The sequence below is a fragment of the Gossypium hirsutum genome, chromosome A11 (assembly GCF_007990345.1).
Source record: "Gossypium hirsutum isolate 1008001.06 chromosome A11, Gossypium_hirsutum_v2.1, whole genome shotgun sequence".
NCBI classification, from domain to species: Eukaryota; Viridiplantae; Streptophyta; class Magnoliopsida; order Malvales; family Malvaceae; genus Gossypium; species Gossypium hirsutum.
Window position 1 is genome coordinate 107065227 of NC_053434.1, and position 144179 is coordinate 107209405.

Consider the following 144179-nt stretch of genomic DNA (forward strand, 5'->3'; position numbering starts at 1 on the left):
AAATTGAATAAAGGATGAAAGTTAAATTATAGATTAAAAGAAAATGAAGAGGACCAAAATGGCAATTATGCCAGTTTTCCTAAGTGCGGCGGCATAAACATAAAAATCTGAGATTTTTATGTGTTAAAATATATATTAAATTATTATTATTAAAAGTAAAGTAAATAAAAAGGAAATAAAGGAAAGAAACAAAAGAATAAAAAGAAGGAAGGAAACAGAATAGCAGGAAACGAAACAGAGAAGAAACAGGGGAGAAAGAAAGAAAGAAAAGAAAAAGGGAAAATAAGGTTTTAAAGGTTCCAAGTTAATTTGGTAAGTCAATTTAGCCCATTTTCTTATGATTTTTGAGTTTTTTTGGAATCCTAGAGATAAATAGTACTTGTTTTAAGTAGAAATTTTGAAAGTCATTAGATTTCTAAGTTTGGTTCATGTTGAATAAAATGATGGAATTGGGAGTTTATTTGATAGAAATTTTGATTGGAATTGAATAAAGGATTGAATCGTAAACTAAGCTATAAGTTTTGAGTTTTAGGGATTAAATGGAAATAAATTCGAAATTATGAAAATATGCTGGAAATTTAATAGTTAAGTATGAGTTTGGACAAAATTTGAATAGAAATAAAGTATGAATTAAGATAGAAAAGTAAGAGAATTTAGTTAGTATTAAATTGAAATTAAAGTAAATCAACATTTTGCACTAAAACTGTTTTAGACAGCAGCAGTAGTCTAACTTTGAAAAATCATAAAAAAATTATAGAAATCGAATTAGAAGATGAATAAAATATGAAATTAAAGCTTATTGAGTCTAGTTTCTTATAGAAGAAATGATATAAGCAATTGAATTGTAAATTATGAGATATAATGAATTTTGTGAGACAAGGTCAGAATGAATTCGGGTTCCCCTATTCTGACTTTGGAAAATCACCAAAAATTTAAGAAAAATAATTAGAGGCTTAAAGTTATATGTTTAGAATCTGTAATTAGTCTATTTTCAGGAGAAATCAACGGGAATATTATCTGAGTTCTGTACTGTGAGATAATTAATTTTTAGTGAAGAATGGACGAAACTGTCAGACAGCAGAATAGGGGTGAATTTAAAGAATAAACTGTACTTAATGGCTAAACCAAAAATTCTGAAAATTTTATTGTAAGAAGATTTGTGAGTCTAGTTTCGGGAAAAATTAGCGGATCTTAATTTAGAATTCTGTAACTCAAGATATGAATTAGTAATGTATTAATGATTATGAATTGTATTAATTTCGTAGTCAATGTGGTACCAGAAATCTCGGCTAAGAAAGGACAAGACAAAGTCAACGAGAGTTAGCTCGAAAATTACGGTTTGTATTTCTATAATCCGAACTTAGTTATTATTTGTTATATTTATATACATATGGCAATTGTTAGTGTTAGAATTATGATGTTTTACAGTTGGAATGGGTTGATTTTGGTATGCGATGAATTTATTAAATTTATATTGATTGAAATTATTTTGATTGAATTTATATTGATTGAATTATATAATATATATGATTTATGTAGAAATTTGAATATTGAATGAATATTTTATTGAAAAAAATATATTGATTGGAAATATGAGGAAATTGATATGAATATATGAGATTGTGATATTTGAATATTTGATATTGAAAAGTGAATTGAATTGTATTGAATTATGAATTAATGTGAATAATTGAAATATATTGTTGAATTGAATGAAATTGTATGAATTGTGAAAATGAGTGAATATATGTGATTATCAGAATGGTATATTGATGAAAGAATTATTAAATTGAGAAAGTGAATGAAATACCCTATTAACTAGTCGGGCTGAGTCGGATATAATTGGCATGCCATAGGATCTGGAAGTGTACGGGATTTGCCGGCTTTATCGATCAGGCACTTTATGTGTCGTATTTCAGGCACCTCGTGTGTCGTATTAGGCACCTCGTGTGTCGTTTTAGGCACTTTATGTGTCGTATATTGATCAGGTACTATGTACCGTTTTAGGCACAATGTGCCATACTAGTGTGTTTGGGTTGGAATCCGTGTATCCGTCAAAGTCTGGGTTTGTTAATAGGGGTAAATAAGTGAAAGATAAATCGAATAAATTTGATTGATCAAGCTATTGAAATGAAACGAGAAATTGAATTGAGAATTGAAAATTTAGATATGAAATTGAAAATATGAACCAAAGGTTCATGAAATGATTGGAGTTCGAATTGATGATATATGATGCCACTTGATGAATTGAAATGTGAGTTGAGATATATGAATCGTATGTATATACTGAAAGCTATCAGGGATAGTAAGTTGATACGATATAAATGAAATTGACTGTTATTGAAATGAATTAAAATGGAATTTGATTGATAAGTATATAGTTGAATATAGTTTAATGATATTGAATTGTGAGTAAATTAAGGAAAGCTATACCGAATAGTAAGTGAAAGAACGGAGTAAATAGTAATGGATTTATTTAAGAATTGAACAATTATGTTATTGTGTTTATTATATGAACTGTATAAAATTTATATGGTAAGTAGTTGAAATTTATCTATGAATAAATAATTGAATAATTGTAATTATTATTATGATTTTAAGTATTTGTTATATTATTAATTGTTCGGATTATAGAAATACCACTGAGTATACCATACTCAGCGTACGGTTTGTTTCCGTGCACAGGTTAAGTAAAGATAGTACGTTGAATCAGCATCCCAAGACGATCCCGAATTCATTAAGGTAAAGTATGTTGAGTATTGATAATGGCATGTACCCAGGATGTTTAATGAGAGTCATTTAGGTTGTAAAAGTATTGATGAAATGAGTAAATTGTGGTTGGCAATGGTATGTAGTATGAATTTTGAAATTTACTAAAAATTCGTAGTGATTCTAAATTAGTCTCGAATTGAATTTACTGTTCATATTGGACCGCGAGGGCCCATTAAAGGGACGACATCTTAAAACTAGGATGTGTGTGAATATTTATTTTAATTAATGACCGAAATTGGACTGTATTGACTGGTAATGTCTCGTAACCCTGTTCCGGTGACGACATAGGGTTAGGGGACGTTACAAGACTGGAATGTTGATGATGATTGTGGAAGGACACAGGAACGGAATCCTGGTAAATCTAAGAGAAGATCGAAGTTTTCAAACAAAAGTAAAACTTGAAACTTATGTAAGAAAAAGAGATACATTAAATCTAAATGTTTTAAGCTGCAAAATAAGATCAAAAGGAAGGCTACGAATTAAAAGAGTAAACAACCAGAAAAATCTGGTGAAGCTAATGTTGTAGAAGACTACAAAGATTATGAACTTTTAACCACTTTTGTCAACAATTCTAAAGTAAGCGAGGAATGGATCATTGATTCAGGTTGCACCTTTCACATAAGTCCCAGTCGGGATTGGTTTACAACTTACAAAACAGTGTCTGAAGGTGTTTTTTTTATGAAAATTAATGCTTCGTGTAAAATCACAGGTGTTGGAATGATTAAAGATAAGATGTTTGACGGAGTTGTCAAAACACTTAGTGACGTACAACATGTTTCAGAATTGAAGAGAAATTTGATTTCGTTGAGTACTTTTGATTCAAAAGGGTACAAGTACACAACTGAAAGTGGGGTTTTGAATATTTCCAAAGAATCCCTCTTTGTGATGAAAGTGCAGAGAAAGACTACCAAGTTATATGTTTTTCAAGGTTTTACGGTTACTGGTAATGCAGATGTAGCTTCCTCTTTCTTGTCAGATGATGATATTACTAGACTTTAGCATATGCACCAAGGGAATATGAGTGAGAATAGAATGACATAATTGAGCAAAAGAGGACTTCTTGATGGGCAAAGAATTTGCAAACTAAAGTTCTGTAAGCACTGCGTTTTGGGAAGAAAAAGAGAGTTCGATTCAATAGAGGAATCCATAACACGAAGGGAACATTGGAGTATATTTATTCTAATCTGTAGGGACCATCTAGAGTGCCTTCGAGAGGTGGAGATAATTATATGCTAACACTTATTAATGATTTTTCTAGAAAAGTTAGGGCATTTTTCCTGAAGCAGAAAAGTGATGTGTTTTTCATATTTTCGTATTGGAAAACTATGATTGAAAAATAGACGAGAAAACAAATAAAACATCTCTGCACAAACAATGGCTTAGAGTTCTATTCTGATGAGTTTTGTTGACTGTGCAAGTCAGAAAAGATCGTGAGACACTTGGCAGTTCGTCATACTCCACAACAAAACGGTATTGTAGAACGAATGAATGGAAAAACCATGAAGAAGGTTTGATGTATGTTGTCGAATGCCAACTTACCAAATTCGTTTTGGGCCGAAGCTGCCTCTACTGCATGTTTTTTATCAACTGATCTCCATCTGTTGCCATTGAGAAAAAGACTCCACAAGATGTATGGTCTGGTAACCCTATTGACTATTCTGATTTAAAGATCTTTGAGTGTTCTACGTATGATTATGTTGATAATGGAAAATTGGAATCGAGATCCATTAAATGTGTTTTCCTTGGTTATAAAGCTGGTGTAAATAGGTATAAGTTATGGTGTCTTGAAAATAGAAAAGTTGTGAGTAGTAGAGATGTTATTTTTTTATGAAATTACTATGCTACCTAACTTATCTCTTAAAGACTCTTCTAATAAAGAACAAAAAAAGTAGGTGGAGCATTAGATTAATCCAGAATCCACAACAGAATTGACTACTCAAGCCTGTACAGAAATTCAGAATAAAGTTACTTCTTCACCACAATACTTTATTGCCAAAAACAGAACTAGAAGAGAGATTAAACCTCCAAAGAGGAATGTCGAGGCTGATCTAGTTATTTATACTTTAAATGTGGCTAAAGATATAGATGCAAACCAAGAGCCATCTACTTATTCTGAGGCGATTAGCTGTGAAGACTCAGAAAAGTGGATCTTTATTATGCAAGAAGAGATGGAATCACTCCACAAAAAGAAAACATGGGATCTTGTGAAACTTCCTAAAGGCAAAAAGGTTGTTCGTAGTAAATGGGTGTTTAAAAGGAAAGAAGGGACTCTCAGAGTTAAAGAACCCAGATATAAAGTAATGTTTGTTTCAAAATGTTACAGTCAAATTCTAGGTGTGGACTTCACAAATGTGTTCTCCCCAGTTGTGAAGCATAGTTCAATTCAAGCTTTGCTTGGTATTGTAGCCATGCATGATTTGGACCTTGAGCAGTTAGATATAAAAACTACATTTCTGGACGGAGAACTTGAGAATAATATTTACATGCAACAACCAGAGGGTTTTACAGTCTCAAGAAAAAAGGACTATGTTTGCTTGTTGAAAAAGTCCTTTTACGGTTTGAAACAATCACCAAGACAGTGGTACAAAAGGTTTAATTCCTTTATGACTTCTCATGATTTCAAAATAAGTAACTTTGATAATTGTGTTTACTTTAAGAAAAATAGTAATGGTTCTTTTATATATCTACTCTTTTATGTTGATAACATATTGATAGCAACGAAAGATAAATGAGAGATAAGAAAGGTCAAAACCCAACTTAGTGAAGAATTTGAGATGAAAGATTTGAGACCAACAAAAGAAAATACTTGGTATGAAGATTTTCAGAGATAAAAAAACAAGTAAATTGTACCTAAGTCAGAAGGGGTATATTGAGAAAGTTTCTTTGCAGGTCCAATATGTAAAATGCTAAGCCTGTTAGTACTTCTTTAGCAGCTTATTTCAAACTTTCATCAGCTTTGTGTCTACAATCAAATGATGAGATTGAGTACATGTCATATGTTCATATTCTAGTGCAATAAGATCTCTCATGTATGCTATAGTTTGTTCACATCCAGATTTATCATATGCAGTCAGTGTAATTAGCAGATACATGACGAATCCCAGTAAAGAATATGGGAAAGTAGTTCAGTGGATTTTAAGATACTTACGAGGTACTAATGATGTTTGCTTACAGTTTTGAAGAACTAGAGATGGAGTCATTGGGTATGTTGATGCTGATTTTGCTAGATACTTTGACAAAAGAAGATTTCTCATAGGTTATGTCTTTACAATTGAAGGTTGTGCAATCAGTTGGAAAGCCACTTTGCAAACTACAGACGTTTTTTCTACCACTGAAGCTGAGTACATTGCAATTACTGAGGCTTGTAAAGAAGCCATTTGGTTGAAGGGATTCTTTAGTGAACTCAATAAAGACCTTCAAATCAGTACAGTATTTTGTGACAGTCAAAGTATCATGTTTCTTACAAAAGATCAAATGTTTCATGAAAAAATAAAGCACATTGATGTTCGGTATCGTTTTGTTTGTGATATTATTGCTTGTGGTGATATTGTTGTGAGCAAAATTAGTACTCATGAAAATCCTACAGATATGATGACTAAGTCACTTCCCATAACCAAGTTTGTGCATTGCTTAGACTTGGTTGGTGTTCATTGTTGAAGTTAAACCCTTAAGGGATTTTATGGAAGAGGTGGAGAGCTTGTTCATTGAGTGTTCATGATGATGAAGAATTTGTGTCAAGATGGATATTGTTAGAGATGTGACCCAAATTCGTGATAAAATAAAATACAAGTAGTAAAATACAAGTGCGCAAAAGAAGTTCGAATAGAAGTATACTTCCTCTGTTTAATGTTTATTTGAATAAGATGTTTTAACCTTACTGCATTACTTCTATTTTATTTTGATTAGAATATGGTTTTACACACCTATAAATAGACAAAGCCTACTCATTTTATAACCATTCGAATTCAACATAGTGAATTATCTTCTCCTCTGCCCATGATTTTTTTCCAAAAAGGTTCTCACGTAAAAATCTGTTTGTTCTTTACTTTTCTCTCTTTTCTTTGCGATACATTATCATTATCGATGTTCTATTTTTCACATAAATAAATAGCTAATAGAATCAACTTACCAATCTAACCACTACAATCAACCATTGTCAAATAGGGCTTAGTTCAATCCATCAATTCTAACTATTATGGCTAAAAGTAATATATATTCTTTACAAATAATAAAATACGAAGCATATTTGAATGAAAATTACAAATATTAACAATTATGAACACTTTTCGAACTATTTGTGCTCATTTTAGTACCAATATGCCATTAAGTTTGGAGCATTTATATTTATTCGAATTATTTGTCTGTTAAAAAAATAAAAATAAATAAATAAACTACACTGCACATTATTTAATTATGTTTAAATTTTATGTCACCCAACTAATTAGATTTATTTTTGTTAGTTTCCATTAAAAGGTGAGGTAACAGTTAAAAATCTGTTATAATAGTAAATTTGACCCTTACTCTTTATATATTGTCAATTTAGTTAGAAGAGTTAACCCTCAACGTTACAGATTATCTCAATTTAATACTAATTCTAAAAATTCAAATATATATAAATACGTGAATATTTTTAAAGATATAATAAATTTAAAAAGTATATATTTTAAAGATATTTATGTATTTTTATTTTTTAAAATTAGGATCAAATTGAGATAACATTTAAGGTTAAGGGTTATTTTTTTAAAAAATGATTAAAATGATACAATATGAAAAAGATGATGGTTAAATTTATTGTTATACAATTTGTGAACTGCACCTTCCTGTCAAACACTTAATGACACTTGTGGATAAAAGAATAAACCCAATTAATTAAATGTTAAATATATATATTTTTAAAAATTTTATTATAGGTTTTGATCATATCTTTTTTTACACAATTTTTAGAATTATTTATAGACCCACCCCAACCCATAAATAGGAGGATAATGCACTTTAATACACTCGAACTCATGTCCTCCTTCATTGATAACAATGTTCATACCAATCAAATTAAGACTCAATCGACAAAAAAAATTAATATAAATGAGCAAAAGAAAAAAACGTATTTCAAAGAGGAGGCATTCCTTATCACTTTTAGAGGGAATGAAACCAATATCTATTTATGAGTACTTAAATTCTTCTATGCTATTTGTTTATATATATACACTCTATTTAAGCTATTGAATGTTTAAATTATTGATTAGGTTGGTATTATGAATTAATTCGATATCGATTCAATTGAGAGATGATTAAAAAAATTATTTTTTACAAAGAAATAAATGTAAGGATTAATATATATATATTGCCCTTTGAATTTGGCTACTTGTATCTAATTGGTAGTTAAAAAGAAAAAATTGTACCTAACTAGCACTTAAATTTCAATTCTGTCACATTTTGGTACCTCAGCAATAACACCGTTAAAATATGTTGATGTGGCATTAACAATCAATAGCACAATGACACGTGACATCCTCACATTCTGACATGTAGCAAAAAAACATATAAGAATTTAAAATATATAAAAATTAAAAGCAATTATATTTTCACATAGAGAATTAACTTGGACACCTAGTTGTCCAAATACATTTGAATCAAGGCAACTAGTTGTCTCGTTCATTACAAACATGTTTTTAGTATTTATATATATATATATTTAGTTTCATAAAATATTATATTATTATATTATTATTATAAAATTAAAAAAATATAAAATATTATATTTATAAAATATATTATTTCACATTAGATTTTGTAAAACATATATAATATATTTGTCCAAATATATAAACGGAAAATATTTAGTATACCACTAGTGGAGTTTTTAAACTCCACAAACAAGGTCAGGAGATTGATAAATGTCTTATAGGGGTATACAGTGGTGAATCCAGAGGGTTGGTAGGGGACCCGACCTCCCTAAAATGGAAAATTTCTATTCAGGCCTCTTAAAATTTTAAATTTGTAATGGCAAAATTGCACTTTGGCACCCCAAAATGATAAAAATTTTGATTTAATCATTTAAAAATTATAAAGATATAGGCTATTAAAATGATACAATTTTATTTTTACAATCGTAAAAATATAAAATTTAATTTCGGCCCCTCTCAAAAATTTTCTAGCTTCATCCTTAGGGGCATAGTAAAATATATAAAATCTAAATATATGTAAAATGTATAAAACATCGTATTTTATAAAATATCAAATTTTATGCATTTTTTTTTGCAAACAATGTATTTTTATTTTAATAATAATATAAAAATATGATAATTTATGATAAATAAAAATATATAAAATTACTAAAAATACATATTTAGAATGAATATAGACAAATTGTTGTCGAAGTTTAAATGGATTTGGACAATCAATTGTTTATGTTCATTCTAATATCCAATATCATTTCTAATATTTTTATAAATTTATAACTTTTAAATTTCAAAATAATTTTTTATAAAAAATAATAAAAATATGTCTATAATAAACTTGAATAATCATTTATCTAGGTTTATTTCTTACGTGTAAAAAAATATAATTTGGTTATAAAATTGATAAATTGTTTTATTTATTTAAAATTTATCATGTATCAAAATATAATATTATTGCATGACTCCATGTTATTCACCTTTAGAGCGACCATCAATGAATTGGGAACCAAACTCTTGTATAATGCTCCAAAACCCTTATAACGAATTGTTTTCATGAATGCAGCAACCAAATTGGCAAGGTGACTTATCGATCTGCAAATATGGCTAACAATAAGTGATAACAAGAGAAAACTCTGACCGTAAAGGCAAAACAGAGTTGATCCAACTTAACTCAAATTAATTAAGGTCCTAAATATAAACTTATTAGATTTCCTGCCACAAGAAACTAGTTTATTATAAAAATATAACATAATATATCTGATTAAAGATAGAGTTGTTGATTAAGTCTTAGTTCGATTGGCATGAACATTATTACCAATGCTGGAAGTTGTGAATTCGAGTGCGTTAAAGCACATTATCCTTCTATTTATGAATTGGAGAGGGGCTATGGGTAGTTCTAAACATTGTGTAAAAAAAATAGATATGATTAGAACTTGTAATGAGATTATTTTAAAAAATAGAAGGATAATAGACAAGAACATTCTTCCTTCTTCCTCCTCTCCAAACCACCCCTGCTTCTATGCTATTGTATGCTCATCTTGTTGTATGCCCCTCAATCGTTGATCTTGTAACAGCCCACTTTTGATAAAATCAGAACAATGGTTTCGGGATCACAGATCGGAGTACCGGAAAGAAAAAATTATTTTAATACTATTTTATGATCTAAAGTATGATAATAATATTGTGTGAAAATTTTGTAAAGAAATTTTATCGATTACATGTTTAATTTGATAAAGGACCAAAATGCATTAAATGCAAAAGTTGGATTCTAGTAGCTAGAAGGATCAAATAGCTATGGAATTCAAAAATTGAGGTCCTTATATGGTAATTAGACCATTAAAGAAAAGTTAGTGGATATTTTTGATGATTCATCCATGGAAAAATTAAAAAATGGCTAATGACTAAATTGGAAAGTGATAAAATTAAAAGATGATAAATAATTAAATAGAAATAAATATCATTTCATATCATCTTCTTCCCCAAATATTCCCTAGAAACCCTAGGAAAGAGAAAGCTAGTTTTCTTGGCCAAATTAGGTAAGTATTCAAGCCCCGTCTTTAGTAATTTTTATATTTTTGAAACCGGGATAGTTTAATCTATATATTTGGGGGCTAAATTTGAAAAGTTATCAAAGTATAAAAGTTACGTCATGGATGAAAATGCTGAAAATTTGAAATTTGTGGTAGAAATTGAAAAGTTGTTGATAGATAAACAACTTGTACAAAGTGAATTTTGATGAAAACATGATTTAGGGACTAAATTGTAAAGTTGTGAAAATTGAAGAAAAATTCTGAATTATATGGAATACATGTGCTGTAAATTTATATTGAAATTTTGGTTAGGCTTGGAATAAGGAATAAATTGCATGAATTTCATTTTCTGAGCCTATGTACGAAATCGTCATTCATTAAAAGTTTAAGGGCAAAATGGTAACTTTACCTAAAATATGAAATGGACTGAATTGAGTTTTAAATTGTATTAAATTGATGTTAAATTTACTCGTATAGATCCAAATAGACCAAATTCAGAGCTAGAACGAGGAAAATAGGAAAATGTCAGATTATTAGATTTTACGTACACGAACATTTTGTCGAGGTAAGTTTGTGTAACTAAATTGTGTATATTTATATGCTTTAATTAAATATTATGTATGTAAATTATATAAATATCATATATATATGACATTGAAAACATATCCGACAAAGCCTGATAAATGATAAATGATAATGCCCGATAAATGATAAATGATAAAAATGTTACTTTTATGCTTGAAATGAATGTGGAATGTGTTTATTTGAATTATATGAGTGCTATATATGTATGAAATAATCACATACTTGATAATGCCAAAAAAAATGTTAAATCCCGTTTGAATATTGGAATTTGATGGATAAATGTGATTTCCCTTATTAAATGAGGTCCTGCATTTGTTGCTGACGGGATTTAGCTCAGACGAGTAATCCTATTAACCTCATTACAGAAAGGATTTAGCCTAGACGGGTAATCCTGATATAAGCTCTCTCGAGCATATGTTATAGATTGGATTTAGCTCAGACGGGTAATCCAGATTAAGTTCTTTAGAGCATATGTTACAAAAAGGATTTAGCCAGGACTGGTAATCCTGATTAAGTTCTTATGAGCATATGTTGGAGACAGGATTTAGCCTGGACTGGTAATCCTGTTATATGATATGTGGCTCAATAGTGTGCTTTCTGATTAAGTGCCCTAATAGGTACTCATGAATATGAATTGGCGGTTATTGAATTGTACACTTTAAGTGTACTATGTGAATATCCATCGGAATTTCAATAATTCAAAGGATAAAATACTTGACATGATATGAGAAGATATAAATAGGAAATGAATTATTACACGTATCTGCCTGGAATACATGAAAATGATGATACATGATATATGGAAATATAAGATGATGATATTTGCACATGGAATTTATTTGATGAATATGTTTATCCTTGATTATAGATTTGTACACCTTGAGTGTACTACTACTCGTGTGACATTGATATTTCGAGTAATATGAGTAAAGTTCTGACATGAAATAATCTGAACTCGAGATAAATTATTATGAAAATATATTTGTAATATAACGATATGATTTATACATGTTTTATGAATATGTGATATGGAAAGTATATATATCTGGAAATCTGATTGTTGCTGAGCTCATATATGTTTCTTGATGTTATTATAGAATATATTACTAACAAGGGCAATGAGAATATGTGTAGGGCTTGAGATCAAATTGATTGAATGTACCTTACATTTTTATCTTGAAATAGAATAAATGGTAAGTTAAGTACTATGTTATACGAACTTGCTAAGCATTATATGCTTACTTAGTTTTATTTTCCTGTTTTATAGTAAATTGGAAGCTTGTTGGATTGGAAGCTTGGCGGAGATCACTCACACTATCCATCAATTCATTTTGGTATATATGGTAAGTCAATTATGGTTATAATGGCATGTATAGGTTAAATTGGCCATATTGGCATGTAAATGATTATTGTAGTCTAGCTATTGGAAGGGCTAGTGATGATTATGTTTTGGTATATGCATATATTAAGATTACTTTATAATGATATCATAAGTATTTATTATTGATTGGTTGAGAAAGGTTAAACAAGTATGCTTATAAAAGATAAGATTAAAAGCATGAATGCATGTAATAATATATCATGTTAGATGAATAGAATTAACTTGGTTATGATGGTTGAATTGGTTGGTATATGAATGAAAGTTTTGATGTAAGTCATTGGCAAAGTTTGTGTAAGAAATAAAGCTAGAAAATGGTTTTATTTTATCCACACAAGTAGACACACGGGCATGTGTCTTGACAATGTGTGACACACGGCCTGGCACATAGGCGTCTGGTTTGGCCGTGTGTCCCCTGCATCTTAAATTTGAGAAATAGAATGCTCAGAATTGTGCACAACGGTAGAGACACGGGCATATGTCTCAACCGTGTGAAACCTGCACCTAATTTGTTGAAATTTAATTAACCACACAACCTAGCACACGGGTATGTGGCTGGCTGTGCTGCACAAATTAGAGAGCTACCCAGTTTCGAACACGGCTTGCAGCATGGGCATGTCCTAGGGTCACACGGGCGTGTCCTTTAGACCACACGGGCGTGTGAGCCATGCATCTTGGGAAATTTTTGAAATTTCACGAAATTTTCTTGGAGGTCTTGATTAAGTCCCTACTCGAATCTAATACTCATATTGAGCCTCAAGGGTCCATGTAAGGGGCATTATAAAGAATCTCGAAAAATGAATAGTAACTGATATGAATTATCTGTAAATGTTCTAAAAACTTTAGTAATGCTCTGTAATCCTGTTCCGGCGATGGATACGGGTTAGGGGTGTTACACTAGAAGTCAAAGGCTAGAAGTCTTTCAACTTCTAAGCATAAGTTCGACTCAATTAATTCCCTGCATAGTTCAAGATAGACCTGTGACAGGTTTTGGTAAAGATGGCGTTGTGGAATGACGAGTCAATGTAGAGATTTGTTGAGTATGCCACGTATTTCAGTCAAATTTGAGAGATAATCTCGTAGTTAAACTCTGTTTATTTGTTTCAATCGAACTCTGATTAAACTAGATTAATTTATTATTAATTCACCTATAAATTTAGCCTATAAATAAGCTCTTTTACAACATTAGAAAATACACACCTATTAAAATATTAGAACTCATAACAAATTTGGAGAATTTTATATTTACGTTTGGATGATTCTTTGTTTTCGAATTTTGGGGTTTAGTTTTTATGTCTTTTCTGTGGTTTTTTATCATCTTTGGAGGAATTTTTTATGTTAAATTTATATGTTCAATTTATCAATTTTTTTAACTATTTTTACTTATTTATTACTTAATTAGTACATCCTCAACACTTACCTACTAGAAATACATAAAAAAAATTTAGAAAAAGGATGTTCTTTCATTTATTTTTTAAAGTAAGGAATGAATCCATGATGTGATGGGATATAAAGAGGCTGAGTTGTTTGGCAAAATTCACATTCCTCTTTTTTGTCGCTTACTATGTTAAACGAAGTTGCAATTAAAATTTAATAGTTGAGTAGAGTGAAACACGAATATTTTTTTTATGGAGGATATCTACGACAAAGAAAGCCAGAATCTGAAAAAGGAAAACCTATAATGATGCATTAATGCATCCTTTGTTAAAATATCTGATCTGTATATAAAATTAATTCTACCCAATTGTTGTGTAGAAAATTTTGTCAAAATATTTGTCTCTTGACGTTTAGTTGAAACTCTGAACATTGTTGAGGAACTCTTTCTTCTTAACCTTTGGGTGCATAAATGTTGCTTACGGATACTGTTTTGTGAAGGTGACAATGAAAGACTTCTCGATCCTATGGTTGCTTTGTTGCTGGCAGAAGGTCTCCTCCTCCACTATCTTTTTTTTTTTACATAAGTTTCCTCCTCCACTAGGCTTTGTGAGCTAGCCTCTTATATATACACACACACAAAGATATAGAAGCATGATTTTGACTTGGTGAATTTGGTGGCTTGAGCTTGAATACGTGGCTATTTCCCAAACTAATAAAATTGTGACGATTGCTAGGTTTTGCATTTTGGGTCAAGCATACAACTATTAACAGTTTCTGCATGCAATCATATTTTGATTATATATATACAAAATGTAGAAAAGGAAACTATAGGATAAGCATATGGTAGCAGTGGGTAAATGAAGAGATGGTGTAGTGGCCAGAAGCGGTGAGCAAAGGAAAAGGAAAAAAGAATGGTGGAAAGGGTGGTGTGGAGGGGAAGAAGATGATGACCAGTAGTGAGTCAAAAAATTTGGAATGCCACATCAGACTCCGTTAGTGGTAGTTTAATATCCTCTGGAAATTACTCACTAACATTTGCAAGTTTTGCTGTCTTTATCGACATTTTATATCATTTTAATCATATCAATTGCGCAGTTAAAGTTCAAAGGAGCAACTGTTGTGATGTGCTACTACTAAATAATACAATATTATAGTATTTAAGCACCTCATATTTTGCCGCATTGCCACCAATTGACATCTACTCTATCAAGTCATACGCATGTTTCACCCAGGCTATAGATTTATTATTCTTCATGCAAGCTTGTGCCCCTTCTATGTGTTCCATCTGCGGCTCAAGTCCTACTCTTAGGATCATCTTCTTTGATCTGATATCTGATGGAGGAGTGGTGGTTTTGCACTGCTTAATCAAGGTAATGAATCTGATTCTGCTGCTCTACGGATTAAAACCTGTCTTTTGGCTAGATTTTGATAAAAATATGGGTGCATTATCCTCGGTATCTTGCCCATATATAAAAATTGAACCTCGACCAGATCTGCAGATTAAGGGTCAACATAGCACATTATGTTATTGATCGATTAACTGGCAAGGAGGTAGGCAGGGTTCTCCCTCCAGCGTTGATGCTGAAAAGCTGCTATATCATGCAATAGATATACTCCACTGCTGAAAAGCTAGTGAAAATTGAGCAAACTAGCCGAGCTGCTAGTGATGTTGTTCTCTATACATAGGATGGTGAAGCGGGTGGTAAGCTTGATAAATAAGGAGCATGAGGAGTAGGAAGTATCAAGTGTCTGTGCTTATGACTCATCAATTTTTTAAACTTGGTATAAACATAAGGCTCTATCGTGTAGATATCAAATAACCAGTTTTGTTCTTCACTTTCACCTTTACTTTGATTTCTGGGATTTCATTCATTATCTACTGGTTTTCATGAGTTTGGCCTATTCTATATTATCTTGTATTTTTATCAGACAATTGAACGGCAGCACTTGACCACATAATTTTCTTAAATTACTTGATTTACCAAACTCTCATGTTAAAGCACCCATAGGAGATAAAGGTGCTTTTTAGGCTGCTCAGAAGTTATCTCAACTAATGAGGTCATTCAGAATTGAGGCACTAATGTTCAATAGTTTAAAATGTGTATATATATATATATATTAGGCTTAATGTACACTTTGGTGCCTAATTTAATGTACACTTGTTAAGGACTGAAGTGAACCAAAAATAACTTTAAGAACCAAAGTAAGAAAAAGGATATATTTGGAGAACTAAAGTGTAGATTAAACCTGAATTTATTAAAAAGCTACCATCCTTTTGAACCTTTAGCACTACACTTAGTTGCTAAGTGCTTTATATCAGACGTATACAATGCATTCCTATTGGATACTAACACAAAATCTATAAGTAGAAGAAACAAAACCCAAAATCATCATTATTGGAAAACAATAATTGAATTAGACCATATTTAGAAATAACAAAAATAAAAATGCTAAACTTATTTCTTACTTTGATGGCCTGCAATTGCAATCAAATATATATGTTTTGTTGTTGCATCTTTAGTGGGAAAAGATGTGTAGAACAAAACCAACAATAACAAACATAACCAACTTGTTATTGACTTAATCACATAGTCACAGGTGGCATAAAAGCCAAATAAGTATTATTAGTTGACGGGTTAACTTTAATGACTTAATCATAACTCTTCTTTTTTATATAATGTTTAAAATTATACATAATCTCTTTCCAACCATTAAATAAGAGGATAATGCGCTTCAATGCACTCGAATCGATGTCCTCTTACTTAGGCAACAATGTTGATGTCGATCAAATTAAGACTCAATCGACACTCTAATTAATTTTTAATTTGAATATTGTTTTGATTTTTTAAAATATATATTGAATTATTTATATTTTATCTAATTATATATAATTTTTTAAATTTTATTTTGAATATTTAGATTTTTTTAATTTATACATATCTTTAACATTTTATTTTTAAAAAAAATTATATAATTAATATATTATAAAAATAAATTTTCATAAATATATATATTTGAATTTTTGTATTCTTTTCTTTTCTTTTTTTGAAATTATTTGATGTAAATAAATACATGACAATGCTTATGTGATTTTTGTGTCATATGGCAATAGAGGCAAAGCTAAAAAAAAAAAAATTAAGTAGGTCGAAATTGAATTATAATTTTTTATAAGGTTAAAATGTAAATTTATCTTGTTTTAACTTATGATTCATTATTTTAAGGGGCTAAATAGAAATATTTTTATTTTGGGAGGTCAATGTGTAATTTTTTCATACATTAATTTCTAATTTTATTATTTATAAAGGGACTAAAAGACAAATTTTTTTTTATTCAAGAGCAAAGGCCCTTACTTGCCCCCTCTAAATTCGCCTTTTCTGGCAAAATTTAGTTAGTTGAAATTTTTTTAACAGATGTAACTTTGGCGTGATTTGGATAATAGATATATAGTTTAAGTATCACTTTTGACCAATAAAATTTAGGTGCCAAGATAAAAAAACGAGAATAAATTAAGTACTAATTTTTCATTTCAACTTTTTTTTATTTTATATTAAGAACAGTAAATGAATGGTTAGTAGAATAAAGAGGTCTTGAAAATTAGATGTAATAAATGAAGTAATCAAAACTCGAAAACCTTTTCGGAATATACATTCATAAAAATTTTGTTTTAAATTTGGTATGCAAAAAAAGGAGAAATTCTTAGGTAGGCTCTTCCTACCACGTTAATCATGGTCGCATTTAATAACCATAATAAAAAAAAGGTCATGTGGAATATTTTACAATGTCAATATTAAATTAAACTAGGATGGATGTAGTAATAAAGTTCTACTTAATAATTTTTCCAAAAAATGTTGATGTAGGACACAACAATAAATAAACTCAAATTAATTTCAAAAAAAAAAGAAAGTTGATTTTACTTTTTGCACAAGAAAACAACTTAAGAAACAACCAAAATCTCTTTCATTAATTTTTATATAAATTGTTCAATTGATTTGACAAGACATTAAAAATAAGAATATACTAATCAAAACATCCCAAAATAATTTAAATTTTATTCTTTTTCAATTTCAACCTCAATGCTACTCATTTCCTTAAACAAGAATTATAGTGAAAATTTATTTGTTTGATTTATACCTTCAAGTTTAAAAAATATTAGTATGAATTCCGAGTTGTAATATATATATTGGTCCAGTGTTTGTTTTTTTAGGCCATGTTGTACCAAAAACAATTTTATTATATTCTTTTTAATTTTAATTAAACTCCCTTAAAATTACAAAAAAAAATTAAAATTTTAATTAGACCCTAATTATTTTTTTAAAAAAATTCATTACATTCTTAAAATTTTTGAAAATTTTACTAAACCCCAATAATTATTCACTGGATGCGCCACTGAATGCAACAAAAAAATGTGAAACAAAAACGAAACATTAGTGAAAACAAAAAATGATTGTTCAGAAAAAACAAGTGTCAACATAAAAATATAAAAGAGAAAGAAAAAAAGAAAACTAGACTATTGCAAGAGTTGTATTCAAAATTAGTAGTAATTTATATACAATATTTAATAAATTAATATAATTTGAAACTTTTATAATTCAATATATCTAATACCCCATATTTGACTTGTATTTTATGATCAAATCTGAAAAAGTTATATTGACTCGTTTGGAAAATTAATTTAAAATCTAACTTAAAATCTTAATTTGGCTAATCTTATACGAGTTATATCGACGTTATGACCAAACGTTAATTTTCCCCTAACAACATATTAAACAATTAAACTAAACACCAGAAATCACTTATAAAGATCACCCCTACGCATATATAAGAATTACTAATTGAATATCACCACAACAACCACCGAAACAAAAAATCATTCACCTACCCAACACACAAAAAAAAATGAACAATGGAAACACCACTATTTCCTATACTTATCCAAATTAGATTCTTTTCTTCAAAGTTTAAAACAAAAATAAACTCTACTTTGCACACGCAATACTTAACCACTATAATAAATTAATTTATTTAACAAAGTTCTTACAACCTTAATTCAAAAACAGAACACGACCACCCTCAATTTCACTAACCCAATTTTTTTTAATCTAATTTTTGAGATGTAACAATTTATATATATGTACTATTCTCTAAAATAATTTAAAAAATAAAATAAACTAATGTTATTAAAATATTAATTATATAATAAAAAAAACCAATGCATTGCACGGTTATAAAAAAGAAGTATTATTAATAAAGGATAGTCATGAATTTTATACCTTTATTTTACAAAGTTGGAAAAGTTAGTGTCATTACTTTTAATTTTTTTATAATTTAATCTTCGTAAATTTACAATAAAAAAAAGTTAGTAAACACATGAATTTGAACAGTTACTTTTTATTAATTTATTGCATATAATTTCTTGAAATATTTCTTTTTCCTAACTTTTTGCATATAAATTGTTGAATTATCAATTTTTATGTCAATAATTTAACAACTAAATTTAATAGTGTTATCTAATTAGACTAACCTTTTAGTTTTTGTAAAGTATGAGGACTAAATTTTAAAAATTAGTGTATATGAACTAGTTTCTCAATTTTCATAAAAGAAAAGGATGAAATTTATAATTGAACCTATTTATAAATACAAATTATTTTATATGAAAATTTTAGGGCAAACCACCTCGTTAATCACTCTAAAATTTGGTCATTCCTATTTTGGTCATATCTAATTCTTTTTGTTAATTTGATCCCCGTCGTTAAAGAAATTGATCAAACTAGTCACTCAACTGTTAAATCCATCTCTTCCACCATTAAATCGATTTTTTTTTATTTTTTTCCCTTTTTTTCTATCTCCTCTCTTCTCATTTTCTTTATATTCTTTGTAAAGACCCTATAGTGAGGGGTGTCAGAAAGTGTATTTTCGGGACTCCGTTATTGTAAATCGGACTCATAAATATTTTTAATAAATATTTACAAAGTTAGTTGTGTAGTTAATTAGATTTTGATTAAGTGAATTTTGTGAAATTAAAAATTATTAAATATAATGACTAAATCGAGTGTAATGCCCCAAATTTTTGGGCCTAGAAGTCCTGAGTTTTGAGTGTAGGGATAGTGGGAAGGTTGCACACATAAGTTAAGTTGTGCAGTTTAGTTGAAGAATGGGCCTATTGGTCTAGTGGTTGTGAGTGTGTTGGTTTGTCTCAAGGTTTTGAGTTCGAGTCCTTGTGTGGGCGTTTTAGAAAACATTTTAGTTATTTTTTATTTCAGTTAAAATAATTATTTTATTTATTTGTCTTTAGTGTTATTATTAATTATTTTTATTTTTATTTGCTTCTACTTGTCATGTTATTTTTTGTTCTGTTTCTTCTTGGTTTTTGTTCTGGTGTTCTTCATTTTGCTTTTCGGAACCAGAGGTGTTGTGGGGTCAAAGGACCTTGATCTTCTGCTCTTCTGTCGTCTTCTTCGTCATCGAAACAGGTGTGGGATTCGAGCTTTGACTACTTTTCTATTCATTTTTAAATAATTATTTTGGCTTTTCTTGGCTTCATGTTAAGTTGTTGATTTGGAGTTGTTAGTTGATGGAAGTGGTTAGAAATCAACACTTTCTGATGTATTGTTGATAGGGAAAGGATTAGGGATGGTTCCGGTGGCTTAGATGGTAGTTTCGAGCTATTTTAGGGGTGGTTTCGTGACCTCACGGCCGTGTGGATTTGGGAAGTTAAGGTTTCGACTAATTTTGGTGCCACACGGCCATGTGGTTGATTTGGGAAAATTTGTCAAAAATCACACGGCCGTGCCCCTTGGGCACATGGGTGTGTGGGTTTAGGAATTAGAGATTTAGAGTTTTGGGGTCACATGGCCTGGCTACACGGCCGTGTGACTGATTTGAAGAACAAGGGTTCCACACGGGCGTGTGTTTTGAAACACACGGCTGTGTTTGGTGGCCACACGGGTGTGTGAGACCCTCACACGACCGTATCTACTCCACACTTAAATTTAGTGATATTGGACAGTGTCTTACACGGCCTGATCACACGGCCGTGCCTCAGCACCACACGAGCGTGTGCCTCTGTCACACAGCTGTGTACTACCCTTCACACGGGCGTATGGATCCCCGCACGGCCTGTCTTGCTCCACACGGCCAGGGTACATGGGCGTGTGGCCCTACCTCTTCAAGATTTGAATTTAGTCAATTTAAGTGTAATCATGACCTCTGTATGATTCAACCCTTGGCTAAGCTTTAGTAAGGGTAACTGTGACTCTGATTTGGCTTCGGTTTATATGTGTTATTTGCGAATGAATATGTGACTTGGTTGATATTGAATTCGAGCTATGAGTGTGCACATGTCTGATTCTGTACTGTCTGACTGAATGTGAATGGCTGTTTCTGATTGAATGTCTAGAACTGGTTTTCTGAGTTGATGCATCCGCATATATATATCTGCATACATTCATTTGCAAACAAAGCTTTTGGGTGGGATGTTGAAGAGAAGGGAGATCTACGATTTGGCAGTTTATCTGCATTCTGAAAGCCCTTAATAATACCCAGAGGGTCATGGGCGGTCCCAATACCCAAAGGGTCGTGGACATTACTGATAACCGTATAGCGGATTACTGCCTTGCACTGTACCGCATGTACGTTAGCTACGCTACGTACCATTATCTGATCTGGCAGTTATACTACACGTTTGTACCATAATTCATCGCATTGCATAGTACAGCTTATACGCTAGCCTTGCTGTGTAGCATATCTGTTCTAGCAGTTATACTGCATGTTTGTATCGTGGTCTTCCGCATGGCACCGTACAGCTTACTGATAGCCCTAATACCTAGAGGGTGGTGGGCGATCCCAATTCCCTGAGGGTCGACGACAATATTGATGATCACCGTTGCTGGGCAACCCAGGATGACGTTCTAAGGAGTATAAGGTTGGATGGGCTTTTCGAGGTCCTACTCAGAGTTCAGGGATGAGTGGGTTGATTAAATCCCCACAGGATGTGTCGGGATGGACGGAGATGGTGTGTTGGTTAGATGGGTGGGTTATTTTATAATTCATTTGCACTCATATGCGTCTGTGTGACTCTGTGACTACAATATCTATTTGACTGTCTAACTGAATTATTTGACTCTCTGATTGACTGAGAAGTCTGATTGTACTATTTGACTGAAAGGCACTCATGTCTAAAGAAACCTTGTGTGATGGGCTAAGGCCTACCGATTCTGATTCTGGAAAAAGGGCTTAGGTCAGCTTGTGTCTTCTGAGAATTTCTGATATTGTGTCTAATAGAGCCATATGACTATAAAGTTACATATGGTCTGTTTTGTTAACGTCGCTCTGTAAGTATGTTCTGCTGTTGAACTATTTTCAAGTTTACTTTATCTATTTCTGTTTCGGTAGCTAGTTAATTTGATCTCACACTAAGCTCGTATGGCTTACCCCCTCTTTTGTTTCTCCTTTCAAGTATATTTCGGGATTTTGGATGATGGACTCGGTATGCAAAGGACTCGAACAGTTTTGAGGCTAATAAGTTATTAGTTTGTGGTTTCAAACTTTTATTGGTTATTCAGTTTTGAATATAAGGTTTTTAACACTGTGGTATAATTTTGTTTTACCGTTTAATCATTTTATTATTCTAATTTTTTTAATACTCGATATTAATTATTTTAGAAATCAAATTAAGAATGACTAGTTTTGTAAGATTTTCTCACGATTACCTCAGTGGTCAATGTAGCATTCCGAATTCGGTCTAGACTTCTAGGCTGGGTTTGGGTTGTTACATCGCGTATAAGGTAGAAATTGAATTATGATTTAAAAATAATTAAAAGGACTAAAAAAGCAATTACACCTTTGTTTCTTTAAGTGGACGTCATTAATGATGATTGTATATATTCATATGTTAACTTATTATTATATATATTATGTGGTTTTAATTAAATGAAATAAAATTTATATGTATAAGTTATAAAATAATAACAATATTTATAATAATAGAATAGGTAAGTGGAAGCATGCAAATTAATAGAAAAAAAAAGAATAAAGAAAAATAAAGAAAGGAAGGAAGGAGAATACATTTCCACAAAGGGTTCAAAACTTTTCAAGTCTAACTGGGTAGTTAATTTAGTTCATTTTCTTGTAATTTTTATATTTTTAGAATACCGGCATTAAGTACTACCCGACCAATGTTGAAATTTTTGCATTGATTAAGATTTTAAACATTTTTAATGTTGAATAGTTTTAGTATTAGGGATTAAATTAATGGATTTTTAAGCTAGAAATGGAAAACGATTAAATTGTGGAACAAATTGTAAATTTTTAGTAATAGGGACTAAATTGTGAAAATTTTGAAATTTAGGGGTTTAATTAAAAATAGGAAACTAAATTTAGCTTAAAGTGAAATTAATATAAAAATATAGGATTAGATCTGAAGAATAAAAATTAGTCTCGATTTAGGGACTAAATTGGAATTTAAGTAAATATTGAGTAAAAATTAAAATATTCAATGTAAAATTGAATTTTGTTGCATTGATATATTTTAATTGTTTTAATTTCGTAGCTAACATCATACCAGAATCCTCAACTAAAAAAGGGGAAGGATAAAATCGACGTCGAATAGCTCGGAATCCACGGTTTGTATTTCTATAATCCGAACCTAGTTGTCATTCGATGTATTTGATTTAATGCATATGGTAAGTGTTTGAGGTGAGTATTTGGGCAATTTGATAGTGAATTGAAATTATAGTTGATTGAAATAGATTGAATTGGTATATACATTATGATTGTATTGATTATTTGAATTGAAATGAATATACGTATAAATGTGATAATGTGCAAATATGAGAATTGGATATTAGTTGTATTTGAAACGTGAAATGAAACCCTATTAATTGTATTGAGCTGAGTTAGATATAGATGGCATGCTATAAGATAGGAAGAGTTCAGGGATTTTTTCGACTTCGAGACGATTAGACACTGGGTGTCAATTTGCTTCGGTTTAACCTATGAGACACTGGGCGTCAATTTATATAGTGCTGGGCGTAGTTATTACTTCAAATTTATCCGATGAGGCATTGGATGCCAAACTGGTGTATTGGTTGGATTCATGTATTCATCCAAGTTCGAGTCGTTTTAATAGGGGTAAATAAATAACCAAGTTCTATATTTAATATTGAAATGACATGGTACGTGAAATGGAAATGAGATAATAGATTGAAAAATGAAATGTGAAATATGTTGAGAATAAAAGAAATATATGAGTTATGTACTCATGAATTGAATGTGAATGAGTTGTGCCATTGTATAAATATAATGTTGATTGATATATGGAAAGCTATTTATATAGCAAGTGATGGGAATTAAGATAATTGTTTGAGCCAAATCAAGTATGAAATCATGTGAAAAATTGAATAATAGAATGATGCATTAATATGTATGAAATTGAAATGAAGATATCTTGTAATACTATGCTTAGTTAATAATGTGATTGAAAATTCAATTTGAGCATTCATGTATTATTATGTTTTTAAATGTTCGGATTATAGAAATATCACTAAGTTTTACTCAGCGTACGGTTTTGTCTTTCATGCGTAAGTTAGGTACTTCTCTTTTGATCACTGACTCAACATTCAACAACGTTCCCGATCTCAAATGTGGTGATGTTTACCTTTTGTGATGGCATGTACCTAGGATGTCTTAATTGATAGTTATTTTGTGAATGATTTGTAAATGGAGTTTGTAATGACCCAAAATTCACGTGCATCAGAAAAGTACATTAACGGGCCTCTGTCTTAGTAAATCGAGTTCGAAATAATTACTAGAAATATTTATGAGTTTAGCGATGTGTTTAATTAGGTTTAAATTAGGTGAATTTAGCTTAATTTAGAGTAATTAGTAAAAATGACTAAATTGAATAAGGAGTAAAAGCTTAATTATAAATTAGTAGGAAATAATAAGGACCAAATAGGGAATTAAGCCTATTTGGGAAGATGAGGCGGCAAAAGGAGTAAAAATCTAAAAATCTAAGATTTTTACTTGGTTATATAGTATAATTTTGACAAGTGGATGGTAAAAAAATAAATAAATAAATAAATAAATTATTATTATATATTATTAGTAATTAAAGTGAATTAAAGAAACAGAGTAAAGAAAAGAAACAAAAAGAATAGAGAAAAGAGAACAGAAAGCATTCAAGCAGGGGAAGGAAAGAAGAAAATAAAAGAGAGAAAAGGGGAAATAGGGTTTTTGAAGCTTGGAGTTTAATTGGTAAGTTCAATCATGTCATTTTCTCTTAATTTTGATGTTCTAAAAGTATTAAAACAAGGTTTTGATAGAATTAAGTTAGTAGTTTAGAAGTTTTTAAGTTTTTAAATAAAGTTCATGATGAACAAAATGATGAAATAGGGGTTTAATTGAATGAAATTAAGTTAGAATAGAGATTGAAATGTAAAGTAAACTATAAGCTATGTGTTTTAGGAACTAAATTGAGAAAAATTCGAAATTAAGAAAATATGTTGAAATTTTAATAGCTAAAATTGAGTTTAAATGAAATTTGAATAGAAATAAAGTGTGAATTGGTGTTGTAAATTTGGTTATTAACATTTTTCACAAAACAATTTTGGGCAGTGGTAGTGTTCTGATTTTGAAAATTCACAAAAAAATTAATAAATCGAACTGGATAATGAAAAAAAATATGAAATTAAATCTTATTGAGTCTAGTTTCTTATAGAAGAAACGGTGTAAGCAACGGAATTATAGATCATGAGATATTATAAGTTTGGTGAGACAAGATCAGAATGAATTCGGGTTCCCCTGTTCTAACTTTGAAAAATTATTAAAAATTGTACAAAAATAATTATGGGTTGTAATTTATATGTTTAAAATCCTTATTGAATCTATTTTCAATATAATTAAACGGGAACATCGTTCAAATCTTGTACAAGGAGATAATTAATTTTTAGTGAAGAATGGTCGGAACTGTTTGACAGCAGAATAGGGGCAACTTTAAAGAATAAACTGTAATTATTGGCTAAACCAAAAATTCTAAAAATTTTATGGTAAGAAGATATGTGAGTCTAGTTTCAGGGAAAATTAGTGGATCTTAATTTGGAGTTTCCTAGCTCAATATATAAATGATTTAGTAACAATGACTCAAGTAGACAGCTTTGAATGAACATATAAGTAAATAGTGGAATTATATGTATAAAAATGGTTAAATTTGCATGTTTAGGCTCATGGATTAAATTGAATTGTGTTATATTGATGATTATAAATTATTATTATTTTCGTAGTTAACAAAGAACCCAAGACATCAGCGCACAAAGGAAAGGAGAAAGCTATCGAGGATTAAAACGAGAAATTTACGGTTTGTATTACTATAATTCAAATTACTTTTTATTAAATGTTTTATATCAATTCTATATTTAATAAGTGAGTTATAAGGTAAGTATTGATATTTGAGTTGAATGAGAATTGAATTGAATGGTGAATGTGTATGTATAATTGAATTGTAAATTGATTTGAATGTGAAAATTTTAATTGAAAATTAATCTTGGAATGGAAATGAAAGTGAATTGAGAATTGAAATACCCTATTAACTAGTCGGGCTAAGTCGGATATAATTGGCATGCCATAGGATCTGGAAGTGTACGGGATTTGCCGGCTTTATCGATCAGGCACTTTATGTGTCGTATTTCAGGCACCTCGTGTGTCATATCAGGCACCTCGTGTGTCGTTTTAGGCACTTTATGTGTCGTATACTGATCAGGTACTGTGTACCGTTTTAGGCACAATGTGCCGTACTGGTGTGTTGGGTTGGAATTCGTGTATCCGTCAAAGTCCGGATTTGTTAATAGGGTGAACATCTAAAATGAGAAATTTAAAATAAATTGATTGATTATATTATTGAAATATTGAAAGAAACGAAAAAGTTGAATAATGGATTGAAATTGAGATTGAAAATGAAAGGCATGAACTTAATGTTCATGTAGTGATTGAAATTGTCACATGTAATATGTGATGGAAATTGAAGAATAGTTAAAAATTGTATCGTTATTATTAATTAATGAAAGTTTAAGAATGAATTGATATTTGTGAAATTAGATAGTTACATGTTTGGTAATTATTACTATTATAATTTGAATTATGGTAATACCACTGAGTATGGAATACTCAGCGTGCGGTTGTTTCCGTGCGCAGGTTAATAGGAGTCTAGTACCCTGGTCCAGCATCTGAACGATCCCGACTCCAACAAATTTTGGGTGACGTTTTCTTTCTTAATTGAAAGTGGCATGTACTAGGTGTTGTATAAGTTATATAGATATACTTGTAATGTTGGTTATAAGAATGGTATACCACATTTTGTTATTCGTTTGATAAAATGGTAAATATTATATTATATAATTTGGTATTAAGTTGGAATGAAAAATGAATGAAGTTATTAGTTAATTTGGATTAATATTATGAATGTTTAGTTATTAAATGACTATGTTAATGAATTGGTTATGATTTAGATATATTTAGGTTTAAATTGTTTTTTATTATGCCATTGGTTTTGGATTAGTTTGGTTTTTGGTTTGAATTTGAAGGGGGTTTTATGTAAAAATTAAGAAGAAATGCTGTCGAATTTTTTGTAAAAATAAAAAAAATAAAAAATCTCTGAATACTCGAACAAGTCCCGTTCCATTCCACTTTAATACTTATGTTGGGCTTCGAAAGTCCATTATAGGGACACAATTCTTCAATTATACTATGAATGTTATAATAATTGTAAAATATCCATAAGTTGTCTGATATATCCGGTAATGCCTCGTAGCCCTGTTCCGGCGACGGTTTGGGGTTAGGGGGTGTTACAGAGTTATAAGTGTAATATTGGTTTGAGTATATAATTATATATTTGTGTTTGAAGCCATAAATTGGCATGTTATTTTGGAACCATTGCTTGTGATGTGTATGTGAAATTAAGCTTGATATTTAGGTAGTTATAAGTTAGGTTAATTTGAAAGAATTGGTATACTTAAAATATTGATTTGAATGATGCATTGATGATATGTTTTGATGATATAAATGTGGTACCAATGAGGGTACATTGGTTACGCACTTAGGATGATTGTTTTGGTGTGTTCTGAGTATGTTTGATAGTGTTTTGAATAGGTTAAACGAATGGTTTTTGAGTTGCTTAGTGCCTAATTAAGTAGGAAATGGTAAACTTGAGTTTTAATGTACTTTTAGGTGTACATAGCTTAGTCACACAGGCGTGTGACCCAAGTTAGAGAGTTACACAGCCTGGCCACACAGGTGTGTGACCCCTGCAGTTGAAATTTTTCTAAATTTTTCCTAAATTTTTCAAATGTTTTTGATTTAGTCGTTTCTAAAGTGATTCTAAGGCCTCGAAAGCTTGAATAAGGGACATTATACATGTTTAATGATAAATTATATTATGATTATTGAAATATTTTGAAATGAATGATTTATATTACATTTATTTGGTAATGCTCCGAAACCTTATTCTTGTGACAGATACGGGTTAAGAGTGTTACATTTAGTGGTATTAGAGCTTACATGTTTAGCCGATTCTCGAACTAAATCGAGCTCCAAATTGAGTCTAAATGTAAATGCCATAATTGAGTCGGGATTTGGATACTGATATATTTGTTTTGTTTTATAGTTGAAAATGTCAAATGACTATAATAATGATGTTGATCAAGAGATGTATACTGGAAATTATGTCTCTAATGAATTAGATAGAATCGAATCAATAACACCGAGTGTTAACCCAGTTAGTGCTCAACAACCTAACATTCAGCGATGTAATATTGAGGGAGGAGGTGACTCACATTTACTTCGAGCTATCGCTGAGGCATCTGCATCTTCTGTTCTTTGAGCTTCGATAAAATAAGTTACGTAGATACGGTGCGACCGAATTCTTAGGGTTGAAAGGAGTTGATCCTTTCGCAGCTGAAGTTTGGATTGAATCCACTAAACACGTTTTGCAACAACTTGAATGCAACTCGCGTGAAAGTATAATTTATGTTATTTTTCTACTGCAAGTAGAAGCATATACATAGTGGCAATCAGTGACACATCATGTATCTTCAGATTAGGCTAATTGGGAATTCTTTATAAAGGAATTTCAAAAGAAATATATTGGTGAACTATATATTGATGATAGAAGACAAGAGTTTTTATGCTGACACAAGGTGGAATGGCTGTGGTTGATTATGAGCGAGAATTTACACGACTTAGTAGGTATACCGTTAAATTTGTGTCGACTGAAATTGAAAGTTGCAAGTAATTTTTGTGTGGTTTACATGATGAGCTTCGGGTACAATTCGTATCGCATAGAATTACTGAGATTGCTAATTTAGTTGATCGGGCAAGAATAGTATAACAAGCTTTGAGTTTTGATAAAAAGACTGAGGCTACTCGTACTGTTGGAAAACATCCTAGAGCTGCTAGTTCAAATCCACAACCAAAGTAATCAAAAAAATTTCGTGGTAATTGAAAGTTGACTTTTAAGCTAGATAGAGCTGATAGAAATCATGATCGACAACTGACTGTATCCACTGGTAGTGTACGAGGTCCATCTAGGTATATTGATATTCTGAATTGTGAGCACTACGGGAAAAAGCATCGTGGTGAATGCTAGAAGTTAATTCGAGGTTGTTTTCACTATGGATCCACGGAGCATTTTGCTAGAGAGTGTCTGAAGAATAAGAATGCTATCCTTGTTACTTCTTAGAGGCCTGTGCCTGTACCTAGAGGTCGCAGGTTGAGTCAAGGTGGTTTATTTTTAAGAGGTGGTACTAGAAAGGGAAATGATGCTGTTGCTTATCAGTCGGAGGCCAAAGTACTAGCCCGAGCTTATGTTGTACGGACACGTGAGGATGGTGATGCTAATGACGTTGTGACAGATGTATTTTTATTACATTCAGAACCTGTTTATGCTTTGATAGATTCGGGATCTTCGCATTCGTATGTTAATACTGAATTAGTTAGATCAAGGAGTTTAAAATCTAAGACATCTAGAGTATCAATAGTGGTGTCTAGCCCATTGGGACAATCTGTGTTAGTGGATTAGGTGTGTAGGAGATGTCCGTTACTGATATAGAATATAACCTTCTCTGTCGATTTGTTGATAATGTTGTTTGGCGATTTTGGGCATCGATTGGCTTCTGGAGCACGGAGATATTCTAGATTGCCGTAAAAAGGACTGTGACATAATTAAAGTGAATGGTGTTCGAACGAGTGGTTCAACTCGTATCATTTCAGTAATTCGAGTTGATCAACTTCTCAATTAAGGCTGTGAAGTTTTTCTAGCCTATGTTATCAATTCAAATTCTGGTGATAGTCAGCGTAGTAAAATTTGAACTATTAGTGAATTCCCTGATATGTTTCCTGAAGAATTACTAGGATTACCACCAGATCGGGAAATTGAGTTCACAATTGAAGTATTTCCTAGTACGACTTCGGTGTCAATGTCTCCTTATCGTATGACACCCATGGAATTGAAAAAATTAAAAGCACAATTGCAAGATTTGCTGGATTGCGACTTTATACGACCTAGTATATCGCCTTGGGGAGCTCCAATACTCTTCGTCAAAAAGAAAGATGGCTCGATGCGGCTTTGTATTGATTGTCGGCAATTGAATAAGTTGACGATTAAGAATCGATACCTTCTACCTTATATTGATGGCTTATTCGATCAACTAAAAGGAGTTTATGTCTTTTCAAAGATCGATTTGAGATCGGGTTACTATAAGTTAAAAGTGAAAAATAGTGATGTACTGAAGACAGTATTCCGTACGCGTTATGGCCATTATGAATTCTTAGTGATGCCTTTTGGGTTGATGAATGCTCTGGCGGCATTCATGGATCTCATGAATCGTATTTTCCAACGTATTTGGATCAATTTGTGGTAGTTTTTATTGACGACATTTTGATCTATTCGAAATTTGAATCCAAGCACGAACAACATCTCAGAACTATTTTGCAAGTGTTACGAGAGAAATGGTTATATGGAAAGCTCAGGAAATGGGAATTTTGGTTATCTAAAGTAGTGTTTTTGGGAAATATTATCTCAGTAGATGGGATCAGAGTTGATTAGAAAAAGATCGAGGTAATTCTTCAGTGGAAAGCACCGAGAAATGTATCAGAGGTTCGTAGTTTTCTTAGATTAGTTGGTTATTACCGAAGATTTGTAAATGGATTTTCGAAGATAACTTTGCCGATGACAAAGCTGCTACATAAGAATATTCAATTCATCTGGGATGATCAGTGTCAAGAAATTTTTAAGAAATTGAAGCAGATGTTGACTGAAGTGCCAGTTTTGACTTTACCAGAATCGGGAAAGGATTTTGTGATTTATAGTGATGCTTCTTTGAGCAATCTCAGTTGTGTTTTGATGCAAGATAGGAAAGTGATCGTTTATGCATCTAGTCAGCTAAAAACGCATGAACGCAATTATCCGACATGCGATTTAGAGCTAGCTGCTATGGTTTTTGCTCTAAAAATTTGGAGACACAAATTGTACGATGAAAAGTGTCACATTTATATTGATCATAAGAGGTTCAAATACCTCATATCTCAAAAGGAGTTGAATTTGAGACAACATCGTTGGGTCGAGCTTCTGAAGGATTTTGATTACGTTATTGATTACCACCCTAGTAAAGCTAACATTGTAGCTGATGCGTTGAGTAGGAAGACAGCGATTGAGTTACAAGCAATGTTATATATTTTAATTAAATGAAATAAAATTTATATGTATAAGTTATAAAATATAACAATAGTTATAATAATAGAATAGGTAAGTGGAAGCAAGTAAATTAATAGAAAAAAAAAAGAAAGAAAGAAAGGAAGGAGAACACACGGCCACAAAGGGTTCAAAACTTTTCAAGTTCAACTGGTTAGTAAATTTAGTTCCTTTTCTTATAATTTTTAAATTTTGGAATATAGGTGTTAAGTACTACCTGACCAATGTTGAAATTTTAGCATTGATTAAGATTTTAAATGTTTTTAATGTTGAATAGTTTAGTATTAGGGATTAAATTGATGGATTTTTAAGCTAAATATGGAAAAGGATTAAATTGTAAAATAAATTATAAAATTAGGGGTTTAATTGAAAATAGAGAACTAAATTTAGCTTAAAGTGAAATTAGTATAAAAATATAGTATTAAATGTGAAGAATAAAAATTAGTCTTGGTTTAGGGACTAAATTGAAATTTAAGAAAATATTGAGTAAAAATTGAAATATTCAATGTGAAATTGAATTGTGTTGTATTGATTTATTTTAATTGTTTTAACTCCGTAGCTAACGTCGTACTTGAATCGTCGACTAAAAAGGGGAAAGATAAAATCGACGTCGAATAGCTCGAAATCCACGGTTTGTATTTTTATAATCCGAACATAGTTGTTAATTGTTGTATTTGATTTAATGTATATGGTAAGTGGTTGAGGTGTGTATTTGTGCATTTTGATAGTGAATTGAAATTATAGTTGATTGAAATGGATTGAATTGGTATATACATTATGAATGTATTGACTATTTGAATTGAAATGAATATATGTGTACATGTAATAATGTGCAAATATGAGAATTAGATATTGGTTGTATTTGAAAGGTGAAATGAAACCCTATTAACTGTATTGGGCTGAATCGGATATAAATGGCATGCTAAAGGATAAGAAGAGTTCAGAGATTTCTTCGACTTCAAGTCAATGAGACACCGGGTGTCAATTTATATAGCGTTGGACGTAGTTATTACTTCGGATTTATCCGATGAGGCACTGGGTGCCAAACTGGTGTGTTGGTTGGATCTGTGTATCCGTTTAAGTCTGAGTCATGTTAATAGGGGTAAATAAATAATAAAGTTATATATTTGATATTGAAATGGCATGGTATGTAAAATGGAAATGAGATAATTGATTGAAAAATGAAATGTGAAATATGTTGTGAGAAAAATAAATATATGAGTTATGTACTCATTAATTGAATGTGGAATGAGTTGTGCCATTGTATAAAAGCAATGTTGATTGATATATGGAAAGCTATTTATATAGCAAGTGATGGGAATTGAAATAATTATTTTAGCCAAATCAAGTATGAAATCGTGTGAAAAATTGAATACAATATGGAATGATGCATTAATATGTATGAAATTTGAAATGATGATATCTTGTTATACTATGCTTAGTTAATAATGTGATTGAAAATTCAAATTGAGCATTTATGTATTATTAGGTCTTTAAATCTTCGAATTATAGAAATATCACTGAGTTTTACTCAGCGTAAGGTTTTGTCTTTCGTGTGCAGTTTAGGTACTTCTCTTTTGATCGCTGACTCAATATCCAACAACGATCCCGATCTTAAAAGTGATGATGTTTACCTTTTTTGATGGCATGTACCTAGGATGTCTTAATTGATAGTTATTTTGTGAATGGTTTGTAAATGGAGTTATAAGTGTAATATTGGTTTGAGTATATAATTATATATTTGTGTTTGAAGCCATAAATTGGCATGTTATTTTGGAACCATTGCTTGTGATGTGTATGTGAAATTAAGCTTAATATTTAGGTAGTTATAAGTTAGGTTAATTTGAAAGAATTGGTATACTTAAAATATTGATTTGAGTGATGCATTGATGATATGTTTTGATGATATAAATGTGGTACCAATAAAGGTACATTGGTTAGGCACCTAGGATAACTGTTTTGGCGTGTTTTGAGTATGTTTGATAGTGTTTTGAATAGGTTAAACGAATGGTTTTTGAGTTGCTTAGTGCCTAAGTAAGTAAGAAGTTGTCAACTTGAGTTTTAAGGTACTTTTAGGTGCATACAGCCTGGCCACACGGGTATGAGTCACACGCGGGCAACACACATAGGCATGTGTCACATACAGGCAACACACATGGGCGTGTGACCTAAGTCAGAGAGTTACACAGTCTGGCCACATAAGTATGAGCCACACGCAGGCAACACACATGGGCATGTGTCACACACGGGCAACACACATGAGCGTGTGACCCAAGTCAGAGAGTTATAAGCTTGGCTACACGGGCATATGTCTTGGTCATGTGAGGCACTGGCCAGGCCACACAGGTGTATGACTCCTGTAGTTGAAATTTTTCTAACTTTTTCCTAAATTTTTCAAATGTTTCTGATTTAGTCATTTCTAAAGTGATTTTAAGGCCTCAAAGGCTTGAATAAAGGACGTTATGCATGTTTAATGATGGATTATATTATTATTATTAAAATGTTTTGAAATGAATGATTTATATTACGTTTATTTAGTAATGCTGTGAAACCCTATTTTAATGACAGATACAGGTTAGGAGTGTTACATTCACCTTTTCAACCTAAAAACACTAGTTGTCACTTCCTTCAAGTTGTCGTCGTTGCTTTTGTTGAACCGTTGCCAACATGCTTAAAAGTAAAAAGACATCTCAAAATTATAACATATCGATAGCGGATTAGGAGATCAAAGCATAGAAATTCTAAAGCTTTGGGAGTGACCTTATGATTTTTAAGGATTTTTAGAAATCTAATCCTATAAATTTGAAGAGGAGATTTTGGGTTTCACTTTGGTGGTTTTGGATTAATATTCTGACGCCGAAGACGACGTCAAACAACCATAATAACAATGATGAGTTTGTAACGAGAAACTCTCCTCGTCCAGAAAGGAATAGGTATCAAATGACCTAAAATGTACCAAAACAGAGTCTACGTTGAGACGAGAAACTCTCATTGTCGCAATGTCGACTAACAATTTGTGACATCCTGACGTCGAGTGGCTAGAAGTCGTGATGTGACAAACTATTTGGTGACGTCACAACGTTAGTCTTGAATTTTCAAAACTTTACAATTTGATCCTAATTCAAGCTCGGGTCAACAAAAGAGTTTCTGTAAGCTCGATCAATGCTTGAATTTAGTTGCGAATCATATTATGAATGTTTTTAAGTCATAAATATTTGCTTAATTGACATATTCACTATATTTTGACGGAAGTTGCTCTGGCAACGGATGTGGCTTCCCATAACTTGGACCCGATGATCGGTCAAGCAAGGGGTGTTACAGTGACCTTACAATTTTTAAGGATTTTTAGAAATCTAATCCTATAAATTTGAAGAGAAGGTTTTGGGTTTTACTTTGGTGGTTTTGATTGATAGTCTGACGTCGGAAAAGACATCAAACAACCACAATAACGACAATGAGAAGAAGTGGTCATGGGTAAGAAGAAGAAAGGAGAAGGAAAATAAGAAAAATAGGTAGAAAGAAGAAGCATCTAATGGCATCATTCATTGATAGGAGAATGTTCACAAATGGTGGTTTGACAGAGAAAGCAGAAGCATCTTTAAGGGGGCAAAGATGATGGTTTTTGGGTTAGAAAGAAAAAGGTGAAAAAAAAGAAAAAAAATTAAAGAAAAAGAGAGAGTATTCCTTTAAATTTAATGATGGAGTGATCGATTTGGTCAATTAATTTAACAGTAGTAATCAAATTAACAATTTCTTTTGGTGATTAAAATAGGAACAATGTAATTTTAGAGAGACTAACAACATAATTTACCCAAAATTTTAAAAAATACAAATAATATTTTGCATAAACAAATCAAATTAGAATATAAAAAAATTACTCTAAAATTAAATTAAATAGAAACAATTATACAATGAAATCTTTAAAAACAATTATATAATGAAATCTTCACTTTGTTATTCAAAGGGATAAATCTTAAAACTATACATGAACCTTAGTCTAATATGTAATTCTATACATGTACTTTGATTTTGTGCAATTTTATACATGAAAATTTGATTTGATCCAATTCTCATAAAATTATTAATAAAATTATTGATATAAAATCATTTTATGTTTATATATTATATAAATGTATAACTATATTGATCTAATATAAAAATAAATGATATATTTATTTCTTTAAATGTGTATGATTGAATCAAAATTAAAATTTCATATGTACATTTAAATCACAATAAAAATTATATAATTACATTAAATTAAAATTAATATATCAAATTACACATTAAATCAAAATTTGTATATAATGTTAGAATTTTTCCCTTATTCAAATCATCAAATCTAACAGAAATCAAATATATAATTTCTAAAAGCATTAATAAAGTAAAGCACTTTTTCTTCCCCTTGAAACAAATTTATGAGAAAATGGATTTGGGAAGTCATGTCATGTCATGTCATTTCCTATATATTATTTTTTAAAATGTCCTAACTCATTGTGTATTGGAAGTCCACTTGATTTGTTTTCTTTACCAATCATACATTCTTTTCATAATCTAAAATATCCATAACCCAAATGAGTTCAACAAACCTAATTATAGTGGACTTGAGTATTAGAGTTCACTATGCCTATCCCTTCCCCCCTCTTCTCCCTTTTTCCTCTCAAAATAAAACCAAAACCAATGTTTTTTACACTGAATACTATTTTTTTTATTAATTAACTCAAATTAAATAAATTATTAAAACTTAAAAAATAAAATTCAATTAATTTTTAATCCGATTCAATGGTTCATAACAATTTAAAATCAATCAACCTTTTATTTATTATTAAATTAATATTCAATCAGTTTTTGATCTAATTAGTTTGACATCAATATAGTTTACACTTGAACTTTTTTACTTCATTGTTTATATTAAGTATCACCAAATATTTATACCCAACTAAATTCTTTTGTACTACTATTCTATATATATATATAAAGAAAAGGGTCATTAGATTTGTCCCCTTTTAGAAGATAATATAAAATTATAAAAATAAAGCTTCTTTTGCCACTTTCTCTCCAATCCCTCATTCATTCAGAAAAGAAAAAGGACTGAACTTTATTTTTTCAAGACTAAACCTTTACTTTTTAAAATCAATGAACTTATAACCTTATCCTTGTAAATAATGTTAGCAATACATTTTCATTTTATTTTGTTTCTGAAAACCACACTTCCAACAAAAGTTTATATATTATCCTAAACATACTTCATTCAAACAAATCATCAGAAAAGCCCAGTATAATTAAAATTTTAAATAATTGATTCTAATCAATTAAATTGAATATTGATAATAAATATTTAATAGGTTTAATCTCATTTAAATTAAGCTTAAAAACAAATCTTTATTTTTAATTCCATTGGGTTGAATTTAATTTAATTGGTGAGCAAAACCCATATATATATGTAAAAGGTCAAGTTGCACTAAAACTTTCTTCAAATACATCATGGACAAACCTATCCATCCATTTTCCATGGTCCCACTTCCCATTATCCAAGGAAAAAAAAAAGGAAAAAGAAAGAAAGAAAGCGAGTTCCTACCACCATTATTTTTTGGTCATCCTCCACTTACATATTAGAAAGATGAAGACACATCAATGGACCTTTGGAATTTGTTTTCCCTTGACTTACACCATGCCTATGGGGTACACATCAAAATAACTTTCCATGGTTTTTTTTTTCTTACTGGAAAAGACAAGGATGGAAAGGTTGCACTGACTTGATTGAAGTTGCTGGTCGGAGTTAGAGTTTGGATCGAAGCACTAAAAAGCCATTGCGAGTGAGCTAGGAGTGAGTTCTTGGCGGGTCATAATGTTGTTTTTTATCTTTACGAAGGAGTGTTTGATTCGGGTTTGACAATTGTTGGTGCATCAGGTTGATGTGCAGGGAAGATCGCAGATGCCAGTGATATCGGCACAATGCAAAGTGCCTTGGACTGAAGAAACTGCATGGCAGCTCCGATGTCTTCTTCCATCAGCTTAGCGACTTGCTGTTCAGTGCCATCGTTTGACCATTTCTCCCAAGCAGGCTGGGTTCCACCTCCTGCACCATCACCCTATTCATAGAAAAAAAAAAGAAAAAAAAAAGAGGGTAAAATCATGGAAAATAAAACTTAGAAGCCACGGCAGGTCTGAAAACGACAGTCAACTACTTGATCCAATAAATAGATTCGTAGAAAACGACCTGTCAAAGTGTAAGATAATGTACATTCATTAAGGCCGAAGCGATAAGGGATTAAGGCACCAACAAAAGAGATGCCTTAACACACAAGTTATTACATCTTCCTTAAGTACTTTTCATGCTTACTTGATAGTTTAGTACTTGAGGCGGAAAAATTCACTGACTTAAGAATTATGCTTATTCCGTATTACCTCAACGGATAGTAGGGGTACATCAGCAACAAGCTGAGCCACCGCACCTGCTGCACCGAGTCTGCTCATGCTCAGAACCTGTTTGAATATTCATCAAACTCGATGACATCGATACCATAAATTTGATGTTGAAAAAAAGGAAATAAACAGTAAGGCAGTTCACATTCTTCAACTATTCAAAGTAACAATAATGCAGTTCACATTCTTTACTATTCGAATAATAACTTATTTGTGGCCTTGACAGACAAGAGTCAATTTAGTCTAACATTGTAGCAGAAAGTAATGGCTTAAGGTCTTCATAGATGTCTAGGATTCAGCATACGGGTCCTACAAATTATCAAACAATTAATCAAAGTAGTTGAGGAACTTTTCGGTAGTGATGATGAGGTGTTTTCGTCTCGACTTCCTTTTACTTTTTGGGGCTTAAAAAAATGCGAATGCAAAAGCCACAATGACGATTTTGATGTTCTAAAAGCAACCTTAGAAGATATTTGAAACTTAAATACCTTTAATGAAATGATTCCTTTCTAAGCATAAAGACAAAAAATAAAATAAAATGAATCTTAGTTGATAGGGAGATTTTAGAAGTTAACACCTTAACTTGAAGTCTAAGAAACTTCACATAATCCACAATTTCATCAAGCATAGCGGCCCTATCCGTCTGCAAAATATTTAGTAATGCATCAGCAAGTAGGTCTGTTTCACTTTTCATATACCACGCAGAAGAACTGAATGGAGGAACCTTATTGCAGCTAGGAACCAACTCTTGCAAAGCCTTCATTCTTTCAGCTATTCTTTCTCTACGCAACTGCATTCACCAGAAAAACCATGGAGGTACGGGGAAAGGGGCAAAAGACTAGAAGATAAGGACTAAATAAACAAAACGGGAAGATTACCAGAATCTCTTTTTTTGTCCAAGTTCATTACTAAGAGGAAGAGGAACTATAAGTAGCAGCTCATAAAAGAACTTTTGTTATATCATTCCAGATTCTGAAATTAGAAATTGAGTTTACCCGCTCAGCAATACTGTGGGGATCCGTTGCCTGTCCTCGCCTAGCCCGTACCCTTGGACGGACGGCAGGTGGGTGCGGTGCCGCAGCAACTGGACCTGATGTTGGCTGGCTGTGAAATGGCTGCACCAGCATGTCACAGATTATGCAATCAAAATTTTCTCATTCATCGGAATCGCAGCATGCATAACATATAAATCTTGATAAATAGATTAGTGAACTCAATCAATTTTCACAAAGGTCTCACTTTCTTATTTCATTAAACCCAACAAGTCCAAGACAAGTCTACAACCATCGGAAACACAAGATTCCGGTAATCATAAACACAAAGAGCACATACGAACTAATAGTTCTCAATATCAGAAACATGACATGGAAAATCGATGCCTGATTAAATTACTACCATACACTTTGGGTTAAATTTTCAACATCAAGCTTTCTAAAGCTGAAAAAGAGCCGAAATAAGGCAAACCAAATCGAGGGTACTTTCTATATTTTCTCATAAACTTAGTGAAATGAAATAAATAAAAAAAATTCTAACAAGTACTTGCATGAGTTGGTAATGCCACACTAAAATAATCACAACATTCTCTTAAAAATTTCTCAAGCCAACGATAAACCCTTCACTTATGAAATTAACAAAATAAGAATTAATTTTGTTCCCCAAACTCATGCAAAAAATCTGGAAATTGAAAATAACACGGATATTTAAAAAAATGGCTTTAAAAAACTGAAAACCCCAAGCTAACTTTTGAAGCGTTTGCTACACACGCGCTAGCTAGTCACGTGGGAAATCTATCTCCGACAAAGATCATCACTGCATTGTTGAAAAAGACCACTCGAGTCTCTCTCACTTTTCACCTTTGTAAATTGTATAGGATGAGATGATGATATAATAGCAGAGTTCTCCACACGTGCACAAAACATTGTATCCGTGTCAGTAATTGCTTCCCTTTCACCCACGCTCTCCATTAAAGAGCGTGAAAGGCACGAATAATAAAAGGGAAATAATAATTAAACCCCTAGGTTTTCTCCAAATATCAAATATACCCCTGATTTTAATCATGATGAACCGTACAAAAAGGGCAAATTTTACAGTACAACCTTAAAAGAAAGAACAAAAAGGTAGTTCAATTCCAAATTTTAAATTTCTTTTGGTATATACTAAACATAAAAAAATATATGTTTTATGATAAGTTAATACATTATTTATAACAATATTATATCAGACATCATAATTGATAATTTTACTGATATTTTACCCATGAAAAAGTAGTCCAAATTAAGTTTCAAATGCTATAGGAAATAGGCTCCTTATAGGGCATCTTTATTAAGCACAAAGTCCAAAAAACTTTAGGGGAAAAATGAAAATATAAAGGGTATATCTGTCCCAAAAAAAGTTTTACCTGGTGGAGTTGCGGTGGAGGCTGAGGTGGCGGTGAAGCACGGATTTGCTGAGTTTGCATTTGTCCAAAAGGTGGAAACAAGCTTACCATATGCATAGAATCTCTCTCCTGCCACAAAGCAAAGTTACAAAAGAAAACACACACGCACATTATGACTGAATTACCCTTCTAATTTCTTGATGTTCATATATAAAGCATATAAATATAGAACATTAGAAAAAAAAATCGCTTTATTTTTCAAAGGAGGAACATCAAGTCCAAGTTAGGAGGAATTAGCAGTAGGAAAAGCCGACTTTAAGAAGGAAAAATTAGGTACAAAAGCGAAAATATTTTTCAGCATGAATTATGAAAAAGTAGTTAAAAAATAAGAAACCCTTGGAAATAATGCTTCTATTCCTAATATCCTACCATTGATAAATCTTCAAAAGAAATAATTGGTTCTACCATATGATTTCATGTCATTTTACCGTCAAAGAGAAACTTGTATCAACTCTTAAGTGCAAAGGGTATAAAAATTGTATAATAGCCCATATTTTAAAGAAAAGGGAAAGAGAAAGAAGACAAGTAAAAAGATAGGTTTAATAGATGGAAAGTGAGATTGATTGAATTTTCATACACTGATTCCAGAAACAGCAGAAGCAGCTGAACAAGAAGCATTGTTGTTGTTGTTGTCAACTACAACTCCATCTTCATGTCTTAAGAATCCATGTTCCAAATTCAACCCTAAAGGCATCATGCCTATTCCTCTAAACCCACCACCACTATCGCCACCACTGGCGCCAGTTGCACCACCACTTGAACCTAATTGCAACCCCATAGGCAAGGTGGCACCACCACCTCCGCCACCACCATAGCCTGGTGGTACTGCCAGGATCTGTTCAAAGAAATCATCACCTAACCCAGCTTCCTGTTGTTGATTACCTGCCATATTTAAAAACGCAAACACGCAAAGCAACTTCTTCTTCCCGGCCCTCTCTATTACTTGTATGTGTATGTGTGTAAAATAAGACTTTTTGTCTTTAGGTTTCACTATATATATAAAAGACGTGTTTCTCAATGTTTTAGACAGTGGGAAGAGATTTTAAAAACAGGGTTCTTTCTCTTTTCTTCTATTTTTGGAGTTTGATTATATTTTTTCTTGGTGGTGGGTTTTATAGAAAGTTAAGAGGGGGTTTAACGGGGTAACCAAGAAAAGGTGGAAGGGGTGTTGGTGAAGTGGGTGGCAGATCCGGAACCCGATAATCCGGAAAGGAAATTGTGGATTCCAAGAAGAATTTTCAAGGTATGGCCTTTTCACTTGGTGTTGGTTTGGTGTTTTTTTTTTTTTTGGTTTAAATGGATTGGAAACTGTGAGAGAGAGAGAGAGAGAGAGAGAGAGAAGGGTTTGAGTTTGAGAAGAGAAGGGAAGATGAACTGAAGAAAGTGTTTGATAGTGTGGGTTTGGGTTTTGAGTCTCCAACTTTGTGTTTAGTGAATATGGTAGAGGAGCTTTGGTTTGTGTTCTGAGGTATGGTTTTAAAGGAAAAATAATAATACCAAAGAAAAAGAGTTGGCTTTTAGGCAAAACTCGAATAGAAGAGAGTGGGAAAAGAAAAAGTAATCAAATGGAGTAATGATTGTGGTTTGATGAACTCCATTTTGTGTTGTATTATATATTAAATTTTTAATTCAGTTTGGAAATTAATAAAATTATGTTATTTTTATAAATTTAAAAAAATTTATATTTTTAATAAAACAATACTTGAATAAAATTTAAATTTAAAATATTAAATATTTAAACTTTTAACTTAATCACTTCAATTAACACTTTACTTGCTTTTAACATAAAACTTTTTATAAATAAATTTTTCAGGTGAACCACTAATTTACGGTACATACAATCCATGGGTTCTTTTTATTTATTTAAATATATAATGCAAGTTTTGTTTAATATATAAATCATAATCTTATTTTTTATAATTAAGATTTTTTTAAAATGAACTAAATATGATTTATTACTTTTTAATAAAAATAATTTATATATGTAATATTATATGTTACAATTATTTTTAAATGATTGTTGAAGAAAATAACAATAATTTTGTTTTTTTGGCCTCTTAAAAAGGACTATTGCTTGTATTTTCTTTGATTCATGAATAATTATTCCATATATAATGTTGAAATCAAAATAAATATGAAACCATGCTCAAGATGAGGTTTGCAAGCTTAATTCTATTCACTAAAAATAAAAATATATATGATTATGTAAAATTTAAAAAAATGAGTGCTTTCTTATAAAAATAACTATAAACAAAAATTAAATAAAAAAGAAAGAAATAAAATGCAATAAAAAAAACTCTAACATAATTAAGGTCTTGCTTGATAAAAGGTTAAAAATATTAGTAAAATAAAAATTAATATTTGCAACAACTTAATGTTTTTTTAAACATTTTTTATGACCCACAATAAAATTCAATTATTATTTTATTTTATTTTATTATTTAATAACTTAAATTCAACATTTAATTTTTTAATGCTTATTTTTTTATTTTATCAAACATAACCTGAATAATTACAACTAACAAATGAGGAAATATATATATATAAAACACTCCATGCGCAATCATTTATATAACACAACATATTTTATTTATATGCTTACCAATACTAATGAAAAATTCGTTAAAGAATAATATAAATGATTGCAAATTATTTTATTAAAAATTAAATATCAATTCAAAAATTTTAAAAAAAAATGAAACACATGCATAAATAATAGATGTGTTTTATAGAATTCATGCTATTTCTAAATAAATAAAAAATACATGATATACTAATGAGAACAATTAAGAATATTAATTAATATATATTTTTTATATAATTGTCCTATCCGATCCTTAAATAGGAGGATAAATTTCTTCTTGCATTGACAATAATATAGATATCATTGAGCTAAAATTTAATCCGAAAAAATATTAATTAATCTCTTGAATTATTTTAAATAATTGAAATTTAAATGTCAATTCAAATTTGAATTCAAATTCAAAGATAATTATCAATTGTTTTCTTTTGGCAAAAACACATTTTGAGTCTCTCTCAATTCAATGTTGAGCAAATCAATTCCTCTTTAAAAAATCGAAATCCTAGTTAATATTGAGTATGCCTCATATTTCAGTCAAATTTGAGAGATAATTTTTCAGTTAAACTTTGTTTATTTGTTTCAGTCAAATTCTAATTAGTTTAGATTATTTTATTATTATTTGACCTACAAATTTAGCTTATAAATAAGTTCTTTTACAACCTTATAAAATACACTCATTAAAGATTAAAACTCATAACACTTTTGGAGAATTTTATATTTACGTTTTGAGGGTTCGTTCTTTTCGAGTTTCAAGGATTAGTTTTGATCTCCATCTTTTTTACTCTTCGTTCTTTTGCCATTATAGTATAATTATCTTTGCCCGTGGTATTTTATCCACATTGGAAGGGTTTTTCCATGTTAAATTTGTGTGCTCAATTTCTCAATTTCTTTGATTTTTTTTGCTTGTTTGTTGCTTAATCAGTTTGATCCCCAACAAGTTGTATCAGAGTTAGTTTGATTTTCACAGATTAGCCCGTTCAGAGATGGTAGCAATAAGGTTCGACATTGAGAAGTTCGATGGTGTCATAAATTTCAATTTGTGGCAAGTTCGGATGATGGCAATTCTAATTCAGACCAGCTTGAAAAAGGTCATTACCAGAAAAAAGCCTGAGAATCTAGATCAGACAGAATGGAAAGAGGTTGATGAAAAGGCCTTGTCTACAATCTAGTTGTGCCTTGCGAATGGGGTATTGCAGGAGGTATTGATGGAGAAATCCTCATCTGCCTTGTGGAAAATGTTAGAAACTCTTTATGTGACTAAGTCTCTGACTAACCATTTAGAGTTGAAACAATGTTTATTTACATTTTGCATGAACGAATGTGAGCTTCTTAGAGATCACATTAGTCAATTTTTTACTCTTTTGAACAATTTAAAGAATGTTGAGGTTATGGTTGATGATGAAGATCAGGTTATGCTATTATTGTGCTCTTTACACTATTCATACAAGTCTTTCAGGGAGACCTTGATTTATGACAGAGACAAACTCTCATTCGAGGATGTGAAGGGTTATTTGTTGAGTAAAGATAAACTCGACAATGAGTTTGGTTTGGATATCAAGGCAAATAGGCAAGCTTCCATTTCGGTAACATCAAAGAAGCGAGACAAAAAGTGTCGTTATTGTAAGAAGTTAGGTCACATCAAAGCAAATTGTTATAAACTACAAAATAAAAGTGTTGGTGAAAGCAACGAGGAAAATGTAGCTAGTGCTATTGGTCGATGAAAGTAGTGATGATTTCTTGTTAGTGTCAACGAGCGAAAGCTCTGAACTTACGTCCGAGTGGGTCCTAGATTTTAGATGCTCTTTCCACATGTGTCCCAATAGAGAATATTTTTCCACATACAGTTCGGTTAAAGGTGGAGTTGTAAGCATGGAAAACGATTCATCAAGTAAGGTAATCGGTATTGGTACTATTAAAATTAGGATGCACGATAGGACAATTAGGGCACTTTTAGATGTCAGGTATATACTTGATTTACGAAAAAATCTCATCTCTTTAAGTATTTTAGACTCAAAAGGTTGCAGGATCAGCATCGAGTTTAGCGATGTTAAAGTGTCTCGTGGGGCTCTCATTTTGTTAAAAGATAAAATGATCGACATTCTTTATATTCTGGAAGGTTCTAGAGTTACTGGTGAAAACGGATGTCTCTCGTCTGTTACGGAGTTGAAGTCAACTCGATCGGAGAAAGAACAACTTGGTCATATGAGGGAAAAAGGTATGACCGTTTCGTTGAAGAGAGGTTCTCTTTTGGATGTAGGTTTTGAAAAGTTAGGGTACTGTGTTCACGAAAATCAGACCCGAGTTAGTTTTGATTTGGCAGTGCACAAGTCGAAGGCTAGAAGTCTCTCAACTTCTAAGCATAGATTCGACTCAATTAATTCCCTGCACAGTTCAAGATAGGTCCGTGGCGGGTTTTGGCAAAGATGACGTGGTGGAAATACGAGTTAAGGTGAAGATTTGTTGAGTATGCCTCATATTTCGGTCAAGTTTGGGAGATAATCTCCTAGTTAGACTCTCTTTATTTGTTTCAGCCAAACTATGATTTGTCTAGATTATTTTATTATTATTTAACTTAAGAATTTAGCCTATAAATAGATTCTTTTACAACCTTAGAAAATACACCCATTAAAAATTAAAACTCATAACACTTTTGGAGAATTTTGTGTTTACGTTTTGAGGTTTAGTTTTGATATCCATCTTTTGTACTCTTTGTTCTTTTGCCATTATAGTAAAATTATCTTTGCTCGTAGTTTTTTTTATCCTTTTTGGAGGGGTTTTTCCAGTTTAAATTTGTGTGTTTAATTTTTTAATTTCTTCCGCTATTTTTACTTGTTCGTTGCTTAATCGAGTCGATCCCCAATAGTTAATTTCAAAAGTGAGCAACTAAGGACAATTAATCATGAAAATTAATGTTTTGCATCAATTGTACATAATTTTGATTGATATAATAACAAATTAAGCCCTTAATATTTACATATGTTGTCAATTTGTTCTTGATTCTAAAACAATTATTTGAAAAATGTATAATTTTTTTAAATTTAAAAGAGTTCAAAAAGAATATATAAAAAACTTTAGCTTAGAAAATATATGCAAATGGATAGAATGTGTGCTAAATTTTTGTTAAGTCCAAAAATACCAAGAGAGGGTGAATTGGTACTTTAAAAATTTCTACATATTTTTCTAAATGATGAACAAAAGGAAGAAAAGCTTGGACAAATCAATTTATAGTGTTTGACCCGAATTTTCTACCTTCATTACCTTGGTATACCTCAACCGAGAATTTCCCAATTCATTATACTTGAATTATTACCTTTTAAGGAAATATGTAACCTTTAAAATCTCTATATTTTTCACAAGGCTAAGATAGAACCTTTCCTCTAGGTTTTATGAGTTTTCTAAAACCTTCTAGCTTTGGTGCTCATCTAGAAACCTTTTACAATCTACTCATGGTTTTATACCTTAAAAATCTTAAGTATGTTCTTTACAACAAAGAGAAGATGAGCAAACTAACAATGAACCTATTGTAGGTATGAGTTTGCAATTTGAAACTCTAAATACAAAGATTTGAGAGTGAAAAAGATATTACAATAAGCTTTCAATGAATATGTACAAGAGAAAATGAAGAAAAATAAAGAATTGAAGGTTTTTCTCTTGATTTCTACGTTTGGATGTTCATCTCTTGTATCTTGAAGTGTTCTTGATGTGTATATATAACAAAGAAAAAATTTATGATTGTTTTGATATCCGTTGAGATAGTTTCTAGTTGTTGGAAGCATTGCAGATAGACTTGTATCGATACAACTCATAATATGTATGGGTAGAAGGTAACTTATATTGGTAAAAGTCTCCTTGAGTATTGGTAGAAGTCTGGAGCAATGTTTGGGGTGCTCTCTAACTTGCTTCTATCAATAGAAGTTCCTCCAAGTATCGATATAGCTTTCCAAACTTGTATAAAATGAGTTTAAAACACTTTAAAATATTTTGGATTGACTCAAAAATATTTAGATAAATTTAAAAATTAAAACATGCTTTTAAGTACTTTTACAAATCTTTGAAATGTTTTGAAAATGTTTAACAAAATTTTTAATAATTATTTTACCAAATGACTTAGAGAATATAAATAAAAAATTATCTTAAATGTTGTTATATCAAAAGCTTGGAACATCAAAACAAACAATTTGTTACTATAGCAATCAAAGTTGTGTACATTTGACGAAATATGCTAATGTTGTGATTAATTGCCCTTATATGCTTAGTTTCAAAATTGATATATAAGAATTAAATTACTCCGATTTTTTCAAATGGACCAATTTGCTTAATATCAAAATTGAAAGAGATTGAATAGATGTTTTTTTCTTTTCTTTTATATATTATTTGGATCAAAATTTTAAATTATGAAACAAAATATTATTTTTAATTAATATAATTTTCAAGTGAAAAACTTGATTTAAGTTTTGAAAAATAAACCTCAATAACTTAGATAATTTTAAAGTTCAAGATAAATTATTTTTTATTTAAGTATATAAATATAAATATAAATAATTTAAAAATTACAGAAACATATCTATATTAGCAAACCAAATTTAACTCATAAATACATCACTTGAAAGATTTCGACTTTTACACTAATCCACTATCAAATTTGTTTTGTTGTCAATTTTGATTATCTTCTTCATCTCCGCCACCAAATTCCTTTTTTTTAATATAAACAAACAATTACATCAAAATACTATGAATAACGAAATTACTTTGCTAAATCAAATTTTAAAGTTATAAGCTCCCCGGGAGCTTCTTCTAAAACCTGAATACCCTCATTCCTGTCTGAAGCCATTTTAGCTAAGAAATCTGCATCTTTATTCTCTTCTCTAAGAACATGTCTTAATCTCCATTGTCCAATATACTCTAAAACTTGAAAAATTCTCCTTACCAAGGCAGAATTTGAAACTATCAGTGAATATATCACTTTATTGAGTTTTTGCCTGTGAGAAAGAATTAGACCTTCCAAGATCCCCCACAATTCAACATCAAACAATGAGCACTCTCCCAAATAGCGATCGTAGCCAAGAATTTACTCTCTATTATGATCCCTCAACACTCCCCTTATAGAAGCAAGGCCAACACCCGACTTAACCACCCCATCAGTATTCAAGTGACACCAAGTAGCTATATAGGAATGGACTAAATCAGTTACATGTTGTTCGGATGGGTTTTTCAAATAAGCCAAAGTATATTATTTCGTCCAACTAATAAAGATTTTTACAATCGCACGAAAGTTCCAAATTATCCCTTGAAAAATAAATAAACTTTTATTTTTCAGAGACACCAAGTAATCAATCAAAATAACCAAGAACAACTAATCTTAGGCATCCGAAAGTGCTCATTCAGTCCTTAAAAAAAAGTAATCTCTCATTCAAATGTTTAAAAATACAAAAATTAGAGTGGTCTATTTTAAAACTTATAATCATTGTTTTTTTTAATTTTACTTTCAAATAAAATTTAAAATAAATATAGTAAGAGTATTTATTGTTATTTTTAACTTCTAAAAAAATTATAACCTATAATTTTTTTACCTTTAAAAAATGTTTTTTGTTTTTTATTTTTGATGTGTTAAGAGATGATGGCAGAGCTGGGTGGTTCACCTTGTTCGTTACAAGGCGGAGAGTCACTGCAAAGAGTATTTCGAGTAGAAATGGTGTTAAGGTTAAGTAAGAAGGTTGAAGGTAAGGAGAGAGAGGGTGGAACCTCTTTTCTAGTAAAGTCAAAGGTTTTTATACTCTTAGCTATAGTCCCGAGGTGTTACGTGTTAAGTCCTTAGTGGTGGGTAAGGCACAAGTGGCCAAGTGGACCGCCAACATAAGCTTAGGTAGGGTGACAATTGGACATTATATTAATCACTACAAATGGTGTAACATCCCGAAATAGGGCCTAAACGGAACAGTGGTTGCGAAACTACAAATTCGAGGTAGAAAAATTTATTTTATTATTATTTTGAGGTTCATGATATGATTGCATGATTGTGTGAAAATTTCGTGATGAAATTCTATGCATAAAGTGCTTAAGTTGAGATTAGGGACTAAATCGAATAATTTGCAAAACTTGCATTCTAGAAGTTTTTAGTATGAAATCGCTTTGGAATATTAATTAGGAGGGTTTAAATAAAAATTTGACCAATTTCTAAGTTCATGGAAAAAATAGGACATGGATGGAATTTTTGAAAGTTTAATAAGGAAGGGCATTTTGGTTATTTGGATATTAAATGAAATAAAAGGGAAAAATAACACAAAATTCATCTTCTTCTTCATTAGCACGAAATTTCAAGGGTTCTCCATAGCTAGGGTTTGTTTCAAGCTTTCAAGCTCCATAGTAAGTGATTCCAAGCCCCGTTTTTAATGTTCTTTACGTTTTCGGAGTCCCGGTAGCTCGATAAAGCTTATGCTAGCAATAATTTAAGTTAGGGTTCATATTTGGAAAAATACCCATAGGTGAAAAGTGTTTATTTTGATGTTTTATGATAGAATATGAGATTTTAAATTATGTTAGACAACTTGTGCTACTCAGTTTTAAGTGGAAACGAGTAAAATGGCTTAATCGGTAAAAATACCTAATAGTCATAAGTATATGTTAGAGTGTGAATTTGATGTTGTCATAGAAGGGAAAATGATCAGCATGTCATAAAACATAAGAAAATAGGATGAAGTTTAAATTACGAGCCTTGGGAAAAAAGTGCAAATATGTGAAAGTTTAGGGGCAAAAATGTAATTCTGCCAAAGTTTGGGTCAAGGACTGTTTTGATAAATGTGAATATTAAATAAGTTAAATTTGCTATTATAGATCAAGAAGAGTGAAATCCGGGAGTAGATCGGGGAAAAGAAAAAGTAAAGGACTAAATTGTAAAGTTTAGTCACATTTTGTATCGAGGTAAGTTTACAGTAAATAAATGAAATATTCTTTTATTTTACATTATTATTGTCAATTTCTAGCATTTATATACTTATTTTCTTTGAATATTTAAAGTCGAATTAAAGGCGAAGTGACAGAGAAAAAGCATTAGGAAGCCCCGTTTGAACCTTAGGAATGTTAGGATATTGGGGTTGACAGGACAGGACAGGACAGAAATGAGCCATGTAAGTCCATATCAGATATATGGCTTTGGAGACAGGAATGAGCCATGTAAGCCCATATTAGATATATATATGGCATTGGAGACAGGAATAATTCATGTAAGTCCATGTCGAAGACATGGCATTGGCAGGATATTGATAGACAGGAACAACCCTAGTATCCTTAATATTCCGAGTGGTTCAACGGGTCATTGTACACGTTAAATTACAGTGACTTATCAGCAAAAGGGAAGGTAGATTATATTTATGAATAGTGAAAGGTCAGGTAAGAAAGAAGGTAAGTGAGTAAAGAAGAAGGTAGAAAATGAGAAGTAAATAAAGTTTATGAGGCTAGGTGACATTATGTATAATTATTCATTATGTTGAATGTTGTAATTTATTTGCTTGTAAGCTTACTAAGCCTAGTGCTTACTCTCTTTATTTTCTTTTTCTTATAGTTTTTATCAAGCCACTCGGGGATCGAAGGAAACGTCGGAGACCCGATCACACTATCGAAGAAATCACATTAGTATAGTTAGACGTTTCGTTTTGTGTATGGCATGTATAGGAACTTGGTTTCTTTTGATATGATATGATCAATGAATGATGTGTAAATACTTGCTAGTGATTAGCTAATAGAGTGGCTGATGATATACATGTTTGATAGTATGTATGATTAAGTAGTAACTATCACATGAAAACTAAGAAAAATGTGAAAGTAACTTAAAAACAGATTCAAGTATCAGAAATAACGGGATTTTGAAAAATCACAAGAAATTGTAGAGACATGGGTTGATGGTGAATAATATATGAAATTAAAGCTCGTTGTGTCTATTTTCAGATGGAATAAGCAAAACAAGTAAAGGTTTTGTATTTTATAGGGTATCTGAGTTTTGGTGAAATGGGGCCAGAGCGATTTCTGGATCCCCTATTCCAAATTTAGAAATTCACCATAAATTTTAAAAAAATAATTAGGTGGTGTACTTTATATGGTTAGAATCCTTATTTAATCTAGTTTTAATAGAAACAAACGGCATAGTCATATGATTTTTTTACAGAGAGAAAAGTGGTTCGTAGTAAGTAGAGGCCAGTGCAGTCGAATTCTGAAACAGGAGTAACTTTAACTAATAAACTGTACTAATTGGATAAGTCAAAAATTTTATAAAAAAATTAGCAGATAGATATATGAGTCTAGTTTCATGAAAAATTTACGGATCTTAATTTCGAGTTTTGAAACTCGAGAAATGAATTTTTAAACAACCATGATGCAGAAAAATAGTTTATTCTGAAAATTAAAATAAGTGGTTTAGAGTTGTTTAAAAGGTAAGATAAGTTTAGTAACACCTCAAGCTTGACTCTGGTGACGGTTTCGGGCGTGGGGGTGTTACAAATGGGACGTGGTAGTTGAGCTCAGAGATGGTAGTTAATGAGTGGGGTCTACACGAACACACACAAATGTTGAGCTGAGGAGTATTTCCAAGAGGTGTGTTCGAGCAGTAGGTAGGGCCCTCATGAGGAGTAAATCTGAGGGGTTGTCTCCAAAGAGTGAGGGTATCACAATTGGCCCCTAATTGAGACACTATTGGGTGTTAAGTTGTCTGAGGCATTAAGTGAAAATAACTTTGCTGCATTTGAATTTTAAAATTTGAAAGGTAGGGGCTTGCGCGTGGGGTATAGATGTGGTCTATGTTGCTTGAAGATGTATGTGTCACGAGGTTAAAACTTGGGTCTGGCAAACCACATGGCCTTAAGTGATTTTTTTGCTTCAAATTCGTCACAACCTTACTCTTGAAAGCGAGAATTCACAAAAAAAAATTCTCCAAGGCACTAAAATAAAGAGAACGTAAACACAAAAGACAAAGAAGTTCAAATCAAATAGAAAAGCTATAAGAAAGCAATAGCACACCTAGTGTTTGAGTAAATACTCTTAAAATTTTCTACTACTCAAGAATGAGGTACAATGGGATGATTGCAAATGAGGGGGAAGGCATTTGTTTGTAGCTAGACTCCTCCAAATCCAACAATATAATTTAAGTTACATCAACAGTCGAGAACTATAAGATGAGAGTCTTAAGGGATTAAACTCAATATAATCTTATTACTTAGGATTACAAATATTAACTGAAATAACTCAAATTTTACCGGAGTGTTTGAGATGTACCTCACTCATAGTGTTTACTTGATGTGACTGCCTAATTTGCATCACAACTTTTCCCCCAAAATTTGATACACAACCCATCTCTCACATAGATAATAGCCCCACTGATAACTCAACCAATGATTTACCCTAACAATTACATTTTAATAAATCATCAAAAAGAAAGCAATATTTAAATAAATTCTTTAGTGAAGAATTCAATAATTAATGGATTTCTTTTCAAAATATTAATTGGTAAATTTACTACTCTAAAGTTGATGTTTTCATCATCCAATGACAAAAGAAAAGTGGGAGAATTGGCTCAATATGTCCCCCCCCCCTTTCTTCCCTTTTTCTTTGTTTCATCTTCTCAGTTCGATTTTATTGAATATTTCTCTTAATAATAATTGAATGAAGCAACAAAGTTAACTCCCCAACTCCAACCCCAACCTGACCATTCTTTTTCAAGCTGAAATTGTATGATTGAAAGTAAATAGGATGTCAAATGATACTCCATTTCAATGATATCCTCTGGAAGATCCACTGTGTGGGCCATTAGGGTCAGGATCAGTGTGATTAATTTAGCCAATAATGCTAAACTTTTTTGCCCAAATCAAAAGTTCAATCTCACCCTTAAATCTTAATCCCAATTTTCTTTGGCAAACTCATAATTCAAAAGCTAAAACAGGTGGTTAGCAGCCGAATTAAGAAAATCAAAAAGCTTTTTGCTTAGGATACTTGGCCCACCAATGAAATTATTTACTGGAAGAGAAAAGAAAGTCAATGAGTGGGCTCATACTTACCCATCAGGAAAAAAGAAATAGAAAAAGAAAGGGAAGTGGGCTCCTATCATTATATCTTAAAAATACAATTGAGCGCTATGTCTGGGGCAGGCTAAAGTATGAACCAGTAATCAATCACAACAGATCCAACACCATGACCAAAATTATAATCTTTGGTATACTGGTAGCCTATTTATTTTTTAAATTAATGTATTTAAAGGTTAGAAATGAAACATATTTTATGATCAATTATTTATCTCTTTAAAATTATAATTATCGGTAATATACTATAATTCAAAACATCTAATAAGTAAGAATGAATTCATCAAAACAATCCCTACAAATCTTGAAAATTGAAAGCACAATTTGGAAGAAAACCCAATTTAACAACTCATGAAGTAACAACAAGTAAACTTATCCTCTTTTGCCTCATCTATCATTTAAATTTGAATCACAATCAAAACAACCTAATAAAAGAATAATCTAATTGTTGATATTTTAAATGGTCACCTTATAAAACAACACTACTAAGGGCTAGTTTGACAATGCTTTTGAAAAGTGCTGTGGAAAAGTTTAGTTTAAAATTTAAGTGTTTGGTATTATTGTCAAAAAGCACTTTTGAGAAATAAAATATCCATTTTAGACATGATATTATAAAGTAATAAATATACATTTAAATAATGTTCAAATTAATTAATATTATGATATTTTAATAATAATATAAAAAATAATTTTTTTATAACTTATTGTTAATATTTTAATATATAATATTAATTTTAAATAATTCTAAGTAATTAATATTAATTATTTATTAAATTTAATTAGAATATATAAACTATATTTAAATATTTAAATATAATCATTAATTATTTGTAATTAGATATTGACACAATTGTATTATTTTAAAAATGATTTTTTTTATTTTTAATTAATAATTTTAACACATTTATATTATTTTATTTTAAAATGTGAAAGAAATTTTTTTATTTCATAATTATTTCATAAAATCAAACAATCAGAAAATAACTAAAGAGAAGAAGAAGTATTTCACAAAAAAAAAATAGAAGAAGAAGAAAAGAGAGACTCACCTGTCCGAAGAGGAACATATAGAACCAGAGGAAAAGTAAACAAAAGAGAAATGGGGAAAAAAAGGGTTCTGCCGTCTTCGAAAAGAAGAAAAAAGAAGGTTAAAAAAGTAATATTAGGCCAAAAGCACTTTTGGCTAAGAAAAAGTGGCAAAATTACTGTTTTTTCATCTGTGAAAAAGTACTTATTTTAAGTTGAAAAATGGGCAAAAATGAAGACTATTCTTTAATGCTTTTAACAAAAAAACACTTTTTGGCAAAAGCCCATTAAACAAGCAGAGCCGAACGGAGCCTAAGTCAATTTTTTTTTAGTTTTGCATTTCTCTCCAAAGACTTCTTAGAAATAATCACTACCATTTTTACAATCTAAACACTATAATCTTAACAGAGGAGCTATTTTACACCTTCATCTAATATACATAACCATTTTTCATGAGGAGATAAAAAAGTAATTCTAAATATGGTATGAGGATTGTTATAAAAAAATAGGTGTGAAAAAATTATTAAGGCAGAATTTCAATGACATTTTCTTTAAATTTTTTATGCCTTTAGGATACAACAAAGTCTTAAAGCGTCCAAAAAAGAACAATAAAAATGTCTGATCATAAAAGTTCTTAAATATCTTTCACTAAATATTATGCCTTTACATAATACAACTATTCCCCCCCCTCCCCTTTTTTATACAATATTAAGGATAAGGGATGGGATAACACGATTTGAACCTGTGTGAAATAAGTGTCTAACAAAAGTTTTAACCACTGCTTAATTCAAGTAAAGACATGACGCCATTTTTTTTAACAATCTTATTATAAGTTCTGATCATATCTATTCTCAGAAAGCCTAAAACTACCTATAGCCCCTCCCCAACCCAAAAATAAGAGGATAATGTACTTCAACGCACTTAAACCCACGTCCTCCTACATTGGCAATAATGACCATATTAATCGGATTAGAACTCAATCAGCTAAATTATGTCCTTTTCAACACAACTATTTCAATGCAAAAAATATATTCCAACAAATATAAATAAAATATTAATCATAATAAAATTATTGCACTAGAATATAATATATATTTACCTAATAAAAAATTAAAATTAAATAAAAATAATATTCAATTTGATTCAAATTATCACCTTTTTTTAATTTATATTATATAAATTATCTAAACACCACAGTTTGGGTCAGTTTTTTTATTTTTCTTGTTAAATCCTACTTAGGCACCTTTTGGATGGACGGTAGCTATAGTATAGTGGAATCTTTTATCTCACAGTTACAATAATTAATCTCTATCGCCACCATTATTTTTAACCTTATTGGAAGTAAACTTACTAACATTACGCACCCTCAATTACCGCATCTAACAAAATACTCGGTATAGTTTAGATGGTAGGCAATTTATTCTAAAGCCTTCTTTTGCGTCTCTTGGAACAAACATTTGGTAATTGCATTCCAAGTAATTTTATTCTTTTCCCTGGCTGGGGTAGAGTTTTTGCTTAGCAAATTAGAGCATAAAGGTTTTTGAGGTAGCACTTCAGAGATGTAGAATTGGCTTCCTACCATATCAGTTGACAAGGATGGAACTAAAAGGAAAGCTAACAAGACGTATAGAAAATCCCACAGCATGCTATGGAAATGGCAGTGGTAAAATCTATCATTCCAGCAAATATGGCATGATTAAAGGAAAGGTTTAGTCAAGCAGTAGCCATTACTACCCAAGTAACCTAAAAACTAACATTGTTTCCATCAGTTAAACCAGAAATCATAGCACACTTTGGTCAGTTCCAACACATTCTTCACTATCTTTAGACTCTGCTTGTCTGCCTTGCTCCTATTGCTTCCCATTCAGGCTTACACCCCCACCGATCCTCTTTTGCAGATGCTCCAAGCTAGCCACTCGATGCAAAGAAGCTGTCCGCCCAATTTTGTTTCCTGTCACTGCTGATCCTTCAGAAACAGGTTGTATATTTTCAACTGAAGAAATATCTGCGAGTGCATTGTTGATTCTAAGGTCATGAGTGGATATCGAATCGTTAGCAGCAGCCTGATAAAGGGTATGCTTTGGACCATCTTCCTCATAAACTGCAGCATCCGTTGAAGTATCAGAGGGACATCCATCAAATGATGACATGCTTGGTATCTCAGGTAATGCATGGAACACAGGGTTCAAACCAGTAGTTCTTTTGACTGCCTCTTCAGCCATTTTTACCTATATAAAGAATTCACCAATTGAATTAAGAACTGTGTGCTCATCATGTTAGCCACTCACAGCTTTCAGCATTTAAGCAAACTTTTCAATCAGGTATGAGCTTGCAAGATCTAAACAATCACCCTAAAGAAAATTCAAATATTCAATAACTTACCTTTGCTTTCAATGTTTCAACATCAGCTTTTAAAATTCTGTTGTTAACTGCTGCTTCATTGTACCTTTGACTAATGTCAGTCAAACTCTTCAATAAGTCTGCATTTTCAACTCTTAATTGAGAAACCTACAGTAAATAATATATTAGGATATCCATAACTCAAAGGGGAATGCAAGCAAATAGGAAAAGGAAAGGACAATATAGAAAGGGCAGGGAAAAGCACCAAACCTGTGACTCAAGTTCTGTCAAATGGGCCTGTTTTCTTCTTCTAGAACGCCTAGCAGACTCTCGATTTGAAAGCATCCTGAACCACCATATGGATGAGTTGGTGGAAATAGAACACAAGAAAGTAAGTATTTGTAGGATTAATTTGCTCCATTAATTAACAGGCCAAACATTTTCAAGAACTTAAACGGAAAAGTTCTTAATATCAAATGGATCTACCGTAGTATTCATTTTCCAAAATTGTGACATGCAGGACGTAGTAAAATATCTGCAACTTAAAAGAAGAATCAATGGTTACCTCCTTACACGTTTTACATCAGCAGGATCCATGTTCTCCGTTGTTTCATTTTCACCTTCAACTTCATCCTCGTCCGACTGTTCTTTTGACGATCCAGTACTTGTGCTTGGCCTCACTTGAGCTCTAAATTTTTTCTGTCCACTGGGAAAAGAAAGAACTTCAGCCACTGCATTATCATCCTTGTCACCGGCTCCTGAACATTCAGTAAAACAGGAAAACAATACATAAGATTGCATTACACCAAACACTCAAATGCACATGCCACTGTGAAAACTGTTAAAGAATAAAAAAAGAACAACTGCTTATTAGAAGCTTCAGTGATGAATTTAAACGTCTGGAAACAGTTTTGGATCCCAATTGTGGAGTATTAGATGCCTGTGACCCCCTGTCGGCTCTAGTAGCAGAGTCTTGAGGTTTTGCAAAATAAGCCTGCTTGAAATGCATCTAACATACTCAGTCAAAAGTTCTAAGAGCAAAAGTGATTAACATAACTTTTAACAGAGGACAATCAATTCAACATTGAAAAGATGCACAAAAGATTAAAAATTACAACCATGGGCAATTTCCAGCTAGTTATATAAATATGTTGGACAGGGATGTAATATAATATGTATTGGATACAATAAGAGGAGCAAGCTAAATACAGCCCATACCTAACTAATCTCCCGCTCTTTCTTTGTCCTACATGGAGTTTTAAGGAAAAACACACTTTTTCTTACACAAGAAAATACACTCCAAAAATAATTAAAAAAAGCAGACCAACCAAATTTATTCCAATTTGGCAATTTCCAGAATCAAGAGGGAAAGAAAATCCACTAACCAATCAAAAACACAAAAAAGAAAGAAAATTCTAATACTAAAATTAAGCTTCTCAATGACTGTTAAGTCTGATGGACTGATATCAACAGGCCAGAAACAAGACAAATAAACCAACTTAACTAATCAGTAAATGACGTTTAAACATTAACCCTTTAGCAAAAGGAGAAGCAAAATAACATTCAAAACAAAACCTTGACTTTCAGACCAAAGCTACACTGGTCAAAACACCCTTGAAAATACAACCTTTCTGATTTTACAACATAAGTAGATTTTTTGAACTGACAAAGGAACCAAAATGTAATTAAAAAGAATCAAAATCCAGACATACAAGTTTCCCTTCAGGTTTTCTCAGATACCAAACATAACCCAGAAAAAGAATCCCATCTTTTTTCAAAAGAAAGGAAAAAAACATTAGAGATCTAAACCTTTCCTTCATTATCCTCTATTCACTACACCTTTTTCTCATCACCCAACTACACACAAAAAAGAAAGGGTAAAAAAGAAGAATGTAAAAGACTTACCATTGACATGGCAACAGCAGCACAAGCCAAGTTAAGTTTCTTCTTAAGAAAAGCCTGATAATCCTCTACATCTGCAGGAATATTGTCGTGTTTATTATTTTCAAAACACCCATTCTCCTTAGCTTCCTCCTCTTCGTTATCTTCACCTTTCTTATCAACTTCTTCTCTAAGGAACTGCTGAAAAGCCCACTCCGAAGCACTACGGTTCATTTCAGAACCGGGGCTTTTGTTTTTATCGTCGTCGGGGGCGGAAGAAGACCAGAAATGGTCGGGGATTTCTTCAACGGAGAAAACTCTATCCATTGTGTGATTGGTTGGGTGGTTTGCGGGCTTTTTCGTCGTTTTATGCATCTGCTGATTCGGATGCTTGTCAAATAGATTGGGATTTAGAATTTATTTAATTATTTTTAAATTAATATGTTCCAATGTGGGCCAATTCAATTTTTCTAAATGGATAAGGTGAGGGAAGTTTTGGTGTTCTCGTTGCTACAATTATTTTGGTGCAACCCTTATTTGGATAATTTTTTAAATTTTAAAATTACTCATAATCTTTCTCCATCTCATAAATAGGAGAATGATACGTTTTAACGTACTTAAACTCATATAGTAGCAATGTAAATACTAATTGAGCTAAGATTTAATCTACTCAAGAAACATTTAAAGATAAAGAAAATAGATAAGTTTACTTAATATAGATCTAAATAAGGGAATTCATGTATAATACAGAATTTAACATGTCATATTCAAAATTATAATGTGAAATAGGGATCAAACTAAATTGGTTTTTTTTTCTCCATACATGAATAAGTTGTTAAAGTTACGATTTAATAAATTTGTTGATTTATTGAAAATAAAAATGGATATGAAATTATATAAAGGACATAACTACAAATATCTTCCATTCCATGATTGTTAGTTGCAATTTGGCAATTTGCAAATGTATATTGTAAAATGTAAAGTGATGTTTGGGATAGCGGCAATTTGCTATTATATATTTTAGATGTTAGTGATCTTATACTCCACCAAACTTATCACTCCTTTCCAAAATATCTTCAATTTACTACTATATTAAAACCCAAAAATAGAATTTTTTTTTCTCATGAAAACTTAAAAGCTCTCCTTTAAATTTGAAGATGTTTTAGTTCGATTAGTATATGCATTATTGTTAATGTAGAAGAACGTGAGTTCGAGTGTATTAAAGCATATTATCTTCCTATTTATAAGTTAGAGAGAAGCTATGAATAGTTCTGAACATTATATCAAAAAAAATAAATATGATTAGAGGAATTGTTTGAAAAAAATTACAGTAAAAGGACATTGCAACCCAAAATTCCACAGGTACCAATTAGCAACCCAGAGAAAGCTGACCTGGAAATTTCAGGACATATCTGTTCTAAAATAATATATTTTAAAATATATTTTACATTTTTAAAAAAATTATTATTATTTCTTTCGAAAACGTAAAGTGCATGAAAGAAACTTGAGGAAAATCTACTACAAAATTCCCATTGGATAGGAAGGCAGCTCCTTTTGTGAATAATTATTGAACTGGGCCGACCATGGGCCCCATTGTACCAACCGAAACCTTCCCACGTCCTCTACGTCCCCTTGATATCATATTCGTAACAGCTAAGTTATTCGTTTAATTTCTGAAATATCCGAACAAGTTAAAAAATTATTGATATGGAAGGACAAAATAAATTTATGAGAAATTAGTTAAATATTTAAAATGTGTAATGGAGTTATTTTTTTAAGGTTTTATTTGTTCTCTCTATATTTTAGTGTGAAAAAAATATAAATAAATAAACTATAAAACTCTAAAGATATAATGAAACTCATATTTATGAATTGATTATAAGTTAAAATATGATTAGGGCTCTTATATGTCTTGAACTTGTGGTTAATATAATTTTTGAAATATTTTCTAATTTTTTTATAGTTAGAAATTAAAAAGAAATATTTTCTCAATTTTTGTTATAGTTATTGCTGCTGCCATGGGCGAAGTCAGGGGGGCTAGCATGGGCCCCGGCCCCCTTAAAATGTAAAATTACTATTTAGGTCTTTAAATTTAAAAAAAAATTAAATTAATAAAGGTAAAATTTCACTTTGGCCCCCTAAAATTATAAAAATTCAATTTAATCATTTACAAATTATAAAGTTATAAACTATAAACAATTAAAATTTCATCCGACCCCTCTTAAAAAATTATTCTGGCTTCACCTCTGGCTACTGTTGAAGTAGTTATTAGATCAGGTATTTTGTCCTTGATTTTTTGTAAAAAAGCCAATGTGTATCAATCAATCAACTTTGTTGAATAAGTAATATATAATAATATTAAATTATAAGATTCATCAATTTGAATTATCATGTACAACAAGGCTCCGTTTGTTTGCCAGTAAAATGTTTTCCGGAAAATAATTTTTGGAAAATGATTTACTTTTCTGGTGTTTGGATAAATCTATATAAAATATTTTCTGTTGTTTGGCAGATTTCCTGAAAATATTTTCCGGAAAAACTATTTTTACATATATTAATAAATTTATATATATATTAATAAAACTATATTTTAAATTATTTTTACATATATTGCAATGATTTATTTATAAATAAATAAATCAAATTAAATATATAATAATACTCAATTATTAAGTTAGAATATTAACCGTCATAAATTAAAAACAACCAAAGTGTAATAAATTATTTGTAATTGTGTTATAAAAAATAAAAAAAAACAAGGATTGAATAATTATAAATTAGCTTCCAAACCACAATTAATACTAGAAATTAATAATATTATCCAAATGCATAATTAGTAGTACACCACATAATAACAATAATATTGTTCAAGTGCATAATTAATATTACACCACATTAAAAGTATCAATATCTTCAACCTTGAGAAAAATTTGAAAGAAAAATTTTGAAATCAAATTTTTCTATGCTTCTTACTTGAAAACATTTTTTTATCTTAAATTTCGTATCAGAGATAGCTCACCAATTTTCAGCTTTGAATGTAAAGCATAATGTTAAGATTTTAGGAATAACTGAGATTTGTAATGATGCTAGTAAACAATGGCAAATAGTAAGTTGTTATGATCATAAATATACAGTATTTTCCAATAGACGACCAAGCATAATAAGTGAATCAGGATGTGTTGGCCATGGACTCGACTAGGAGCTGGTAACCTTCTGGTACTACTATCTCTGTGGTAACACACGCTGCTAGTGCTAGAACATCGGAACCAAGGCCATGAGACATGGCTAGAAACAGTAGCAAATGGAAATCCGCAATACGCTTCACGAATGGAAGGCTCTTTGTCCTATCTAGATGATTCTTCAATGTCCTCATCGTCACGAGGTTGTTCTGGTTCTCAATAGGAAAGGTTGATGAAAGAGATCCCTGTATCAAAGCAACCACTTATTTGTGTTTTAGAGCAATTCTTAAGTAAAACACAGGTCCAACTCCAACCTGAGAAATAAAAACATAATAACAACCACTCTTGTATTTATTGTAAGAGTAGTAGCGAACATAGGTGGACTTCGTTAAGCCACATACGAGTCTGTTAGCAGAAAATAACAGTCGATGATGTTTTTCAGGAGCCTTATACTCTAATATTAGCGTTGCACATAGTTACACGTCTAACAAGGGTGATTACTGATTTCATTTGTTTCAAAAGTGATTGTCCGATATGGTGCAAGACGTCAATCTCAGAGTGACAACAATCAAGACTAGACAATCATGTCTACTTTCAAACTTAAATACTAATACGTCTAACAAGGGTGATTACTGATTTCATTTGTTTCAAAAGTGATTGTCCGATATGGTGCAAGACGTCAATCTCAGAGTGACAACAATCAAGACTAGACAATCATGTCTACTTTCAAACTTAAATACTAATATCAAACTTAAATACCATGAAGTGGTCATGGCAAGAAAAGATCGATTTGGAACAGAAATCAAGCAAGAATGGTAATTAAGAAGCTACAAAGTTTGATATAATTTTGGTTCTTGCTGTTTATTTGTCTGATACATCAGAATACGACAACCTACAAAGTTAAACCTTTGACGTAGAGCCCAGGGTGTTACCGAATTTGCTCACAATAGATAGATATGTAAGTCGAAATAGTGTGTTTTAATGAAGATAAGCATTACAAATCAAGGGATGATATATTAATCAGCCATTACCAATAACAATATGTAGTTTTCTGCAATAAATGAACAAAACTTAGACTAAATTTGTATGAAATTCAATGAAAAAGAAATTCAATGAAAAATATTATGTCCGAGAATAGCTTTTCATGGGTCTGAGAAGTGAAAAATGGTGTATAAAATTTGTTTCATTCATCCTTAATCTTTGAAGTACATCATCAACTAAACTGAAAATAGACAGTATAATTCACTCTAATTTCTAGAAACTCTTGTCACAATAGTATAGTTGTTTATAAGCAAATTGATTCAAATTTACAAGTGAGAGTCATGTCAAGATTGATTTACCATATAAGACGAGACCCAAAAATAAGGTGGCAGTGGACAAACCTCCAAAAAAGCCCTTACCGACCATTTCTGTAAGAAGTTCTGTTGCCTTTGAGGCATAATTGTTTCGAAGAAATCCCTGGATCATTACATTATAACAACATCTATTAGGCAAACAATCATACCTTTAGCAACATTAGGCTCAATACCTAGCTTTTTCATTGTGCCAAGGATATCTTTGGCTTTAGAAACCACTCTCTTCTTGTAAAGTGCATCGATCAATGTAGTATATGTGATGACATTGGGCTTAATGCCTTGCTTTCTCATTTCAAAGAAGAGATCATGAGCATCCTTTAGCAAGCACTTCTTACAAAGATAGTTAAGGAAAGTGCAATCTTCTACAAATTGGGTTCAAAACCTCTTTCTTCCATCATCCTTAGAAACTTAACAGCTCAATCAATATTCCTGGTATAAAACAACCCATTCAGTATTGTAGTGTAAATAATTAAATCAGGTTGATATCCTTTTTCAATCATTTCATCAAACAAACTCCCCGCTTGAAAAATCTTACTTCGTTTACAAAGTCCTTTAATCAAAGTGGAAGAAGTTACAACATCAGGTTTAACATCTAGCTTCAGCATTTTGACCAAAACAGAAAACCCAGAATCAATTCCACCAAGTTGACAAAAGCAATTAATCAAGATGTTGAAAGAATAATCGTTATGGGAAACTCCCAACAATTCCATTTGGCTACACAGAGAAACAACAGTGGCATAACGTCTCATTCTAACCAGGGCTACTAATAATTTAGTGAATTCAACAATGGAACGCTTTGGGAGCTGCTCAATCATCTCATTAAACAAAGTCAAAGCATCATCAACATTATCGAAGCGATGATAATTCTTTGGGTTTTGCCTAAAAGACATCGAATTCTCACTTAAAGTTTCCATGTGATTAGAAACGGTGTTAAAATAACGAGCAAAAGAATAGTGGAAACTAGAAAGGTTCCTTCCACCATTAACAATGGAATGAAGAAGTAATGAAGAATCAAGCTTACTCATATCCCGAAATTAAGCAAAATGGAAAAACAAAAGCTGAGCTTGAAATGAAACCTACAAATGGTGGCGACGGCGACACTACCAGACAATCGGTAAAAATGTGGACAAGTAAAGAACAAGAAGAAAAAAAATAACTTTAAAAAGAAGATGCCATCCCTTAAGTCACGACCTTGAGAAGAGGAATGAGATTTACCTTTGCCTGAGAAAGAGAGAAAGAGAGGAATGAGATTTGCAGAAAGAGAGAAAGAGAGAAAGAAGATGAAGAACAGAAGGAAGGGAAAAGGACTTTTACCCGTCTTTAGGAAAATGTCTTACGGAAAAAAATCTGTAAGACATTTTCCATAAAATGTGTTGATTTTACGTATCTCTTGGAAAATATTTTCCAAATGAAAAATCTTTTCAAGCTTCCAAACACCTTAAAACTTCCTGGTAAACAAATAGACCCTAAGTTAGAATCTACGTCATATTTTCAAAAACGTAAGAAAACAAAATATTTTGGTCCTTTCTTATGAGTTGATCCTGAAGAAAATTGATTAGAAAATTCTTGGTAAATCGCTGATTCATACTATCTACATATGGCACTAATAAAAACAATCGATTGAATATTAAATAGTGTATAACAAGACTATCAATTTTTATAAAAAAAAAATTCTGCATTAATTAATAAAACAATCTAAGAATAGTATAAGATGAAGGAAGAATAGAAAATTACTTTTTAGTGATTTTCTTGCGCCATACAAATGAAATTTCATTTGTATTTATAGGAGTCCTCATATATCTTTATAATGACATAACTATTCAACAGGTTTCTTTTTGAATAAACATGTCTCTTAAATAAACATAATTATTCAATCAAGTGTCATAACTTTTAGTATTTAAGAGACAACTTATGACATGAAAAGTGTCAACTCTTGATTTATATCCAAGTGATTTAACTATTTGTTACTTATAACTTTTTATTTGTAAATATTGGGACATTATATACATATTTGAAAATTTCCAAAAAAATGAAATTGATAAAAAAAAATATTAAGACTGTTTAAAATATGGGTCAAAACTCGGGTTTTAATACTCAAAACCTGAGCTCGACCTTGTCCAACTCGTTTTCATGTTTATAATAGATTTGTTTCATTTATTTTATATATTATGTAATCTATATGACAAAAAATAAATGTATTATACTATAATGTAAATATTAAAAACTATACTAATATGTTTACATTAGAAATTTTAATAATATATATAATTAATAAATATACAAAATAATTATATTTAAAAAAAGAATACAGGCTTGTGTAAATATAATAGGATTAACCATCTACAAATATAAATTATGTAATTTAACTAGCATAGACTATATATATATATTTTAAAATCAAATAAATTAATGGACAAATTCATCAATCTTGCATCAACTGGGAAATAGAAAGGTTAATTTCTCTTAACAATTTACCCAAATAAAAAAAATTTGAGAAAAACTCAAAAATTCCAATAAGATAATTGCCAAAAAAATGCCATGTAAAAACATATATGCTGATTCAGCTTTTCCGTTAAATAATTTTTTTTAATAACCGTTAAATAATTTTAACATAAGTACAAGTGACTTAATTTATCAATAATAAAAATTGAATGATACAGTTTGATTAAATTAAAAGTTTATGATTTATATAAAAATAGACGGTAGTTTTTTTATTTTAGTAAAAAAATATTTGTAAAATTTTAATTTTAATTTCAATATTAATATGTAGGATGATAATATATATATAACTAGTTTGTGCGATACACAAATTGATTGTATATATTATAATTTTTTAAAAAAATTTACCATTAAACTTTAAAAGTACATTTATATGTGCAAAATTATCACTATATTTTAGGTAAAATTAAAAATTGAATCTATATTTTACTTTAATTGATATTCATCATTGTGCTTATAATTTTATTTGATTGAATTTCATCTCTAAAATTTATTTATTTTTTATTGAAAATTTCTACTCAATTTTAATTTCAAATAACTTGAAAAGAAATTAATTACCTTTTTTTTGTATTTTATCTTAATATTTAACATAAGTAAAATAATATAATGTCAAAATTAATAAAAACGATTATTTTATAAAAAAATTACTCTCTTTCCATATATTTAGTTGAAAATGTTCGGTGGGTCTCCATAAGCTGCTAATCCAATTGTTTAAAGCCCAATATCCAATATTCTTGCCCAGCAATTTCAGAATGACCGTTTGATCCGTTTCTCTGAAAAGAACTTGTTGTATCCTCTCAGAGAAATCTATTGTTGGGATTCCATTAACAATAGATCTAAGGATGTCTCCTTCCAAAAATTCCAAATCATCTTCAGCCCCAGCGCTAGAATTTTCCGTCGCCATCTTATCAAAATTTCCAGTTTTGTTTCCCAGAAGTTTGTCCTTCCAAGATACAGTTGAGCTCGACATTGGTTCAACTAACATATCAGTGGCTGCCCTCGCCTATACTCTCTTTGAATCGGACTTTTTTAGTTTTACGATCCACATCTACTCGAGAATCTTCACCATCCTCGATTTCCAGATGAGACCCGTTATCGCCAGAGTTCAGAGAGATTTCCATTTTTTATGGGAGTTACCGTAATAAGAAAAAAAATCTTTTGGAAAAGCGATTTTAGATTTTAAATTTTATAATGAAATGAAATCTTAGAAAAATTAATGATTCTAATTAAAATCGAATTTAGTTTAATTAATGGGTTGATCAAATTAAAATTTTGATTATTTGAAGTTCAACAATGGAATTAACAAATCTATTAAAGCTAGAACATCCATTTCATATTATTAATACCAACTAATTGGGTTGAAGCTAACTACATTGTATTTAAAAGTAATATAATAAGATCAATTGAATTTTAATTCGACCGGCATAAATATTATTGTCATTATAAAAAGACGTGAATTCAAGTATCTTCTTATTTATAGGTTGGAGAGGAACTATAACTAATTCTAAGCATTGTGTCAATAAAAATATATGATCAAAATTTATAATAAAATTATTAAAAAATAATAATAATATAACAAGACTTTCTTTTTTTTTATCAACACACTAACTTAAAAAATAAATAAAATAAGAAGAAATAAAATATTCCAATTCTAAAGGTAATTGAAATGACAATTAGATCAATGAAGGGTTTTTTCTTTTTGAAATTAAAAAAAAAAAAGATACTTCAAAGTCTATGATAATCACTGGGGTTTAATTTGACTCAAAGTCTTTCTAAACTTTCAGTGAATGAAATGGGCACATCCTGCTGATCATGCACCAAATAACCATTCTCGCCATTTTCATTAAATACATACACCTTATCTCCACCGCAAACCACAAACCTTCCGTTTTTGTCCTCTGCAAATGCAAATCCGACACCAAACTAGAGGTCATTGCTCAAAAGCTTTATACAATAAAGCTTCTCCCAAGTTACTAATGGCGACTTCTCCTTCTCCATTATCCATATATTTAGTTCACAATCCGATACTTGTTGTGCCAAGCACAAACTTTCTCTTAAACTCCCCAACTGCATAGTTCTTCGCTGTCTATTTGAACAACAACTTGGGTGTGGGATTGATTGGAACTTCTCCATGTTCAAATCCAACATGATGATAACTTCAGTCTTTTCAAGATGGTAGATGTCATCGGTGAACCAATAAATGGCTCCATCCACATACACACAAGGTGACGAAACATCAAATTTATAAGGGATTTTACCAATATAATTCCAAAAGACCTTGGGGTTTGAACGTAAGGTGAAAATTTCACAATAATCATGGTGATGCAAAAGTGGTCCTATATTTGGATAAGGATTAAACACTTTAACAATCTTGAGTCTTTTCGTAACTAGATCACGACCAAACCCCAATTGTTGTTGTTGCTGTGGAAAATTAATAGCGACTTGGAATGGATTTGTAACGGGAGAAAATGAATCCACATCACTTTGATGCAAAATTCGGTGTTGTCTTGTGCTAGGGTTAAGAACAATGATTTTAAAACGTCCAAGAAAACAAAGGATGCCATCACAGGAATTCAACATGTGATAGCCATCATGTGGAACATCATCCATCCGTTGGTGACGATAAGGGATTCTAGTATCTGGTAATGAAATTCCATTGATGACCATGGAAGCTATAACTATGTGCTTTGTGGCTCTATCAATTTTAAAATAGGCAGTAAGAAATCGAGGATCCTTTTTCCTTTGGTTTGAAAGATATTGATCGGTGAAGTGAGGATGGGTGATGAGCCTAAACCATTGCTTGGAGACACACTTGAATCTCAATAAAGACTTGACGGTAAGTTTCCCCAATATTTCTACTATCAAAAAATAAGGAACTCCATGATTCATCTCTCTCCACCTTTTTCTACCACTAATGTTAATAATCCCTTCTAGGTTTTTTTTTTTTTTTGGTTATTAAATCGGCTTTCAATGTATATAAAACGAGGAGAGGAGAAGAAGACTAATTGCAGTTAAATTATTCGTACTAGAAAGGATAGACTTGTAGCTATCATAATATTCTTAAACCATTTAAACTTTCATATATGTATTTATATGTATAAATTATTAGCTAGCTAGCCGTAATGAAACTCAAATTTCAACGAAGAAACAAAATAAAAGAAAACCCAGGGAACCCCCCCCAGAAAAAAAAAAAAAAAACCATCGCGGCCGACTCCTCCCCGAGTGGCTATTACTTTGTTTGAGGAACTCCCTTGACTCGCCATTACTCTGTTGAAAAAATGCCACAGGCAACAGCTGTGTCTGTGTCTGTGGCTGTGATTATAATGCATCACTCTCAGGCATAATATGTATCTTATTTGCGTTGAAAGAAGGTTCTTCAATCATGGGTTTTCTTTTTGCGTGATTGCATCTATGTAATAACAAGTTTCCACATCAATACATAAATGCAATGATGTCATTTTTCATCAATAAATCATTATCAACTCATAAGCAAATTTTGACAAAAATACTAATGAATTTATGTTTAAAACTTATTTATTTACCCAATAATAAAATTAAACTACAATGATAATTAATTAATTTAATTTTCACTTTATATTTTATTATTTAAGTTATTCATCTAATTAAACAATAATTGAAAATGCGTTTACCATGAATAATACTACATGCAGTCTATTTCTCATTTGTCATTGTCCATTCATTCTCAATTCTTATTATGCTCCGTTCAGAGTTACAATTAACTATAGTGGAGGAACCAATCAGACATATATAATTAGGATTTAAATAATTTGTAATTAAGTTGACTCTTCATCTATTTAATTACAATATTATTTAGTTATAGAGTCAATCCACTAAAATTACCATGATTGATCTCCCTATTATATACCATTACGAAAGGTAAATATATAAAGATTTTATCCAATGACCTTGTCATATATGTGTTGCCCTTATCCCTTTAGGTTAAATTCGTTCACCTAATTTGACTGATTTCATCACATGGTCACCATTATATCTTCATTGATGAAAATAATCATTACTAAAATTAGTAATTATTACTATTGTGGTCACGTTAGATTTTTATAATCCATATAATCTTAGTGAAATGGCATCATTTACTCTTTTAATTGAGTTATGATTACACTATTGTGAGTGAAGTCATACCATGAATAAGTCATGTACCCAACATACAATTTTCGGCCTACTACCATGAGAGCGTCGATTTCCAATATATCAATGTACATGAGTTACACACACACATGGTTATTCACTTATTCTGGATTTAAGTAAGTCACACCATAAACGTCTCAAATACATAAATTCATAAATGGATATATAGGATAAATTCAATTTAGGTCAATCCAAATAATCACATATATGCCTCCATATTTGGAAGTCAATCTAACACCAATAGCTTAGACAAATTATTTCTCCAATTAGACTTATAAATGACATAATAGTTCTAACATGAATGATTTACTCAATTTGATTTCATGAAATCTTACCAATTTAGATCACCTATTATACTACTTGCATCATAATCTCATTATGTAATACAATTTATTATTTGCTAAACTTTAGGTAATAACTGAGCTAATATTTACGCTAAAAACACAAATCTTTAACAAATTTAAGATGTTTTCTTTTTTCAACCTTACTTCTTACCATAATTCACTAATATATTTGTCTTCAGCAAATTTGTGTATAAGAGGGCATTGCATTTTCAAGCTGGTTTACCTGTCAAGTTTTGGGGTGAGTGTGTTTTTGTCGCTACAAATCTTATTAATCATACCTCTCTGTCTTTGTTGTCAGGCAAAAGTCGTTTCCACTAAACTCAATTACTCTTATTTACGTGTTTTAATTAGATGTCTGTGTCATGTTTCTATTCTTCCTAGATCCACTAATAAATCCCATGAAGGAGCTGTTCTGTGTGTCTGTTTGGGATATCCTTATGGTTGAAAGGGGTACCTTGCAGTCAACCTATTCTGTATTAAGGGATGTTATATTTCATGAAATAATTTTTCCTTTCAACATCCAATTGTTTAAATCGCCACTAAAACGTTTTCCAAATCCAATCCTAACCAACCTCAAGGAGATTAATTTTCATGTCAACCTGATAGGCCTTTATCAGCCACCGCTGTTGTAGCTTTCTTTGGTATCAGTCTTACCCATGCTCTCACTATGTTACTTATGATGAATTGCTCAAGTATCACCAATCTTTGCTACTCCATATAAAACTCTATTTGGCAACCTGGTTCCCTATCAAAGGTCTTGGTACTCTTAAAATATTCCTTAGGTTTGGAGGCTTCTAAAAATTTCGCTGGCCTCTTAGGAGTGTAGCATACGATTTCTAATCTTTGTTTTTTTGATAAATATTTAGAACTATTCATAACCCTTCTCAAACCCTTAAATAAGAGAATAATGAATTTTAGCGTTCTCGAACCCACGTTCTCTTACACTAACAACAATACCGATTCCAACTAAACTAAAAAAAAAAAACTATCTTTCCTTTTTTCTAAATAATAATAATATCTTTAATTTTTAAAATAAATATATTCTTCTTTTTCATAATTTTGTTTCCACCCACGTTATGTGTCATGTGTCTGGTAATCAGCATATATGAAGCTTGAGAATAAATTAAGAAAAATTCTATAATCCATTTAGGGGCGTAGCCAGAAATTTTTTTAGGGGGTCGAAATTAAATTATAATTTTTAATAATCTATATATTTATAATTTTAAAAAGATTAAATCAAATTTGTATCCTTTTTAAGGGGGGCAAAGTATAATTTTATATTTAAATGTAGAATTGGCAGCCACTGAATCCATTTAAGATATTAAGTTGGTTAAAATTATCATAATTTTCTAGTCAATAAAATCATTTTAATACGTGAAAAGAATCATCTTATCATATACATAGAGTCTGATCCTCCTTAACACCTAACATTGAACTTTGTTTGTTTCATCCAAATGTAAATGTTATTTAAAAACATCCTACACATTGCTAAGCTGAATTGTAAAATATGACTTAAATTAGTGTTTCAACTATGGAACAAGTAAAGCATTTTTCTTTACTACTTTGCTTTCTTCTTTATCTTGGTTCAAAACTATTGCATCTGTCAGCTTCATTTATGTTTTATTTTGCCTATACTTTAATAAAAGAATAATAGAGAAGTGTAGAGTAAATTAAAAATTTCCTTCAAATTTGGTGGCTCATATTTCAGTTTAGAAAATTGAAATTGAATAAATTAGATTACAAATTAATCAGGGTAAAGGGTTAAATCAATTTACCTACAAACTACTCGGAATTGTTATTTTTAAAATTTGTATATCTTTTTTTAATTAAATTAGATAGATTTATCAAATCGAACACTTATTCAATTATGAAAACCTTAGTTACAAAAATGAAAAGATTTAATCAATTCTAAAATAAAATTATTTTTATTCAAAATTATATAAATATTAATATAAAAATATTTTTAAACTGCTATGAAATTTTGAATAAATTAGTTAAATCCAATCTAAATTTAAATGTATTAATAAAAAATTTAAATTTAAATAAAAGGAAAATAATTTTCTTGAAGCGAGGACGAATATTCAAGTTTTAAGCACATTTAAAGAAAAATTATAGGTAAAAACCAACCTTCTATTAAAAAAAAAAAACTTTATTCCACCCAAGCCATGAGCAATTTTATAATTTAAGACCATAAGAATTTCCTTTTCCTAGAGTGCAAGGCACTCACTCGCATGGTTGAGTAAAAGTGGGTTCTTATATCTTTACCATACTTTCACTCAAGCAGTAATATTCATCAACAATTTACCTCCCTTGGAAGAAGTATATTTAAAATGATAGTCAAAACCAAATTACTATTAATTCTTTCATCATGTTGTTTCAATTAAATAATTTTTTTTTAAAAAAAAGCAATCAAATAAGATTAATTCAAAATTTTTGGTTTAATTTAAACACATACATAATGTAACATTCTATACCCGACTCGATTGTTGAGTTAAATCTGTAGATGTCACATTTATTGTCGGAACAATTACGATCAATCATATATAATTATCAGTATTTTATAATCAAATATACATAAAATGTCCTTTATATACAATAAATAATCATTTCTGATTCAAACACGAGCTTAAAAAAATTTAAAATCATCTCGAAATTAAATAATGACCAAATCGTAAAATTTTCAAAATATTAACTACCAATAACCTTGAATAAATCCTAATCACCTTCCTCATCATTTTAAATCCAAAATTCATTACGTATTAAATGTCTACATATGGCACGAAATACAAAATGGGTGACTAAACTGTTACCCTTCAACCAGACTGCCTTGGAAGTTGTCTCATCTAATTTTCATGAATGTAATTAATAATTCTTTTTTCTAAGTAATTAATGTTTTAGTTCATATATTTACAATGAAAAAGGATCATACGTATCTCCCCAATAAGAGAATAATTCATGTTAATCATCTTACAACTGACCTACAAAAAAGTCTTGAAGTAATAGGGAATATACTAAACTTGCTAACTTAGCCTTTAAAAGGACGATTTATTAGTATATTTTTTTCCTCTATGATCGGATTGTTATCTGTTTAGCGATAGGAAGCTGCAATGTAGATTCCTCGAACGTGTTTACTTCATTCATCTCGTATCTCTTTTAAAACCTATGCCCTTGAAAGTAAAAACAGAAATCTCCCCTGTTTGCTCATTTAGTTTGTTGATCAATGTCTTTGAGGTTGCGAAAGCCGAGCGAACCCACCATGCATCGCCAGGTGGAGCCTTCGAAAAGCTCTGTACGAAGGTGGCGAGTGGCGGTTACAGCCATAAGCGTCACTAGGTTTCTTGTGGGGTTGACTAAGAAAGTTGTTGAAAAGAATGCGGAGCTCTTGCGGTCTCTCTCTTTCGTTACCATCGACGTTGAAGGAAGTGGCGATGAACGTGTTCCGATTCTCGACGTCGATCCTCAAGGACTTGCTAAGATGGTGAAAGACAAGAGCTTCCAAAGCTTGAACGATCAGTATGGTGGAGTTAAACAGGTTGCTACTCTCCTTCAAACTGATTTCAAAAAAGGAATCCCAGGTAATTAATCATTTATTTTTCAAAAATTATATATATGCATAGGATTTACATAGGTTGACATTCTGTAATATTGTTTGTTGGTAACTTTTGGTAACCACAGGTGATGATAATGACCTTGCTCTTCGAACCAAGGTTTTTGGTGCAAATAAGTACCAGAAACAGCCTGCAAAAAGTTTCTTTAGCTTTGTTCTGGAAGCATTTAAAGACACCATCATCATCATTTTATTGGTCTGCGCTGTCCTCTCTTTGGGCTTCGGAATCAAACAGCATGGCCTGAAAGAAGGGTGGTACGATGGTGGGAGCATCATTGTAGCCGTTGTGCTTGTCGTCGTCGTCTCCGCTGTGAGTAATTACAGGCAAAGTAAACAATTCGAGGAGCTTTCTCATGAAACCAATGACATACGCGTGCAAGTGGTACGAAACGGAAGATACCAACCTGTGTCGATCTTTGAGCTGGTGGTCGGCGATATTGTGTCTTTGAAGACCGGTGATCAGATTCCAGCCGATGGTTTGTTCGTCGAGGGCCATTCGTTGAAGGTCGATGAGTCTAGCATGACTGGAGAGAGTGACCATGTTGAAGTTAATGAAAAGAAGAACCCATTTTTGCTATCTGGTACGAAGGTCACTGATGGCCATGGGTACATGCTAGTCACTGCTGTTGGGATGAACACTGCATGGGGTGAGATGATGAGTTCCATAAGGCGTGATTTGAACGAGGAGACCCCTTTACAAGCCCGACTCAGCAAGCTGACTTCTTACATTGGGAACATTGGATTATCTGTAGCAGTTCTTGTTCTGTTGGTTCTGCTTATCCGTTACTTTACGGGTCACACAAAAGCTGAGAACGGTAGAAGTGCATTCAATGGGAGCAAGACCAAGTTCGATGATGTAATGAACTCGGTTGTTGGTATTATTGCAGCAGCTGTCACCATTGTAGTTGTGGCCATTCCAGAGGGTTTGCCTTTAGCTGTTACTCTAACTCTGGCTTATTCAATGAAGAGGATGATGAGGGAACATGCCATGGTAAGGAAGCTCTCTGCTTGTGAAACCATGGGCTCAGCCACCATAATCTGCACTGATAAAACTGGAACTCTTACATTAAACGAGATGAAGGTTACTGAGTTTTGGCTTGGAAAGGAACCTATTGATAATTCTATGAGCTCTGAAATAGCACCTAATGTCCTCCAGTTACTAAGTGAAGGGGTTGGTTTAAACACGACAGGTACTGTTTATAAACCTAAGCCCACATCAGTTCCTGAGATTTATGGTAGTCCAACTGAGAAAGCAATACTCTCTTGGGCTCTGAATGATATGGGGTTGAACATTGATGAATCAAAACAAAGTTGTGAAATCATCCATGTTGAGGCCTTCAATTCAGAGAAAAAGAGGAGTGGAGTTTTGATAAGGAGAAGCAATAACAAAAGAGTGCTAGCTACTCATTGGAAAGGAGCTGCTGAAATGCTACTAGCCATGTGTTCATGTTATTATGACAAAAAAGGGGTATCAAAGTTCATGAATGAAGATGAAAGAGAACACATTGGAATGGTTATTGAGAGTATGGCAGCTAAAAGCCTGAGATGTATTGCCTTTGCAACTTCGGATGTAACAGTGACAGATGGAAATGAAGAGAATCATACAAAGCTTGAAGAAAGAGGACTGACTTGGTTGGGTCTTGTTGGCCTCAAGGATCCATGTCGGCCAGGTGTCAAACAAGCAGTAGAATCTTGCCAGAATGCTGGAGTAAGCATCAAAATGATCACTGGGGACAGCATGCATACGGCAAGGGCCATAGCTTTTGAATGTGGAATCCTCAATTCCGAAAGCAGTTTACACAATGAAGCTGTGGTTGAAGGTGTGCAATTTAGAAATTACTCAGAGGAAGAAAGAATGCAAAAGATCGAAACTATTCGAGTATTGGCAAGATCTTCGCCTTTCGACAAACTTCTAATGGTACAGTGCTTGAAGCAGAAGGGTCATGTAGTAGCAGTCACTGGAGATGGTACAAATGATGCTCCTGCTTTAAAAGAAGCTGATATTGGACTTTCCATGGGCATTCAAGGAACTGAAGTTGCAAAAGAGAGCTCAGATATCGTCATTTTGGACGATAACTTCACCTCTGTAGCAACAGTTTTAAGATGGGGTCGATGCGTGTACAACAACATCCAAAAGTTTATTCAGTTTCAGCTGACAGTGAATGTTGCAGCCTTGGTCATCAATTTCATTGCTGCTGTATCTTCTGGAGATGTGCCATTAACTGCAGTCCAACTATTGTGGGTGAACCTTATAATGGACACTTTGGGTGCACTGGCCTTGGCTACCGAGCAACCCACTAATGATCTCATGGACAAGCGACCTGTGGGTAGAACCGAGCCACTTATAACAAAAGTTATGTGGAGGAACCTCATTGCTCAAGCACTCTATCAGGTAACTATCCTACTGATTTTACAATTTAAAGGAAAATCCATTTTTGGTGTGTCGGAGGAGGTCAAGGATACCCTGATATTCAATACATTTGTTCTCTGTCAAATCTTTAATGAGTTCAATGCAAGAAATATGGATAAGAAGAACATATTCAAGGGGATACATAAGAACAGGTTGTTTTTGGCCATCATCGGAATCACATTGGTCTTACAAGCAATAATGGTGGAGTTTCTTCAGAGGTTTGCCAATACTGAGAGGCTAAGCTGGGAGCAATGGGGGGCTTGCATTGGCATTGCTGCTCTGACTTGGCCCATTGGTTGGATTGTTAAGTGTATTCCTGTTGACAAGAAGGTTCAAACACGAAGTTCTGCTGCTTCATGAAGTTCATAGCTAAGATGTTTTTTTGTTTTTTTTTTCTTTTTGTTAAATTGACAAATTAGCCATGGATTATTTCATTCTAGAAAAATTTGTAATTTTAGAAAACACTCCTGTGAACTCATAACGTAGTTTGTGCTTGTTAGTAACATAAAGATTTGTTCAAACTATAAAATTTTAATGTTATTAGTCGGTTTGGGTTGAAGAAATTGGCAATTAAAACAGCACCGTAATCAAGATTTGGCTGCAAATATGCTGATGCTGATGCTAACAAAGCCAAACCTCGACTATAAAAATAGAAGAAGAGTAAATTTGAAGCATATGAAAAAGATAAAAAGCAGATTCCAGGACAACCTGTCGAAATGGATGTAAAGTGTTTATGCGTTGAGTGTTTGGATGATATCGGAATCCTACACTTCAGACCCCCACTATGGAAGACAACAAAAGAAAGGAAACTGGGGAATTTATAGGTGAGTATCTTTACTTTACTCAACTTACAAAGTTACTCCTATGTAGTTTAATTTTAGTTAATTTAATCACTGTATTTTAGGTGTTTGTAAATATCAGTTAAATTGTTATTATTTAATTTATGTGAAATCTTTTACAATTTAAAATAATTTTTATAATTTATAGAGAAATCCATCATTATATATGCCTGCAAAATATAATTTTTATAAATTTTCTTTTGTGATTTTGTATTTTGATTTGTTAAAGTTATAACTTTTTTAATAACTTTTTATACTTTTTTTATAATTTTAGTACAATTTCTTTTTTTTTTTACATTTTAATAATTTTATAATATTTTGAATCACATCTAGAATAAACCTGAATAAATATATCTTTAGATGAAATGAATTTGGACAATCATTTATTCAGATCCAATCTAAATGTGCATTTTTAATAATTTTTAAATTTTTAAAAATTTAAATATATATTGACATGCTACATGCCATCATCTGATAGGTTTATTTTACAATGTCAATTATTTTAACGATTAATGTAGTCAAAGAGGAAAATCATTAATAAAGAGACTTAATTAATTTTTTAAATTACTAACCAGAGCTCAATTGGTACGAATTAAATTGAGGCAAAAATGATTTTTTTCCTTAAAAGCCTTCAAACCTACAAGTTAAACTAAAACTAATAAAACTAACAGGGTCTTAGCATAGTTGGCTTAAGTATCTAAGTTCGAGACTCACCATTTACAATTAATCGTGTGGGTCTCTGAGCCTACTATGTGTTGTAGTCATGTGTAATTTTAGTCGAATTAGCCAATTCGTAAGGATTGTTTCAGTTTGTAGCTTATTTTGTATTGTAATTGTTTGATACTTTATTTTAGTTCTTAGTTCATTTATGTTATAATAGTTGATTTTATATTTAGAGGTTACTTGAATATGTATTTATACTTGTTGAGTATTCCAGAGTGTGTCCCTTTAGATGATTGAGCTGTATAGTTATATGATATGATTATTATTCATGGATGTTATGTAATAGGTAGGAAATCATACCCTATTCTAGAGTTAACTCGTATTCGCAAGATGTGAGTTCGCCTATATAGTTGTGTGAACCCACATCTGACGATCCCATGAGAGTATGCAAACACCTCACGTGCGAACCCAAAATGTAAGCCACATAAAGTGCGGATCAGAACACGATTGGGTCTAGAATCAAGTCTTAACTCGGACCCAATAGAAGTATCATAACAATACTTATGCTTTGATTGTACTATATTTGAAAACTTCAAAAAAAAAATTATATTTTTACATACACAATCTATAATCATATATTAAATTATTTTTCTCTAATTTTCATCACTATAAATTTTTTTTTGAAAGACATTACTATAACAACGTATTTAAATAATTGTAAGTTAGAGATGGCAGAATAAAAATTTTGTTGAGTAAGATTTGAATACATAAATATATCAATATATTTAACACAAATGTTTAGAAAAAAAAATCTTTAAGAGGTAAAAATTAAGATAAACTTATAACAATAAAATTTATAAAACTTTAAACATAAAAAATACATTTTCTTTAATTTTTGGTCTCCTTTTTCATTCATCCACAATCTCAAATGCAAAAAGAAAAGCAAAAGAAGTATCTTCTTTTTATAGTTGTTATAGATTCTCGATATATGGCAGGAATAATTTTGGTTGTGTTTTCTCATTTCTGCGCACCTACTGCCTTTAGGAAACTACCTGGAAATTTTAATATAATGGAGGAAGGAGGATAATTCAACCCGAGAGGTGTAAATGGGTTGGATTGAGTTTAAATATAATATTAATATATTTTATATTTATTTTAAATATCGCCTAGTTCAAGATATGAATCTAAAATTTTATTCAAATTTATCTATATTTGTACAAACTAACTCAAATTCATTTTAAGCCTGCTCATGTTAGTTTAAAATTTTATTTTAAAAAATATTTGAATTTAATTTAATACTTTTTAAATTTATTAAATTTTTTATATAATCATCTTAACATTATTTTAATGTTTACATTAGAGTAGTATTATATATTTAGTATATGTTTATTTTTTAATGTATTATCAATTACATGATATAAAATATTATAAACTTTAAAATGAGCTGGACTTGGGCCTTGAATGTTAAGACTGAGCCCAATCCATATTTTAAACAGATCTATTTTTTTTTGTCCAAGTCTATTTTTCAAGCCTAATATTTTTTCCTAAACCCTTCTAAATTTCGGACAAACCTTCGAGCCTAGATGAATAGCTCGACCCATGGATAGATTTAATTCGAGGTATATGGATTCTTTTTTACAATACATGCATTATTGATATTATGGGTAGGAGCATAATAATTCAAAATATATGATTCTTTTTTTATAAAGGTTTAATATAAAATTGGTACCCAAACTTGTGCACTTCTCCTAGATTGATACATATGATTTTTTTGTCTCAGATTGGTACCTAAACTTTTTTTCCGTCCACTAGTTTGGTACCTGAGACTAACAACGTCAATTTTTTGTTGACGTGGTAGCACTGACCAATTGCACACTACCACGTGGAATCCTATTTGGCCCTCTTCTTTATTATTTCTTTTTTAATTTCCCTCCTTTTCACTTTTTTCCTTTTCTTATTTTTCTTTTTCTTTTTTTTTGTAGGTGTACCTCTTCATCTCCCATTTCTGAGCTTCATGGCCGCCACACCATTTTCTTTCACTTTCCTCCTATCCAAACACCCACCACTTCATTCCCAGTAACAACGAATACGGCTTCTTGACCAGTTCCAAACCCAAGTAAAGTACAATAAGATCTAAATACAAAAGACACTATTAATTTCGATTCAAAACCAAGTAGCATAAAGTAAACAAAAATAAATACAAGCCTTTCATTAGTCTGGTTTTAGACCTTAAAATCAACCAAATTAAAGTCGATAAAGAGAAAATTTAAAAGGATTGAAGAGGAAAAAAATTGGGGAGGGGAAAAAGTACTTGAGGAGAAGAAAGGGAGGAGAGTAGGGTTTGGAAGTTGAAAGAAGTGGGGTTCTTCATAGGCTTTTTTGTCCTGTTGCTTCTCATTGAAGTAATTTCTTTGAATGTTAATGAACCCAAAATCAACACAGAGGAAGATAAAGATTGGCGCTTCTACAGTGGTTATGACTTAAAAACAAGCTATGACTTATCGATTAAATCAATTAAAGCGAGAATTAATTTATCTTATTGTTCAAATTTGTTTTTTCTTTTCTTCTTCACCAACACCCTCCATTTTCATGTGTTTCCAAAACTCTGATTGGAAACCCTAACTCACAAATTCCAGTGCCATTTTCAGGTCAGAAGAAGAAGAATTAAGAAGAAACAAAATTGAGGATTAAGATTTGGGAGTTTAGGTTGGAAAATGAAAATTGATTTTTGATTGGAAATTGCAGAAGAAGAAGTAACTGCAGAAGAGAAAATTAATTTTTTTTTCATTTTTTTAGATTATGAACTCTTCTTCCATTTCAAAACCATTAAATTCGAAAGGATTCCAGACGTTGGCTTTCGTTGGTCAGAGAACTCATTGGAAGAGGCTGAACGATGGCCTGGTAGAGGTGTAGAAGACTAGTTGAATTGCATAAATTTAAAAGAGGGAAAATTAAAAATAAAAAGAGGGCCAAAAAGGATGCCACGTGGTAGCACGTGATTGGTCAGCATTGCCATGTCAACAAAAAATAATAGCGTTAGTCTCTAGTACCAAACTAGTGGATGGAAAAAAAGTTCGGGTACTAATTTGAGAAAAAAAACCCATAGGTACCAATTTGGAAAAAGTGGACAAGTTTGGATACTGATTTTATATTTAACCTCATTTATAATTCACACATTATTAGTAAAACTAAATTATTGTCATACATGTTATAAATAAATAATCCTTGCGACTCAAACTCACGAATCTCGTATGAACACTCAAAAGTAGATAAAAATAAATAAAGTTTTATGTTTGCATGAATATTTGTCAAAAGTGTTGGTGGGGATAAACTAAGAATGGGAAAACTTGAAGTCCGAGTCAGAACTCACAAATCAAATGAAATGTGAATTACTTCTTTCTGTTATCAAATACGAAATTTCATTCTAGCATTCTTGTCCCTTTGATTTGCATCCAAATCTCTGGACTAACATACATGGATTTTACAAATATAAGTATAGATACAATTTATACCACAAATTATAATTAATACATATTTGTTGAGTAATTTAATCTCGTGTCTCATTAATGGGAACATTTGAGTGTTTATACATACTATCACTATTTATGGCATGACCCCACTGTTCATGACTTGACCATACTATTTCTAGGACTGACATTCTGAGCGAAACTTGGGCAAGCTAGACACGTGCACTAGTTTAGGTCACCTACTAGACCTCACGACCCTTCCACATGCGAACTTAGTGGGAAAATGTGAACTGAGACCACGAACTCTTCATGGCTCGTGCGAGCTAATACTGCAAGCTCCCTTTACTGTCCTCTCACTGTACGCCTCACATGAACCCATTCTGTGAGACTTGTCCAGGTTGTGGGCTGGCGACCTAGATCTTATTTGCATTTCAGGTTGGTAATTACTGATTTATAGCAATCTAGTCCTCCTTAGTGGGCCTAAGGTGTGTTATCAAGTGGCACTCCTTAGGGCTATCATTTCGCATTTATTATAGCTTGTAGAATACGCAACAGTTACTGGAATCTATTATATACTTTGCCACCTGTACGGGTGGATCGTACTTATATGTATCTGACCATTGGAATCTCTTAGTTAGTCAATCTATCAAAACATGTGGGAAAAGTCTTTTATTAAAAATAGGGCTTTATGGAACCCTAAAATTCACATTTAACACTTTTGAAACCAGAACCAGTTGAAGATTTTTCTCAAGGTGAATTTTTTTTCCTTTCATTTCTTTATTAAAAATATGTCAAGAATGAGAGGTGTTGGTGGTCGATTACCTTCCCGTCGCCCACCACAAGAGCATGTTTTGAGGATCACTTAGGCTTAGTGATGCTAGTGATGATAGATTCCTGCTGCCCCTTCATGCCTTGGAAGCTGGATTTCATCTACCCCTACATTTATTCTTTTGCAATCTCCTCCAACATTACTAGATCACTCCTGGTCAACTTTGCAGGTTTTCCTAGTGGATTGTGGTGGCATATTTTATTATTACTGCAACCACCACGAAGTACCGAAACTCATAATTTTTCAGAGTCTGTATTTTTTACAATTCCAGAATCAAGGAAATTCAGTGGGTTTTTATGATTGCTCTCCCTGTGAAAAAGGTGGAACAATAATTGCAAACCGGTGCACCAACCTTCGGCTAAATTGAAGGAAATATATTAGGGTGAAGAGTAGGCTCAGAGATGGGCTTGACTTTCTTACAGAATAGTCTATACCGAAAGGAGAAATATGCTCATTCCAGCGAACTATCAGGATGGATGTTGGTGAAGACTAGTTGAAGAGGTTGCGTGTTGGTAGTTCTCTAGTTATTGAAGACCTTATAACCGTGAGGAATGTGTTTCTATACTACCTGGAGGGCGATAACCCCAACAGATATATGTAGGGTGATAGTAGGGAAGTTATTGATGCGCTAGGTGTGGTCTATGAGAGGTGGTCATAGCCATACGTGCTCTTTGGTGACGACGATGGTCTAGGCCTAATTCTGACGGGTTTAAGACCAGAACCTAGGAATTTCTTTTATAGCTACTATAGGGTAAGGCCCCACCCCTAGGTAGTGGTAGCTTTATCGCGGACTGAGAGTGAAGCTAACATTAATTTGATAATTTCTTCTGCTAATACCGAGGTCGTTGGTGATACAAGCATAGCTCGCGATTCAGAAAGTGATTTTGAGGAGACTACTAGCACTTTGCAAGAAATTAACGAAGCTATAGAGGCTGTCGAGGCTATGAATATGTGAGCTAGTATGAGGGCTCAGCCCCAAAAGCACAAGACTGACGCAAGGGTTGTTAATGTGGTAATTAGCAATAAAGAAGAGACAAGTAGTGGTCGACTGAAGTCTCATCGCAAGAGAAGGGCAGATCGTGTAGGGACTTCTGCCCTGATGGCCATTAACCCTACTTTTCCCACAACGAGCTCACAAATGATGGCTTGTAGGGGCGCTCCCATCATTGCTCGTAGTAATTCTCTTCCTCCATATATCTCTCATTCTCCACCTCCCGTTAAGGAGCTACCTGCTAGAGATAGTAGCGAACTAGCTTAAAGGTATCGGAATTTAAGCACTAGGGAGGTGTAGGGTATGGTCAAGAAGTGGAAACCTTTAGTGCCAAAGTGTGTTAAATGGAAAATATATACTGGTGACTCGTTTGGGAGCTCGCAGAAATCTACGTTTTTAACACTTAGCTCTACTCTGCAAACCTTCCTCAGTTATGGTTCTATAACTAGTTTAGATCTTAAAAGAAAACATTATTGAGGCTGCGGCTACTCAGAAGAAACTTGAAAAAAATATTAAGAGCACCCGCAAGCAGTGGCAGAAGATGAAAAATGAAAATGAAGTGCTCTATAAACAGAACGAGAACCTCACTAAGAAGCTAAGAGCTGAACAAGTAAAGAATAATGGACTATATGGTGAGGTCGCAACTTTGGATGCTGAGCTGAAGAAGGTTGTTGAAGAGTACAAGGCAATTGTGAATTGAATCACTACAGACCATGAGGTTGCAATGGCGAGCTTAAAACGAAAATAAGAGGAAGCTTTTTAAGGTTTTAAGAAGAACACTCTTGAAATGTTGGGTAACGTTACCATTAAGCTCAAATCCAATGTCCTTTTACATGCTCAAGTTGCTGCTAAACCTTTTGATGCTCGCAAGATTGACTTTGACGCACTTTTTGAGGTAGAAATGGACTAGCTTGGTTTTGATGTTCTCTTCCCTTTGGGAACTGCCTGGTATGAGTTCGTATCCAAGTGGAAAAACTCATATGATTTTTACTTTAAGGAAGGTCCTTTTGAGTCAATCTTTGTGCCTGCTGGTGATGATGTCATTGTTGACCCTACTGTTACTGAGAGCATTGAAGTTGTTAAGAGAAAGGGGAGGGAGAATAAGGCCTGAAGTTTAGTTAGCTTTGATTTTGTAACTTTATAATTCCCTTCTTTATGAATGCAAAAACTGAATGTTCAAGTTTATTTGTTAATGTCATGATACTTTATTTCTTCGTGAACTCAAGTGAATTTTTAACTTAAGTAAATTCCCAAAGTTAAGTAAACCTTCCAACCTAAGCAAAGTCTTAAACTTAAGCAAAAATCGAATTTAACAAAGCTTCGAAGACTTAGGCAAATTTTGAGTCAACTTCTTAACTCACGAGCTTTAACTGCTTTTAGAGGCTGTAGTGTTAAAATTGCGAGCTCAAGCTAACTATTTAGAGGATGCAGTGTCTAACCTGTGAGCCTTAATATGACGGTTGGGAGCTTTACCTTGCACTAAATGTTTGGAGGCTCTGGTGTTTAACCTGCGAGTATTAAAATGACAACTGGGAGTTTTAGCTCATGCTAACTTTTTAAAGGCTGTGGTGTTTAACCTGCGAGCTTTAAGATGACAGCTTGGAGCTTTAGCTCGCGCTAACTGTTTAGAGGTTGCGGTGTTTAACCTGCGAGCCTTAGTTTGATAGTTGGGAGCTTTAAACTCTTACTAACTATTTAAAGCTTATGGTTTGATCTTGCAAACCTTAGTATGACAGTTGAAAGCTTTAAACTATTGCTAACTATTTGGAGGCTACGGTATTGAACCTGCGAACCTTAGTATGACAGTTGGGAGCTTTGAACTCTCGCTAACTATTTGGAGGCTGTAGTATTGAACCTGCGAGCCTTAGTATGATAGTTGGGAGCTTTGAGCTCATGCTAACTATTCAAAGGCTACTGTATTGCACCTGCGAGCCTTAGTATGACAGGTGAGAGCTTTGAGCTCGCGCTAATTGTTTGGAGGTTGTGGTATTACACCTGCGAGCCTTAATGTGACAAGTACAAGTTATATTAATTCTATGTTCGTGGTATAACTGTGCCTTCTATCCTCACTAGCTTGTATGCTTCATAACCAATTTTTTCTTTGCTTTTATATGGTTATTCCCAATTTAGAGTCATTTTTCCTTATTGGGAAGCTGGCAAACTAACCTCAGTATTTCTTAATATAAGAGCACCTACTTGGAACTGGTTGTTTTTAACCTTGAAGTTGTAGTAGCGAGCCACTTGTTGAGTGAGTGTTGTAGTCTTGACTTCAATTGTTTCCCTGAGTCCATCAATCAGATCAAGGTTGAGCTTGGTAGTTTCCTGATTAGCTTCCTTATTAACGTGATGCATTTTGTGCAACCTTATGCCATTCTCTATAGGGATTACAGCCTCTGACCATAAACATGAGAGAAAGTTGTTTCTTCTATTGCAGTGTGGGGTGTAGTTCGTAGAGCCCACAAAATTTTAGGCAGTTCTTCTAACCATGCACCTTTAGCATCTTTCACTTTTTTCCTCAAGGTTAATAATTTTTTTTATTTATAGCCTTTACTTACCCATTTATCTGCAGTGTCTTAACAGAGCCTTAAGCTAAAGCAATATGTAGGGTAGTACAAAAGCTCTTGAATTTTCCTTGGAACTGCATGCCATTTTTCATAATAACCAGACACGGTACACCAAACCTACATATGATGGACTTCCATAAAAAAGACTCAATTTGCGTCTCAGTGATGGTTGCCAGAGCTTCAGCTTAAATCCATTTAGTAAAGTATTCTACTGTGACCACTATGAACTTTTTTTGTGCTGTGGCTATAGGAAATGGGCCAAGTATGTTAACTCCCTAAGTCACTAATGGCCAAGGGCTTAATATGATTTGAAGAGGTTCTATTGGCTATCGTTGTACTTGAACTTGCCTTTGGTAGGAATCGCATGTGTAGACCAATTGATGTGCATCCTTTTGGATTGTGGGCTAGTAATACCCTTGTCTAAAGATTTTTTGGGTGAGCAATACCTGACTGCCCTCGGACGTACTAACGTCTAGATTGTGAATACTGCTTCCAAATTATATAGATCTGAGGCGTTGTCTGCAAGTATACGAGTAAAGTTGTAATATAGTTTAGATCGAAGTAGATGAATATTCTGAGGATCTTACCCAAGGGAGGCTAAGCACTAGAGCAATTTTAATCTAAACAAGAATGAGATCTAATTAGTAGTTTACTTAAGTTATAGTACAAATGATAATAAGAGGGTTTTGGGTTTTTATAATAAAGGAATAATAAAAACAAGAAAACTATAAAGAATAAATAAATAAATGGAAACTTGAGCATGAACTTCTCAAATCTGGTTATGGGTAATTAGCTCTCTTCAACATGCTTCCTCAACTGTTGCTTCAGGTTTCTTGTCAACCAACTAGTCATTCCCCTAGCAAGATTTTCCAATATGTCCACTCGGATAATAAGCCACAGGGACTACTTCTCTTTCGACCCACAGTCCAAATTAGCTCGGGGTTAACGTGTTCACGGATGGGTCATACCAATTTTGGGTTAATTTCCACGTTCATGACTTCCCATGGCTGTCTGACCTAAGGTTTGTTTCATGTTCTTCCTTTCCCGAACAATTGATTCATTGAGAAACCCTGCACAACAATTAAATAATCATGCCTCCAGTCGCTAATCTCCCATAGAGGGATTAGTTCCTCATGGATTTCATAAATGACATGTAATGAATAAAAACGAAATACATAATAAATAGATTGATGATAGAGATTTAGGAAAATCTTGGATAAATTCCCCTAAAAAGTATGTATGCATTGTAATAATAGTGTGAGATAGTGTTGGCCTTTGGCTAACATTAAAAAAAACTACATTGTAACACGTAATTCCTTTTATTATATCTTAATTATTATTATCATATTATTACATACAAAGTTTAATTGGATAGTAATTTTTAACGTAATAAGACTATCATTGAAAGGATAAATAGACTATCAGGATACAACTCGGAACAACATAATGCATAAAACTGTTAACATAAAATTGTCTTAGCTTTTTTTAGGAAATTATTTATCCATACGAAATAATTTCAAATACTAACAATTTGAAATGACATACTCACAATTTTAAAATTTTTAATGCAAATGGGACTAGTGAAATGATTCGAGGTGAGGAAATATGAATTTGATTAAAAAAATCAAAAAATATTTAAATTTTGAGTCAATCGAATTGAGTTATTCGAGTCAACTCGAATAAGTAATTCGAGTTTTGAGTTTGAATCGAGTTGAATTTTGCAATTTGAATAACTCAAATAATTTGAATACCAGATTGGTGTAAATACTTATTTGATACTTGTCAATTTTGAAAATGAGCAAATCGATCTTTTAACAAAAATTACAAAATAATTTCAAAATAATTTTTAAATTTCAAAATATTTATAAAAATTTCAAATTGTATATATATTTTTAAAATTGTAATATTTTTTTTAAATTTCAAATATATATGGTTTCAAATTTATGTCATTTCACTCAACTTGATTTGTACAAATGTCAAATCAAGTTAAGATGATAAATAAGACTTATCAGCTCAATTAACTCGAATTTTTTTCGTTCGATTTGATCGAACATGCATAAAATTGATAAAAGATAAATGAGATGGAGATAATTTGCTGGAGGATAAAATTAAGTATCTTTTAGAATTAACATTTTTTTTCTTTGACATGCATGCTAATTTTCAAGTTTTTTTACTCAAGAATGAGTACTCTTAAATCCTAATTTATTAAGTAGTATCAAACTTATATATATGTTATGATCTACCAACGGGTTTAATTAAATCCAACACCTCAAATTATGGGCTCAACTCTAAATTCAAGATTTGGCATTGCATGTAAATGTCTAAGTCTCTTAGCCCGATTTGTATTAAAGCACTTGAAATAAATCCCCAACATCTGGATGTGATCATAAATCAGATTTCCAAAAACAAAGGAAAACAAAGAACGAAAACAAACTAAAACCTAGGAAAGTTGTCATTAACCCTAGGTCAGTTGTCGTTCTCGAGCTTAAAGTTGCATTGTAAATACCAAAATACCCCTTACTTGGTTTAATTCTGCATTCAGAGAGGTCAATGTCGCGATACCCGGGTTCTGTGTCATGACATAGTAGTCAGTGTACTCATTTATGGACATCTTCATGGGTTGTCATGATACCCATGTTTTGTGTCACGACAGAGCAAACAGTTTCAGGATTGTTTTGTTCTGGTCCCTATGTTGCGACGTCTACTATCCTGTGTCATGACATAGTGATCAGTCTTGATATGGTATGCCTTCTAATGATCTCCTGCACACTTACGAGAGACATTAGCCAATCTTTAGGCCTCATTTAGCCTCGAGGTCAATAAAAGGCTTGATTTTACACTTTTTACACATTTTATTGACTCTATCGAAAACTATTAAATCCTAAGTAAAATCCAACAATAATACTTAATTTTAAGCTCCTAAAGTGTGAAAACTAGTTTAATCTGCTAGGTCAAATTACGATAGATCAATGATGCGTGATATTCGTGACAGGTTTTAAAGATTTATGAATGGATCATTCTTGAGACTAACTTATTATCACGATTAAGGCAAGTGTACCTATCGACCAGTAGTATTGTTCAGCAAGACTGGGTTGTCGAACCCAAAGGAACCACGAGTACTAGTATTTATCTAGCTTAAAAATTAAGAGGTTTGGTTATCTAAACTAATTACTAAACTAAGAATGCACAGAAAGAAAATTTGGGAAAATACTTTTGGGAAAATTCGATTGATTAAGACAATACCTAAGGAAAGATCCACCTAGACTTCACTTCTTATTTGACTCTGAATCAGATGATTTATTCACTTGACTTGACCCGTAGAAATCCCTAAGTTATATTATTATCTCTCTCGAGACTAATAACATCTAACCCTAGGTTGAATAATTGAAATATTTTTCTAATTAACACCCTAAAATTGCATTAACTCGATCTATGGATTCCCTTATTAGGTTTCACCCTAATTCAGCAAAATCTTATCACCCTATCTCTAGGTGTGCAATCAACTCCACTTAATTATGACAAATTTACTCTTAGACAAGGTCTATTCCTCCTTTGAATAAGAGCTTAACTTGAATCAATATCTTGGAATATCAAAACAAGAATTAAAAACACATAATTAAGAACAAGTCAAATATTTTCATACAATTCAGATAATAATAACAAGATCTGTCTTAGGTTTCATTCCCCTTAGGTATTTAGGGGGTTTAGTTCATACTTATGAAAGAAAACATCTCAAAAGCATAAAGTTAACAAAACATAAGAAAACCTAAAACTCTTGAAGGAACTTGAAAGGAGATCTTCAGTCTTGATGATGAATCCGGCTTCTGAGATGGATCAATTGGCTTTTCTTGAGTAATTCATTGCTTTCTACTTTGCGTTCCCCTTCTTAAGTGCCTTATCGGGTGTTTAAATAGGTTTTTGAATGCCTAAGAGCCTTAAAAATTGGCCTTTTCTGAATAGGACTATACTTAGACTCGGCAGGGACACGCCCGTGTGTGATTACTCCAGCCCATGGTCAAGGCTGTTGAACAGGCACGGGCATGTAGTCTACCTGTGTAAGTCGTGCTTCGATCCTGCCAAAGGGGCACGGCCGTGTAACACGCTTGTGTGAGAAAGTCCAGACCGTGTTGATTTCCCACGTGGGTCCATTTTCTCCGTTGTCGGCCTATTTCTCGCTCTTTTTACTCTCCTATGCTCACCTAAGTATAAAACATGAAATTAAAAGATTAGGAGCATTGAATTCACCAAATCTAAAGAGAAATCATCCATAAATGTACTAAGCATGAGATAAAAATATGTATAATTTACAGGTTATCAATCAAACCCCCCACACTTAAGTCATTACTTATCCTCAAGCAACTGAAACAATAACAAACAATAGAAAAGACGACACTTGAGCAAATATTATAAAAGTATTGAATTCAAAGCACATAACTTAGCCATTTCATATTTACTAACAACTTTAGCATGATGAGTAACTGATTTACCATTTTTGACTACAGACATCTAAGTTCAGTATGTTCCAAAGTATACAATCACTAAGGTCTCAACTACAAAAATCCATCAACTAATCATACAAGTAATTTGATTATCCTAGCAGTATACAAATAGTCATTTATGTGATTGTTCAATATAATGTCCATTCATGCATAGAGATATTTAGGTTACATAGGACTTTTTAGCTTTTAACGTTCTGAGACTTAGGACATGTATAGAATTAAAAAACAATAAGCATCAAGAGGGTTACGAACACAAAAATAGTTTGGCACATCTTATTGATCTCTATTCTTCCCCTTTAGTGATCCTTATCTACTTATCGTATTATTTCTCCTTTTCTCTCTCCTTCCTTATCTCTCCATATAGGAAACCTTAACATGAAATAGTAACTTTAGTTAGCCTACGAGTTTTTATGCACTAATGAGTGGGTTTTTCCATTATTGTGACTTTGTCAGTTTTCTTTTTCAATTTTTCTCACTCATAAATGCTTTTTCCTTTTCAAGAACTTTTTCTACTCGTCTTTTTCTGTTTTGAATTTTCTTTTGTTTTGTATTTTCCAGGCTAACCTAAAGTTCCCATATCACATCAATCTTTCCCATTTTTTAATTTGATTTTACAAACCCCACTTTAATATATCTACTTACCCTCAATACGTATGGCCATACATCTATAGTCGTGCAGTTCAGGACTAAAGAAAAGGGTAAATACAAATTGGCATTTTCAGGCTAGGAGGTTTGTAATAAGGTTCATTAAGAAGTGTCAATAAGCTCAAATGTTGGTACTAAAGGTAGAATAAGAATATGTCAACTTTTTGGCTCTAACTGTGTTTTAAACAATGTCTTAGGTCATCCCTAAATATCTCAATATGCACAAATTTAATCAATCCAACAAACTCAAGTTCAACCATTTATCATACATACTAGCATGCTCGTTTCCTTATATCTTTTATATAATTTGGTACAATTAATTGCTTAATACCTATTTATAGTGTAACATATAGAGCTGAGTAGTCTAATACTAAAAAATTAAAAATCACCCATCACCATGCTAAATTTATTTGTAAAAATAAGCAACCTGTGAACATGCTCCTAACCAATCACTTGTATTTCTAGAAGCTCAAGCACACAACAAAACTAAAATTTCTATGTTACCCCCCACACTTTAGAAAACAAATTGTCCCTAATGTGTAGTCTCGAAAAGATAAGGAACAAAGTTACCAAATTGATCGTGGTTGGTTCATCTACTATTGGTGGTGCTTCCTCCTTTAATTGTGCAAAGCTTCAATTATTGTGTCTTTGTACATTGAGGTTCCTACATAAAAACTCTGAATAAAAACAACTAACAGCAAATCTAATGTTACTCTTACTCCTAATAAAATAAATATCCTAATAAGTTTTAATACAACCCATAAAAAAAGTCATCCTCCTCTATCTTCATCTTTCTCATCTTCATTCTTAGTCTCCTCATTATCCTGCTCAGCTGATGTATGCCCGAACATGTCAAGTGTGTAATTGAAGACCTAGACATTGTTTTACCGAACAAACTCTTGAAATAATGGTTTTCGTTCCTGCATCCACTGTATCATCTAATCGAGCTTTGGATGACTATTTTCACCAACTTGTTGTTGGGCTCCTGCCAACCTTTACGATGAAACTGGTGTAGCCATCGTCTCTTATTATTTCTTGTTTCAATCTTCGACTTGTTTGGCCTATAACTCGACATATTGTTGGAATAAGGTATCACCTATGATACTTCGTAATGACTTCAGCGGTCATTCTGTAGATGTTATTGGAATGCCTGCCCTTTTGCATGAGGCTGTCACTAAGTGAGGAAAAAACATGCCCACTTTCTGGCCACTCACACACCTTCACATGTTTTGGTGGATCCATTTACCTATACAAACATGCTTTTTCTGCAAAATTGCAAAAGTAATATCGCTCAAAAAGTATTAACATTAGAAACATTCAAAGTAGGCACAATTCATGTGCACACAAATTGGATCCACATCTTGGCCTCAAGAAATATAATAGCTTGATTAAAAGAAGTAGAGGTACTAGTACCAGAGTGATATTTCCATTCACCCCTGCCTTCTGTTAGGTAATTTATTATATTGTCCATATCTATGTACCTAAAGTATTCTAAATCAGTTTATTAAATAAAATCTTGTTCATAGTATGGAACATTATAAAAATTACAAATAAACTAAGGGGTTACTCTAACATTTATACCCCTTACCAATATCGTGTCCCATGTATGATTAATATTATTCCTAAACTTATAGTCCCATAATGATGCATAGAATTCTTGTCCTATCGGGACTACGACAGTTTCTTCAAAATCATCCAGAAACGTTCCCATCATTGAAAACGTACTATTGGTCATAATTCCTTACAAATAATAACTGACGGATCAAAACCCCTCTCTTGTATGAATGTCTTCCCTTACCCGGAAGGAGTTGGACCCATCATGGTTTCGGCTCATTAGTGCATCTAATTTTCTTAAGAGGCATGATTAATTATTCTCTAAAACAATTTCAAACAAGAAAAATTAATGTAACAGTAAAAATCCAAGTTTAGGAACCCTTAACCTTAGAAAAGTTTGTTGATTCCTTGTCGTGCTTGTCCCTTAAATGCTTGCCTTTCCGAAAATGTTTGCAAAACGAAGTTGTTAAGAGAGGGAGGGAGCAAGAGATTTGCAATTTCATATTTTAGGGTTTAGATAGTTTAGAGGGTTCTAAAGTTAAAGAGATTTAAGAGGTATTTAAAGTTAATGAGGGTTTATGGGTGTATTTAAAATATGTATAGAGGTTGAAAATAAGGGTTTTAAGAGGTTAGTACCAGGTAAAATAAAGGTTTTTTTAAGGTCTCACAGATGGATCGGGTTGACCCTGTAGAAAATTACAGCGATGTCGTGACACAGGGGTTCCATATTGCGACATCCCTATCAGATTATCGGTTTCGCGACACAGAGGTTTCTTGTTGTGGCACACCTTTTAGTTTGAAATTTTAGGGAGACTAATTTCTATGTCGCGACAAAAGATGTCGTGTCGTGACATCGAGGTGTTTTTGCTAATTCTTTTATACTACACATGGTGTCACAACCAATAACAATCATACATTTAAACAATTCAAAGAATATTGAATCCTAATATAAATGAATCCTAACGTACTTCCCCCTATACTTTAGAGCATATATTACCCTTACTGTAATATGATTAAGGTGCAAACAAGAAAACTTCCCTGAGAAAATTGAGTCCTTACTGTTGTATTGAGATCGGGATTTTCTTGCTCCAAGCAGACATAAAGTACCTATAAGAAAATACTAAGACAAAAAAATATGAAATATGTGGTAATATAGAGGAAAAGAAATTAATAAATAAATAAAGTAATAATAATAAAAAGAAACAAAATTTAAAGTGAGAAATAGAAGTTCTTTAAAAGCTGGGACGATTTGTGTAGCCACCATAGAAAAACTTACAGCTGGTTCTCGACACTTTGATTCTTCATTTGTTCCATTATCGATGTATATGAACCAGCCTCTTCAGTCGATTCTGTTGATGTTGCCTTATTTTTGACCGTGCGACATCCACATTACAAGCCATTTGGTACCAAATTCAAGCCAATCCCAAATTATTTTTTAGGGTATTAGTGCCTCGAGGTTTCTCATTTCCCTATTATGTGAGACTTTGATTGCTTGAGTCTTGTTTCTATTGTCGAATGAGAATGAATCAAACTCCTCAACCTCTTTGGTTGGCACTTTCTCTTTTATGGCCATAAAATGTATTGACTTTTCTACACTTTCATTCAACATTGGTTTAGGCTTTATGTTAGTGGTTAGCTGGTCTTCCACTTTTACCTTTACGGTTAGTTTTGCTATTATGTCAGTTGGATCAGAGACTGTTTCAACTAATTCAACTTATTCCCATGATCTTCAGTTACAAGCTCAGGTTGAATCTCACCATAATTCTTATTCTGGTCATCGATAATACAATGGTTCTCATGATCCGAGTTATGAACATCATATATGTGCCATTTCCTAAGAGGTAGTGTGTCGTATATTTCTTGCATCATTTTCAACATTTACACCATCATGTCTGACATGTTTGATAATACCTCAGAATTATTCGTCCTAGTGGTTTCACGTAAAGGTATCTCATACGAATCACAGGGAGGCTTGTCTAAATTTTCAGACATATCATGATCTTCTTTAAGTGCCTCATTCAATTTACCAGTGAACTCATGTGGTTGTTCGACTATATCATGAAAATTTTTTTAATTTCTGCTGGTGTGTTGAGGCTTTTTTTTCATGTTGGTTTAGTTCTATCATGAACAATTTTTTATTTTCCATGATCTCCCATTCTTCATATACCCCCTCCTTGTATATTTCATCATCAAGGGTTATCTCATCATTATATTACATGTAATCAATTTCATCCATGTTTGAATATTTTATTTGGGATAGTCTCTATAGATTAGTGACTATCTAAACAAGCGTTTCTCTCCTTTGAGGCATATACTGAGATCAAAGAAGAAAGAAGTAATAAAAGTTAGCGTAGAATAAAAAAATTAAAATCATATCTATAACCTAAAAAATTCATAATTATTCTAATTAAATGCAGAAATTAACATTGAACTAGTGACGTTGCCTCCCCGGCAACAGCGCCAACAACTTGAACACCTCTGAATGTATTAACATCTAGAGTGTGAATACTGCTTCAAATGATATAGGTTTGAAGTGGTGTCTGCAAGTATAAGGGTCAGGTTGTAATATAGTTTACAACGAAGTAGGTGAGTACTCTAAGGATCGTACCCAATGGAGGCTAAGCACTTAAGCAATTTTAATCTAAACAAGAATGAGATCTAATTAGTAGTTTACTTAAGTTATAGTACGAAAGATAATAAGAGGGTTTTGGGATTTTATAATAAAAGAATAAGAAAAATAAGAAAACTATAAAGAATAAATAAATAAATGGAAACTTGAGTATGAATTTATTAAATTTGCTTATGGGTGATTAGCTCGCTTCAGCATGCATCCTCAATTGTTGTTTCAGGTTTCTCGTCAACCAACTAGTCATTGCCCTAGCAGGATCTTCTGATACGTCCACTCGGATAACGAGTCAATAGGAACTACTTATCTTTTGACCTCACAGTCCAAACAAGCTCAGGGTTAAGGTGTTCACAGATGGGCTATACCAATTTTGGGTTAATTCCTACCTTTATGACTTCCCAAGGTTGTTAGGCCTAGGGTTTGTTTCCCATTCTTCCTTTCCCAAACAATTGATCTATTGAAAAACCTTGCACAACAGTTAAATGATCATGCCTCCACTCGCTAATCCCCTATAGAGGGATTAGTTCCTGATGGATTTCATAAATGACATATAATCGATAGAAACAAAATGCATAATAAACAGATTGATGATACAAGATTTAGGAAAATCTTGATTTGTATTAAATTACTTGAAATAAATCCCCAATGTCTGGACGCATTCATAAATTAGATCTTCGAAAACAAAGGAAAACAAAAAACGAAAATAAACTAAAACCTAAAAAGAGAAAAGACTAAACCTAAATTATAGAAAGAAATCTAAGCTAAGGAATGTGTGTGTAAAATGAGTGCTCAAAGGGCTTATTTATAAATTTTTTACGGCCATCGTCTTTAGCCCTAAGTCAGCTACCATTCTCGAGCTTAAAGTTACATTGTGAGGACCAAAATGCCCCTTACTTAGTTTAATTCCGCTTCCAGAGGTCGATACCACAAAACCCAAGTCCTGTGTCATGATATAGCAGTTAGTGTACTCATTTATAGACATCTTTAGAGGTTGGTCGCGACACCCATGTTTCATGTCACGATAGAGCAGACAACTTCAGAATTTCTTCGTTTTGGTCTTTATGTTGCAGCGTCTGCTATCCCGTGTTGTGACATAGTGATCAGTCTTGATATGGTCTCCTGCACATTTACGAGATACGTTAGCGAACCTATAGGCCTTATTCGAACTTAGGGTAAATAAAAGGCTCAACTTTACACTTTTTACACATTTTATTGACTCTATTGAAAACTACTAAATCCTAAGAAAAATCCAACAATAATACTTAATTTCAAGCTCCTAAAGTGTGAAAACTAGTTTAATCTACTAGGTCAGATTACAATAGATCAACACCGCGAATACCTTTGTGTATTTCTCGCATCACATATTCAACCTCAGGTTGTGACAGACATTGCAGCAGAAGATGGGAAAACCCCTTTCTATATAGTACACTCTCCAAGAGAGTGAATCTAGCAAATGTAGGATAAAACATTTTGTTTTAATCTATCATGTAATTAAGAGACTTAACAATAATTTACATAGAATTCAAATATTTAATTCACTCATTAGGATTTTTGCAGGTATTTGTAATTTGAAATAATGACATACCTTGCAGCTTTACGTTGTAGCTTCGCGAGCTCTTTCTTGTCCGGTTTTCTTGTATGCCTTGGTGTGTGCGGACAATGGGAGTCATCCAATTCTCTTCCTTATCTATGCATAGGACTTGTGATATGTCGTAGCTTGGAGTTTCTCTATGCTCAAGCAATATTTTCCCCCTTTGTTTGATAACAACAAAGGATGCTAACTTAGACAGTGCATCGGCTCGTGTGTTATCACTTCTCGAGAGCTATTTAATTTGGACCTTATTAAATCTTACGAGCAATTAGGTTGTAATTGTATGATATTTCTTTAACATGACCTTCTTTACATTGTATTCACCATTCATTTATTTTTCCACCAATTGTGAATTTGTGTAGACAACCAAGTCCTTCGCTCCTAGTTGGCGTGCTAGCTACAATCTCGATACTAAAGCTTCATATTCAACGGTGTTGTTGGATGTTTGAAATCCAAAAGATAGTCCATACTGCCACTCACTGCCTCTAGGGTCAATTAGGAATACGTTTGCTCCTGTTATTACTTTGGTTACGGAACCATCGACATAAACTAACTAGTTCTTTGAATTATTAGTTGCATGTACACCTTCTAGAGCTGGGCTAACTACTATTGTGTCAATAGTTTTCTTGAAAGAACATTCCACCATGAAATCAGCTAGCGCTTACCCTTTTATCATTGTTCGCATGCGAACTCTACTCTAAATTCAGCCAATTCAATACTCCATTTTGTTACCCTTCTTAAGGTGTCAGCCTTGGACAATATTTCCTTCATGGGCTGATTAGTGACAACGACAATTGGATGAGTTTAGAAGTACAGTCGTAACTTGTGAGCTACAATAACCAAAGCAAAAATACATTTCTTTATTTTCAAGTATCTCAGCTTGTTGTTCTAAAGTACCTTGTTGATGTAATACACTAGAAATTGGTGAACATCCTCTAGTTTGACTAATATTATTGCAACTATATCCTCTAAGATAGTAGAATACAGAAAGAGGGTTTCTCCTACCTGCTACGATTTAAGAAGCAGAGGGGAGGTAAGATACAACTTCAGTTCTTCAAAGATCGCTTGGCACTTTTTAGTCCACAAAAAATAGATTTTTAAAGCTTTGAAAAAATGGAGGCATTTGTCTATTATCCTGGAAATAAACCTATTGAGTGCCACCACCATACCTGTAAGGCACTAAATATTTTTTATTGTTAGTGGTGAAGGCCTTTCCATGATCGCACAGATCTTTTTTGGGTTGAATTCTATTCCGCTCTCTGAAATCAAGAAGCCCAAAAATCTACCAGCTCGCACACTAAAGGCATACATTTCAGGGTTCAACTTCATGTTGTGAGCCCTTAGGATTGAAAATGTCTCGGATAAGCTTTGCACGTGGTCCCCTAAAGATCTATTTTTTACAAATATGTCATCCACATAGACCTTAAGTTTGTGACCTACCTGGTTTTTGAAAATTCTATTCATTAACCTCAAGTAGGTAGCTCCTATGTTCTTAAGGCCAAAATGCATAACCCGATAGCAAAAAAGCCTTTCTTCAGTGATGAAAGTTGTCTTTTCTTGGACATCCTGATCCAACAGAATCTAGTTATAGCCCAAGAAAGCATCCATGAAGCTCATGAATCTGTGATCTGTAGAGGCATAAACTAAACGGTCAATCGAAGGTAAAAGAAAATTGTCTTTAAGAAACGCTTCGTTGAAGTTAGTGAAATCAATGCACATTCTCCATCTGCCATTTACTTTCTTTACCATAACCACATTTGATACCCAATCTAGATACTCTACCTCCCTGATAAAACCCGCTAACAACAGTTTAGCCACCTCTTGCCTTACTGCTTCCACCATTTGCGGCACGAATTTCCTCTTTTTTTTCTTCATTGGCTTTACTTCTGGAAGTACATTCAACTTATAGACGATCACTTAGGGGTCCACCCCTAACATATCTGTTGCTGACCAGGCAAGAACGTCTAAACCATCCTTTAAACACCGAACCAACACACTCTTTTCTCCTGCCACTAACACTGATGAGATTCTTATAGTTTTTTTCTCGTTGTCATAGAATAACTATAAAGTCTCAGTATGCTATGCAACCTCGAGTTTTTTTTACTTTTCTCCTTCTCCTTTACATCCAGACTGTCCAAATACAAGACCTGACTTGTTAACTCTGCTATTTGCGAACTCTGCCATTCAGCTACAGGCTCTCACTCTTGCTTAACAAATAACATATGGCACTGCATCATAGTTCACTCATCTGATTGAAAGAACTCAACCCTTGTCCTTGATGGGAAATTGATCTTCATGTAGAACATTGCGATCATTATTTTTGTCATCCTCATTATTGATCGTCTGAAGATATCATTGTACGCCATTGGTTGGTCAACAATGAATAACTGAACATAAAGGTGACTGGCAAAGTGATCGAACCCTTCACCTCAACGGGATGGTTCGCAAAACCATACAACGGACCAGCTCTAGATAAATACATGCTCTTTTAGCCCCATCTTCTAGTACATTTCCCAAGAAAACACCTCAACTGTACTCCCACTGTCTACAAGTATCCTCTTAACCTTGAAACCTACAATTATTATAGAAACAACCATTGGATCATTACCCTTTTCATCCTATCGAATTCAACACTCCATCTTCCTTGCTGACATGATCTCTTGGGGGCACTAACTGACATCACACTGATTAGATTTATCTTCCTCTTTGTACTAGAACCTACCTACTCTTCATCCGTACCTAAAATCACATAGATGACACCTTTAGCCTTTTGTTTACCCTTAGGATCACCACGGGAACTCTGACCCTATTGGGAAACACCCTGATCAAAAAATTCAATGAGCTCGTCGTTTTGCACTGCTTTCTTAGTAGTATCTTTTAGACTGAAACAATCCTCGGTCTTGTTTCCCACATTGTGAAAGGCATATTTGTCCTTTGAACTTGTCTTCTCGCAGTGTTCCTCATCAGGGATGGCTTGGGTAAGATGTCAAGGCTTTTAATCTGGTTCAGAATGTAAGTGTGGGTAACGTTCAAAGGAGTGTAAACTTCAAACCTACCTTGGGGGATATACCTCCTGGTATACTTTGGATGAGACCTTTGAGGGGCCCTAGGAGAACCACATTGAGTTTGATTTCCCTACGGCTTATCACTTTTTATTCGCAATGACAGGCTAGGAGGGCCCTGCCTGCCGTGAGGTCCCTCTCTATTCCTAAATTGCTTGTCCTCCTTCTAAAATCTGCCACGCGATGCCCTTTTGGTCTCCTCCGCCTCTGTGAACTTATGAGCTTGCTCGTACAAATAAGCCAAACGCTACAGTTTGTTACTGGTAAATGAGTACTATACGTGGTCATTCTGTACCCCTATTATGAAAGCATCTATAGCCCACTAGTCCTCCAGATTCTTCATGTTGAGAGTTGCTGCATAAAACCTCTTCATATAATCCTAGAGGGACTCACATTCTCTTTGCTTTGTGATAACCTAAGTTTGCCCGGCCCATAAAATAAATAAAGAAACAAAAACAAAAATAATAAAGTCCTTTACAGTCCAAATGGGTGGCCCAAATACCTAAACTACCCAATACCCGTTTACACCCTCAACCCAAAATATACAGGGCCCAAATGGCCCAAAATGTTGACAGAAGACAGAAAGCCTAGGGTTTCAGAAACCCTAGGCGCCGCAAGCACTCCAACCGCCACCCTCCATCTACGTCTCCATCAGTGCCGTGATTCCAGGCTCCGTATCGCGCTGTGATTGGGACACGAATCAACTCCAGTGTGCCATCATCAGTGCCCGATCATCGCTAGTCTCCTCGTCGTCACCTGCAAAAAGAGAAAGAAGAACACAGTAAACATGGCAAGAAATTGAATAATGAATACACCAAAATTGTAAATAGAAGCTATAAAAGCCGAATACCTTTACTGTAATAGGGGATATAATTTCTTTTCCAGATATACAAACAGATATACGCATTTATACACAATAAAACACCAGGGAATTATTGAAGAAACAAAGGTGATTTGCTTTACTTTTTTCTTTTCTTTTTTCGTTATGAAATCGCCAGAATACACATAAATATCACTAAAAGATAAAGCAAAGAGAGGCTTCCGTGATTTGCCCGGAAAAACGAAGGCTTTTAGCCTTCCAACCACCGTGTACGGCGGCACGTGTGGCGCGTGTGCTCGTGCAACCCAGTGGCCGGAGGCCGGAGCTAGAGGGCTCCTCTCTTCTTCTCTTTCAGTGGATTTTAGTTTTTTTTAGAAAACTGATTGTAAAATGAATTTTGGGCTAAAATTTGACATATATAGTATTACAAAAACGACGTCGTTTTGCTTAGTTCAATAAGTGCTAAAATAGCACCATTTAAGTGAAAGATCCGTGCGTTGACCCTTGACCCGGGGAGGATCCGCGCGTTTTTAGTAAAAGGGCAAATTGCCCAATCGATCCTTTCGCATTTTTAAAACTTATAATTTCATTTTATTTTTATTTTTAAATTGGCCCTAACCTTTATACTTTATTTCAATTTAGTCCCAATGGCCGTTAAAATCTATTCTGAAGAACGACGTCGTTTTTAGGGATGAGGGCTAATTACCCAATGAGTCCCTCAGATTTCAATGTGCATTTCAATTAGGCCCAAAATTTTTTATTTATTTGTAAATTAACCCTAGTTTTTTTAATTAAATTCAATTTTAATTCCTTTTTTATATATATTTAATTTATTTTAAAAACTATATGTATTATTTATTTCTATAAACATTAGTCACATACAAATAGTATATATATTATTTATATATTATCTATCATATTGTTTATATTATTATATATTTTGTTTATAAATTTTATTATATGTTATATATTTTACCATATATTATTCCTTCCATTATTTTTATTTTATTATAAAATATATTATTTTATTACTCATTAATTACGTATATTTTTTTAATTGTTTTAAATTATTATTATTAAATAAATATGTGTAATATCAATATTTAGCACTTAACATTCTTAAAATTATTACAAAATTATGTTTCTATTTAGCACATTATTATTATTTTATTAATATATTAAGTTATTATATCCTATAATATGATTTATATATATTAATCATTTTAAAAAAGGGTTCTCCTTTATCATTCTTATATTATTTTAAAATATCTTTATTTTTATTTTTTTGACTTATTTTTTTATATGTTTATAATTTGTTTATTTGTTTATTTATTTTTGTATTTTTTTTATTTTTTAGTATTGTTTTAGTAGGTTAAATTTTTATAAATTATTTGTTATTTTATGTTATTGTTTTTATATATTCGCATGAAAATTAATTATTTATGTTGATTTAAGTTATAGTTACATGAAACATTATTGTATATGTAATTTATGTTGTTATATTCGTTATTTTTCTATGATATATTTTGCATGAAATATTAATGCATGTATATTTATGTCATTTATATTTGCATGAAAGGTTAATGTATATTATAATTTATGTCATTATTCATCATTTATATTATAGTTGCATGAAATGTTAAAGCATGTAGTTTATATTGTTTAGTATTGATATCTTATAAGATGTCAATCGCATCATTGTTTTTTAAATTTTATATTTCATTTAATCCAAAGGAATCTTAAAAACGAGGCAATGTTTTCTGTATTTAGGAATTCGGGAAATAGTGCCCTAACATGCTGGGTTGCGATTTCCCGTTTGTCTAAATGTCTAAAGTATCCTTTTAAATAGATTTTGTAAATCACGAGATGATTTTTAGTTACAAAAGTTTAAGAATATCGTGTCCAATCATGCTGGATGTGATATTCACACTCTTTTGGAATGAAAGAATTTCGATTTTCAACTCAAATTATTAAGGTTTTAAAAAGAGATCTTATTTCTAAATTCTTTCAAGCTTTTGACATTAAGACAAAACTATCCAATTTGGTACCAATTTTGGGCATTGCGAGGGTACTAACCATTCCTCGTACGTAATCGACTCCCGAGCCCGTTTTCTCACAATTTCGTAGACCAAAATGTTTTATAAGGTGACCTAATCACACTTAAAAAGGTTGGTGGCGACTCCCGTTTTTCAAAATTCCCTTTTTAAAAAAGGAGGTTTCGACATGCTTCACTGACATTAGCCTCATAGGTGTGCTCATTATTGTTTTGTGGGCCCTAAATCTTCCCAATAACATCTGGCCTAACTAAGAGAAGCTTCAAACCAACCCTGGGGAATGGACAAATTGTTGGATCACTAGTACACCCCATAGCGCAGCTGAAAAATAAATTCGGCGATCACATCTAGGGATCCATGTGCGAGGAAGAAATCATGTAACAACCTATTTTTCAGTGGTGTCCGAAATAGTGGTTTCAGGGCCACCAAATCCGATGAGTAAGTTCGTAAATATTATTGTTTAATATTTACAAATCAAATATGGTTTTTAAGAGTTGATTTGATAATTTATATTTTATAAACGATTTATTAAGTTTAAGTGGTAAGACCCTAAAGTCAAGTGGTTTTAGAAAATGAGGTATTGGGACCTCATTTCTATAAATTGAGCCATAAATATTTTTATAAATATTTACGGAGTGTCATTAAGGTGGTATTAAATTTTCGTTAAGAAATTTTAACGTTTTGATAGTAAAATATGATCACCATTTGATTTGAGTGATTTATTGATATATTGAATAAAGGAAAAGGGACTTAAATGGTAATTAGACCATTTAAAAATGTAATGGACAGTTTTGGGCAATTAAAAGCATGAAAATTTGATGATTATTAAATGGACAAAATGGTAATTTATATAAGAACCAAAATGTTATATCATCATTTTCATGTCTTCTTCACGAATTGAAAGAAGAAAGAAACCATGGTTATACATTCAAGCTTCAGCCATGATTTGGATGATGCATGTAAGTCCGATTTAGCCCCATTTTTAATAATTTTTATGTTTTTGAGATCGTTGCATCAAGGTCCAGCTAGCCTGTACCTTTGATTTTAAAAATGTTAAAGATTTTGAATGTTGCCATTGATGAACCATGTGATTTTAGATTTTAATTGATGAATTTGAAATATTATTTGTTATTTAAAAGTATTTTCTTAAGTAATTTTTGATGAATTTTTCAATTAGGGACTAAACTGTTGAAATAGTAAAAGTACAAGGATTTGATATGAAATTGTTGCAATAATGGGCTGTATTTGATGCCATAAGTATTCAGCTAGACTCAATTTTTGGTAAAAATGGTTAAATTGCATGTTTTAGGCTCAGGGACTAAATTGAATAAAAGTAAAAATTTAAGGGTAATTTTGTAAAAATGTCAAAAGTGACTAAATTACATAAAATGAATTATTTTACTATCTAAATTAATAAATTGAATGAATTAATTAATTTAGATCAAGATCGAGTAGAAAATCAAGAAGAATGGAAAATTACCAAATAGCCGCTATACTTTGACATTTCTGCAATTTAGCCAGGTAAGTTCGTTATACGATTATTATTAATTGTATTGAATATTTCATACTATTTCATTATTGGTTAAATCTTGAATGTCACTTAGCTATTTTTTAAGAAATAGAAACGTAACGTTATTCGGGCTCCGTACCTAGCAGTTTTGTGTTAGTGATATTCGGGCTCCCTGCCGAGCAGGCTTTGTGCCGGTGATATTCGGGCTCTGTGCCTAGCAAGCTTTGTGCCAATGTATTATATCAGGCTTTGTGCCAGTGTGTTATATCAGGCTTCGAGCCTGGCAGTCCTCGTGCCAATGTATTTTGTCAGGTAAGTTGTACAGAAAATATTATTTCCATTATTCGATGTTATTTCCTTTGATTCAACGGGTATGAAAAGGAAGAGATTGATAAATATTCAAAAGACTTATGTCATGAATCTATGAAAAGGTAATGTTTAATGAAAATATGTTTATGTTCATGAAATTAATGATTTCAAGTGATGTTATTCATGTATATGACGTACACTATGATATTTCAAGTGAATTATATATGAGTATATGCACTAACTTGTGTATTGATGATGATATATAGGCTTGTGTCGAGCTTGTGTAATTGGTTGATGTTTATGCTTATGTCTTGTGTTATGCAAATGATACAAGTAAGGAAATTTAATAAAACGGTAAGTCGATAATTGAGATGTAATGTGATAATGTAAATGGATTGATGAGTTTAAGGGTTTACTTATATGTGAGAAATTTACTGAAGTTATGGATGAATTTATCTAGGTTGTGGATAAATATACTAATTAGTGAATTGATGTTGTTATTTGAGCTAAAGTAAGTAAATGGAAGGGTTCAAAGTCTTATAAAATCCTATTATGTTAGGAATGGAAAATATTTGTGATATTGAGGAATTTACTCATTTTTTAGTTAATGGTTATAAAGTTAATAAACTTTGTGAGATTGGTTTAGATTTATAATTACCCTATAAAGTTCTTTATTAAAATGAAATGTTCTGTTTAAAGTTTATACGAGCTTACTAAGCATTCATTGCTTACGTAGTTATTTTTCCTTTACTTTATAGATTATCGGAAGCTCGATCGGGTTGAAAGCTAGTCAGAGATCCATCACACTATCCATTGATTTCATCTGTAGATTTGATGCTTTAGTCATGGTTATAATGGCATGTTTAGGTGGACTTATGTCTAATGTTTAGTTAATGATATTGGCATGTAATGTTGCTTTGAATTTATGAAACTTATGTCATTTTGATGCCTTGATGGTTAGTGTGCTTTTGGCACTTTGATGCTTAATGGTTGGTGTTTATATGATCAAATTGATGCATGGTTTTATGGCCAAAGTGGTAAGTGTTGGCACGTTTGCAAAGTAATCATTTAGGGCATGTTTTGATATGGAATATAGTCAAGTATGTTTGGTTGAATTATGACCATTTGGACATAAATTTAGGTATGTTTGATTGTGGTGATTAGGGTGCCTTATTGGCATATTGGTTGTATGGAGTGGTGTAATGATTTAGTCATTTTAATGTATGTTTTGGTAGGTTATGATGCTTTATTCATGTGTGCAAATAACTTGTAAGTTCAAGGATGAAAGGGTGAAAGAAATGGCTTGATTTTGGCCATTTTCTTGTCAACACGACATAAGATACGGGCGTGTGTCTCAGCCATGTGTCCCTTGTAGGTTTTAAAAGTTGCTTTTTGAGAGTTTTCGAAACCTCGTTTTAAAATGAGGAGGCATTTTGAAAACGGGAGTCGTCACCAACCTTTTTAGGTGTGATTGGATCACCTTATAAAACATTTTGGTCTACGAAATTATGAGAAAACAGGTTCGGGAGTCGGTTACGCACAAGGAAAGATTAGCACCCTCACAGCGCCCAAAATCGGTACCAAATTGAATAGTTTTTTTGTCTTAATGTCAAAAGTTTGAAATAATTTAGAAATAAGATCTCTCTTTAAAACATAATAATTTGAGTTAAAAATCAAGATTCCTTCGCTCCAAAAGAGTACAAACATCACATTCAGCATGATTGGACACGATATTCTTAAGCTTTCGTAACTGAAATCATCTCGTGTTTTACAAAACCTATTTAAAAGGATATCTTTAGACATTTAGACAAACGGGAAATTGCAACCCAGCATGTTACGGCACTTCTTCCTGAATTTCTAAATATCAAAATATTGCCTCATTTTTAAAAAATTTTAGATTAAATGAAGTAAAATTTAAAAAAAAAAACAATGATGCATTTAACATACTACGATATCAATACTAAACAATATAAACTACATACTTTAACACTTCATACAAATATAATATAGCAAATGATGAATGACGACATAAATTATAATATTCATTATCATTTCATGCAGATATAATCATAGAAAACAATGAAAATAACAATATAGATTACATAATACATACATAATAATATTTCATGCAAAATATAACATAGAAAACAATGAATCTAACAATATATAAATTACATAATATATAACAATATTTTATGGAAATATGACTTAAAACAATATAAATAATCAATTTTTATGCAAATATGGTAAACAATAAATAAAAATAACAAATAGGTGGTGAGATATCATTACCATTTTAAAACAATATTAAGTAAATACAAAAAGATACAAAAATAAATAAACAAAATTATGAACATATAAATCAAAAATAAAGATAAGAAAATAAATACAATTTTTTTTAAAAAAAATAGATGAAGTATTTAACAAAGTATAAATGATGAAGGTGAGTTTTTTAGAGATAATTAATATATATACAAAATACACTACATGATATAATAACTTAATATACTTATAAAAATAATAATATGTTAAATTGGAACAAAATTTTGTAGTAAGTTTTAAAATATTAGACATTAAATATATAATAACAATATATGTATTAGTTTATAATAATTTACAAATTTTAATTTTTATATACTAATAAATAATAAATAATGAAATAATATATATAATAAAAGGAAGATAATATAGGGAATAATATAATAAAATATGATATGTAATAAAATATATAAATGAAATATAAGTAATATGATAAAATAACATATAAATAAAAATAATATATACTATTTTTATATATAACTAAAAACAAATAATACGTATAGTATTTAAAATAAATTAAATATATAAAAAGGATTAAAATTGAATTTTATTAAAGAATCTGGGGTTAATTACAAATAAATAGAAAAATTTAGGCCTAATTGAAACACGCACTAAAAGCCGAGGGACTCACTGGGTAATTCAACCCTGATCCCAAAACGACGTCGTCCCGAAATAGGCTTTATAATGGCCATTAGGACTAAATTGAAACAAAAATAAAAGGTTAGGGCCAAATTTTAATAAAAATAAACTAAAATGGTAAATATTAAAAATGCAGAAGGATCAATTGGGCAATTAACCCTTTTATCAAAAACGCGCGGATCCTTCTCGGGTCACGGGTCAACGCGTGGATCCTTCATTTAAACGATGTCGTTTTAGTGCTTATTGAACTAAGCAAAACGATGTCGTTTTTGTAATGCTATATGTGTCAATTTTTAGCCCAAAATTCATTTTACAATCAGTTTTCTAAAAAAAAAACCTAAAATCCTCTGAAAGAGGAGAAGAGAAGAGCCCTCCAGCTCCAGCCTCCGGCCACTGGGCTACAAACGCACACGCTCAGCCGTACACGGCGGTTGGAAGGCTAAAAGCCTTCGTTTTTTCGGGCAAATCACGGGTAAACTTTTCCCCTTTTTAATACTTAACAGTTTTTAAAAAAAAACGATTTAAACAGAGATATAAACTATAAACAAATATGTAGCTAAATCACCTTTTTCAGAAAATAAATTGCTCTTATTTCTTTCTTTTGTGTATATATGTGTGTATCTCTCTGTCTATATGTGTATCAATCGTTTGCCTCTATCCTATTACAGTGAAAATTTTTGGCTTTTTTAACCTTTGTTTTCTAAGTACAAACTTGATGTCTTTTCTATTCTATTCCTTGCCATATTTGCTGTGTTTTTCTTTCTCCTTTTGCAGGTGACGACGAGGGAAACAGTGACGATCGGGTGCTGATGACGATTCACTGGCACGTTGATTGAGGCGACGATGGGGTACCGGTGGTGGGATTGGCGCGCCAATTGTGGCGCGAGTTTAGGCCCGATATCGGGGTGCTTACGGTGCCTAGGGGTTGAAAAACCCTAGGCTTTCTGTCTTCTGTTAACGAATTGGGCCACTTGGGCCTTGTGTATTTTGGGTTTAATGAATTTTGGGCAGCATTTGGGCATCTGGGCTACAATACGGGCTTGGGTGTAATCGGGTATAGGGTTAATGGATTTTGGGCTATAAATGTAACTGGGTTTTTGGGCTTTGTAAGTGGACTGTAAATGGACTTTATAAATTTTGTTTTTTTGTTTTTATTTATTTATTTTACGGGCCCGGGTAAATTTGGGCTATTACAGTTGCCCCTCTTTGCTTATTACTGTGTAACAAGAATAGAGCAAAGATTATAAAATGACCAAATTTGTCCGGCCTGACCAAGTCTCGAAATCTTGATCCTCATCTTCCTCAAAGGTATTCAGATGGCTTCAAACTATTTCAATGTAACTCAGGAATGTCAAATCTGCTATTTTCAACCTGCTCCCTGCAAACTCAGGAATGCCATGCTGAAATCTTTGATCTACTCCTTGCTTAATACGGAGAGGCAAAATCTGTCATCTTTGATCTGTTTTCTGTCAATACAGAGACGCCACATCTACTATCTTCAATATGCTCTTTGTCAATACAGAGACGCCAAACCTGTTATCTTCGATCTGCTCTCTGTCAATATAGAGACGCCAAATCTGTCATCTTCGATATACAGAGTCGACAAATCTGTTATCTTCGACCTGCTTTCTGTCAATACAGAGACGCCAAATTTGTCATCTTCGATCTGCTCTCTGTCAATACAAAGACGAAAAATCTGTTATCTTCGATCTGCTCTCTGTCAATACAGAGACGCCAAATCTGTCATCTTCGATCTGCTCTCTGTCAATACAGAGACGCCAAATCTGCTATCTTTGATCTGCTCTCTGACAATACAGAGATGCCAGATCGACTATCTGTGATCTATATTGTCCTTTAAAGGGCGTAACCTGTAGAATGCATATGTGCTCATGCCTGATGATTAAGATGCCATGCTCAAAATGAATCAAATGCTCCTAATTATGATGCAAAATATTATGAAAATGATTCCTATTTCGGATGCCTTTATTCATTCATCCCTCCGAGTTTCATCTTTAAATATCAATCATACTTAGCTCGTATGCTTTGAATCAAATTGGTCCTATTGTACCATTCTTCGAATGTTACGACCTACTGGAGACAATCCTCTCCTAAGATTGAATCATTTGAATTGTCCGATCATCCTTTGAACTGAAGAAGGAGTTTCCTCGAGTACCTCCGACCCTTACTCTTGGGAATTCTTCAAACAATTGTTCTGTTTTAGTTTCTTGTATTCTCTAGAGATTTCTAGAGTAATATACAAAACTTCGTTTGTAAAAATATTTAGTTCATCAATTATTATTTCAATGCAACACTCTTTATGAATAATAGAAGACAAATAATTTAATCTTGAGAATAGATAGATAAATCATCAGAATATAATAGGAAATTAATCTGAAAACATATCTTTCAGAAGAAAAAGAATCCAAAGATAGTAAACAGAACAAAAATTCGATGTCCAACATATCACAGCTTGGGCTTCTGTATACAAATTCCATGAAGACTATTTTGAGCTTAACATGTGTTTAGAAGATCCACAGTACTTTGTTGATGCCTCGGTATGTAACACACTCCACTTCTTATCAAATCCAGTATAGCAAGGTCACTTCATGTTTTTCAAAATTTGAGCAGCCATTTCGGGTTTTCAACTCAAAACCCATTTGGTCTCAAAGCGCCCTTTTGCGGGTTTTCACCTTGGCCTCTCCGTTTTTTTATAGAAATCTCAAAGCGCCCTTTGCGGGTTTTCACCTTGGATTTCCCTCTCTTTTAGACAAAGTACTTCTTGACTGAGTCTGAAATTCACCGGATTGGGTAAACTTTTCCCATCCATTTCTGTCAAAATCAGTGCACCACTAGAGAAAGCCTTCTTCACAACATACGGCCCTTCCCAATTCGGCATCCATTTTCCTCTAAAGTCTTTTTGTATCGGAAGAATCTTTTTCAATACCAGGTCCCCTTCATGGAATTCTCTTGCACGAACTTTCTTGTCATAAGCTCGCATCATTCACTTCTGATACATCTGACCATGACGAATAGCCCTTAGCCTCTTTTCTTCAATCAAGTTCAATTGGTCATACCGAGATTGAATCCGTTCTGCTTCATCCAGCTTTATCTCTAACAAAATTCGAAGAGAAGGTATTTTCACTTCAATGGGTAATACTGCCTCCATCCCATAAACCAACGAGAAAGAAGTTGCCCCAGTAGAGGTTCTGACAGACGTTCGATAGGCAAAGAGTGCAAATGGTAATTTCTCGTGCCAATCTCTGTAGGTCTCATTCATTTTCCCCACTATCTTCTTGATATTTTTGTTGGCAGCTTCTACTGCCCCATTCATTTTTGGGCAATATGGAGATGAATTATGATGTTTGATCTTGAATTGGCTGCAAACTTCTGTAATCATACTGTTATTCAAGTTTAATGCATTGTTCGATCAGATCCTCTCAGGCATTTCATACCGACAAATAATCTCTTTTTTCAAAAAACGGCTTACTGCCGACTTGGTAACATTAGCATAAGAAGCTGCCTCTACCCATTTCGTGAAGTAGTCGATGACCACAAAAATGAAACAATGCCCATTCGAAGCTTTTGGTGATATTGGCCTAATGACATCCATACCCCACATGGAGAAGGGCCATGGAGAAGTCATAACATGTAAGGGTAAAGGTGGTACATGAATCTTGTCCCCATATATCTGGCATTTATGACATTTCTTGGCATAACTGATACAATCTCCTTCCATAGTAGACCAATAGTATCCAAACCTCATGATTTGCCTTGCTATTGTAAAGCCATTAGTATGTGTCCCACAAACACCTTCATGTACTTCTTCCAAGATTTGTCTAGCTTCCACACCATTGACGCATCTCAAAAGTACTTGATCTTTCCTTCTTTCATAAAGGATATCCCCATCTAGTACATATTCGCAGGCTAACCTCCTCAAAGTTCTTTTATCATTCTCAGTCGTTCAGGATATTCACGATCCCTCACATATCGTAATATATCTCGATACCAAGGATAGTTATCCTTTTCCTCTTCTTCGATGTTATAGCAATGAGCTGGAACCTCAGAAATACTCATCTGAATTGGTCTAACATCCTCTTGTTTATTTGCTTTAATCATGGAAGCCAGTGTTGCTAAAGCATCTGCCATCTGATTTTCATCTCGTGGGAGATAATTGAAGGTGATATTATCAAACTCCTCAAGTAACTCCAAAACTACCTTTCGATAATACATCAATTTGGGGTCTCTTGTCTCCTATTCACCCCTAAGCTGATAAATTACCAACGCAAAGTCTCCATATACTTCCAGGGTTCTAATTTTCTGCTCTTTGGCCGCTCGAATCCCCATGATACATGCTTCATACTTGGCCATATTGTTCGTGCCGTCAAAATCTAATTTACATGTAAATGGATAATGATCACCATTTGGGAATACCAAGACTACCCCAATTCCATTTCCTACCGCGTTGGATGCACCGTCAAAGTTCAACTTCCATGGGTGTTATTCAATAGTTGCCACATACATCAAATCCTCATTAGGGAAATCAAAGCTTAATGGCTCATAATCTTCTAGAGCTCTGCTAGCCAGAAATTCTGCTATCGCGCTCCCTTTTATAGCCTTTTGACTCACATAGACTATATCAAACTCTGAAAGCAGTACTTGCCACCTTGCCATTCTTTTATTTAGGGCTGTTGACTCCATCATGTACTTTAATGGATCAAGTTTCGAAATTAGCCAAGTCGTATGATATAGCATATATTGCCTCAACCTTCGAGTTGTCCAAATCAAAGCACAACACAACTTTTCAATTGGCAAATATATCATCTCACACTCTGTGAATTTCTTGCTGAGATAATATATCGCCTTCTCTTTTTTTCCTGACTCGTCACGTTGACCAAGCACACACGCCATAAAATTACTAAACACTGATTAGTACATAATTAGTGGTCTATCTGGACTAGGCAGAGATAATATTGGAGCGTTTAAAAAGTATTGCTTAACCTTATCAAAAGCATTCTGGCATTCCTCATCCCATATACCTTGGTTGTGTTTTCTAAGAAGGCGAAATATAGGATCACATTTCTCGGTTAAGTGTGAAATAAACCGAGCAATATAATTCAATCTTCCAAGAAAACCCTGAACTTCCTTTTGAGTACATAGTAGAGGCAATTCTCGTATGGCTCTAACCTTGTCTGAGTCAACTTCTATTCCCTTTTCGCTGACCAGAAAGCCCAATAACTTCCCCAACCTAGCTCCAAAGATGCACTTCGCCGGATTAAGCTTCAACTGAAACTTCCTCAATCTCAGGAACAACTTTCTCAAGACTTCAATATGCTCCTTCTCTCTTCGAGATTTAGCAATCATGTCATCAACATACACCTCAATTTCTTTGTGCATCATATCGTGGAATAAAGTCACCATAACTTTTTGGTATGTTGCTCCCGCATTCTTCAGTCCGAAGGGTATTACCTTGTAACAAAAGGTGCCCCATAATGTTATAAAGGTGGTTTTATCCATGTCCTTAGGATGCATTTTTATCTGATTGTACCCTGAGAAGCCATCCATAAAGGAAAACAACGAATATCCCACTATATTGTCCACCAAAGTGTCGATGTGCGGTAAAGGAAAGTTATCTTTTGGGCTAGCTTTGTTCAGATCTCTGTAATCAACACACATTCGTACCTTCCCATCCTTCTTAGGGACAGGCACAATGTTGGCCACCCATTATGAATACTTAACCTCTTGTAGGAATCCTGCATCAAACTGCTTCTTGACTTTATCTTTTATTTTCAGCACAATATTAGGCCTCATCCTTCGCAATTTTTGTTGGACTGGCTTGCAATCTTTTCTTATGGGGAGATGATACACCACGATATCAGTATTCAAACCCGGCATATCCTCATATGACTATGAAAAGATATCTTTGAATTCACGTAATAGCTCAACAAGACTTTGTCTCGTTTCTTTTGCAATATGTGTCCTTATTTTCACCTCTTTTCCTTCCTCCAAGACTACATTCTCTATTGCCTCTTTCTCACGGGGTAGGATTTGTTTCTCCTCTTGTTTCACCATTCTCAACAGATTTGGAGACACATCACAATTCTCGTCATCTTCAAAATCCTGAGGTTTTTCTACACAGATTTCTTGCTCAGGATTTGTAGTATCAGTGCTCATGTCATTGATATCTAGGGACATGCGGGGTACTAAAGAACGTACAAAGAATGAATGAATTTTAAGAATTTTTATTTATGTGTTATGTATGAAATGAAAATTTTGAAAGAATTTAAAAAGGTCAAAAGAATATTGATCGGTATAAAAGAATATTCACTTAGATTGATAACAAAAGTCATGTTTTATTGAAATACAAATATTCGAACATGAGCCTATTTTTCAAATGAAACATTATTACTCCTAGGCTCTAGAGCAACAAGAATGTTCTGAAAATTACTCTGAAAAGTCTTTAAAAACTACATGAAGTTCTTCTGCAATCCAATTGTTTAAAGAGCTTCCTGGTTCGTAAGGGCGAATGCCCTCAAGGTTTCTTCGTTTAGTTTCTTCACTATGTACAGCATTGATGTGATAACTTCCTTTTTCGAGCAACCCTCTCTCAGGGTAAATTATCCCTCCTGATATAAAAGTTTGGGATATATGAGGGAACGTCATCAATTCCCATTCTACTTCTCTTCTACTTAAACCCGCCCTTCTTCTTTCTTGACGCTTCTCTATTTCCTTCCTCCTCTGCTTGTAATCTGGCCTAAAACCCAAGCTAAAACAGTCTCTCTTCTCCTTTAATTCTAGAATCTGAATCCTTCCTTGAAGATATCTTCCCAATCCTTTTCCTGGCAAGGCTCCTTTCCCAATTGTCATCTATAAACCCATTCTTCTAGTTCTGGATATCCTAGGTATTGGCACCTCATTCCCCTCTGAAATAAATGTTGCATGAATGAAAAGAGAATTCAATGGCCTCCTTGTTTGCTTCTACATAGGGTGCGTCACTGTAACTGTCACTATAATGTCCTCTTCCGCATTTATAGTGACCAACCGTCCATCAGCTACTAACTTTAATTTTTGGTGCAAAGATGAAGGCACCGCTCCTACCGAGTGTATCCAAGGCCTCCCCAACAGGCAATTGTAAGAGGGCTTGATGTCCATCACTAAAAAGTCCACCTCATAAGTGTTTGGCCCAATCATCAAAGGAATATCAATTCTTTCCCTGACCTTTCTCTTTGTACCATCAAATGCTCTCACTACATTATGGTATGTTTTCATGTGAGAACTGTCTATGGGCAATCTGTTCAATTTGGATAATAGCAAGACCTTTAAGGCTGATCCATTATCAATAAGCACACTCGGTAACGTATACCCCTTACAGCGAGTAGTAATGTGTAAAGCTTTAGCCGATCCCATGCCGCCAGGTGGGATTTCATCATCATTGAAATAGATAAAATTGTTAGCAGTTATGTTACTAACCAATCGATCCAATTTATTGACGGATATATCATTAGTAACGTAAGTCTCATTGAACACCTTCATCAATGCTTCCCTATGTACCTCTGAACTTAGGAGTGATGCGTGAGCTGGTTGTTTGCGCAATTGTTCAACCATGCTGTACTCACTATGTTTTAAGAATTTTAGAAACTCTTTGGCTTCTTCTTCCTTTACTGGCTCATTAACCAGTATCTCAGCCCCTTTTCCTTTGTCAAAGGCTTTTGCTTTTGCGGGCTCAATTCTGACGCATTCTGCATCATAACGCTTCCCACTACGTGTGTAAGAACCCTTACCTTGAATCTCCTTAGAAGCACCAGCTATATCCTCCTTTTCCGGCATTGTCACATTGCAGTTATAATTTCAAGGTACCCTCTTGTTATCCTTATAAGAAAAGGAAACAGGTTTATGAATAATGACTTTCTGTACCATTGGTATTTCAACTTCATTATTTCTTGGTAAAGAAATAATAATCCTTGATCGGTTTTGATTCTTCGATCCACCTTCTAATGTGCATAAACGTCCCTCATCTGAGCCAGCTTTATAAAATTCCAGCTTCTTATTATCCATAAGGCTTTGTACCAAGGCCTTAAACTCGTCACATTCCTAAATCTCGTGTCCCTCTTCAGCATGGAACTCGCAGTAGTCCCTCACTCCTCTATTCCTTTCTTTAGAGACTATCATATCTCTTTTCACCATTTCTTCCCAAATCATTTTCATCGGCGTTCTCACCTCGGCCACGCCCTCTTTAATCCTTCTCATACCAATGTCCCCAATTGCGTTTACCCCTTGATCACCATGGTTTGGCAACGGGTTCTCTGTACTAGGGGTGTCGTCAAATTTTACGACCCCCATCTTGATTAGTCTTTCTACTGCCTTTTTAAAACCAGTGTAATTTTTGATTGAATGCCTTGATATCCCTGCATGGTATTCACATTTGGCGTTTGCATCATACCATTTAAGATATGGGGGTTGTAATGGTTTTAAATGGAAAGGGGCTATTGCATGTGCATTAAATAAACTTTGATAAAGCTCCCGATACGTCACCGAGATAGGCGTAAATGAGATATTTTCAGTATTTTGTCTCGAACCAGATCCTTGTTTTTGGGAATCCTGTTGCCCAACTGTAGTTGCTCTGGGCTGACTAACCGTAATTGCCTTCGAATTATAACTATTCGTATTATTCACCTTATTATCTTTCCTTCTTGGGGCTGATCTTTTAGTCGTTTCCCCCTCTATTTTGCCACCCTTTATGGCTTTCTCAATCATTTCTCCTGCCATAACTATATCAGTAAAGCTTTTGGTGGTACTTCCGATCATGTAATGAATGGGGCCTTCAAGGTGTTAATGAATAGCATGGTAGTCTTTTTCTCCAAAAGTGGTGGTTGAACTTGCATGGCAACCTCCCTCCATCTCTGTGCATATTGCCTAAAGCTCTCATTAGGCTTCTTTTCCATGTTCTACAAGGTGATTCTATCAGGAGTCATGTCGATCACATGATTATATTGTCGCATAAAAGCTTGTGCTAAGTCTCTCTAGGAACCGATCTTTGTGCGACTCAATTGATTGTACCACCTAGCCGCTGCCCCAACCAAACTGTCTTGAAAACAATGGATCAATAATTGATCATTGTTTACATAGCCAGTCATCCGTCTACAGAACATGGTGATATGGATCTCAGGGCAAGTAGTTCCATTGTACTTCTCAAATTCCAGCATCTTAAATTTATGAAGGAGCACCAAATCTGGGACCAAGCTCAAGTCCTTAGCATCAATTCCTTGATGATTATCAGCGTTTTCTAATGTCTTAAATTTTTCCTCTAACCATCTACAACGTTCCTCTAATTGCCTTGATGATTCGAGTCTCATCTCTTCCTTCTCAGTTACATCTAAATCAGGGATGACTGGATTGGTAGGATTATCTCCTGGGTTAAATCCTGAGCTAGTTTGAAAATTCATGGGTATTCCTGCATCGACTTACCCATATTGGGACCTTATTGTGATAGACGGTCTTCAGGGATATGCCTCAGGTTGAGTTTTCACATGAGGTGGAGTAAAACCCGGAGGATGATCCTCGTTATCCTCTTTAGTGATAGTCATAGGGGCCTTTCCTTTATCCGTTGCCCCTTTCAGCAACTGAGTCATTTCAGCCATCATATTCTTTTGGGCCTCCAACATTTGATCCTTCATTTCTTGCTGGATTTTTGCCAATTGTTCCTGCAATTGTTCTTGCATTTCTTTCTGGATCTGCTTAAGTCTTTGATCCATATTCTTTGTCTTAGTGCGTGTACCGTAAGGATGTGTTACTTCCAGATTTTTCTTTTCTTACTCTCTCTTTCTCCCTAATAATTTAACTAATTAGGGTCTTTCTATAAATTTGAATGCATATAAAGCGATGAGATGCAAATGGATGAATGCGAAAAGATATCGGTTCTGATTTAATTTCTTTTAGAAAACGTTATTTAAGAAACAAAAATCTTTACACAAAACGGATTACAAATACGCCTTCGCTCTCAGGCCCAGAGTTTTAACCCTATCCAATAACAAAGCTAACTCTAGACCTCTATCTGACACTAACTCATACTTTGTACTTAATACATTAGCTTGCGCTGCCAGGTCTTGTAAATAATCAGCAACCTCTCGAATCTGTACTATAGCTTCTCCTATGAGGTAGTCCCTATCTCTGACTTGATCCTAAAAATGGTGAAGCTCTCACTTCCAATGTTCTTCTCTTGCCTTGAGCTGCTCAATCTGTAGCTCACAGTTCTATAATGCTGCTTCCAACCCTCCAATATTGTGCTTCATTTTCTCGATCTTATCCAGGCTTGCCTTTAACTCGACCGCAGAGTTACGACTTCGATGATGATGAAGAGATCTTCCAAGCTCAGTCACCTTAGTTTTTAATCTTGATTCTCCTTCTCTAGGGCTTGATTACGCATCTGTATCTTTTGGAACTTCTTCTCCCAATACTCGGCTTTGGCTCTTTCTTCTTGAACCTCTTGTTGCCACTGCTCTGAAGACTTCCCCAATCCAACTCTCTTCATTGATAACTGTATCCTCTTATATTGTGTCTTCAAGTCATCTCAATCTTTCTCAATCTTCCTCTTTTCTTTCCTCTCTTTTTCGACCTCAATTCTATGGACGTCGACGTCTAAAGCTTAGGTACATCTTCTTCTCCTCAAGCCTCTCTATCTTTTTCCTGAGCTCCAAATTCTTTCTTTCAAACTCTTGCTTTATGGCTTCTAACTCTGATGGAATTACTCATAAACTCTCCTTCATTGATAGGGCAGCCCCCAAACTCGACTTAGGGATGTTATCATTGATCCTCTTGTTAAACCACTATTTGTACCCAAGGGTCATCGTCGATCCTTCAGTTAGAATCTTCATATAGCAAATTTTCTTCCAAGCCTCAGAAATCTCTCGCATCTTCCTCTTATAATGATCCCCCTTATATGAAAAATCACTCTGAGCTAACCCTTGTGTTGCCGGTATAAACTGCCCCGCTTTGTATTGCCTTAGGACGAGTAATGGTGCATAACTAACGACTCCCCAAATTCCAGGAAGAGGTGCCCAATCAAAACTTCTACAACGATAAAGGACTTCATTAAGAGTCATCCAAGGAGCTTTCCACATTACATCTTCTTCTCGGAGATTCTGAAGTATTTCCGTCCATCTTTCCTCTGTAATGTCGTCCCTCCTTGTCGTAGCTGCAGCTTCCTTTAAGAGAGAATAATCCTCAAAGAACACTCGGCAAGGAACCTTATCAACCTTCCAAAAGTGACTATGGAACCATACTAACAAAAACTGTGCACATCCAATGAATCTACCTTCACCAGCTCTCCGACATGCACTCAATGATCTAAACGTCTCAGCTAGGATTGCAGGCACATGTGTGTTCTGTTTACCAAGTCGATCGAATAAATCCGTAACTACCTTATCTATGTGCCCCATAGCTTTAGGGAAAATCACCAAACCATAAATACTTAAGGCCAAAACATCTACCCTCTTCTTCACATCTGGGTGTGCCAATATTAAATCCCTCAAACTTGCCCACGGAATGCATTTACTATCACCCTTTTGTTGGACTCAACCTGCAGCCCACTGTTCACTCACCCCTGTAATCATCATTAATTTCTTTATGAAAGTTGAGGGATTAGCAGCCCTAACATAAGCTTTGTTACCTTGAATTTTTGGACAGCGAAGCAAGGTCGTATACTCCTCCAAAGTAGGTACTAAGTCTACCTCTCCAAATGTAAAACAACTATAAGTAGGGTTCCAAAACTGTACTATAGCTTGAAACAGATGCTTATCCACCTTGATGTCTAGCAAATAGGGAAGATCTCCATAATTCTCGTAGAACAGCTGCTTAGCCTCGTCATCCCATTAATGTCCTTCAACTCTTGAAACTCATTCTGTGTTGAGCTGATATGAGTGAAGTCCCACAACTTTGATGTATACCTCTCAGTGACACTATATCCTTTCTCTAACTGGGTTTTTTCTGACCATGCACAGACAGAAGCATTGTCCTCCACTTTATCAAGATATTCGTTCCTCATTACAAAACTTTCTAATCTAGAAATTGAACTGTGAATCGATACCTTTAAATGTTGAGTGACATGCAATGATAACAAAATAAAATAAGTCAGTATTATATATAAACGTATAATAAACAAGCACTTATAAGGGTAGCTTACTAAAGGCTATCACTAAACTCCCTAGGGTAAGCACTTAAAGTTCACTATATGTGTTTCAGTTCTAAAACGAGGGTACCTGAACCAGCAGATTCCTCGGTCCTCACCCATTATAGGTTCATATAGACCAAGTTCGGTTCAAGGGAACACGTTTCCCTATGGCCATACGGAGATGAAAATCTCACAAAGACATAGGTACAAATGTATCCCGGAAGCAATCCACTAGCCCATACGGAGGTGAAAACCTCACGAAAGCATAGCTTCTCACTCCCACTTACGACCACAACAGTCATGCAAATGCAATGTGTGTGAAATCAAAATAACAAACATATGCAACAAACACATGTAAAAAGATTGATATTTTAAAATTTTCCAAACTTTTGACATTAAGACGCAAAAAATCAATTTCTTGGCTTAACTTTCTTATAAAGTCCCCAGTGGAGTCGCCAAGCTATCGAAACCTCGTTTTAAAAGGATGAGGTATTTTGAAAACGGGAGTCGCCACCAACCTTTTAGGTGTGATTGGATCACCTTATAAAACATTTTAGTCTACGAAATTATGAGAAAACAGGTTCGGGAGTCAGTTACGCGCAAGGAAGGATTAGCACCCTCGCAGCGCCCAAAATCGGTACCAAAATGAATAGTTTTTTTGTCTTAATGTCAAAAGTTTGAAATAATTTAGAAAATAAGATCTCTCTTTAAAACATAATAATATGAGTTAAAAATCAAGATTCCTTTGCTCCAAAAGAGTACAAACATCACATCCAGCATGATTGGACACGATATTCTTAAGCTTTCGTAACTGAAATCATCTTGTGTTTTACAAAACCTATTTAAAAGGATATCTTTAGACATTTAGACAAACGGGAAATTGCAACCCAGCATGTTAGGGCACTTCTTCCTGAATTCCCAAATATCAAAATATTGCCTCATTTTAAAAAAATTTTAGATTAAATGAAGTAAAATTTAAAAAAAAACAATAATGCATTTAACATACTACGATATCAATACTAAACAATATAAACTACATACTTTAACACTTCATACAAATATAATATAGCAAATGATGAATGACGACATAAATTATAATATTCATTATCATTTCATGCAGATATAATCATAGAAAACAATGAAAATAACAATATAGATTACATAATACATACATAATAATATTTCATGCAAAATATAACATAGAAAACAATAAATCTAACAATATATAAATTACATAATATATAACAATATTTTATGGAAATATAACTTAAAACAATATAAATAATCAATTTTTATGCAAATATGGTAAACAATAAATAAAAATAACAAATAGGTGGTGAGATATCATTACCATTTTAAAACAATATTAAGTAAATACAAAAGATACAAAAATAAATAAATAAAATTATGAACATATAAATCAAAAATAAAGATAAGAAAATAAATACAATTTTTTTTAAAAAAAATAGATGAAGTATTTAACAAAGTATAAATGATGAAAGTGAGTTTTTTAGAGATAATTAATATATATACAAAATACACTACATGATATAATAACTTAATATACTTATAAAATAATAATATGTTAAATTGGAACAAAATTTTGTAGTAAGTTTTAAATATTAGACATTAAATATATAATAACAATATATGTATTAGTTTATAATAATTTACAAATTTTAATTTTTATATACTAATAAATAATAAATAATGAAATAATATATATAATAAAAGGAAGATAATATAGGGAATAATATAATAAAATATGATATGTAATAAAATATGAAATATAAATAATATGATAAAATAACATATAAATAAAAATAATATATACTATTTTTATATATAACTAAAAAAGAAATAATACATATAGTATTTAAAATAAATTAAATATATAAAAAGGATTAAAATTGAATTTTATTAAAGAATTTGGGGTTAATTACAAATAAATAGAAAATTTTGGGCCTAATTGAAACACGCGCTAAAAGCCGAGGGACTCACTGGGTAATTCGACAGTAATCCCAAAACGACGTCGTCCCGAAATAGGCTTTATAATGGCCATTAGGACTAAATTGAAACAAAAATAAAAGGTTAGGGCCAAATTTTAATAAAAATAAAATGAAATGGTAAATATTAAAAATGCGGAAGGATCAATTGGGCAATTAGCCCTTTTACCAAAAACGCGCGGATCCTTCCCGGGTCACGGGTCAACGAGTGGATCCTTCATTTAAACAGTGCCATTTTAGTGTTTATTGAACTAAGCAAAACAATGTCGTTTTTGTAATGCTATATGTGTCAATTTTTAGCCCAAAATTCATTTTACAATCAGTTTTCTAAAAAAAAAAACCTAAAATCCTCTGAAAGATGAGAAGAGAGGAGCCCTCTAGCTCCGGCCTCCGGCCACTGGGCTGCACGCGCACACGCGCTGCCGTACATGACGGTTGGAAGGTTAAAAGCCTTCGTTTTTCCGGGCAAATCACGGGTAAACTTTTCCCCTTTTTAATACTTAACAGTTTTTTTATAAAAAAATGATTTATATGTGTTAAACAGAGATATAAACTATAAACAAATATGTAGCTAAATCACCTTTTTTAGAAAATAAACTGCTCTTATTTCTTTCTTCTGTGGATATATGCGTGTATCTCTCTGTCTATATGTGTATCAATCGTTTGCCTCTATCCTATTACAGTGAAAATTTTCGGCTTTTATAACCTCTGTTTTCGAAGTACAAACTTGGTGTCTTTTCTGTTCGATTCCTTGCCATATTTGCTGTGTTTTTCTTTCCCCTTTTGCAGGTGATGACGAGGGAAACAGTGACGATCGGGCGCTGATAACGATTCACTGGCGCGCTGATTGAGGCGACGATGGGGTACCGGTGGTGGTATTGGCGCGCCAATTGCGGCGCGAGTTCAGGCTTGGTGTGGGGGTGCTTGCGGCGCCTAGGGTTTCAGAAACCCTAGGCTTTCTGTCTTCTGTTAACGACTTGGGCCACTTGGGCCCTGTGTATTTTGGGTTTAATGAATTTTGGGCAGCATTTGGGTATCTGGGCTACAGTACGGACTTGGGTGTAACTGGGTATAGGGTTAATAGATTTTGGGCTATAAATGTAACTGAGTTTTTGGGCTTTGTAAGTAGACTGTAAATGGACTTTATTATTTAATAAATTTTTTTTTTTTATTTATTTATTTTAGGGCCCGGGTAAATTTGGACTATTACAAAAGTTATATAGCCTGACACACAGGCGTGTAGCTTGGCCGTGTGATCCAAGTCAGAGAGTTACACGGCCATGTGACCCCTACAGTGTGAAATTTTTTATCTTTTTCCATAAAGTTCAAAATGTTTTTGATTTAGTCCTAAATCGTTTCTAAAACTTTTTTTTATAGCCTTGAGGGCTCGTACAAGGGACAATATCCTTGTGTTTGATTGAGATATGATGTGTTTTATAGAAATGGTTATAATTGAATGTTTTAAGTTAAAATTTTTTGATAATGCTTCCTAACCCTATTCTGGCGACGGATACGGGTTAGAGGTGTTATAAATCAAGGTGAGAAGGGTATGAATGATTACTTTTAATCTCTAGAAAATCAAATATAGCTGTTGTGAAACTGATTACGCAATTTTATGTCAATTCCAAGCCGCTGCAAAAAGTTTCGACCTCTATATAATCCACCCGATGTGACAACGAATGGAAAGAACTCTCTCAAACTTTTTCAGAGAGAAAAACTCATTTACGACTGCTAGACCTCATACACTATATTTCAGGTACATAAGGTTTTTCTCAAAAACCCTATATTTCCTAAGTCGAGAATAGTTGATATCTTAACATGAACATAATAATTAACCGAATATAATGATTATAATTACCATAATTATAATAATGTTTGACAAAAAAATACAATTACAATAATTATAATAATATTCGATCGTAAATTATAATTACAATAATTATAACAAGAATTTCGGTAAATTATGTTTACTTAAATTTTATACAAATCAAATTCATATATTTTAATTTAACTATGTTCTCATTATATGTACAACATACTTGTACATATAATTCGTTTGATATTTAATTGCCCAATTAAATTAATTCTATAATCAATTTAATTCATGTGACAGCCAAAAAACAATACCAACTATGTTTGGAGTCCGTTTGTTTCAACCATAGGGCGTGACCATGTAAGTTATTATAACGTTAGTAGTAATACTAGAACGATTCTAGTATTACAAACAATGAATGACATCTAGCAATGTATCATTGCTACCTAAGTTACAAGAAGTCATGATTCGACATAACCTTTCTGTGATTAACCCTTCATGTATTAAATCCTTTGTCCTTTATCTCTAGAATGGACACAAGTTATGGAATAGTCACGCTTGCATAGTCCATCTAATATTTCTCGATATCTTGAGTAGACTATGATAAACAAATAAGTATGATATCTCATATAAACTTATTCGAGTATGGCCATGCATTTCTAGTCTCACTCAATCAAGTGGCCTAAGATATTGCTCCCATTATGTAGGAAGGACAAATCCTATATTGATCAACCATATCTCACTACATAGATTGTGGTATATCCAACATTAGCCTTTATAGAACAACCAGTTATGGTGAACGTTTGACTGTAATAAAATATACTACTCACGATGTTGGGATAATGATGATATCAAGTCTGAGGATGGTATACATAGTAATCACTGAGTAATGTCATGACTATTACATAATAATCCAAGAAACATACTTATAGCGGGTCAGTCCAATATGTTATTCTCTAACACGCATACTCATGTATTGATTTTGATATCCCATGTCAATGACAACACTTAGTCATCAATAAACTACACGTTAGTCTTAATGTATTATTGTTACTCAAGCCCACAATATTATTCTTAGGACATTATTATAAAATAGTTTATTTATATATACAAAAAAATGAAATAATAATGACAATTCCTTATATTAATAAACGAGGTAAAACAAGTATGTTATATAAAAATTTTATATAAAATGAGCTCGCTTTCAAATTTTATATAAAAATTCCAAATATTATCTTTTTTTAAAAATTATAAAAAAATATATAAAGAAAGTTTTAAAATTTTTAAAATTTATAAAATAATAATTTTGGGACATAAATAAGTAAATTAACGATTCAAGTTTATCATATTAAAGTATCTTATTTTTTCTCTTATTTTTCTTTGAATAAGTTTTCAAATATATATGATTTCAAATTTATGTGCTTTAACATGGAATTGGTTATAGTATAACAAGATTTTAATTTGTCATGTTTAATTTTTTTTAATTTAACTTGAACAATTTCATTCTATTTTATTCGAATTTCATTTCACTCGATTTGAAAGAATTTCAATTTGAATTAGGATGATAAAATGAGACTCGTCAACTTACAACTATTTCGCTTAATTCGATTCCAATTCGGTTGAATGTTCACCCTTACCTAAGAGGCCGGTGCAGTTAATACTTGGCAGAAGCTTTGTTTATTCTTAAGTTTCAAAAGTATTTTCAAGTTAAAAGTAACCATGAAAATATAAATTTTCAAACTCACTTTCAAGCCAAGTAAAAAAAGTAAATGTTTTAGCTTTTTAACTTTTCAAAAGTTAGTTTAGGTGGAAAATTATAAATTTATCTCTCTATTCTATTAATATGATCTATATATTCAGATTAAATTTTACAAATAATTTATATTAATTATTTAAAATTATTTAAAATTTATATTTTATATATCAAAGTATTAACAATGAGTTACCATACCAACTAAAAGTAGAATTGAACTTCTTAAAGTTGATATTGTTGGGAGGACTTTACTTGAATACCACTCCGACCCGAATATGACTATACTCAAATTGTAAAATGGATAAGGGCTGTTGTGGTTATATAAAAAAAAACAATGAGTTACCACAAATTATTTTATTATGTTGGCATTATAACCTAAGTTGAATTTTTGTTAATACCATAATAATAACTTGGAATCACGATAACGACAATAACACGTGAAAATAAGAATACCATAATAATATTTTATATATCATGCTAACAAATAATTTACAAATTATAAATATATTCAAAAATAAAAAAAAAATTCATATTTAAAAAAAGAAGAAGCATGAAGTATATATAGATTGCTATATTGGTTGTCATATTTAAAAATTTAATATTTCAATTAGTATTTCTATTAAAAAAATAATTCAACTCTTTTTGAAAGGTTGATGGTAAAATTGACTCTTTTTAAAAAGTTGATTGGAAAATTTAGCTCAAATAAAGAATAAGAACCAAATTGATATAATGCATCAACTTGAGGGCTAAATTTGACATTATGTCATATTTTTATTATAATTCTTTTTTTATTTCTCAATGTATCTACTAGAGCAAGCCCAATAACTAATTCTTCACATTTTATAGGGTAGATGTTGACTTCGAGTTTTAAAACTGCTACATACCCAAGGTGATGACCAAATAAGAGCCAAATTAACAAAAAGTATCAACATTGAAGGCTAAATTTGACATTATGTCATATTTTTATTATAATTTAAGTTTATATATTTCATATATCATAATATTAATGAATTTAAATATAATTTAAATGCATATTTTCTACTTTATAACATCATATTTAAAATATACATTTTCCTTTCTCAAAATCATTTTTTAACAACAATACTAAGCATCAAACTTTTCAAAAAATACTTTTCTGAGTTCAACCCTAATAATAAACTAATCCAAAATACAACTATTACAAAAAATAATTAAACTATTATAAGATATTAAAAAAATAATGCAAAGGTAGTATTCATATATAAATGTCTCAATAAACATATATCACAAATTATTATCAAAATTTATATAACTATAAAATATTATGATCATGATAGAGCGAAATAAATTTATAAAACGTAAATATATATTATATGAATGGAATGTCAATTTTTTTTAAAAAATTTATAGCATTTCATGTTTGTATGAATGAAAATAATTTTTAAATGGTTAAATTAAACGTTTATTATTTTTAAAGGGTTAAAGTATAATTTTGTCTTTACTAATTTAAAATTTTAAAAATATTAAAAAATTTAAATAAAAAATTTTTTATTAAAAGAGTTTAATAATTTAATATAATATAATATACATGTATTCATAAACACGATTTGAAACAAAAGAAACCTTTCGAGTTCGCTTTTATGTCTCTTTTTTTTTTTTTTCCTTTCGTTCAAGAAATTGTACGTAAACATCTATATATATATATATAATACTAGTTCTGATTAAACAAACACACTCAAGAGTCATGACTATAAAAACTGAAAAGAAAAATGATAGTATTAATTTCCAAGAAAAAGTGTGAGTCCCGTGTATCTTGTTTTTCACTTTGGTTAAAAGATTTCTTACTACTATTATCATCATTTTATATTGATTTTCTCTCTAAATTTTTAGTTTTCTGTGGATTTTTCACCATCCAATCAATGATCTTTCAGACCATTGGAATGCTGTCAATCAGGTCATCACTGCTCTCCAAAAATTTATTACTTGCCTTCAAAGTATCAGATGAAACTACAAGGAACTTTCTTTGTAACTGAAAGGGAAGATAATATTAATGAAAAAAGATTAAATATATAAATGCAAAAGTAAATTCCTACAAACTTATCTCTTAACCCTAATTAAATTTTATCTGGAGAAGTTAAAAAGGGAAGGTGTACAGGAAATTTCCAGGAAAATATTAGGCAAATTCACTAAGATTCAATGTGTGTATATATATATCTGTAATTATCCTTCCTTCTCATTAGAACAAAAGTATTTCCTTCATTTTTGACTTAATCAAGACTTCTTTTACGTCCTTTCCATCACTCATAGTTTTAACCGTTCTTTGCTACCATTTTAACATGTCGTTAAGACACCGCAACACAGGTTACCTAGAACCAGCCATGTCTGATGGAGAAGATACTCCAATAGTGAAATGCCAGCACCGAAGGTGGCGTTCGGTTTTTGCAGCCATATATTCTGCCAGGATTTTTGTTTCTTTGTACAAGAAAATTATCAACAAGAAACAGATATTGCGTAGTCTTTCCTACATTGCCCTTGATGTCCATGACAGTGACTCGTGTGATGATCGCTTACCTTTTCTCGGTGTTGATCAGAAAACACTCACTGAGGTGGTAAGGGAGAAGAGCCTTGAAACCCTAAGTAAACTTGGAGGCGTGAAACAGATTGCTGCAAGTCTTGAAACTGATAAGAAAGATGGTATCAGTGCTAATGAAGCTGATCTTGCACATCGGGTCGATGTATTCGGTGCCAACAGGTATCAGAAACCACCTAAAAAAAGCTTTTTTAGCTTTGTTTATGAAGCTTTCAAAGATACCACCATTATCATACTCTTGGTTTGTGCTGTTCTCTCTCTGGGCTTTGGCATCAAACAGCATGGCATAACGGATGGAGGGTACGATGGTGGGAGTATTGTCATTGCTGTCTTTCTAGTTGTTGCTGTATCTGCTGTCAGTAACTTTAAGCAAAACAGACAATTCGAGAAACTTTCAAAGGAGAGTAGTGATATAAAAGTGGAAGTAGTGAGAGATGGGCGCCGCCAATTTATATCAGTCTTTGAAGTTGTCGTGGGTGATGTCGTGTGCTTGAAAATTGGTGATCAAATTCCAGCGGATGGATTGTTCTTGGATGGACACTCTTTGAAGGTGGACGAATCTAGCATGACCGGTGAAAGCGACCATGTTGAGATCAATGGCAGCAACAATCCTTTTGTTCTTTCTGGTACAAAGGTCACAAATGGGTTCGGTTCAATGCTTGTTACTTCTGTTGGCATGAATACGGCATGGGGGGAGATGATGAGTTCCATAAACCGTGAGTTAGATGAAGAAACCCCATTACAGGCTCGCCTCAACAAGCTGACTTCTGCAATTGGGAAGATTGGATTGGCAGTGGCTGTACTAGTTCTTGCAGTGCTGCTTATTCGTTACTTCACTGGAAACACAAAAGATGACCAGGGAAACAAAGAATATATTCGAGGCAAGACAAAGTTTGACAGCATGATGAACTCAGTCGTGGAGATAATTTCAGCAGCAATTACCATCGTGGTCGTTGCAATTCCAGAAGGTCTTCCTTTGGCAGTGACCCTAACTTTGGCCTATTCTATGAAGCAAATGATGGCTGAGCATGCAATGGTCAGAAAACTTTCAGCTTGCGAGACGATGGGTTCAGCCACAACAATCTGCACAGATAAGACAGGTACCCTTACTTTAAATGAAATGAAGGTTATGGAGTTTTGGCTAGGGAAAGAATTAATGGGCAGTATTTCCTCAGAAATAGCACCTAATGTCCATAAGTTACTGCAACAAGCGGTTGCTCTCAACACAACCGGTACTGTTTATAAGCCAAACTCTAGATCACTTCCTGAAATTTCTGGTAGTCCAACTGAGAAAGCAATTCTCTCTTGGGCTGTCTCAGATTTGGGGATGAACCTAGATGACCCAAAGCAAAACTACGAACTCATCCAAGTAGAGGCCTTCAATTCAGAGAAGAAGAGGAGTGGAGTTCTGATAAGGAGGAAGAGTGAGAGTGGCGGTGCTACACAGGTGCACTGGAAGGGTGCTGCTGAGATGATCTTGGCCATGTGCTCACAATATTATGATAGAAGTGGTGTAGTTAAAGCCATTGACGAGGAAGAAAGAGTAGAGATGGGGAAAGTTATTGAGGATATGGCAGCCAAAAGCTTGAGGTGCATAGCATTTGCACACACACAAAATCCAAAAGACAATGAACGAGTTTTGCAAGAAAGTGGACTCATCTTGCTAGGGCTGGTAGGTTTGAAAGACCCATGTCGTCCTGGTGTCAGAAAAGCAGTAGAAGCTTGCATAAATGCTGGAGTAAACATCAAGATTATAACTGGAGACAATATCTTCACAGCAAAGGCTATAGCAACTGAATGTGGCATTTTGCAACCCAATGAGGATTTGAGGGAAGCTGTAATAGAAGGTGTACAGTTCCGAAATTACTCACCAGAAGAAAGAATGGCTAAGATCAACAAAATTTGTGTAATGGCCAGATCCTCACCTTTTGACAAACTTCTGATGGTACAGTGTCTAAAGCAGAATGGTCATGTTGTAGCAGTTACTGGGGACGGCACCAATGATGCACCAGCTTTAAAGGAAGCAGATATTGGACTTTCGATGGGAATCCAAGGAACAGAAGTTGCCAAGGAAAGCTCAGACATAATCATTTTGGATGATAACTTTACTTCTGTGGTGACTGTTTTAAGGTGGGGTAGGTGTGTCTTCAATAACATTCAGAAATTCATTCAGTTTCAGCTTACAGTGAATATAGCAGCACTAGTCATCAACTTCATTGCTGCAGTATCTTCTGGTGAAATCCCATTGACAGCAGTCCAACTATTGTGGGTGAACTTAATAATGGATACGTTTGGGGCTTTAGCTTTGGCCACTGAGCGACCTACCAATGATCTCATGACAAAGCCACCTGTGGGTCGATCCAAGCCCCTCATATCCAACATCATGTGGAGGAACCTCATTGCTCAAGCCTTGTATCAGGTTGCAGTTCTGCTAACCCTTCAGTTCAGGGGAAAATTTATCTTTGATGTGGATAAAAAGGTCAAGAACACACTTATTTTCAACACTTTTGTCCTCTGCCAAGTGTTTAATGAGTTCAATGCCAGAAAACTTGAAAAGAAGAATATATTCCAGGGACTACAGAAGAACAAACTCTTTCTAGGGATCATTGCCATAACCATAATTCTTCAAGTGGTAATGGTGGAATTCTTGAAGAGGTTTGCTAACACTCAGAGGCTGAACTGGGGGCAATGGGGTACTTGTATTGGAATTGCAGCTTTGTCCTGGCCACTTGGCTGGCTAGTTAAGTGGATTCCAGCATGAAAAAAATCCTCTTCTCGGTCACAAGGCTTTTGCATCCAAAAGAAATACCAGTTAGCTCCAATGAGATGCTCCTTTTCATTTATATAGAACCTTAGGAATATCAGTATATAACCTTGGTACTATTTCTTTTATTATTCTAATGCAGTATTTTAATTTCCTTCTGTTCACTATTTATCTCGGTTCTAGTTCATTTTAAGTGTTGAATTTGTAAGCTTCTATGTGAACAATGAAGATATGTTGTTTATGCATGCATTAATTTCACTATAACATGTTTAGCACCACTTAAATCCTCTGCATGTGCAAATAAATTACATATGTCGTCAGCTTCTAATGGATAACACTGTTGGCAATGCAGGCTAGGCCTCAGATTCTACCACTTAATACTAGACGATACAACATTAAGCTCTTTGCTCTTTCTAGGGGATGTACACAATAATGAGATGACTTCCCTCGTGATCTAATAATCTCTTTTAAGAACAATCTAAGTCTACCATAACTTTATAATGACCAGTTCACAAGCATAGACAGTCTGCCATATTGTAATTTCATATAATCAGTACATAACACAATCAGTCAATAGGAATATTTAATTAGATGTTTCATCGTTCTACTTAAAATTTTCTACCTTAAAGAGAAGAAAGCCCTTTTAAATGATTTTGCACTCAAATCATCAGTAGAAGGTGACTAATAAAATTCAACAAGTAGTCAATTAGAAAGCAAATTATCCACAACAACTCATGGTGTTAGGCATTTCTAGCATTGAAAGACAAGAAAGAACTATAAGAAGCTTAAAATCATAGCTTAAAATCATCATCCTCATACAAACTCTAGCTATCTCAACAGCAACATATGGAACCTCACTCCTAATGCATTGATTGGTTACTAGTGTAAAAACACGAGGAAAAAAACTTAATTATTACATATGTATTACAATAGTTAGCCATAAAATAAGGAATAGGTGGTACAAATTTAAACATAAAATTAGAAAAATGAGTAATAACTCTTGAAAATATAAGACCTCTTCAAAATAAACGAACAATTTTCCTTCTCTTTGCTAAAAGTAAGTCATGGGACTGACTAAATATTACCAATTGAATTAGTTTATTGCCAACACATAAATTAAAACATGTGTAAAAAATAATACTCCTATCATACATAGCATAAGTTTCATAAAGTGCATGACCTATTTATAATCAGTGTGAATGCATAATTTCCACTGTTCATTGGTGCAAGAATGTCAACAATGAGAGGCAACTCATTGATCAGTCCATAACATTTTAAGGCTTCCATCTCTCACTTGTACTACATCTTTCCCACACATCCCAACATAGCATAACTTTCAAAGAATTTGTTGACGTAAAAGATGCAATGTAAATTTGCTACAATCTAAACAATAGAGCCAGAAGTTTTATCAGCCAACTTATACTCATGCTCTCTTAAGTGGAAACACAATCATTGGTGTCCTAAGTTGTTGGTATAATATATATATATATTTGGGGTCCATTATTCACACAAAAAAACAAAAACAAAAAAACAAGTTTGGCAAATTATCGTCACATATTTGCTTCCTCCAATGTTGCAAAATTGTGATATGACAATTTCAACTCCAGCCACTATATTGGAGCTTGCACAAGTATACTGTCATAGTATGACTCAAGTATTTTAACACCCCTCATCAAAAAAGTGCTGCCTACTTCCTACTCCTCAACTAAACTATTTTCAATTAAAAATAACTAGAAACTGCAAGTAACATACATAACAGGTCATCTAAAACGATCTAGCTTAATGTCACTATTTAAGTCTATGTTTCTTCAACTCTTCATTTTGCTTGAAGTACTTGTTCCAACACATAGTCATACACAGGTACGGGCATATGACTACCCACAGACCCTCCAAAAACATGGAGAAACTTAAAAAAAGAATTCGGACAAAATACCCGTATCTGGTACTCGCACCAAATTCCAGTAAAATAGATCAATGTAATCAGTTATTGCGCTGGATGAATCTGATATCATACAACATAATAATTAAGGAAACAACTGATTATTCTTGCCAGGTGCCACCAATATTTTCCTACCAGAGGTAATCATTTTGATTACTTCCATGGAAAACTTTCTCAAACAAAACTTCTTAATGATACAATCCAAAGAGATAATGGGTTATCTAATCCCATTTTTTATTATTTCTTGCTTTTTTAGTACAAATTAAACCACCAAGAAAAAAAAAAAACTTTGCAACACTTCCAATTGTAACAATCTATATAGCAAAACAGCATCAAGGCACACAGAGCAAGTGGGATAATAAATTATTTGGAATTCATTATTTTATAGAATTAACTATATAAACAATCTTGACTATATTATAAAGTATGCAAAGACAGAAACTTGATCCAGCTTAGCAGATCAAAATCCAATGATTAAAGTGAAAAAAAAATCATATTTTACCACTGAGATTACTATTTTAATGATAAATAGAAAGTCACCCCCATTAAACAAGGAAGCATCTTAATGAAGAAAACTTGAAATGGGTCATTAAAAGACATCAAATTTCAATTAAAAAAAAAACCTAGGATGCAACAGCCGAAATATGTAGGAATAGTGGTTGAAGGACAATTCAATAAAATATGGGTCCCAAATCCAAATAAATAGGAGACAAAGAGAGTTTTGAAAGTGGGGACTGACCTTGACGAGACACTGCAGACATTGTATTGCAAAAATTCATCTCCGTGAATTGAATTGAAGATTACCCTTTTGACGAAGGCCCCAAAGGAGTTATTTACACAACTTACATGTGTTATGATTTTTTTAAAAATTAAAACAAACACACACAATTTTAGTTTGTGGAAACTGGAAATTTTAAGTTTGAATGTATTGTTTTCAAAATAATTATAATGGTATAAGAGGAAAAAGAAAAGAAAACAAGAAACATAATCTGTGGGCTGGAAAAGTTAACTAATAAGGTTAAAATATGCTATTAGTCCCTGTACTTTTACAAAATTTGATATTTAGTCTCTATACTTTAAAAATTTTACTTTTTCAATTTAAAAATTGTACTCCAATCATTACCAACGTTGATAGTTTTCATAAAATTATGTATATTTTTTGTTAATCATATTAGACTTTTTTTACTTAAATAATATAAAAAATAATTAATTACAAAAAAATGAAAAATAGATTATTATAAAAATATGCATTTACTACAATATTCTGAAGTGCTACTTAACATATACGCGACTATACTGAAATATGATTACCTAAAATATGTAAAACCTGATATGTAAATTTAGCTTTTTAATTGGCTGATGAAGAAAAGGGTTTAAGCTGCCGCATGACAGCGTTTCAGCACCAAGCTTTCAAAAGGGTAAATTTCCTAATAAATCCTCCTTATTTATTATTTTCTTTTATTTCCCTTTAACATAAAAAATAGAGAGGCCTCTTACTAATTAGTCCAAAAAGTTTTTTCTGCCAAAGAGTATTTTCAGTTGGAATCAACATTTTTACAAAATACTGTTCGGTAGAAAAAAAATTTTAGACTAATTGGTAAGAGGCCTCTCTATTTTTTGTGTTAAAGGGAAATAAAAATTAATAATAAATAAGGAGGTTTATTAGGAAATTTACCCTTTTGAAAGCTTGGCGGCACATTAAAGCCTTTTTTTTTCAACTGCCAATTAAAATAGTAAATTTAGGTATCAAGTCTCTGGGTATTTTAGGTCATCACATTTCAGTTTGTTGTGTTAATATGTCAAGCAGCTTTGCAAAATACGGTAGCAAATGTCTATTTTCGTAATTAACCTATTTTTCATACCTTTTTGTAATTAATTATTTTTTTATATTATTTAAGTGAAAAACCTCGTACGTTACATCATGTTAGGATAGCTTAATCAACATGCTAAAATTACAAATTTTATTGAAAAATACTTACAATTTTAATTATAAGAAAAATATTTTTAAATAAAAAAATTTAGAGACTTAACTTTAACTTTTAAATAGAGGGACTAAATCACAAATTTTATCAAAGTACAGGGTCTAACAGCATGCTTTAACCTTGAAATAAAAGCAAAAACACTAAACACTTGTAGTTGCATTTTTCCAGCCCAATTAACAGAGAATAGCATTGTCGCTTTTATCAAGGCAATGGGCTATCAGCCTAAGATATTATAACAAGTGTTTGGGCTTCTACGACAACAGGCCCAGTCCTATCAATTGATCTACTTATCAACATTTTCTTATTTTTCTTCCTTCCATACAATATTGTTTGCTCTTAAAAGTAATTATTGTCATTAAAATTTGGGTTCGGTTCTTTTTCTTTTAAAAAAAAAATTACCGCTAAGTAGTTGGAAAAAATATGATAAATTTTTTCGATGTTATTGAAATAATTTTACCTAAATACCTATTTCAATCCGAACTGTACTGTACTTAAACCGTAAAAGGATAAGGACACCAATAATTAAAAAAATGTTGACTGGAGACTATAAACAACAATTAAGATTTATTTATTTTTAAGAAATTATATTTTACTTATTACTTTTAAGTTAAATTCTCTAATTGATAGTTATATTATGTGTTTTTTTTTTAGGTTAATCATTTCTAGTCACTCAACTTTTTAAAATGTGTATTTTCAGTCCTAATTCTAAAATGTGTATTTTCAGTCCTAATTCTAATTTTTACTCATTAGTTTTGTGTTAGCTGAAATGGTCAACCGAAATAGCCAAGAGGGGTGGGGTGAATTAACCTTTAAAAATTTTGTGTGGAAGTAAGGATAAGAAAATGATACAATGAACACAATGATTTTAGGGTTATTCAACCCCAATTGCTTACTCCACTATCTTAGCTTTCACCACCACCAAGGATTTTTCCAAATTCACTAATTTGATCAACCTTTGAGGATATTGTTTAACCTTACAACTCTTTTAAGATTTCTACCCAAATCTTAAGATACAAACCTTCTCAAAAGAGCAAACAAAGAAACAATCCTCATAAGATTAGAATGTTTGCAAATGAAGCACACACCATATAAAAAAACACTTGTGATGTGAGTCTTAAGGCCCAATTTTAGACCCATGGATGTGATGGGCTCACATTACCTCAAGGCCCAATAACGAGGTCAAAGGCTAAGCAAATCCGAGCACGATTGAATGGGAACATCCAAGACTTTTTTACCAAGGCCCTAGATGCGCACACGATCGAAAAAGAAAATCAAGATTCAATTTCTTGTTTTAAAAAAAATCAAGAAACTGAATCTTGGTCCAATTTTACTGTTTCGGACAATTTCAAGAATCAAGAAAATCAAGATTTCAAAACTTGGAAATCTTGGTCCAAGAAATCGAATCTTGCAACCAAGGTATATTGAATTCATGTACAAGCTTGAACGAGCCAATTTCGAAAGCAAACGAATCACAAGACCAAGTTCTTGAAAAAAATGGCCCATTAAGATGTCTATAAGCCTATCATAAAGTTTGGAAAGTAATTTAATTGAATATCAAACCAAATTATCAAAGTGACCCAAAATTGTAAAATATTTAAACTATAGGTCTAATTCTATTTTAATAGGTGGGTCATCATGTAAGAATTTAGACCAAAGAGCCCATTTAATTCCTTTGGCTGAATTCCCATTAAAAGTCCACATTTAGAATTATTTTATTTTATTTTTTATTTGATGAGTTGTCATGTTAGTTATTCTAGTAGGGTTAGGAAAATTTATTTTGGGGGTCTATAAGTAGCATTGACGTTCTGATGCGGTCGTTGAGAGCACCAAAAATATCCTATTCCCTGTAAAATAGTAAAAATAACAGTAAAGGGGAAGTAGGGCCGAATCCTCAGGGACCGGATTGTATGAATTCTCGTTTCTTGAAATCCTGGACAATTTCTTGGCCAAGAAAACCTGCATTCCTGAAAAAAATAAAAATAAAAAAATAAAATTAAGAATTTGGAAAAATAAAAACAGAATTTAAAGTGAATTGAAATTGCAAAATTAAATAAATTGCAGAAATTAAAATGAGGAAAAATAAATAGAGTTGGGAAAAGAGAAAGTTTCTTATGTGGCGAAATTCCAGCCTCCGGTTGTCTCGTTCCGCCTTGGGTTCAATCTTTAGCTTTTAAGTAACCCTTCTCGAGCAGGATAAGCCAGTACGACCACCAGCTCCAAAGATTTAGACTTAAGATTTGGCGGAACCTGATCTAGCCAATAATCGCTTTTGTGGGACTATCTTCTGCTAGATCATCACTTCCCAACTGCGAATACCACATTGTTTTGTCTCTTAGATTCTCCAACCTCTGACGCAGAAAGCCAACGAACCGACTGTGTAATCTTCCCAAAACGTACAAAGGAGTCGTTCCTTGCACAAGTTGAAAAGATCACCTATTAAGGGACATGGATGGAAGCGTCAGCCCCGTAGTGCGGAGAAGCGATAAATACATTGTTGAGAAGGCTAAGCGAGGATTCTAAGCCCCATGAACCTTTTTGGGGAATTTTGACAACCTTCGACTAGATTGGTTTAGTAGCTAATGATTTTTGGGGAAAAATAAATAAAATAGATATGAGATTTTTATTGAAGAAAATATTGAGAGAACAAAAAGACAGAGTTTTTGGGAGAGAGAGTGTTTACAGGAAAAAGAGATGTCCAATATATGCCACTCCATTCCCTATTTATAGTACTAGAAAACCTAGTCTATTCCTAATGAAATTCTAAAAATAAATACAAATAAATAAAGATAATTAAAGATAAATAAAGATAAATGTAAATAAATCCTAAAATTAAATCTAAATAAAAATCCTTAATAATTATCCTAATATAATTGAAATTAAAATAAAGTCTTGTGCTATAAAATCTCTTCTTTTGCATTTTAGTCCTTAGGTCTTCCATGTTTGCATTTTTGGCACCATTTCTCTCTTTCTTTGCATGTTGGCCCATTATATCTTCAAATTTGCACTTTTTCCCCTTGAATTTCCTCTTGCCTCCAATTTAGTCCCTAAAAGATAAAAGACCACAAAATAATCCAAATTAGTAGGATCATACTCAAAATATTCATGCAATTAGCACATAAAATATGTCGTTCTAGAGTATTATCACGTTCACCCTTATACATATACAATTGATTTATGTTTTTTTTTTGAGTTAATAATAATTCTCTTTGAGTTATTCTTCAAGAATTGCTCTTCAGTTTCTTTTAGAAGTTGTTTTAACAATCTTTCAAGTGCTAGAAATAATTTTCAAGTTTTTCTTGCCAAGATCTTTTTCTTAGAGGGAGAATTAGAGTCATTAAAAGGAGTTGTGGATTTTTAATGTTTCTAAGGCTTCTTAGGATGTCATCTTCTCTTTTCTATCCTTAATCTATCGTTTCTTGCTTATTTAAGTTAGTTCTTATTGTTTTGCCTTGTTGATTTTATTGATTTTCGTTCTAGGTTAAAATTGCTTCAAGAAAAACATTCTCCTATCTTGTTCCAGCAAGAAACACATCAAAATTAAGAGTTTTAATCTTTTATTGTTGTTTCAAGCATTCTTGCACAAAACAGTTTGCTTTTGTCTTTAAAATCACTTCTAACAAATCTGTTTGTGTTTTTTTTTCAGATATGGCTAGGGTGTTTTCTTGAGGTCCAAAGATGGTTTCTTTCCATCCAAGAAACCCTAATTCGTTCTCTTTTGGACTCTTTACCAACCGATTCATCTTTCTTTTGTTTTAATTTTATTTTACTCTCATTTGTGACAACTAATCTGTTTTCGTTGTTTCTCGTTTCAGTTTATGTTGGTCTAGAGATTTAGGATACATCCGCAACTTGAACAAACTTTACGATCTGCTTTCTCATTCATCCACCTATAAACAGTTTTTACCTAGAAATTTTTTTGCATCAACTTGAATTAAGAAAATATAATGAATGTTTACAAGTGTTTACAAGAAAAAAATAAAAAAAATTTAAGCACAAATGGTCGATAATAGATTTCTTGATGTTTCTTGATAGCTCTTGATCTTTTGTAATCTCTCTTATTGTTGTAGAAGCTTTGGAAGTTGGTATTTATAGCCTCTCATTGATTCTCAACTATTTGGGTTGTTGGGAGAATGAATTGAGCTATTGGAGGTGTAAAAACCAAATCATTAATGACTAGTGCTACAAAATGTATTGATACATTTGAAGGGTATCTATACTTTAGGCATTTAATGTCTAAATTCACCGTTAAGCCTATAGTATCGATACAATAGTAAATGTATCCATTCTTGCTATGAGGTATCGGTACCTTGGGGAAAGTATCGATACTCGGGCAATTTTTCTTTAATTTTCAAAACATCAAATCGTAAAACGGTATTGATACAAGGATAAGGTATTGATACTTTGTGAAAGATATTGATACTTTGTTAAATGTATCGATACTTTTGATTTTTTTCTCAAGTTTTCTGAATTTTGAAGCTCAAATTGATATCAATACTAGGTAGGGGTATCGATACTTGGGTCAAGGTATCAATACCTTCTATATCAATAAAGGCTCTTCGCCTTTGATTAATAGCAATGCAACGCAAACATTAAAACTTTAACTTTCAACAATGATGAAAAGCATATTAGAAAATTTTATGAATTGCCCGGATGCAATATTTGCTTCATAATCATATAGTCAAGATTAGAAACTTGGTGTCATCCAAACCACTTATTTTCAACCCTAATGGATAATGTTACTTATGCTAGGAGTACTATCTTTTCACCATATTTTAGTATGAGTTAACAATTAATTGATTTCAATGGATAATTTTTAACTTTACATGGTTTCTTTTTAGAAAAAAGGAGAAAAATTTTATGCTTATTTTGAAGAAATCCTTTTTTTTAAAAAAATAGAAACAAATAACACTAAGCGAAAACAATAAAATCACACAAATCTACTTAAGAAATCACCATCTTATTGTAAAATATTTTGAACCAAAATTGGGGATCCTCATAATGCTTCAACCCAAACTGATTATCATAAGTACATTTCACCATTTGATCAGCAGCCATATTCTGAGATCTACGAATGTGATGAATTCTTGTCTTCCAATTCCTCTTAAGGTAAACATTGATTAAACGTAATTCAACTAGGTTACAATTGGCAGCACTACCCGTAAGAACGGACTCTACAAGTAATGCATTGTCGCATTTTATCTCCAACTGTCTATAACCTTTCTCCCATGCAATATGTAAACCTTCAAGAATAGCTCGAGCTTCTATGCCAAAGATCATTTCCTTGCTGACTTTCAAGGAGTACCTACTTAACCAATGACCATTTACATCCCTAAAAAGACCTCTAATTGAGGTGTTATCATAGTTCATTGACACTGCACCATCCAAATTCATCTTAATCCATCCATGATCTAGAGGAGACCAACATGTTGCCAATGCCATAGTGAACGGCTGAATTCCTTGTAAACTCTATGATAAATAACTCATTGCCCAAGTAATACCTGTAACCACAAGATCCTGAACACAAGTGCTACTACTAGCAAAAACATAAGAATTGTGATTCTTCCATAGCAACCAACAAATAATATGAAAAAAAAAGAAAAAAGAATGCCATTCAAAATCTTCTTCCCGCCATTTCATGGTATTTCTCAAATTCCACAAGAGCCAATTCTTATGCAATAATGAAAAAAAAAGTTCCCCGAATAGACACCAAAAGGATAGAAAGCCAAACCGCTTTGGAAAAAGAACAATCCTGGATAGCATGCAGATTCGACTCCAATATATTACCACATCTAGGGCAGTAACACTCGTTCGTCATATGTCTTCTCATACGTTCTCCATTTGTCAGCAGCCTATGATCGAATTCGTTGAGGTGCCTTAGTTTTCCAAATCAATTGCCAACAACTGGAAAAACCACCAACATTAATTTGGAAAAAATTCTTGTAGGTTTCTACAGAAGAAAATACATTATTCTTCATCCATTTCCAAGCTAACCTGTCATTACCCGCATCATACAAAAAAGGCACCATGGAGGCAATAATGTTAACAACATTATCGGGAAGAAAACTTCACAGTCGACACCAATCCTATTCGCCACTACTCGTCACCACATCACATACCCTAGAGCATCACCAGGATACCCAATTCCTTGAAAGACATCCCTTAGCTTGCCGACTTGATGAACCCAAATATCATTCCAAAAATTTATTAAGCAACTATCACCTACCAATACACATTTTTTATCGCATCCGGCCACACATTAGCTAGACCTCCATATATACAAGCAGTTACTTCTATCAGTTGAGTTCAGCAACACTCCATGTGGCTTATATCTGCTCCTTATCAACTTAACCCACAAAGCGTCAATGTTGGTCAAGAGTTGGAAACCCAATTTGAAGAGGAAGATCTTGTTTTGAACAACCAAACTTCGAATCCCAACCCTCCATACTCCAGTTTATAGCAATAAGATCAAGAAGAAATCTTATTTTTTACGAGAGTTATATTTATCTTTTTAATTTTAAATTTAAATTTATACTAACTATTTTTTTTATTTTATGTCTAAACTATGGTAATACATATCTAATAAATAAAATTTTCCATATGAGTAATGTCATATTATAAAGGTTGAAAACCAGTCACTAACATCATTAACATTAATCATATCCACCAATGACACATAACAATTATTTTATAAATACATACAAGAATATGTATATATGTTGCCAAATTCAAGAATATTGGGATGGCTTTTCATCTTTTTAAAGACAAAAACTTTGCAAGAAGGGTAGTTACTTAGACTGATTACTTTGGAGAGTTTTAGTTTGGTTTAGATAAGCGATGCATTTACTTGCAATTAATAAAAAACGGTAATTATAAAATTAAATATTATAATGTGAAATAAAAAATAAATTAAACGCACTGAATCACGACTCATTAGGCATCCAAACATGGAATATAGCCAAAAACCTGCCTTCGAAACAATAGAAGAAACTATGTGCAACATCCAAAAGTCCAACTAAGCTCAAACAAATTGAAATACTTTGAAACCGATCTGAAATCATGGCTTATTATATGCGCATGTACATGGATCAGTGTACATGCACTGTGTCATAGCATATTTTGAGGTGGGTAAGTAATGACTGTATATCCCAGAAATCAGGCAGTAGCATCACAATCATGGCGTAGAAAGTTGACTCATCTGTCCATTCCTTTGAGAACTTGGGACTTGGGATTTCTATCTTTAAAAAAAGAAATAGAAATTTGATGTTTCTATTTCCAGAAAAGCCTATTACTAGGACCACAAAGTGACAGAGAGCTGATCTTTACTCATGAGTGTTGCAGATTTGCAGTGGAGGATTGACCCTTATCAAACAATATTGTTCACTTTGATTGAGCTTCAAAACCTATAAATGTTAGGACAGCTCCTTTTTTTTTTGGTAAGTAAGAATTGAGATTGAAAAAATGTAGTGAAAAGTGTCAGGTCTTGCAATCCTACAAAGAAAAAAAGTAAATAGTATTAGTACAACTTAAAAAATATAGGGACTGAAAGGTGCATGGCTACCAGTTGACTCCATGCTTGAAAATTTAATGAGAGATGACAGATCATCAAAAGCTGGGTTAAGCAACTTGTATGTTCTTCTGGTTTTGTTTAATAAAGAGGGTACCGAAATTGGGTACAGACATAATTTCTAAAATACCTTTTTATTCTCAAAATCAAATGAGTTTCTTAACAAAAATGAAACAACTTAGGATTATATAGAACATGTCACTAACATCATTAACAATTTAACATAAATCTTATCCGCCAATGACCACATATCAAGTATACTATAAATCATGGATCTATCATTCAGCTGTCAAACATAGAAGAAGAATGAACAATTCTGAATAGATCAGAGAACACATCAGTACAGAACAGTGCAGTAAAAACATACATGAAATTGACGCAATCATAGTACAATGAGTACATTAGAAGCATAAAAAATATCCAGAGTAAATGTGAGTTAAATTGGTTAGACTTTTTCTTTTTGGTTCATTTGTGTAAAACATATTTGAATATAGATATGGATATATATAGGTTTATGATCCTTCAAGGTTACTAAAAATATACACAAACATACCTGTATTTAACACTTTATCAAAGTCCAAGTAAAAGGAATCTGGTCACTTAAACCCTAACAAACATCCTTGTATAAGATCCTTCAAATAAATCTGCTATAAATGAAGCCTGTGTTGTAAAAGAACAAAAGAGTAAAAGCTGAATTTATATAAGGTTTTCCGAAAAAAAAAACAGAAATTAAACACACCTTTTTCAATACCAGGGTTTTGTATCCGAAAATAGGGTTTTGTGGGATGATTTGTATTAGGGTTTTGTTCATGCTACCATGGACAGATGAAGCTGCCATATGATCTAGTTTTCTCCCTGAAAGATAAACTAAAGGAGGGATGGATAGCTAGATCATGCTGGCAGCTTCAACTATCAGTGGTGCGTGATGATATATATGAAAGACTATATAGGGACACTGACATGATGTATTGGCGTTGCAGGGCTGAGGGCTGCCTTTCATATAAATAGGCTGAAACTCCATACACTTATATCTTCTTTAGAAGACTTGTTTGATAAGAGGGGAATGAGAGGATATAAATAGCGAGGGCTTTTTACTTTCTTGGATGATTTCCGTCTATTTTTTTGTTTTAGGAATAGTCTATCTTTGCTACTTCCACTCTAATTTTTCTTTGTCTAATTACGTAGGATTGGCTAGGTTGGCATGGTTATCCCTTTACGTTTTTATATCTGGAATATTGTTTTTGTAGTAATTAAGATCAAATATTTTTGACATTTCACTTGTGATTTAGTCTATAGATATTTTTTTTAACATTAATCACATTATAAGTTTTTTATCATATCGTTTTTTTTATATAAGTCTTTTCAACATCTAAAACAATGTCGATATTAGTCTAGCTAAATCTCAATCCAGTCTGTAGATATTTAACATAAGTGATAATGATAACATTAATTAAGTGCACAAAAAGCAATAAACGTGATGCAATCCAAACTCATCCATAAATGGGAATTTAAAACCAGAGTTATAATACATCACCATCATCACTTGTAGAGTGATGCGATTAGAGAGGGGGCGAAGAGAGTAAGAAAGTGGTGGTGAAGGGAAAGGCATAGGAATAAGAAAAGCAAAGAGAAAAGATGAAATGGAAAGTGGTCCCTAAAGGAGGAGAGAAAAATGCAAATTGAATATTGGGTTTGGGCACACCACATGGAGACAGGGTAGTGAGAGTTTCTAAAATTTTCCAAGGAGGCTAGCTTTTATAACTTTAGTTGGATGAACCTTTCACCCTCTCTTTCTCTGTGTTTTATGTTGTGTAAGGTAAGCATCAACCCATCAAAGATGGCACCAAACAATTAGAGTATAAAACACAGGAAGGGGTGTCATGGGGGACCATTTTTGCATGCCTTCTTCAGCTTCACACAATAAAGCAAAAAGCATGGCACAATATACAACATCTTCTCAACCTAACTTTATATCTTTCTTTCTTTAAATATTACATTATATATTGCCCATTTGATTTTAGATTCATTGTTTAACATGGTACTGAAACTCAAGTTATTTCTTGCATGTTACCTTTTTGTTAGCACATGCTTAAAGGACCCATTCAATTTTACCCTTAATGTTATTTTATATGGTTGAATGAACCTTCAATTGTTTAAAACTTCACTTTTATTTTGTTGTTAATTAAGGATGGCAATCTCAAAAAGAAAAAGGCAATGAGAAAATTGAGCAATCAACTGGCTTTGATGATAGATAGCATGTGATAGAGATTAGGCAAATTGTAAGCCCAGAGGTATTTACGTACACCCGCAGATTTCACTTGGTGAATCAATTTAAACGAGTGCCGTCGATGTAACGGCGCCATCTTTCCAAAGGTTAAATTCCGCCATTAGTCTATGAATTTTGTGAAAGTGGTAGATTTAGCCTCAATACTATATTTTTGTTCTTTTTAGTCCATATGCTTTTCAAAATTTAAAGTTTTAGTCCTCACCAAATAGACCTGTTTATGGACCGGGCTACCTACGTAAGCTTAGCCTAAAAGACTGCACAAATTTTGAGATGATTTGGACAAAAAATTAAGCCCAAAAAATGAACTTGCCTAAAAAAATTAGACTCGTTTGAAATATAAGCTAGGCTTGAGCCTACACATTCAAGGCTTAAGCCCAGCCTGACCCACTTTTCAAGTTTATTTTTATATTATATTATTTTTATATATTATGTAATTTATAACCCATAAAAATAATGTAATATTATATAATTTATATATAATATTATTATAA

At 32.5% G+C, this 144179-nt stretch overlaps 7 protein-coding genes and 1 long non-coding RNA gene across 10 annotated transcripts; 2 read left to right on the top strand and 6 right to left on the bottom strand.

Moving 5' to 3' along the window:
- Positions 1 to 36995: 36995 nt before the first annotated feature.
- On the bottom strand, positions 36996 to 42006 carry LOC107889548 (transcription factor UNE12). Its single transcript, XM_016814019.2, has 7 exons — positions 40998 to 42006; positions 40382 to 40489; positions 38979 to 39098; positions 38708 to 38773; positions 38561 to 38626; positions 37966 to 38043; positions 36996 to 37649 (listed from the first exon to the last, which is right to left on the bottom strand). Exons 1-7 carry the CDS (start codon positions 41307 to 41309, stop codon positions 37422 to 37424), a joined length of 978 nt encoding a protein of 325 aa, XP_016669508.1. The 5' UTR covers positions 41310 to 42006; the 3' UTR covers positions 36996 to 37421.
- Positions 42007 to 55732: 13726 nt separating this feature from the next.
- LOC107889536 (light-inducible protein CPRF2) lies at positions 55733 to 58705 on the bottom strand. 2 transcript variants are annotated; one of them, XM_016814008.2, is made up of 6 exons: positions 58331 to 58705; positions 57290 to 57419; positions 56991 to 57183; positions 56696 to 56771; positions 56468 to 56593; positions 55733 to 56313 (listed from the first exon to the last, which is right to left on the bottom strand). In XM_016814008.2, exons 1-6 carry the CDS (start codon positions 58679 to 58681, stop codon positions 55936 to 55938), a joined length of 1254 nt encoding a protein of 417 aa, XP_016669497.1. In that variant the 5' UTR covers positions 58682 to 58705; the 3' UTR covers positions 55733 to 55935. The 2 variants fall into 2 exon arrangements, with proteins under 2 accessions (XP_016669497.1, XP_016669489.1); XM_016814000.2 differs by having other exon boundaries at positions 57290 to 57422.
- A 2545-nt stretch (positions 58706 to 61250) lies between these two features.
- Positions 61251 to 63871, bottom strand: LOC107889528 (NPL4-like protein 1). Of its 2 annotated transcripts, none has more exons than XM_016813987.2 (2): positions 62868 to 63871; positions 61251 to 61730 (listed from the first exon to the last, which is right to left on the bottom strand). In XM_016813987.2, the coding sequence occupies exons 1-2, from the start codon at positions 62922 to 62924 to the stop codon at positions 61476 to 61478; spliced, it is 312 nt and encodes a 103-aa protein (XP_016669476.1). In that variant the 5' UTR covers positions 62925 to 63871; the 3' UTR covers positions 61251 to 61475. The 2 variants fall into 2 exon arrangements, with proteins under 2 accessions (XP_016669476.1, XP_016669466.1); XM_016813977.2 differs by having other exon boundaries at positions 61253 to 61730; positions 62826 to 63871.
- LOC107956137 (pentatricopeptide repeat-containing protein At1g62680, mitochondrial-like) lies at positions 62952 to 63865 on the bottom strand. The gene is made up of 2 exons (XM_016891874.1): positions 63376 to 63865; positions 62952 to 63202 (listed from the first exon to the last, which is right to left on the bottom strand). Exons 1-2 carry the CDS (start codon positions 63863 to 63865, stop codon positions 62952 to 62954), a joined length of 741 nt encoding a protein of 246 aa, XP_016747363.1.
- A 3103-nt stretch (positions 63872 to 66974) lies between the features above and the next one.
- LOC107956130 (F-box/LRR-repeat/kelch-repeat protein At1g09650) lies at positions 66975 to 68246 on the bottom strand. The gene has a single exon (XM_016891868.2). It carries the CDS (start codon positions 68226 to 68228, stop codon positions 67263 to 67265), a length of 966 nt encoding a protein of 321 aa, XP_016747357.2. The 5' UTR covers positions 68229 to 68246; the 3' UTR covers positions 66975 to 67262.
- Positions 68247 to 72695: 4449 nt separating this feature from the next.
- LOC107889520 (putative calcium-transporting ATPase 13, plasma membrane-type) lies at positions 72696 to 76407 on the top strand. The gene is made up of 2 exons (XM_016813966.2): positions 72696 to 73425; positions 73526 to 76407. The coding sequence occupies exons 1-2, from the start codon at positions 73071 to 73073 to the stop codon at positions 76225 to 76227; spliced, it is 3057 nt and encodes a 1018-aa protein (XP_016669455.1). The 5' UTR covers positions 72696 to 73070; the 3' UTR covers positions 76228 to 76407.
- Positions 76408 to 126524: 50117 nt separating this feature from the next.
- LOC107889500 (putative calcium-transporting ATPase 13, plasma membrane-type) lies at positions 126525 to 130153 on the top strand. The gene has a single exon (XM_016813950.2). The coding sequence runs from the start codon at positions 126899 to 126901 to the stop codon at positions 129911 to 129913; it is 3015 nt and encodes a 1004-aa protein (XP_016669439.2). The 5' UTR covers positions 126525 to 126898; the 3' UTR covers positions 129914 to 130153.
- Positions 130154 to 140850: 10697 nt separating this feature from the next.
- LOC107889495 (uncharacterized) lies at positions 140851 to 142431 on the bottom strand. The gene is made up of 2 exons (XR_001681759.2): positions 141955 to 142431; positions 140851 to 141325 (listed from the first exon to the last, which is right to left on the bottom strand). It is a non-coding gene; the product is annotated as an uncharacterized lncRNA (long non-coding RNA).
- Positions 142432 to 144179: the final 1748 nt, after the last annotated feature.

Coding starts and splice junctions, on each gene's coding strand:
- LOC107889548 (XM_016814019.2), bottom strand. CDS start 41,309: ATGGCAGGTAATCAACAACAGGAAGCTGGGTTAGGTGATGATTTCTTT. Junction 40,490..40,997: donor CTGCTGTTTCTGGAATCAGT/GTATGAAAATTC, acceptor GCTTTGTGGCAG/GAGAGAGATTCTATGCATAT. Junction 38,774..38,978: donor CCCACAGTATTGCTGAGCGG/GTAAACTCAATT, acceptor TGGTGAATGCAG/TTGCGTAGAGAAAGAATAGC.
- LOC107956137 (XM_016891874.1), bottom strand. CDS start 63,865: ATGAGTAAGCTTGATTCTTCATTACTTCTTCATTCCATTGTTAATGGT. Junction 63,203..63,375: donor TAAAGGACTTTGTAAACGAA/GTAAGATTTTTC, acceptor CCCAATTTGTAG/AAGATTGCACTTTCCTTAAC.
- LOC107956130 (XM_016891868.2), bottom strand. CDS start 68,228: ATGAATCATGGAGTTCCTTATTTTTTGATAGTAGAAATATTGGGGAAA.
- LOC107889536 (XM_016814000.2), bottom strand. CDS start 58,681: ATGCATAAAACGACGAAAAAGCCCGCAAACCACCCAACCAATCACACA. Junction 57,423..58,330: donor CTGCTGTTGCCATGTCAATG/GTAAGTCTTTTA, acceptor ATGCATTTCAAG/CAGGCTTATTTTGCAAAACC. Junction 56,772..56,990: donor GATGTAAAACGTGTAAGGAG/GTAACCATTGAT, acceptor ATGGTGGTTCAG/GATGCTTTCAAATCGAGAGT.
- LOC107889500 (XM_016813950.2), top strand. CDS start 126,899: ATGTCGTTAAGACACCGCAACACAGGTTACCTAGAACCAGCCATGTCT.
- LOC107889528 (XM_016813977.2), bottom strand. CDS start 62,924: ATGCCTCAAAGGCAACAGAACTTCTTACAGAAATGGTCGGTAAGGGCT. Junction 61,731..62,825: donor TTTGGGTCTCGTCTTATATG/GTAAATCAATCT, acceptor GCTTTGATACAG/GGATCTCTTTCATCAACCTT.
- LOC107889520 (XM_016813966.2), top strand. CDS start 73,071: ATGTCTTTGAGGTTGCGAAAGCCGAGCGAACCCACCATGCATCGCCAG. Junction 73,426..73,525: donor TTTCAAAAAAGGAATCCCAG/GTAATTAATCAT, acceptor TGGTAACCACAG/GTGATGATAATGACCTTGCT.